Raw genomic sequence first — 144,179 nt, forward strand, 5'->3', positions numbered from 1 at the left:
ATCAAATGTTTTATTCAGCAAATGCATGTTAAACACACTCCTTTAGACTTGAAGTACCTAATAATGGTAGGAGGGTAAAAGAAGTATTTTTTTTCCTACTTGGAAGGGAAATTGAAAGGTAAGTAATTCTATGATCAATCCAAAGTCTGCAATTGATGCACCGTCTATGCCACAAGTGTCAATTGATCAAAATTTTTTTAACGTTTTATTTTTTTTTATTCTAAATACATGGAAAAAAGAGAGTGACATAATTTAGTGAAATAACATAAATTGAAAGTTAGATTTGGGCCTGGATATTATTTCCACGTTGCAAGAATTTAATTAGCAGATTTTCATTTCCTTCCTCTATAAAATGGGAATACGTCCAACATTTTTAAGTAGTTTTGAGGATAAGAAAGGGTGTAAGTGATAATAACATACTACTGTTGTTAAAGTAAATTAAAACGGAGACCAGGTTTGAAGAATTCCTGAGCAGACAAAAACAGTTAGGTTTCATAAGTGACCTAAACATTGCTTGACTTGCAAACATAAGCAAAACTTAACTTGAGTTTTTTCTTGTAAATGCCTATATTAAAGAAAAACAGAACATAAACTCAACCAATCAGAAGTAGCCAACAACCATATAATCAGGACATTTCAATGGGGCAGACCAAATAAGGCAATTTTATAACTGTAACCAATCAAATATTCTCTTTGCTTTACTTCTGTGTCCATCCTATAAATGCCTGCTGCTTGCATTCCCTTGGTGGTACTCCTGAACCACTTCTGGTTTGGAGCTGCCCCAACTCATGAATTGCTTCTTACTCAAATAAACTCCTTACCATTTTATTGTGTCTTAGTTTACTTTTTAACACTGTTTATTATCCATCTGGCACACAGTGATGAATATCATCTGGAATAAAAGTAAATATATAAAAAGTAGAATTTCAGTAAAAGGAAGATGTAATTGTATTTTCAAAAATCCACTTAAATAGTGCTTTAGCCCTAAACAACAGTGTATCATATGACTTACTTATAACTGATGCTGGACTGTCTAGAACTGTATGCTAACTTGATTCAAGTTATCATTTATGTTTCCTGATATCCCAGGAAATAAGTTTTATTTATTTTACTAATGCAATATTTTGAAATACATATTTTTTCTTTATCTCCATTTCCTGGCATATAGTTCCTAAAAACGCTTAGACCCTCTGGAGTGATGAGAGTCTTTTGTATGCTAATGAGATGACTAGGAACTGGGAGCCCCTAGATGACCTCATAATGGGGGCTGTCTACCAGGGGAACCAACCATGTGATTAGAAGGTTGGAACTTTCAATCCATTCCCCAACTTTGTGGGAGGGGAGAGGGGCTGAAGTTTGAACAAGTAAACCAATGAGCAATGATTTAATCCACTGTGTCTACTTAATGGAGTGTCCATGAAACCCCAAAAGACTGAGCTCACAGAGCTTATGAATGGCAGAACATGTGGAGGTTTCTGGAAGGTGGTGCTTCTGGAGAGGACACAAAACACTCTGAGCCCTTTCTCCCATACCTCTCCCTATACATCTCTTCCATCTGGCTCTTCATCTGTAATATCCTTTACAATAAACCAATAAAGGTAAGTGTTTCCTTGAGTTCCATGAGCCACTGTAGCAAATTAATCAATTCTGGCTGGTTAGAAGCATATGTCATAACCCATGCTTACAACTGGCATCTGAAGTGGGGGCATTGGTTTGAGACTGAGCTCTTCACGCTGTGGGATGTGATGCTATAATTCAATTAGAGAACATCTCGCTGGTGAAAGGAATCATTGCAGGAAAATTGCTTGTGTTGTGTGGGGTAAAAATACACACATCTGGGAAGAAACCTACACACCTGGTATCAGAAGTATTGTGCTATGACTGATGGATTAACAAAAAGTAATTATTTTTCTATATCTATCTCTAGAACTACTAAGTTAGTCACATCTCCTGGCAGTGCACAGTCCATTTAGGGACTCTTCTAGTTATAACTTCACTAAAGGAACAGCTCTAGTTACTGTATGCCAAAGCAGAATCTCCTCGTAATAAAAGGCTCTGAAGTTAACCTAAGACTCACACTTTTTATCAATTTAAATGTACATTTTTTTTTTTTTTTTTTTGAGACGGAGTTTCGCTCTTGTTACCCAGGCTGGAGTGCAATGGTGCGATCTTGACTCACGGCAACCTCGGCCTCCTGGGTTCAGGCAATTCCCCTTCCTCAGCCTCCTGAGTAGCTGGGATTACAGGCACGCACCACCATGCCCAGCTAATTTTTTGTATCTTTAGTAGAGATGGGGTTTCACCATTTTGACCAGGATGGTCTCGATCTCTTAACCTCATGATCCACCCGCCTCGGCCTCCCAAAGTGCTGGGATTACAGGCTTGAGCCACCGCGCCCGACCTAAATGTACATTTTTTATTTGACTTCAATGTGTTCTGGCATCTGGAATCTCAAGAAAGTCTTCTGCCCTTACTTTGATAGCACGTCTACTAAAATTGGAACAATACTGGGAAGAGGAGTATGGTCCCTATAAATAAAGAAAAATAATCTTTTTGGTTAGGTTTAAGAAAATTTCTCAAGCAAGTGAAGAGGATTTTTTTCTCTTCTTTACTAAAGCAGTCCCAAAGAAGTTCCATGTATTTTATAGGATCAGTATTGACGTTAAAATTTTTGTTATGGGAAATTTAGTTATAGACCCAAATATCTTCTTCAGAAAAACTAAGTGCTGGCTTCTGACCTAGTTCACACTAAAGCAGCCAATGCTATGAAAAAACTTTAAATGGTAAAGGATTTTGACCTAAAAATACAGACAGTTGGAACATCTAGTGGTAGAAACTGAAGTTAACAAGAAAGGAGGGGTGAGTAGCTACACAGTCATGGGATGGCCTGATAAGCCAGTTATGAGGACTTAGAAACCACTGGGAAATAAGATGAGTCTATGGGATCATGGGGTATGGGTGCAGCAGGCCATTGAGTTCAGTCAGACTTCTGCTGGCCACATTTTTAGCCATGATAAGCACAGAGGTGGACAGGTCACTTCTTTTCAAAACTGACCCCACTACTAGGTGATAAATTATATAGTTCGTTTACTTAAAATTGCATCATTTTTCTAATTCTTATTAAGATTATCCTGATAAGAAAAAAAATGTGTACAACAAGAGAAAAATAAAGTGACTGAAAAATAAAACAATATGCACAGTATGCAGGGGCAGGGAACAGAAGTAATCAGAAGGTCCAAATCACATTCTTGATGAACCCTGAAGTGAAGATCTTCAGTTTCTTTTGACAGTGCTCCTGGAATTACATTGGTTTGTTTCTGTGATGGTTAATTTTATGTGTCAACTTGGCTTGATGACAGTGCCGAGATATTTAGTCAAACATTATTCTGGATGTTTCTGTGAAGGTGCTTCTAGATGAGGTTTTCATTTAAATCCCTGGATTCTGAGTCAAGAAGATTACCCTTCGTAATGTGGGTCAGCCTCAACTAATCAGATGAAGGCTTGCATAGAACAATAGGCTACCTCCCCAGGCCAAAGGAAATTCTACCTCAGCTGGCCTGTGGACTCTAACTCCAGCTTGCCAGTCTACACCATCAGGTTTTGGAATTGCCAAACCTCCAAAATCACGTGAGCCGATTTATTAAAATAAATTATATACTTATACACACATACACATGCATATACCCTATTTGTTCTGTTCTCTGTAAAATCCTGACTAACACAAGTTTTGGTACTGAGGATGAAGGGCAGAATCACATTCTTGATGAACCTTGAAGTGAAGATCCTTAATTTATTTTGGCAATGTTCCTAGAATTACATGAGTTCATTTCCTTTTCCAAAACTCTGATCAGTCCTCAATGATGATTGGCGATAACAGATTTCTGGTTTCTAATTACAGTAGTTTGCTTTATTTGCTCACATATACATTCAAAAACTTCTCTTTACTAGCCTCCGTCATTTTACTCAAGTTATATATAAGTTTTTTCCCCTACTATAACAATAACCTAACTAGAATACCAACATTCACTGATTTCTACAACAGTCTTTATTCCAACTGTGTGTGTGTGTGTGTGTGTGTGTGTGTGTGTGTGTGTGTCTAAAGGGGAAGATCCATTCTTTCTTATCTGTGGAGTTATTATGAGTTTCAGACAATTTGCCTTCCATAATTTATTTTGTTTTTCTGTCACATAAAATTTCTTGTATGCATATTTCACCATGCCAGCTGGCTCATCAACCAGCTTAGGCAAAAACAAACCTTAGCGTAAAGGAGCTATAACACTGACAATTGGGTTACCTTTTGAGACTTAATCGAATTCAGAGAATAATATGTGGTCAAGAGGAATTATAAATTTATTTGTTAAACTATTTTGCTGCACCAGTATATAACTTGGAAATCAATCAGAATAAACATACTCTGGAGGCAAAAGATGTCGGGTGAATTTGAGACTCAGAAAAATAAATTATATAATCAGCTTCCACACCCGTAAAGGGCTGGAGTTGCACCAGATAGCCTCTAAGAAGTTCCTTCTAATCTAAAACAACATAATATTCTCTTCATTTTATAGAACAAGGTGAAAATCAGTCAAGGCAAATACTGACAATTAATTTGTCTGCATTATTTAGTTAGATTCCTAGAGAACTAGTTACAATACTTATTATAATCCTAAAATAAAATATGCCAAGAATAAAGTGTTGCAGTTCTCTGAAGCTTGTTGCAAACAGATTTTGTTCTACAGGGATTAAGATGATGCTTGAGACTGATATTTGTAGAAGACCTGACCTAATGAGATATATGCAGGGTGTCCTGCTTATAATATTTTTCTAATAAATATGCCCATTGTCCTCAAGGGAAAGCATATATCGGAAATTTTACGATACAAAATAATGGGACCTAATATGAGGTGAGTAGAGTAGGACAATTTCAGAGCAGACTAGGCAGTAGAAACAAATAAGAATAAAATAAACCAATAATTGAATATTCATTGGGACCCACAATGTGCTCAGCATTTGTGTCCATAAAACTCCAGGGCAAGTATAAAAATTCACCTCTGCATTTGATAAGATTATATTCTATTAGAGAGACAATGATGATGATTATACTGATAGTGATGATAATGATAGATATCAAATTTGTGTTAACTGCTTACTCTGACAAACACCTTTCATACAGCAAGTTATTAATCCTAATGAGCCTACCAGTTAAGTACATTCACAAAAATAATAAAAATTAATGCATAAAAATTAATTTGCCTTAGGGTTTTGCTAGGTTAATGATTGATAAAAACAATATTTTATAGTAGATGTAACTAGAGGCTATACACTTAACTGTGGTTGTACTATACTAACAAAATGAAATAGTAAAAAACCCTTTTTTCCATTATGCATTATATTTGGTAATATATTTATTGCTAAAAAAGGTTACAAAAGGTGAATGCTATTACAAGCCAAGATTTCATGGGGAACATGGGCTATGAGCCAGCCTTTTAGTGATAACTATGATTTAGACCATCTAATGGAAGAAGCCAGAGTATTCTAGAGTAAGGGATGGTGGGAAGACTAGGAACAAGGTTATAGATAAATTGATATGATATGTATGGGGTACAAAACCAGATGGCATGTTTCAAACAAGGATGCGGACAGTTTTTTTTTTTTTTTGAGACGGAGTTTCGCTCTTGTTACCCAGGCAATGGCGCGATCTCAGGTCACCGCAACCTCTGCCTCCTGGGTTCAGGCAATTCTCCTGCCTCAGCCTCCTGAGAAGCTGGGATTACAGGCCCGCACCACCATGCCCAGCTAATTTTTTGTATTTTTAGTAGAGACGGGGTTTCACCATGTTGACCAGAATGGTCTTGATTTCTTGACCTCGTGATCCACCCTCCTCGGCCTCCCAAAGTGCTGGGATTACAGGCGTGAGCCACCGCGCCCGGCCCAGGATGGGGACAGTTAATGTGAATTAAGCTAGATGAATATGTTGCAGCTACACAGTGGAGAACTTTGAGGGCCAGAGAGAAGCCTACATGGCAGGTACATCTTAGATCGATTTAAGGAAGGGTACACATGTGTTCTTAGAAGAGTAGTATCATGTTACAAGTCATGCTAAGGTACACAAAAGAGTTGGCAGCAGAAGGACCCAAAGTTAGAGAAAGCAGTTATCAGTTTATTACAACAACTGAGGCATAAGGTGATGAATGAAGGTCTTGAATAAGAATATGATCAGGTAGATAATAAAGAAAATTTTAAATGAGTTTTTTAAATTTAATGGTGTGGAATATTTTTACCAAAAAAAAATTCTAAACGGATTTAATATTTACTTTATCCCCATGGAATTCTGTTAAGGAAATTAAGCTTTAATGTTGGCAGCTATAGCATTCAAGCAAGAAAGAAAGCTTTCAATAATTGGAACACATTCAACTTTTTTCAGGACATCATAGTTTTCACTGAAATTGAATATTCTCTACTATACCAAATTTTCTTAAAAACTCAAGGCCCCTTGAGTGCATTAGACATTTCTGGAAAAAAGCTGGGATACTAATACCTTCAAAGAATACAAAGCTCATTTTATTGAAAAGAAATTACACTTATTGAATTGCCATTGTATTAACCTGAAATAGTCCTAATGACTTTTATCAGCACATAATAGTTTGAAAGAGGACGAAATCAGTTATTATAGATTTAGCTTTAACTAGTATTTTATCTTATGATTTGTGCAATATTTTAGTTTGATAATTGTTATGTGCTTTATCCGTCTTCATCTGCCTTAGTTGAAAGATTCTACATTAAAAAGCCAAAAAAAAAAAAAAGTATTGTAGCATGAGAACTTGTGTTGAATTGTGAGAAAACAAACCACCCAAAACAAAATGGGGATAGTAGCAATGTTTACATGTAAATTAGATATGAGGCAGATGTGTTAGCAGATGTGTTTTGTCTTTTTGAGTAGCCTAAAACATTTAAATTCAACTTGGTCTTTAAATGAAAAGCCAACAAAAGGTTGCTATTTTTCTGTTATAATGGATGTCTTTATCTTAAATGTAATTTGTCTTTTCAAAAGGGCTTTATTTTATAACAAATTTATTACTGTTGTTTAAAGATTCATGAAAACAGACTTTTCTTTAGTTAATAGAAAAATATTTTCGTCACATTTTCTACAAATCTGAAAGAAGGAAAATAAAATTTTTAAGAGTTTAAAAAAACAATTTCTCATTGTACAATGGACATGGGTGCAATGTGGACTGTTGCTGCCACTGGAAATCCTGCTGCATTTGCCTAGTAAAGCCTGCAAACTTTAATATGAGCATGGATAATATGGGACTGCACATTTTGCATTTCTGACACATTTCCAGGTGCTATTGATGAGGCCGATATTTGGGCCCCACTTCCATTAATGAGGCTTTAAAATACGGTTTCTCAATCTTAGCACTATTGACATTTTGGATTATATAATTCTTTGTTGTTGGGATTGTCCTGCGCACTGTAGGATGTTTGGTAACATCCCTGGCTTTCAAAAGCAAAGTGTCTGTAGAAATTGCCAAGCATATCCTTGTTGGGAAGTGTGGTGGGGGGGCACATAAAACCCTTGTGAACTGAGGAAAAGGGCCCTAAAATATTCATTCGCCCTGTCTTCTAAACCAATATGCACCCCAAATAGTACCCAAAACTTTGCCATGACATTGATAGATCTAAACAGAAAAAATATGGATACATATCTTCTATGTATACTCTTCCTTAAAATGATCTAAGGACATGGCTATCATGTAAATAGTAGGTAGGTTTTCCTTTGCTATTCTATCTCACATGTATTCTCTATCACTTGATAAAAGGTTCCTCTCACAACCGCTCTAAATATCTCCATAGATAAAACTGCAGACACCAAACTAAGTGATGATTTTAGAATTTAAAACCTTGGTCACAAGAAGCCTCCTATGACCAAGGTACCTTGTTGGGATACATGTGTTGTTCTTTTTGACATTATTCTAAGGACAATATATAGTGTTAAAAACAGTGAACTTTGGCTAACAGTGACATATTCTAAAATCAGACAGTAATGTGTTATAAATATTGTGGTAAAAGCACTGGCAATGCTTATTTCACTACCTCACCTCTTTCCCTCCTTGCTGTTGTCAAAGACAATTGCTCCTGAGGGACAGTTTCTTGAGAATGAATTAGACAGTTTTTTAAGAAATTGAAGGTGGCAGTGCCTTGTTCCTCCAGAGAATAAATTTATGGCCAGCACCTATGCTTTGTATTGATTTTTCATAGAACTAGAACTCACAGTGAAATAATGGGTGTCACAAGAATATGCATTAAAAGTACTGTTTGAGAACCGGGCGTGATGTCTCATGCCCGTAATTCTAGCACTTTGAGAGGCCAAGGCAGGCGGATCACAAGGCCAAGAGTTTGAGACCAGTCTGGCCAACATGGTGAAACTCCATCTCTACTAAGAATATAAAAATTAGCTGAGCGTGGTGGCTCATGCCTGTAATCCCAGCTACTCAGGAGGCTGAGGCAGGAGAATTGCTTGAACCCAGGAGTCAGAGGTTGCAGCGAGTCAAGATTGTACCACTGCACTCCAGCCTGGGTGACAGAGCAAGACTCCATCTCAGAAAAAAAAAAAAAAGTATTGTTTGAATTGAAAAATGGAGTCAAATTTTCCTGAAAAAGATATGTCAGCGTTAAATACTTGGTTAGAAAATGAAAACTTTTATTTCCAATTAGATTCCATGATTATGTTTCATAAACTAAATGAGCTAAAGCTATAGCTGTAAAGTTTTGATGAAAATATATTTAAAATGCACATTTAAAAAAAAACATTGTATTGAAAGTTTACTGTAAGCCAGGTGTGGTGGCCTGCACCTGTAGTCCCAGCTACTTGGGAGGTCATGGCAGACACAGAAGGATGGCTTGATCCCAGGAGTTCCAGACTTCAGTGGGCAGTGATCACGCTACTGTACTCTAGTGCCTGAGTGACAGACACTTAGACTCTTAAAAACAAAAACACAAAAATGCAAAGAAAAGAGTTATTAAGTTAGTAAATGGGTCACTACAGTAGAAGTATTTTGAATTTTTCAACTTTTTTCTGATGATTTAGATTCAATAGGGCAAGTCCAGATGAAAAGAAAAAGCAGACTTAATTAATTGTTATTTGATAAATCTTGGTGAAACATTTTTAGATTATTTCCTGGACACTGAGAAAGCAAATGACGCTAATGATTTGGGAAAAAGAAATTGCAACATGGATTTTTTTCCAATCATTTTAATTACAACAAAATTAAAGGAAAGCCTATTGGAGTTGTCAACAGATGGATTTTTAGATATAATTCTCAGTTATTTGAAATTATTTGATGTTTGATATATATTTGAAAGGAGGTACAAATACACTTATTTATGTGAACATGGTTTCTTAAAGTTTACAAGCATAAGAATGTGATGGATATTGAAATCTAAATCATTGCAATAATAAAGTAATATTTATCCACAGATAGTACGTTGACTTTGAAACAAAAAGCCTGTCCATTTTATTGAAAACATATTTTCGGTAATATTTTAGCTTGTATGTCTGCAGTAGTGATGGAAAAGTGCTGCCTGCCTCTCCCTTCGTGGAGGAATTTGCTGTCGAGCTGCACAACTTGCAGCTGTTGGTCAGCCAGTGCCTTCAGGAGCTGATGCTTTATGGTCAGCAAAGACCATGCTTATCCTGGGCAGCCCTCAGCCTATTACTGAGAAAGAGTTGGTTACTGGGGCTTGGCCTTCGCTGCTCAGTGCAGGCTTTCTCTTATGGGAAAGTTTTACTCTATTCCCATTGGGTTGGCAACACTTTGTCAGATATACACTGTGGTCTGAGGCTCTCCTACCCAATGTTCCTTCTTCTCCCTTTTAGTTTTCACAGGTGTTAGCTATTAGCCCCATCCCCACTTTACCCCCAATAAACCTCTTGTGATTTTTACCTCTTGTGATATACTGTTTGATAGCTAGGTAATAAAGTATGACTATATACCATAATTATATAATTTATTGTTCCATTTAACAATTGAATAGGAATACTTTTAAAGTTCTTTCATTCTAGGGGAATGTTTATACTCTTGAGTTACAGCACAGTAAGATTTTTGAAAACATTTCTATTTGTTTACTTAGTTTTGTTATAGAAAAGTGTAAGAGCATGAGAAACAAAATATCTTCAAGACTTAGAGTATCTCCTTAGGTTAAACTTTCAGAGTTTCATTTCAAGGAGAAAAGAAAATGATGTTAACATTTCTGATAGAGAAAAGATTATTTACATATAGTATTTATAATATTTTCTCTATCAGAAATGTTAATATTTATTATAAACATAAAATATATACTATTATTAAGTGGTGAGTGAAGAGTTTGGAATAGCTATATTATTCAGATTCCATTGAATATATTTTTAAAGTGATGAAAAACTATACATGTTCATATAATGTCAAAAATTTTCTTTTGCCACATTTAAACTTCTAAAGCTAAATTTTCAAAGTATGTTAAACTTCAAAACATTTAAGAGGAATCAATAGTGTTTCTTGAAATTCATTTGTAGGGGAAATCCAAGCAACATCATAAAGATTTTGCCTTGAATAATTTTTTTTTCAAATTTCTAGCTCCTGCTCTTGTTTTCATTAGCTGATAAATGTAATTCCATCTTCACTGAGAAAAAATAAGCAAACAGAACATTGTTCTCAGCTCCTTCCATTGGATTTGAGGCCCATGCATTGACTTTCCCTCTTGTGATCATACATGCTCTGTACTTGCTCTTATCTAACCCCAACCCAGCCATTTATGCACAAGATGTTATGTTTTAATATTTTCAGAAATTTCTTTTAGCCATTCTACTCTTTTTCTCACTATTAAAAACAAATCCCAAAACCTCTTGATTCAACAAGCCACTACAGCTACCATCCAATTTTTCTGCTCCGTTTAATATTCTAATGAACTTTCAACACCAGACTTCACCAAGCCTGCAATTGTCAGTTTCTCTAATGAGCTGCTAATTTTAAAGGTTGGTTCTCAATCCTCAGTACTTGATTTTTCAGTGGATTTAACACAGTTGATCATTCCCCTCTTTTGAAACACCTTCTTCACTTCCCTTCAGCTCAATAAACTCTACTGAGCTGATTGTTCCTTCTCTGTTGCATTTGTTTTTGTGTTCTGGATTTCCTGACGTTTTAAAAGTTTGAGCCACCCAGGGATCACTCTTGATCCTTCCCTCTTTGCTACCTACAAGCACTAGCTCGGAGCTCTATTTAATCTCATGGATTAAAATTAATGGATGACTCCCAATTTAAATCTCCAGCCTAGAATTCTTCTCTGACTACAGATTTATATATTTAAATTCCTACCTACCATCTCCACTTGACGGTCTGAGAAGCATTGCATAGATAAAAGTCAGAAAAACATTAGATTAGCTCTGTGGCTAATATCCCACTTTAAATGTATCTGCTACTTAAGTTTTCTCTATTTTCAATATATATATCCAGAATTTCACAAGTTTTATAAACTATAATGTAGGTTCAAAAAAAACGTTAATCTCTTGTTAGGTTTTTACTGCAGTGGTTTCTGTCTTGGTTCTCTAACCGACTATTACTAACACAGCATTTAAAGCTAGTTTATAAGAACAGAAGTCAAGTCATGGTTCTACTCTCCTCAAAATCCTTCCATGTCTCACCATCTGGTTCAGATTAAAGAACAAAGGCTCTCTGAGCATAAACTCTGCCCTCTACCTATAAACTATTCATCTCTGGGACATCACCACCTAATCCCATCTTTCTTGCTCAGTCAACTCCAGCCACATTGGTCCTCTTGCTGTTCTGTAACCATATCAGGCTTCCATTCAAGAGCTTTGCAATTCCCATTTCCTGTCTGGAATAGTCTCTCTTTAGATGTCTGGAAGACTCCCATCCTCTCTTTGTTCACATCCTAAATGCCACTTTCACAAGGAGGAGTTTTTTGGTTACTATATTTAAAATTGCAGCTGCCCACCACCACTCTAATGATACCCTTACCTTCTACCTTGCTCTATTTTTCTTCATGGCAGTAATCTCGACAGATATGTTATAGATTTTATTTATATAATTGTTTATACCTCCCCTTAGAGTGGAATATCCATGAGATCACATATATTTGTCTCCTTTTTCACAATATTGGGAGAGTATCTGCCTTGTAGAATGTGCCATTTAAATATCAGTTCAATGAATAAATAAATGGAAATCACATGAACAGAGCCAGAAATGACAACTCTTTCTTTACTTGTTTGTGAAAACTTCACTTACAGAAATTCCTTTGAATAAATCAGATTATGTCTTGGGTGATTAGAAATTAACTATAGGGGAGTTCTGTTGATTTAATGTGATGTCCTTATTTCATCAAGTACCTGCATAAAATAATTATGCATATATATTTATATATATGTAGTTGGCTGGCATTTTAGAGATAAAAAATTTAAAAATTTCAATTAGATTTGTAAACAATAGAATATTGAACTCATACCTGGTTTTCAGGATTTTTTCTTTTTCAATCTTTAATTCTTACAAGTATATCTTAGTTGTATGTATTTATGGGGTATATGAGATACTTTGATGCAGGCATACAATGCATAATAATCATATCAAGGTAAGCTGAATTTCCATCACTTTAAACATTTATCATTTTTTGGGTGTTATAAACATCCCAAATACAGTCCCCTAGTTATTTAAAAATGTACAATAACTATTGTTGACTATAGACTAAGTTGTTTATGCAACTAAATCCGTTCTAAGATTGTGTAGACAGGAGTTTCCTTATAGAATTGTTAGTGTTTACTATATAAATGTTAATTTTCATTGTGTGTCTGGTGCTAGTTTAAGTAGTTTTTAGACAATGAGAGATGATATCAGGGAGATAAAGTGTCATTGAAGTTCAGCTCACTCAAAATGCAATCTAATTTCCTTTTCAACAGTCTCTGGTAGAAGAATGGACTGCAGCAATGTCTGTAAATTTCCAGTGTAATGAATTGTATGTAATCATGAAAAGACAGCCTTTTCCTTTGAAATAATTTAGATGCCTCTCATGTAAAAATGTGGGATATTAAAACACTGGACACCAAAAAGTTACTTAATAGGTTTCAAGAAATACTACAAGGACTCTTTACTATAACTGGTGATAGGCTTGAATTTCTCCCATTCTACCAACTAATCCATTCTTCATTAAAGTTTAAAGAACCTGTTTGGCAATTGAAGTGCTATTGATTTTGAAACCATGGCACATGCAGAAATTGTTTCACTCGTGTTGTTTCCTGTATTTGCTTTAAAAAGTTGGGACACAGAAAGTAAAGCACTTTAATTTAAGGAGTGGATATAGCTGAGTCAACATTTATCCAGGGTACTTTGCTCTAAGCCCGGGATGACAGAAAGAAAACACAAAATTCTAATCATTAAGCTCTGGAGTACATTCCAATGAACAGTGACTAACTTCTAACACCACAGGGTAAAATTTCAGGACTTTTAAAGCATAAGAAAAGAATCGGCTTCTTGAGTAAGGAATGCAGTGTTTTGAAAGTGAATCCTGGATCAGTTTTCCCACCACCGTATGAAAGTTGTATATGTGGATAGGATAGAAAGGAATGAACACATTCCCTACTGGAATGTGAAGAATGCTCTTTGATTTCTCTCTATTCTAGCTCTATCCTGGGTTAGTCTCTCTGGTTCTCTGAGTACAACTTTTCCAGAAACAGAAACAAAAATATAAAGCATATGATTTAGAATCATTCTGTATCTCAGGAGAAGTGAATCATGCTCAGCCAATAGATTGTGCTTATAACGTGAGTGGAGGGGGAGCGATTCCTCTAACAGCTGGGGAAAGGGGATCATCTCTACAGCTGAAGAGGGAGAGCTGCTCCATAAACCTCACCATTCCACATTCCAAACTAATGGGCAAAGAATTAGCTAAGCTTTATTTTTTCATTTTAAACAGCACCTGGAATTCGTACTCCCTTCAATAAACTTCAGAACGTATTAGAATTTGTAATTTTCCGTAGACAGTTAAGTTCTTCACTTTGAATCTAAAAATAGAAAGGAAACCACTGATATTTCTTATGGACAAAATGTATTCATGAATCTATGTTATAGGAGAGTTTATAACCTGACACTAAAGTTTAATTCTGCTTGCTTTCTATTCCAAAGTTAAAGATTAAATATCACTTGAATAAAACCAGTTATGTTAATGACACTTACTGGTAATCAAAATCTAAATTCATGCTGTAAAGCTGCAATCTTCAGTGTGGTAGCTACTAGCCACCTGTGGCTATTTACATTGAATTTAGTTAAAATAAATAAGAATAAAACTTTTATTTTTTACCTGAACTAACCACATTTCAAGTGCTCCATAGCCACATGTCGCTAAGTGGCTACCACCTTGGATAACGCATATAAAAAATGTTTCTGTTGTCATCAAAACTTCTTTTGAAAAGCACTGCTCAAATACACACACACACACACACACACACACACACACACACACACGTGTCTATAAAATTGCCAAATAATACAAAATATTGCCAAATAATATTGCCAGATAATACAATTGGGAATACTAGAAAGAGAATGAGAAAGACAATTTGTTTCATATAAAAAAGGCAATTTAAAGTATTCATATATGTCTTTAAGACCTCCAGGTAAGGCAACTAAAAGTTTTCAAGTATTATCTAGATGTTTACTATGTAATTCATCAGGTTTGCAACAGTTTTGTAAAGTGTTTATAAAGGAAAAAAACCAGTTATTTCTACTAGAAGATAAAGATAAGTTATACTTAAGAAATACTATTAAAGTATGTCTCAGCTTTTATCTGTTTCAGACTAAACAGACTTAATATTATGAACTAAATTCAGAAAACCACATTCTTATTACTTTTGTCATAAAATTCATAAGTAGATATGATATTCCAATCAATATTTTAATTAGGAAGGAGTACCTGACCTATCACTGGCAACTTTTCAAAAGCAGCATGCTAAGTCTTAAATTATTCACCCTAATTTAATATTTGCACAGCAATCACGTATTTTCATATTTAGGTGGCTTGTCATTGAATATATAGGTCTATGTGGAGGCCACTTATAAAGTGCAAAAGTAGCTGTAGTTAGAATTAAAATATGGATTAAAATTGACTAATATTCTTTCCTGTTACTTTCTTTTTTTTTGAGATGGAGTCTCCCTCTGTGGCCCAGGATGGAGTGCAGTTGCATGATCTCTACCCAGTACAGCCTCCGCAATTCTCCTGCCTCAGCCTTTTGAGTAGCTGGGATTGCAGGCATGTGCCACCATGCCTGGCTACTTTTTTTTTGTATTTTTAGTACAGACAGGGTTTTACCATATTGGCCAGGCTGGTCTTGAACTCCTGACCTTGTGATTCACCCACCATGGCCTCCCAAAGGGTTGAGATTACAGGGGTGAGCCACAGCACTCAGCCCCTATTAGTTTTTTGTAGAGATTACTCTGGGATAATGGACTGAGTTTTAATAGGAGTCATATGTCTTTTCTTCCTTCTCTTTGTCAGTCTGGGTCTTAAGAAGTAATTGAAAGAAACACAAGCAGTAGAATTGAGTGTCAGGATGAAGAGACACAACACTGAAGCCTAAATAAATAGGACCACAACATGAAGTTGGTGCTATTGTTTTTAAGTGTGTTGGTATATTTGTTTATCTATTTCATTTTTTGCTCTTGCCTCATTTATTCAAGAAAAAGACACTTTAAAAAGTAAAATGAATTAAATTTGGGGAAACTGTTAAAAGGGAGTAGCCAGACCAGATCTTGATAGAAAAGAAGAAATATGTAGGAAATCAAGAAGACAAAAATAAATCAGTTCGTAAATGAGAGACTTTCAATTGAAGAATGGCCTTTCTCTTCATAAAATGTTTTGTTCTGTAAGACAGCTCATTGTCATAATTTTTGTAACCCATATTTCCCCAGGGCTTACCAACCTGTAGGTATAAACAGGCCATGTGCATACGAAGGTCTGACAGGATAAGTCTTAGCCCTGATGGGGCTCATTTCCAACCTGCAAATCTCCCTCATTTATTTCTGCAAGTCACTGAGTATGTTATGCCTTAAGAGCCCTAGTTAGACAACTATTCATTGCCTGCACTAACACTGTCATTTATAAAAATAATGTTAATGGCAGACAGAATGTTGGGGTGTCATTACCAAGTAAGTTTCTTTCTGGTCCATAGTAGGGATGGGTGTTTAAAAAGAAATATTTCCTCCTAAACTATCTCAAATACCATGGCATCTACAATGCTGTAAATTTATTCAGGAATTTTTTGTATTCCTGAATACAAACTAAACAATTCTCTCTCCACAGGACATAAAACTAGCCTTTCAGGCCAATGGAAAAGTGGTCTCATGCCATTCTCTTGTATCACCTCCTCTACCCTTCAAAGGCAAGAGTCATCCTTCTTATCAGATAAATAAATAAATAAAACAGAAAGATGATTGATTGATTGATTGATTGATAGATAGACAGATAGATGATAGATTGATAGGTAGATAGATAGACAAACAAATCCCTTATGCATATCATATAATACTATCCAGACAGACACCTGGGAGGGAGAGGATTAAAAGCTTATTAGCTTATCCAAAATATGGACACTACAGCCTGATCTTATCTAAGCTAATCATCTGCTACACTATCATTGACCTTTTTCCCTTTAGAGCAGGCAGGCAATGATGCACTTACCAGTCTAGATCCAAAAATTCTGCATATAGAAATCTGTCTCTCTGCATGTTGACACAGCTTTGAAGCTGGTCTCTGACTTACTTTTTTGTTGTTGTTATATATTTGGTGAGAAGTGATATTACTTCGTTTCTAGTTGCAGCATCCAAGCTTTGACTTTGAGGTGGATCATCCAGGAGTTATTCTAATAATGACTGCAACAATAAAACCTATTTTCCAATTAAAGATTTAGAAGATCTGATATGGTTTGGCTATGTGCCTGCTCAAATCTCATCTTGAATTCCCACATGATGTTCGAGGGACCTGGTGGGAGGTAATTGAATCATGGAGGCAGGTCTTTTCCATGCTATTCTTGTGATAGTGAGTAAATCTCACACGATCTGATGGTTATTATAAGGGGGAGTTGTCCTGCTCAAGCTCTCTTTGCCTGCCACCATACACTTAAGATATGAGTTGTTCCTCCTTGCCTTCTGCCATGATTGTGAGGCTACCCAAGCCACATGGAACTGTGAGTTCTTCATTAAACCTTTTGTGTTTGTAAATTGCCCAGTCTTGGGTATGTCTTCATTGGCAGCATGAAAATGAACTAATACAGTAAATTGGTACCAGTAGAATGGGACACTGCTGAAAAGATACCCAAAAATGTGGAAGTGATTTTGAAACTACATAACAGGCAGGGGTTTGAACAGTTTGGAAGACTCTGAAGAAGTCAAGAAAATGTGAGAAAGTTTGAAACTTTGTAGAGACTTGCTGAATGGCTTTGACAAAAATCCTGAAAGCAATATGGACAATAAGGTCCAGGCCGAAGTGGTCTCAGATGGAGATGAGGAACTTGTTGGGAACTGGAGCAAAGGTGACTCTTGTTTTGTTATCGCAAAAAAACTGGTGACATTTTGCCCCTATCCTAGAGATCTGTGGAACTTTGGATTTAAGAGAAGTGATTTAGGGTATCTGGTGGAAGAAATTTCTAAGCAGCAAAGCATTCAATAAGTGACTTGGGTGCTGTCAGAAGCATTCAGTTTTATAAGGAAACAGATCGTAAATGTTTAGAAAATCTGTGGCCTGACAATGTGACAGAAAAGAAAAACCCATTTTCTGAGGAGAAATTGAAGCCAGCTGCAGAATTTTGCATACATAATGAGGAGCCAAATGTTAATCCCCAAGACAATGGGGAAAATATTTCCAGGGCATGTCAGAAGTCTTCACAGCAGCCCCTCCCATCAAAGGCCCAGAAGCCTAGTAAAATAACGGTTTCATGGGCCAGGCCTAGGGTCCTCGTGCTGTATGAAGTCTAAGGACTTGGTGCCCTGTGTCCCAGCCACTTCAACCATAACTAAAAGGGGCCAAGGTATAGCTTGGGCTGTTGATTGAGAGGGTGAAAGCCCCAAGCATTGGCGGCTTCCATGTGATCTTGTGCCTGTGTATGCATAGAAGTCAAGATTGAGGTTTGGGAACCCCTGCCTAGATTTCAGAAGATGTATGGAAACATCTGGATGCCCAGGCAAAAGTTTGCTGCAGGGGCAGGGCTTTCATGGAGAACCTCTGCTAGGTGAGTGAAGAAGGGAAATGTAGAGTTGAAGACCCCACACAGAGTCCCTACCTAGTGGATCTGTGAGAAGAGAGCAGCCATCCTCCAGACCCCAGAATGGTAGATCCACTGACAGCTGGCACTGTGCACCTGAGAAAGCTGCAGACACTCAACGCCAGCCCATGAAAGCAGCTGGGAGGGAGACTATACCCTGCAAAGCCACAGAGGCACCGCTGCCCAAGACCATGGGAACTCACCTCTTTCATCTGCATGTCCTGGATGTGAGGCATGGAGTCAAAGGAGATTTAAGATTTGACTACCTCACTGGATTTCAGACTTGCATGGGGCCTGTAGCCCCTTTGTTTTGGCCAATGTCTCCCATTTGCAATGAGTGTATATACCCAATACCTGTATTCCCATTGTATCTAGGAAGTAACTAACTTGCTTTTGATTTTACAGTTCATAGATGGAAGGAACTTGTCTTGTCTCAGATGAGACTTTGGACTATAAACTTTTGAGTCAATGCTGAAATGAGTTAAGACTTTGGGGGACTGTTGGGAAAGCACTGGATGTGAGGCACTAGATGATTGGGTTTGAAATGTGAGGACATGAGATTTGGGAGGTCCTAGGGATGGAATGATATTGTTGGGCTGTATCCCCACGCAAATTTTTTCCTGAATTCCCATGTGTTGCGAGAGGCACCTGGTGGGAGATAATTGAATCATGGGGCGGGGGGTAAGTATTTCCTGTGCTGGTCTTGTGATGGTAAGTCTCACGAGATCTGTTGGTGATTATAAGGGGGAGTTTTCCTGCACAAAATCTCTTTGCCTGCTGCCATCCACGTGAGATGTAACTTGCTCCTTCTTGCCTTCTGCCATGATTGTAAGGCTTCCCCAGCCATGTGGAGCTGTGAGTTCTCAAACTATTTCCTTTGTAAATTGCCCAGTCTCGGGTATGTCTTTATCAGCAGCATGAAAACGAACTAATACAAGTTCCATATCCGTCCAGAGAAAAGGCAGTAGGCTTATACTTAGAATTAATTTATGCTAACATTTTTCTGGAGAAGACCTGGGAAGATGAATGTCATATGACAGAGCAAGAGTTTGAAAAGATTTATTTACTAAAATATAGTTTTCACCTAGTTCCTGAGTAGAAAAACAAAACAATGATAAATAATTTAAAGAAAACTGACAGCTAAAAAATGTTGACCCTATGAAGCAAATGTCTGGAAATAAAGCATTAACTCATTCCTTTCTTTATCATCTCACTTAAATTTGACATAACTTCAAGCTAAGTAATGACTCAGACTAACCTCTCTCTTTTTTAGGTATCACTATCTCAAACATCAGATAATCTCTTAGACAATTTTGTTAAAATAGTGTTTCTACAACTTCTTTCATTTCTCTTATTTGGGCTTACACTGCCACATATGCTTTCTAAACCTATTTCACATGCTATCAATTTTATCAAAAACATAGGCAAAAGCAATAACTAATTCTGTTTTATATAATTCATGTATGTTAAAACCCAAATAACTCCATGTGGAAATGTGATATATAAATAGGTAAAAAGGGAAAGAAGTAACTGATCCTATTATAATAGGTCATAAAGTAACACCAAACCAAGCACTATAGTCTCTATAAGTTAGTTGCTTGGCAGAGAGAAAGCATGAGATATTCTTAGAAGCAATTTAAGACCATGAACTTAGGACATTGTTGGGGGCTAAGAAGGAAGATTGCCTATGAATAAGAACTATGAAGTGATCTGTATGCTCCAAATTTATTATGCTTTCTTATAAGTTAGCAATCAGTTGCTATTCAAGACTGGAATCCTCCTGAGTATTGGGGGAAGAATTGAGATTGCTGCTTTGTGTGCATGCAGGTTTTTTCATTTTTGACAATGAGTTAAGAGTGTTGCATTGATTTTCAATCTGAAGTAGAGTTCAAATTACCAAATGCTGAATTGAGAGATAAGAGTAACAATTTTTTTTTCTTTCCTGCATTGATCACTAAATAGCAGTACAGTATTTTATGTGGTAACCAGGGAAATTTATACATATATAATTTTAGTTATATTTTATAAATTTTTAAACTTATTATATCCTCTATATAAGTTTTCTGACTTGGTCTTCGAGATCTTGCTACACAATACAAATTCACAAGTACAGTGTTCATTCATAACACCTAGAGAAGGCTTTGATCCTGGTCACTGAAAACACTTTCCTCTGAATATGTTACTGTACTGCCCTGCTTCAAGGAGAGATTGTCAATGCTTATTTTAGAAACAATAACAGTTTGGTGGTTTGGGGACTGATATGTGTATAGCACGTTGTGATTATACATCAGAATTTTACAGGACATATATTTGTTCAGGATCTGAAAGAACAGCTAATATTTTTTTTTCCTATTGTAGTATTCAAAAGGAAGAACTGAAGTCATTTTCCTGGAGTAGAGGTATTACGTAAATGTTAGAGCATGTTAATAACTTTTTAGGGCACATGACTGACACATGTTTGTGCATATAGACTTTTAAAAAACTAGACAACTGATAATCCTGATAGGTATCAGCCTAAAAATATTTATTGAAGTGAATTCTATTATATATGAACACTCAATTCCCTGATAAGTTGGTCTTATATTGACAAAGGTAATAATTGCATTAATAAATTACATAAATAAAAATGTGTAGATATTGGGAAAATCTAAAAAAGGAGGAAAAAATATACACTTTGACCTACTTCTCCAAGGCCACCATTGACACCTGCATGATCTATTTGCTGGAGATTTGACTTAAGTATTCTCTCACTGAGACTGGCCTGGTTCAAACAACTATTGCCTTAAGCTGAGACACCAATACAGCTATTCTTTGTTCTCCCTTCCTTTGGGATTTTGCCACTCTAAACCAGCCTACATATACAACACAGAGGAGTGTTCTTAAAAGGCTATTAGTAACTACTCAGTCAGCATTGGTCTTAATAGTTAAGAATGACAGGTTTAGGCAGTGAAGCTACAAAAAGAAAGGGTGGAGGTGTCTTTGATGGTATTTTGTTTTTCACAAAGATCACAGGAGGATGTTTATAGTACAGCAACCTCTGAAATGAACAGATGGTTTCCTGAGATTTGGTACAAAATAAATTTGGTTATGGGCCAAGGCATGGAACTAAATAGACCAAGGTGTGAGTTATGTCTAGACCAGTTGGCTTCATTTAGCAATAGCAAATGCCTACATGTCATGCTCATAAAGTTTACCTTGACTTCTAGAGAAACACCTTTCAAACATCTGCTGTGATTCCAAAGGAGGCTGTGGGTGGGGGGGGAGGATATTGATCAAAGATGCAAATCTCACTTCACTGTTGGAAAGTCACTTTGAGGATATATGCCACCATCCGTCGGCAGGCAACATGATGTCTGGATCTACATCTTCACACATTGTCTCTGAAAGGGAATGGAAACAAGCAAGTCTTATTAATTACTATGGATAGTAAATGATTAAAAATTCCTATATAAAAAGATGGAGTTAGCAACAAAAGATTGTGGCTCCTGCATCCTCACTGCCAAAATTATCCCACCTCTCTACGTTAAATTCCCAGTGCCTCATCTTTTTCTATAAGGTAAATATCTAGGATAATATATACTGCCCTTTAAAGCCTATTGAGCTATCTCTCAAGCTTCATCTTCTACCATTCACATTTAATTCTAAACCTACTGTAGTTCTTTGCATACATGGCACTATAACCTGTCTTTATGTCTTTGCTCATGTTTTCTCTTATTTAGTTCTTCTTCAAGAATCAGTTCAGTTGTCACTGCCTCCCAGAAGTCACCCGATTCTCCTCATACAGTGGATTCTGATGGTGTCTTACCCAGATCCCCTTCACTGCCAGTGTACCATTACCCATCATCCGGTGGGAATGTTGGCCAATAACCACTCAGTTACACTGTTGTTTAGAGATGTTCTTCAGCCAAATCGAAGCCAGTTTTTCCTACAGCAGATTACCGCAAACCACAACTAGCTTGTAGCTCAAATCCAGTCCGCTACTAGTTTTTATGAATGAAGTTTCATGGAAACAGCCATGCTCACTTGTTTACAGGTTCTGTTTTACACAGCAATGGCAGAGCAATTGCAACAGATGCAAAATAGAATGAAAAGAAGCCAAAAACATTTACTAATTAGACCTTTAATGAAAGGTTGTGCTGATCCCTAGAGGGAACAAAATGTGAGACTGATTTTGTGATGTTATTTGTACTCCCGCATCGATAATTTTCTCATACTATCATACTAAAGCTGACCTCCTGCCAAGACCACATTATTACTGTTTCACTTTTTCCTATGTCCTATTCTGCTTCCCTCATTCCCCTTTCTTGAGGGCACTGCTCTAATGAATCATTTAAATAAGATTCACTGATCCAGCCTCTACTCCTAGAAAAACTGGAATCATTTAAATGAGATTCACCGATTCAGACTCTACTCCTAACATATTTGATAGGATGGTCCTAGGTAGCAGACATTATGGATGGGATTATGGATTTCAGTTCTCTCTTGATGGATGGGAATTATGAGCACATCCCTGATGATGGTTGGAGTTTTGGTAGTCTAATGGTCCCTAATATGCTATAACTGTGTAATTGATAGGATTTTTGCATGTGGTGCGCTGGTATAGGGACAGGTGAAAGGAAAAGCACTAGCTAGTACAGTATTTTGGTATAATGGGAGGTGCTTTCACCTCTATTACTATTTCTATTTAGAAATAGAAAAGCATAATGATTATGGGATTGTGTAGCTAGAGCTAAACACTATGGATTACATGAAAAAAAATTAATAGGCTTGGATATAACAATAAGGAAAAGCACAGTGTGAAAGATAGACTCCTTAGAAGCAGTTATAAAGGATCTCTCTCCAAGAGGTGATGAAAAGACACAGCTGAAGATCAGACAGCTAAAGGATGGGTTCAGCTAAATATCAGAAGTCTTCAATTATGAGCTTAGGGAAGCCTCATATGGCAAAGTTACGATGCTGATAGAGAAGGTAAGAAGCCTCAGAATAGAGATGGAGATACTGGAGAAGGAAAATTGTCTGTATTTAAGAACCTTGCATCTCCAGTTTCCCCCAAATCTGGGTTGCAGAAGTGGCTCACTCACGCTTATTGGAATAGAGTCCTCCCTTTTGCTTGATGATTATGCAAAGGCCTCAAAGGGACCAACACATAACAGGACAATGCTCACACTACTGAGAATCTGTCACTATCTCACATCCTGGGGAGTGTTCCCATAATCAGAATGATACCGCAACAAACTCAACTGGAGAGTAGCTATTATATGAAGGTAATTATTTGCCAGTGGAGCTATAGGACTGGCCAGCATGTATGCAAAGAAACCCAGAGGATAATCTTACAAGTGGATCCTACAGATGCTGGTTCGAAAGAAGTAGAGAGAGCAGGTCATGAAACAAGAACAGGTAGCTCATTGATTTATTGATTTATTGGTGTCTCATGTGTTGTTGAGATAGCTCAAATGGCTTAGCTGGTTGGTCAGTGACCTGGCTAAAAGAGCAAGACTGGAGATCTGGGAGAGAGGCATGTAGAAAAATCTATGGGAGTGGGCACAAAGAATGAGCTTTATTGTACTAAGTACTAATGCCCACCAGAGAACACCCAACCCAGAAGTGGTACTAAATTAAGTGGACAGAATGACTCAGTGAGAAAATGTGAGCCAGTTCCTGTCCTTACCTAACTAATGGTTTTACAATGAACTTTTGAAAGGTAGTCATAGCAGCAGAAATTCAGACTTAATCATGAGTTCAACAAAATAGGGAACATTTCACCAAGTCTCACATTCTAGAAAGTCAAAAAATTCAGAATGTCATTTCTTCTTCTCGTTTATACTCAGATCTCCATCTTCTACACAAATTCCAAATTTAATAAAGATGTTTTAATTGTGTTTGTTTAAAGATACAAGGAATGCACAGTCTAACCCTCTCTAAATATATCTCCGGCACAGTCCTTGACATATCTGTGAAAAATGATTCTCAGCTTAATCTTCAACATTTTACTAATTCCTGCAACCTTACCCTGAGGTTGCACCATAAAATTAAATCTCAGGTTACTTGTTCTTTAAGCTTTATTTCTTTGATAATGTAGCATTTCATAAGGATAATAAGAATTTCCCTGTAATGAATTACATTTATGTTGAAAGCATCTGCAATATTTCTGTCAATAGACAATAAATTTAAGAAGATTATTGGTGCTAGTCTTGAATATTTACACAGAATAAAACATAAGAAGGGAGTGGAGCAATTCTGTTTTTATTAATCATCATTGTTCAGTACAAATGTCAGCTCTCCTTCCATCTCTATCCCATGTGGACTTTATCACAGTACTCTGCCTTTCATCAAATGGTCCTACACATTCATTCTTGTGCCCTAAAATGAGTCAGCCAAGGTCAAGTCCAAATTGTAATGGGGCACAGAGACAGAAGGAAGCCTGCTCTGTATCTACTTCCCTTTAGTGAAAGGTTGAAAGAATATTTTCTTCAAAGTAATAATTGGGAACACTCCAAAAATCTGGGTATATTTTCCTCATTATTTAATTATAAAACAAACAGAAGAAATATAAAGTCTTCTGATATAATTTAAGGCAATGCTGCTTTGTGAGATACAGAAGAAAAATAAGGAGCTCACATACCTGCCTTTAAAATATAAATAAAACATTTTAAGGATCATATATTCTAAAGCAAGATACAATGGGAAATATCAGAAGAAAACTGGTGTGCTAAAATCCGAGTTCTGAATCATCATGTGAGGTACATTTTATTTTTTTAACTTTTTTTTCTCTTTTTTGAGAATCATTGATTTCAGACTTTGCAAAATGTGTAAACATAATAAAATATTTTAAGGATATTTTTTTTTCAATCCAACTCTGTTTATTCAGTAGAATTCACCCATTTACAAATATGAATGAAGCAAGGATTTTGAAATTAGAATTTTAAATTCAAATTTAACAAATTAATACTTTCTAACTAAACTCCCCCTCACCCTCCGTTTCCTCATCTATAAAATGGGGGTACTCTATCTCAAAAAGTAGTGACTATGAAATTGATGACATATATGGAAGTACCTGATATGAAAATAGTAGGACATCAGTTGATCTTTATTTTTACTTTTCTTATTCTTTTCTTCCTTACCTTAAGAGAAAAGCCAAAAATGATTCTCAGATTATCAGTGAATTAATATGTGTAAGTTTTGCAACATTTTTTATAGTTTTCTGAAAATCCAATTTGTTTCTACATAGTTACTCTGACATAGATCTATGAAATATATTTTATGTAATACTGAAGTTCAGTTTCTGAAATGAACTCTCTCCTTCTGTCTCTCTCTCTCTACATGTATATGTATGTGTAAATATGTGTGTGTGTGTGTGTAGATAGACACACATATATAGCAATAGTTTTAGGGATTTTGCTTTTTGAGGTAGTCATAACAGAATAATAGAAATTATCTTGGTCTTCTATCAAGGTCTGGGTTTGATTAATAATCACATAAATCACTTAGCTTCAAATTCCTTACCTGGGAAATGCATACAATACGGTTAGCATTGAGTTAAAATAAGTTAATTATAAGAAGTGTTAAGAAAAAGTAAAGTACTAGGCATCATTGGAATAAAATCTAGCTACCTAAGTATAAATTAATTTCCCCAGATATTTTAATCCAAAGGAGTTATTAAACTGTATACTTTTGAAGGCTGTTAATATTTTGCCATTTTTTCTGTTTTAGTTACCCAGGTATTACGCCTAGTACCCATTCATTATTTTTCTGGATACTCTCCCTCTTCCAATCTTCCACTCTTAGGTAGGCCCCAGTGTGTGGTGTTCCCCTCTATCAGTCCATGTTTTGTCATCAATTAGCTGCCACTTATAAGTGAGAACATGTGGTATTCAGTTTTCTGTTCCTGTGTTAGTTTGCTAAGTATAATGGCCTCCAGCTCCACCCATGTTCCTGCAAGAAATATTATCTCATTCTTTTTATGGCTGCATATTATTCCATGGTGTATATGTACCACACTTCCCTTATGCAGTCTATCTCTGATGGGCAATTAGGTTGATTCCATGTCTTTCCTATTGTGAGTAGTGTTGCAATGAACATCCATGTGCATGTGTCTTTATAAAAGAACAATTTATATTCTTCTGGGTATATATCCAGTGATAGAATTGCTGGGTCACATGATATTTCTGTCTTTTGTCTTTGAAGAAACTTCAGACTGTCTTCCACAATGATTGAACTAGCTTATACTCTCACCAATAGTGTATAAGTATTCCTTTTTCTCCACAACCTCTCCAGCATCTGTTATACTTTGACTTTTTAATAATAGCCATTCTTACTGGCATGAGATGTTCTCTCATTGTGTTTTTGATTTGTATTTCTCTAATAATCAGCAATGTTGGGCATTTTTTATTTGATTGTTGGCTGCATGTATGTCTTCATTTGGAAAGTGTCTGTTCATGTCCTTTGCCTACTTTTTAATAAGGTTGTTCTTTTTATAAATTTGATTAAGTTTCTTATAGATGCTGGGTATTAGACCTTTGTCAGATACATTGCTTGCAAAAATTTTCTCCCTTTCTCTGTGTTGTCTGTTCATTCTGTGGATACTTTCCTTTGCTGTGCAGAAGCTCATTAGTCTAAATACCATTAGTCATTTTTTTGCTTTTGTTGCAATTGCTTTTGATGTCTTTGTCATAAAATCTTTGCCCTTCCTTATGTTCCTATGAATGATATTGCCTAGGTTGTCTTCCATGGTTTTTATAGTTTTGGGTTTTATGTATAAGCCTTTAGTTTTTCTTGAGTTAATTTTTGTATTAATATACGGCTTGAGGAAGGGGTCCAATTTTAATCTTCTATATAAGGCTATCCAGTTATCCCAGCAACATGTATTGAATAGAAATTTCTTTCCCCATTGCTTGTTTTTGTCAGATTTGTCAAAGATCAGACAGTTTTTTGGTGTACAGACTTATTTCTGGGTTCTCTATTCTGTTACTTTGGCCTGTGTGTAAGGTTTTGTACCAGTACCATGCTTTTTGGTTACTGTAGCTCTGTAGTATAGTTTGAAGTCAGGTAGCATAGTACCTCCAGCTTTGTTCTTTTTGCTTAGAATTGTCTTGGCTAATTCAGGCCCTTTTTTTGTTCTAGATGAATTTTAAAATAGTTTATTTTCTAGTATGTGAAGAATCTCAACGGTAGTTTAATAGGAAAAGCACTGAATCTATAAATTGTTTTGGGCAGTAGGGCAATTTTCATGATATTGATTCTTCCTGTCTATGAGCATAGAGTATTTTTCATTTGTGTGTGTGTCATTTCTAATATCTTTGAGTAGTGTTTTGTAGTTCTCCTTGTAGACATACTTTACCTCCTTGACTAGTTGTATTCCTCCTATGTGTTTTACTATTTTTGTGGCTATTGTGAATAGGATTGTGTTCCAGATTTGGCTCTTGAATTTACTGTTGTTGGCCGCATAGGAATGTTAGCGATCTTGCATATTGATTTTATATTCTGAGACTTTCATTATTTAATGGGTATAGAGTTTCAGTTGTGCAAGATAACATTTATTTTAGCTCTTTGCAATGCCTTCTTATTACTTCATTTTCACTCACTGATTCAGGGAATTTGATCAATAAGAACTTTGAGTTTTGTATTTCATTTTCTAGTGCCATTAACAATTCCTTTTGTTTCTTTTTGTTTTTGTCATCCTACTTTGATACCTAATGTTTTTGGAACTCTCCCTAATAGATTTGGTACACCTCTTACTTAGCCTCTCTCCTCTGAACCATGGTTTTATTCTGGACTGCATACTAGAATCATGATTAGAGCTTCAAAACACCTCTGTCCTTCACTCAATCATTTGAATCAGAAATGTTAGGAATAGGGCGAGGCCATTTTCATGTTTAAAGTCTTATCACATGACTTACATGCAGAGTGTGGATTGAGAACAACTGTTCTGTCTTTTCTTATGTTTCTTTCTATTTAATTGTAACTTCCTTCATTCCATTCCCTCGAGATCTCATTAAGAAAAAGGGAAATTAGCATTTTATTAGACCATTCTCAAGAGTTAATAATTGATATTATTAAAATAAAAGTATAAAACATAACCCATTAACATAAATAATTGATATTATTAAAATAAAAGTATAAAACATAACCCATTAACATAAAAGCATTTTATCTTTTTGAGAAACAAAAACCTAGACAGAAACATCTGTCTTAAGTAAAATATAATGGCAAGTAAAATATAAAGGCAATTTATGGTAATTGCTTGTATCAGAAAAATGCTACATTTATTTGGCTTCTAATAAAGTGAAGGACATGGTTTTTTTTTTTTTTTTTTTTTTTGCTTCTCCACACAAATATGGTAGAGAGAGTTACTTATCCCATCTATAATTAAGCCCACCATAAGGTGTATGTTTCCAGTGTGTCAGATTTGTATTACTATCTTTAAAAAAAGAAAAGAGTTACTGTGCATATGCAACAGCCTTTTCTAAACCACAAAATCAGATTCCTTGGTCAAATAAATATAGGAAAGCCTAGCTCCTATAATATCTTCCTGGAAATTACCATTGCTTATCTTGTAAAAAGACCCACAATCTCAACCAAACGCAAACGTCTTGGTATATCATTTAGCGTTCTCCCAACTTGTTTCACCAGTGTAACCTGTCACTAAAGTACATCTGGATACAAGTGCTCAACAGACTACAATTTGGAAAACGTTAGCATACAGTGTTGTTTCCTGAATACTTTCTCCTCTAAATTCATATGCTGAGGTCCTAACCCTCCATTACCTTAGAATGTAAATGCATCTGGAGATAGGATCTTTAAAGAGGTAATTAATGTTAAATGAGATCATTAGGATGGGACCTTATCCAGTCCCTGTAGGTGGTATCCTTAAAGGAAGTCTGACAAGACCATGCGAAGAAAAAGGGAGATGACAGTCATCTACAAGCCAAGGAGAGAGTCCTCAAGATTAAGTCTGTCCTGCCAACACCTTGATTCCAGCTTCTAGGACTGTGAGAAAATACTTTCTGTTGTTTAAGCCATTGAACCTAGTGTGTATTTTGGCAGTGTTAGCAAAATAACATATACAGTAAAGTCCTATATTACACATTTTTAGGCATTTGCTACTTTTAACAGAAATACAAATATTCATAATTAGATTGCAGTTAGTGATACTTTCATGTCAACAATTAAGGCATTAATACCACTGCATATGCCCAGTGTACTGCAGCCTATAAAACATAACATTCTTTATTAACCTCAATAACAAGGTAGCTAGCATTGTTGTTCATTTCATAAATGAGAGAAAAGTCTCTTAGAAGTCACAAAATTTATACAAAGCTATATGTCCATAGAGTACTGTTGATAGGGCCAGAATGGGGTCCTCTTATTCTATTCCAATGCTAAAACACAGAGTAATGCCATTATTTTAGAAATGTCTCATTATAAACCTTCAATAAAACCTTCCCAAATGGCAAATTAACATCCCACTTGATGTTCACTAAAGAAGCAGAACAGTAAGAATAATTAACAAGCCTCCATCTGTGGGAATGTTTTTCTGGAAGCAATGAATCTCTAAAAAAGTTTTAATCTCAAATTTATAGCGTACATAAGAAATACTGTGACTTCAGATTGCTTGCTCAATATACAACAGAATTCTTTATAATGGATTGATAAGTATTTTATGTGAAACTGGAAAGTACAATGCCCAGTGTATAAAGCATAAACTGAGGAATATGACAAAACTGAGTCTATATAACATGATTCCCTATAAGAGAATACAAAATATATCAATTAGGTATATAAAGAATAACAGAGATTGTGTGTGTCTGAAAAAATATATTGTCTAATAATATTAAATATGAACTATTACTTTATTTTGCCTAAAATGTTGGGGACTTGAAGTTATTTAGTTCAGCACATAGTACTTGAAAATATTTAACAAATCAGGATAAATTTTAGTTAAATAAAGCAAAATCCAGTAGTTTCATTCTAATAAAAAGAAGGCATATGTTCAATGTGGTTTTTATTATAACATCAATTTGCCATCATGATCCTGTTACTCTGATCTGTGCTATGAAAACAGCCCCAAAGATGACTGGTAATGCTGATACCTACATCTGTACTGCATGAATCAATAAAGGCACCATATAATTTATTAATATTTTGGTATTGAAATATTTAAATGACTGATACAGTTTTAAGTCATGGTAAATTATACGAGCCAACTAATCAATATATCATGTGTAAATAGAAAAAATGATATCCCCTTCTTTCCCATTCCTGTTAGTTTTAAGAGAATGACTTCATAGGATTGTCTCCATTTAAGTTCCCATATTTATAAGGATCAAAATTTCTTTGGTTTTGAAAAAATGCAGAAAGAAACAATAAAACAGATATGAAGATTATAAATGGTCTTAAATATAACACCTGTCTTCACAGTAAAGATTTTCCTTTAGATGAATTTAAGTCATACATTTAATTTTACCATCATAAATCACCGTCATTACTTACTCACTCATCTGCATTCAAATCATGACAGGATGAGGTGTCAGTGACAACATAAATATGAATATTGTGCACATAATCAAAACTGCACCATAATGACTAACATCATGCCTAAAGGGAAAAGCAAGACTTCCAGAAAAAGATCCATGAAGGGATTTGTTTCCAGTCACATTTTAACTAAAAAGCAGAGGTTATTTCTGAAGAGATCAGCCTTAATCATGCTGAAGTATTTCTAATCAGCATTAGATGATTTTTCTGGGCCTACAATTGAATATTGAAAAACGTTGGCCTCAAAGCACACTTGCTGTTTCATCATTACAGAACCCAGTAGCTTTTATTTTAATTCAGTGAAATATTGCCTAGTATTGATAGTTTTCCATCAACTAGTCTAAAAACTGGACTTACAAAAATAGTGTTTGCTTTGCTCCTGATTGTGTCAATTTAAATAGCAAATACAAAAAAGTAATAAATAATTTTTAAAATATCTTGCATATTAAAGCATTGTGTTTTAACTGTTAAAATTTTATAATCCACATGATTATTACAATTGTATTTACAACAAATGTGGAATAATCTAACTGTTGACAGAAGGGTAATAAATAAACATAGAGTGTTCATATTCCATATGATAATATTATCCTCATAATGTGTATGGGCTAACTCATTTTAGTAAGCTGGAAATATGCTCACAATAAAATGTGAAAAGAAAATAGGAAACTTTATGAAAATATGGGTTCAATTGTATGAGGAAAAATGCACTTGGACTTACACCCAAAATATTTTCAATAGTGTCTCTTTATAAAGGTTAAAGATGATTTTGTTTTCTTTTGAAATATTTTTTCATTTTTAAATTTTGCTCAAGGGTCAGGAATTACTTACATAATCATAAAATGTGTATTTCTATTGACAGCTCCCCTATGTAATCTCTGGCATGGTCTATTTAAATTCACTGAAGCACCACCAAAATCGAGTAACTATACATTCTTCCATGCTCAGACAAAATTCCAATTCCTTAGAAAACACCTTGAGCTTCATCCCACTTTTAGACTCTGCATTATTTTCATTCCATATGCAATGAGCAAAGATGGGATGTACAAGACTTGTCAGAGCCTGATCAGCATCAATGTCTTTATTCTATTCTCTTTTAGTGTCTGTTTTTTTTTGGTCTGTACTAACAGCATGACTTTTCTTGATGAGCATCTAACAAGAGGAAGATGATGGCTGTGCAGCAGGAGTAGAAGCCAGTTATAGTAAAAGCCTGATATACTGCAAGATGAGGCCAAAAGCCTGTGAGGTGGAGCTAAGAAATGGAAGCTTAAGCCTTATCCTGGTACTTATCCAGCCATGTGCTGGAGAGCACATCATTAACCTCTCTCAGCCTGATTTTTTCAGCAATATGAGGAAAAGATCATCTATATGAAATGCACTGTTTTGGACCTATCAGGACATTTCTGACACTGGGCAATTTATTTCCCATGCAGGTACAAGCAGCTCCCACAATCACAAGTCTGTCATTTTGAAACAGGCAAATATGAGGCTGATTTCTTGCTTTTAACCTGCAACTTATCATGCTGAGAATAGCTATTTAATATTAATGAAATCTGACTTTCCACTGCTTAATTTCATCTTTAAAAATAAACAAAATTATTCAAATCTTTTAACAAATTTCATCAACCTTCATGTTTGATGACTAACTCTGTCCCAAATATCTGACTGTATGTAAATGATTCCAAAACTTTAATATGATGAAGCCAAACAGCATTTGATCCAGATATAAAGAAACAAAGATAAAATGCAGGAGAATTCCAAATGAGATTGGAAAAAATATCTACAAAGTAATGTAACTTCTCTAGTAACAAGGAAATGAACTGATGAAACAGTAATCTACTAAATATGTTACCTAAGAGAAACAGCACATTAGTTGTCTGGCATCTCATAGACTTAACAGTTTGATTGGCAGAGATATTAATGTCAAATAAATGCTCCAGGTGTCCTGACCCTGCCTCTCAACTCCCTACATATTTTATATAAGACAATTTTTTTTTTTTTGAGACGGAGTTTTGCTCTTATTACCCAGGCTGGAGTGCAATGGCGCGATCTCGGCTCACCGTAACCTCCACCTCCTGGGTTCAGGCAATTCTCCTGCCTCAGCCTCCTGAGTAGCTGGGATTACAGGCATGCGCCACCATGCCCAGCTGATTTTTTGTATTTTTAGTAGAGACGGGGTTTCACCATGTTGACCAGGATGCTTGACCTCGTGATCCACCCGCCTTGGCCTCCCAAAGTGCTGCGATTACAGGCTTGAGCCACCGTGCCCGGCCCTATATAAGACAATTTTTAAACTATGTGTTAGATTAATTAATTTAATCATACTTCATAAGAAATAGAGAGTGAGAAAGATAGAATCATAGAGATTTAATGGCTGTTGGGTCTAGATTACAAGGAAGTATTTAATAAAAGACTTGGCAATGAGTGGAGATAGTGCTACTGCACTGCAGCCTGGACAACAGAGCCAGACTTTGTCTCAAAAAAAATGACTTGAAATTTGAAGTTATTTGTTTGAATAGCACATTGAACTACCCATTAGAAGACTGCAAGTGACTACAGCAGAAGGTTGCCGTACTGGTAATATATTCCCCATTACAATAATTTTTTTTAAGACAGAGTTTCATTCTGTTTCCCAGGCTGGACTGCATAGTATGATCTCAGTTCAATGCAGCTTCTGCTTCCTGGGTTCAAGCAATTCTCCTGCCTCAGCCTCCCAAGTAGCTGGGATTACAGGCACCTACCACCACACCTATTTTTTTTTTGGTGAATCTCATCTAATTAGTTAAAGATCTTAAGTGGAAAACCAGAGGTTTTCTAGAGCAAGAATTTAGCAGTTAGTTTATGAAGCTACCATGTGTATTATCTAATTTTAACAAGTATTTCTAGGATATAAGCTGTGTTTGTCCATAAGCAAAGTGTAAAATGAATTAGCAGTATCATCTGGTGTGTCTTGTCATTTGACCCCACAACCTAAGTTTTAGTGTCTATTTAAGAAATGCCCAAAATGTCTACATTTGTGAACTTCAGTAATGACGAATGTCTTATAAGACAAGTAATTGTACTGTATTTTAAATACTTTAAAATGTAAGTCTCAAAATAGTAATAGAGTGTACTAGTTTGTTCCTGCATTGCTATAAAGAAATACCCAAGATTGGTTAATTTACATAAAAAGAAGATTTAATAGCCTCACAGTTTTGCAGCCTGTACAGGAAGCCTGATACTAGCATCTGATCGGCTTCTTGGGAGACCACAGGAAACTTTTAATCATGGTGGAAGGCAAAGGGGAAGCAGGTGCATCTTACGTGGCCTGAGCAGGAGATGGGGAGGTGCCACATGCTTTTAAACAACCAGATATTGTGAGAACTTTATCATATAAACAGCACCAAAAGAATGGTGCTTTACCATTCACAAAGGATCCACCCCCATGATCCAATCACCTCCCTCCAGAACCCACCCCTAACACCAGGGATTACCATTGAACATAAGACTTGGATGGCGACATGGATCCAAACCAAATCATCAGCATAAAAAACAGGTTTGTTGTAGTGTTGAGTGGAATGTTATTACATTTGATAGGAAGTCATATAAAAATATACTTGTTATTAGAGTCAATGTAAATAATTAGAAAGAACAAGAATTCTTGCTTTTTATTAGACTTTCAGTTTAACTGCACGGATTCTGGCTTGCTTCATTTGTAATATTATGGGTTAGGGAGGTTGTAAAGTTTCATGACATAATTTACATGACAGCTCTTATCATAATTTATAATAGATGTAGAATTGGAAAATTATGTTTAATTCTTAATCCATTCTTAATTTTAAAAGCTAAAACCAAAGATGCAAGTTTTAAACTGACACAAAACTATGAGAAAGGAGTACACTTATTGAAATATAAATACATGTATGTATAAGTGCAAAATCTGAAACATATTTACTAGTTGATACCTTGATGTCGCCAAGAATGTAATTAGCCTTGATGTCATGAAGATTACTTCATGCCAGCTTTATACTTATTTAGTCCTAATATTATAAAGTTTATAAGAAGCTTTTGTGTGACGTTCTACCTTCACTACAAAATTTACTGTTATACATCACTTAAACCTAAGACAATAGTTCCTATTTATTTTTGTAGGGAATTATACTTACCCATTTTTGTTTGCTGTAGAAAATTTAATTTTATTATTTTTAGCTCATTATAACTTCACTGATTTTGTTATGACAAATTCGACAGCCAAAAGATATATTGGTAATCACCTGTTTTCTTTCACATATCAATCATACCACAAGAAAAAAATATGCTGATTGTGGCAAAGACATTTTCATAGCTCAAAACCAAGTTTTGACTTTTTCCTTGATAGTACCTACAATGCTATGAGTGAGCAGAAAATGCAAATTAACTGTATATTATCTCCAAATCTGAGTTCGCCATCTCAAAGAAACAGAAATAAAATTTGTATAAATGTCACCAATTGAGGTATTGTATTAATTTTTGTCGGTAAATTATAAAATTGTGCATACTGGTGTCAATTGTCATGATAATTTTGCTCACATCAGCATTTAATTTACCATTGTATTTAAGTGTGTTTTTAAATACCCAACTATTCCACTGTGAAAATTGGTAGCCTGTCTGAAAATCTGAACTTGTTTAAAATTCTACTAATGATTGTACTTGAAGCCAGGAATTTATCGAATGCTTACATTTTTCTCGTAGTGTTTGGCAATATTTGGAAAATATTTTACCATCACCACCATTCAAAAGAAAACCTTGTCTTTGCCTTTAATGACCAAAGCATTTACTTTTTCTTGGAAATGTTTTCAGCTGCAGAAAAAGGTTTTCATTTAGAAATGTAAACATTTCGGCTGTTAGGGTGGTACCAAATAAAAGATTCCCTGATTGCCTTAAATGAGCCATTTAGAAAACCCTTGCCAATGTAGACATAGTCAGTCGGTATTCTACAACGTGTCAAAGTATTTCACCTTCTTTGGTGCTTTGTAAATCACACCAGGGATTTGAGTAAATTAAGTCAGCTTTTTCACTAGAAACCAGATGTTGCACCTCCACTGAGTTTTACTTGGGAAAACAATTCATTATTAAAGTGACTATGAGCCAAGCAATCAGGAAGAAATATCGCATCTGGCTGTCAAAATGTATGCCAAGTTTCAACCTGCTGCAATAGAAAGTCTTCAAGGTAACACTCAAACCCCCAGAAATTAAATCTGGAATGACATAAGCTGATTACTAAATTTTTGAGATTCCAGGGGTGTGTGATAGACCATAGAGTATGGTGAAAAGAACCCCTAGTAGGGTTAGAAAATAGGCTGAGGTGTCTAACATGAAGCAGGTTGTGTATGTGTATGTATGTGTGGCAAGAAGCCCACATCACTAAATCCAACCTGAATTAGAGTCCTAACTCTTAGCCAGTGCATCCAGATGCTAGAGATAAGTAATCCAACAATGTAGATTATAAAAGAATGGGAGAACAAAAAAGAAGGCAGGTTAGATACAAGGAAGAATAAAGGAAAACAAAAGAAGGAAAGAAGGGAGGAAGGGAGGGAGGAAAGAAACACTTTGAAGTTGGAGGCTTATTTATAAACTTTAATGCATATCCAAGACCTCCAGGACTGTGGCTATAAATAATTGCACTTTCTCACCCGCAGGATTCCTAGCTACTAAGAGATTAATCATTTAAGAATACATCAGTTTTTCTGGATATTCTCAAAGGAGGGTCTTACATGAGCAACTTGTTGACTGCAGTCACCACTCAGGGGCCTCCCTGTTTCCCTCCTCTTGCCCTTGTATCTTTTATTCCCCTGCAGTGTCTGTGACTCCTAATGTTGGAGCCTTCCTGCCACTGTTCATTACATGACCTCTAAATTTCTTTTTTCCTAAGGATCGTAATTTATTTTCTACAAAGTATTGATGATTTGTAGGAAAGATGGGAGAATTATTTTTTTCTCTCATTCAATTTCATATTTTATGGGACTCTGGGCACAAGATGATTGTCAGCCTAGGTGACATAATCTTTGTTGAATGGTTAAGTCAGCTTCTGGCCCTTTCTTCTCTACCATAGGAAATCAAATCTAACCTTGGGGGCTGACTATGGGATACACAATTTCTTATATTTTACTTAGTCTTTCACTATTAGCATCATCCTCTGTTATAGTTGATTCTATGTGTCTACTTGACTGGATCAAGGAATATCTGGTTAAATGTTTTCTCTGGGTTTGTTTGTGAGAGTGTTTCTGGATGAGATCAGTATTTGAATAGCTGTACTCAGCAAAGTAGATTGTCTTTCTCCAGGTGGGCAGACATTGTTAAATCCATTTAGGACCTGAACAAAACAAAATATGTAGGAGGATGGACTTTTCACCCTTTTCCCCATGTCATACTTGACAGGAATAACTCTTTGTATCTACCCCTGGGATTGGACTGGGATTTAAACCACTGGCTTCCCTGGTTCTTAGGCCTTTGGAATTGAACTTTTGATTTGGACTGACACTGGGTTTTTTAGATCTACAACTTATACATGGCCAATTATGGGACTTCTCAGCCAATTTCTCACAATCTCTCATTCCCTCTCTCTTTGTCTCTCTGTCTCTTGCCCTCCTCCTTCTTTCTCAAACCCTAACACATCCCCCAATTACAAACTATTTCCTCTTTCAAGCTTTCAAAGAAAAAGTACCTCATATGCTAGTGCATGTATAAATATACAGGGGAAAAGATGCTTATGTGCCTGTAAGTTTGTAGTAAGAGCATCCCAGATCAGGTAACTCCACTGCATACATACTTATATATAATTATACACATATCCCTAACTCTAACTTTTTAATTCCATTCTTTTCATAATTTTAGTTTATGCATACATTTTTATACATGAAGTACTTTTCCTAATTGCCCAATTTTACTTTTATAATTTTTCCTAAAATAACCTTACCAGTTTTTATGAAAGGCAGAAAACATTTCAGCTGAACTACCCATTTTGAAGGGAGCAAAGATATTGAAAATCAACATTTAAAAAAAAAGATTATTTAATGTCTTTATTGAATTAATTGATTGTTTCAGTGGATGTACTAGTTATCTCTTGCTAACGGATTACCCCAACACATAACAGTTAAAAAAAATAAACGTTTCTTATTGCACTCTTTTTGTGAGTCAAGAGTTCAGGAGCCACTTAGTTGAGTGATTATGACTCAGGTTCTTTCCTGAAATTGTACTCAATATCCTGTTCAAGGCTTCAGTCATCTAAAGGCTTGGGTGGGGCTAGAAGATAAGCTTTCAATACGGTTCATTAACATGGCTGTTGTCAGGAAACTTTCTTTTCTTCTTGCCATGTGGACCCTTCCGTAGGACTGCTCCAACATCATCATAATATGGAATTCAGCTTCTCCAAAAGTGCTTTAGCCAAGACAGAGCAAGAAGGAAGGCAAAATGCCTTTTAGGACTTTGTCTCAGATGCAACACATCATCACGTCTACTGGTGTCTCTTCACTAGAAGTTAGTTACTAAATTCAGTCCACATTTAGAATAAAGTTGTATCTCTTGAAAAAAGAAGTATCAAAGACTTTTTGGATGCATTTAAAGACCACCACAGTAGGAATATTTAAAGTGTTTGGTAAAGGTTCAGAATATATGGCCAAGACTGAATGAGTCCTTCCCAACATCAGCATTTCAGTCTAAAATATTATTTTCTGAGAGAGGGAATATATCTTAGTCTAAAACAGTTTTATTTGGCTGATATGTACATTTGGATACATGCGGAAGGTTTTATTTTTTATCTTATTTTCTTTATTTTTTAGTGACAAGATCTCGGTATTTACAGTCATGATCATAGTGCACTACATCCTTAACTTTTGGTCTCAAACTATTCTCTTGTCTCAGCTGAGATACAGGAATATGCCACCACACATGGCTCTTTGTCTATTTGAAAGTCCATACCTGACTCAGAAGGGACAGACAGATTCTATTCCCAATCTCTTCATCTAATGAGAACCAGCTCAGCTGGGAGACTCCCACCCAGGAGGGCTGAAGGTATTGAGAGACAGTGAGAGGCAGACACCCAGACAGCCAACAGAGTGGATCTACTCTGGGGACCAACAGCCTGAGAGCCTGTGGGGCTTGCAGCATTCCAGGACTGAAGGCCTTGAGCAGAGATTCATCCATGTATTTATTTGCTCTCTGACAGGTGATTCTTATTAATCCACAGGTGTTCTACATAACTTCAGAATATACCAAGTAGGCAGCTATTACCTGCCTACCACTAATCACAAACTAAAAGTAATTTCCACAAGGGAGCCATGGTGGCAGGGTAAACTTAATGTTTCTCAACATTCATCCTTTTTGTGTCATGGTGATTTTGCCCACCATTTGTTTCCTACTAACAGATCAGAAACATCTTCATTTGAATGATAGTGCCTATATGGCAGATGGTACTTTGGAATGGCCTGGACAGGATGCTTTTATGAGACATAGGAATAGCATACATGATTTTCTGATTGGGAAAACATAATACTACAGATTGAACATATTGCCATTGGCAAAACAGTTCAAAGTACCCTAATGAGCTAGAGGAATGTTAGAACTGAATACATACCAATATAAAAATATTTTATGATGATAAAAGTCTGCCTCACCATTACATCTTAGGGATTCTTCAATGTAACAATAACAACAAGAGAAATAGGCTATTCAATTTTTTTATCCCTTAGATTAGCAGTTTAATGTGTATGTGGCAAGATGGATAATAGACATCTGCTTTAGCAGAAGTGAGCATCGACAGTAGCAGTATGGGCAGCAAATTTTTATATTAGCAATTCAAATTCACGTATCAGATTAGTGTGGTATTGGAATCATTCATTAAAATATACTTGGAGGCCAAAACTTTTCTCAGCAAAACTTTCAATGATTTTTAAGCAGAATAATATGGTGTTTGTTAATGTATGTATTAAAACATGCTATCCAATGACATTAAGATGATTTGATCTTCATCCATAAATTTAGTATCATAATATCAAAATATATTTGAACTGTGGGTAAAGCAGAACATTCTAAAATTGCAATCTCACTGCTGTTCTTTCAAACTTAATACAATCATGGCAAATCCTCTGATGCCAGCATTTAAGAGAAAGTTAGGCTTTCATCTATTTTAATTCAACCTCTAACTAATCAACATGGAACTTATTTTCTCTTAGTCACTGAAATATACCTTTGAGGTATATAAAAATGATTTATCATCATATTCAATTATATATGGTAAATTCTAGTTTTTCTTTCCTGTCAAACAAGTGAGACATTTTATTAATGAGGTCTTTAAAAGCAGCCATTGCAAAATGACTTTTTTGTATTTGAGTGCAATATTGACACTTTAAAAAGCTACCTAAATTTATGAAAACACAGTTATAGCAGGACCTGTTTTATTGTTTTCTGTAGTGCCTCAATGTTGGTTTACTTTTGCCATATAATAAATTGCACCAATACTTAGGGACCAAAAATAGAAACTGTCATGTATTTGATTCATAATTTTTTGAGTTGGTTAGATGATATCTCAACTGAGCCAGCTCAGCTGCTAGGTTTTGATCTCAATCATATATCTGTAGTTATTTGGTGGGTTGACTGAAGGCTGGATGATCTAGGATTGTGTCATTCCTATACAGATGGTAGTTGGTAGCCAGTTACCTCAGTTAATGTGGGGACAGGGCCACGTGTTTCTTACCATTGAGTAGAGTGTCTGAGCTTTTCACATGGTGGCCTCAGTGGTCTCCAGAGCAGCAAGAAAAGAAAAGTTTTTTTGCTGGTATGTTTGCCAATGACTCATTGGTCAAAGTAGGCAGCATGGCTGACAGAGATGAAAAGGCAGGAGAGATAGTCTCCACTTATTGGTGGGAGGATGTGTCATGTCATAATGCAAAGCCAGGAAGATAAAGAATTTACTGCCATATATACAGTGTACAGCCAACTCTCTTGCCTTTGTAGGGGCCAGTAGGGTTTATTGCATGAGCATGAGTACTGTGTAATAGTAAAATGCCTGTATGTTTTGGAAGTCAGGAGAATAAAGTAACCCTTCATTCAACTATTAATTCATTGCTTTATTCCTTCAAACACTATACATTTATTGAACATGTAGATTATACTAGATAATTCATCTAATAACCATTGATTCATCAAATACTTATTGAGTGGTCTCATATTCTAGTTGCCATCCTGGGCACCAAAAGTTTACAAAGGACAAGACAGTAATACAGAGGACAAAACTGTGCTCTAGTGAAATTTGCATTTCACATGGACACACACAAACACATACAGACATACACAAAAACAAATATTAATAAAAGAATCCCTTTGTCACAGTTGATCTGAGAAATGCTCTTTTAGGAATCGATGTTTCAGTGGAGACCTGGCCATAGGGAATTACACAGTCTTCAAAACAGAGATTCCAGCACTGGAGGCAAACAAAACATCTGGGTGCTACATTCTGAGGCAAAGATGAGCTGGACATGTTCAGAGAATAAAATGAAACAAGTACCTGACCACTTGTCTTGGTAGAGGGTACTAGGAAAGGAGTCAGGGGCTAGATAATGCCCAGACCTTAAATTCTAGATTCGGGCATTTATGCTCATTTTCAGTCAGTAGAGGCATAGTGTAGGAAGCAAAAGGGTGTGGCATGGGTCCCATATGCCCAGGGGGCATATCCCCAGAGCCCCATAAACTTTCTGCTTCATAAGAAAGGGCAGACATGGAGCAGGGCCCGAGTAGGGTCTTCTCCAGCACAAAGGCCTAGAAAGGAAACCCTATAATCAGTCTACGGATATATTCCCGCCTATAAGGAGTTCATATTTTAGTTGAGGAAATAGTTTTGAATACAGGGTGAAAAATTAGGAATATGCACATATTTCTTGAGTCATAAACAAATTTCATGGACAATAAAAAATTTTAAGAGTATACACTTTACAGGATTATTAAAAAAATTATCCAAAGCAAGAGCTGATATATATTATATTCCTTCCTTAAAAATAATAAATAAAAATACCTGTGAATTACTGTCAAGCCCAATGGGGCCTACAAAAGAAGATTTTATAAAATCTAGTCATTGCCTTAATTCCCAAACCTGCTCTTAACACTGTACTTTGACTTCCAGCCTTGTCGTTCCCTAATTCTTTGTGTCTTTGGTATCCACACTATTGGAAACACAGATGTCAGCTTAATGTTTTATGTTACACATATGTCCAGTATTTCAGATCACACTTGCCAACATTAGTGCGAAATATCTATATATGATTACATCCGTAAGACAGGGATTCAATCCCCCTTTGAATAACTATTATAGCAGTAGTGTGACTGAAACACTACATGCCAAGAAAAGTGATCTAATTTATGATGCATGTTAAAAGGATAAAGAAAAATTATATATTAATCTATAAAGAAGACCACAACTCTACAAAATAACCAAAGGTCAAAATGTTAATTTAATTTTGGTAATCATTCTCTTTTTATTGAAATTTAAAAAGCATAGTGCTCATTTTAATTTAGTTTTTTCTATTTTTTTAAGTTAAAAGAACAATTTCTGTTTGTATTTCTCATCCTTTAAGATATATGGCTGAATTGATGAAACTTTCTATACTGTATACAAGATATCAAATATCTTTTGAGCCCAAATTATTGGTAAAAAAATATTTAGAACCTATCTACCTTCTTTTAAGAATCTCATATTTCCCTTTCTCTCTATTGTGTTTGTCACTGCATTGCTTATTCCTCTTTTCACCAAAAAAATCCAAAAACACATGACACAGAAACTATTTATAAATATACAAACAAATCATTTCTCTTTACTGTTGTGTAGACTAAAATAATAACTCATCAAGGACAGCTTAGGCAAGCACTTATTTACAGGGCTCAAAGCATCATGTGTACTAAATGATGGTTTTATTATATCATGAGCAAATACATTTTCAATATTGCACTGTTGGTACATAAATTAATATTTATTAGTTTTAGGAAAAAGCAGAACAATTAAATAAATGTATCCATCAAATATTCATAATTTTATATGTATTATATCCATGATTATTGATATTTACTCATTCAACAAACACAAATTAATCTTCTACTATGTTTCACATACTGTACTGAACACTTGGAATAAAAGGTTATATACAATATAACGGGAGCGACAACCTAGTAAAGGATCGTGAAGGCCAAAAAGATGAATCATCTTACTGATGCTTGCACTAGAGAGTATCAGTGAAGCTTCCTCAGCGATGGTGACATGTGAATACAGACTTGGGAACAAACTAAAAGTTTATCAGTTTATAAAAAGAGAAATAAACAGTAGACAAGGACAGCCACTGGGCCTAAGCACAGAGGTGGGAAATAGTCCCCTGCATCCTAGGTCTGATGAGTGGTTTTGTTATCCTGGATCTTAGGGGTTTCAATAACAATGAGGCTGAAAAACACTAGTAAGGACCAATTGATCCAAAAGTTTTTATATTCCATACTAAAGAGTTTAAAATTCATCTTGACCATATGGAAAACAACTGGAGAGTTCTGAGCATGGAGGGGTTTCAGAAAAATTAATTTGTGAGCAGTGTAATGGGCTGAGCAGCAAAGAGATAAGTTAGAAAGCTCCGCTGCCTGGACATAGGAGGATAGGAAGTTAAGGTTGGCTCTGCTGACATGGAAGGTAGAAGGAGACATGCTCCTATATTGGAGTCCTAAAAGTAACACTAGGGAAACCCAAAGGTACAGGGCAGCCACAGTGGGAGTTTTCTGTCAACTTTTCCATAACGCCATTAGCATCATTGCCTAGGGCAATGTTATTCAATTTTTAAGTTTCTACTCACAATTAGAAATACATTTTACTTTCCAAAACTGTACACAAGTCTCCATGACTTGCCATTATCCAACCTTTTCCTCCTCCACACGAACCTATAATTCAAACATTTTCAGAAAACTACAGTAGTCCCTCTTATAATCTGGGGGTACACTCCAAGACCCCCAATGAATGCCTGAAACCACAAATAGTACTGCACCCTGCTATGCACAGATTCTCTTCCTTCTTCACAATTTCATGAACAGAAGATTCATTTTCACCATAATCTTAACAATCTCAGCATAGGATTTTTCTTTTCTTTCCTTAGTAAGTAAAAAACTCTCACATTGTCATGTAAAGACAGCACTTCATGACTTCTCTTTGACATATCCCAATTGGCAACATACCTACTCTTGCTCTTTAAGGTCATTAAGTGAAATAAGAATTATTTAAACACAAGCACTGTGGTGCTGTGACAGTGGACATGTTATCCAAAACACCTGCTAAATGACTAATAGGCTGGTAGCACATACAGGTAGAGATGCTGGACAACACAGGTCCAGAGAGCAAGGCAGTGTCAAATTTCATCATGTTACTCAAATGGCATGCAATTTAAAACTTATGAATTGTTTACTTATGGAATTTTTCATTTAATATTTTCAGAGCATGGCTGATCTTGGATAACTGAAATTGTGAAAAGCAGACCTCAGATAAAGGGAGACTATTGTACTGTATATTTACCCTTAGTTCACGAGACACATTTGGGCATTGCCTGTTCTTTTTATATCTATTTCATTTAAAAAAAAAAAAAGTGTCTATAGACAAGGCCTGGCACGGTGGCTCATGCCTGTAATTCTAGAATCTTGGGAGGCCGATTTGGGCAGATCACTTGAGATCAGGAGTTTGAGACCAACCTTCTCAACAGGTTGAAACCTGTCTCTACTAAAAATGCAAAAATTAGCCAGGCTTGGTGGTGGGCATCTATAATCCCAGCTACTCTGGAGGTTGAGACACAAGAATCTCTTGAACCTGTGAGACAGAGGTTGTAGTGAGCACAGGTTGTACTGCCTGGGCAACAGAGCAAGACTCAGTCAAGAGAGAGAGGGGGGAGGGTGGGGGGGGGAGAGAGAGAGAGAGAGAGAGAGAGAGAGAGAGAGAGAGAATTCTCCCAAAACTGCTTGTGTAAACTTCTATAGCACTGTGATCCAACAGTCTGAAAAACTCTGTTTTAGAAATGAAAAGGATCTGGACATTTGAGCTTATGGTTGCTTGTGTCCAGTTCCAGCCACGTGTCTGCTGGCTTAAAAAGCTAGCCGCAGATGATACACAGACAAAGCCAACTGTTTGTGAATTAATTCTACTCCCTCTATCTCTGGCTACTTTATCACTAAGTATTTAAAGTACCAGTGGCTACAACAATGTATTTTCTGTTTCTAATAAATCTTCACTGGGCATATCAGAGCATTGTATTCCAAAATGGTTTAGCAGTAACTATAGAGCTACTAGGTGTCACACGAATTGGATTGAGTTCTAATTGCCTTTCCTCACACACTACTTTATATTTAAATCTCTTAGAAGATACTCCCAAAATATGTGATCTTATTTCTATGATTCTATCAAGAAAAATCATATGCTTTGGCTGTACTGGGGCATATGTCAGATTTGTCATGGATTTTTTTCTGTGGTTTCAAGAAAAGAATGTTTCTTTCATACATCTGTCATAGCCACTTGATGGGGAATATGGTATATATTTCCACGATAATTCCATTGTAATTATTATCTTACATTCCCAGAAAAATCGTTGGAAGAGCTCACAGAATTTTAACCTATATTCCACTTCAACCCTTCTTACCCCATATTCTTTTCTGAGCATACTTTGTGACTCATTTGATGTATCTTACCACAAACAGAACTTTAATAATAGCCTAAAATTTTCCACATCAAAGGATTTGCAGGTTGTTTGAGAAGCATCGGTATTGACAGGGGCTCGAGGGGAACCTTCCTGGGAGGCCCAGTGGGTCTTCCTCAGATCAACTTGAAAGGTAAAACCTGCACCAGATTTTATGAGTGGATATTGAAAAAAATCATCCAATCGTTTTCAAACCCATTTATATTTCCTCATCTCATGCAAAATGTATGTTACCATGTGAACTAGTATTTCTTATTTATTTATACTTAATGTCACACACTCCCATTTTAAATGAAGGCTTAAATTTGTTTTCAGACTTTGATTTTTAAAGTGTGTGAACTCAGAGGATTGACTCTGTGTTGAAGAACAGACACTCACCCTGACCTTGGCTAGTTTGGCAGTCTCTCTGAGGCTCAATTCCTTTCTCTTAGAAGTAGAAACACCGTTATGTTTTCTGTCTCACAGGCTTGTTGGGGAATGTAAATGTGAACAACCTTATTTAAAAGTCCACACAGAACAATTAGGAATATTATTATGATAATTAATCTTTTAATCTCCAACCAGAAGATTGTATTATATGTTTTTCACTGTCTCCTTTGCAGAATCTTTATAGTCTAATATAGACTATACCTTTATATAGACTTTATATCTATATAGACTTATAGTCTAATATAGACTATAATATAGTGCAGTATCCTTGCTTCCATCTCATCTATTGCATGCTTGCTTTCTATATCTTTTTATTTTCTTAAAACACAGAGACCACAATCACACACATTCTTACAGATATATATATATATATATATATATCACCTGTAATATATATATTTAATATATATACCTGTATATATATACATTAAATATATATATACACACACAGGTTATACACACACGCGTGCACACACACACACACACACACACAAACATAACCTGTCCCTTGAGGCAGGATAATGTTTGATTTCCTTTTCAGTGTCCTTCCTTTCAATGTTTCATGTTCCCACTGACAAAATTATGGATTGCGCCAAAGTGACTTGGGAACAATTTTGCTCAATTTAAAAACATTTCTTGATTCACTCAAGACATTGGGCTAGGTCAAATTATGCAATGATAGATAAGGACAATATAGGGAAAAGAAAGACTCTTGGCAGCAGGATAATCACCCTGCAAGACAAATGCTACAAGCATGAAGTATGAGCCAAGAATGGGAAACAATATCTCATCAGCCTTTCTTTCTGCATACAGTTTAACTGTTTTATTCTTTACTACTTTACATTGCACTAGCTAACACTAAAACTCTTCAGGCACTTTTCTGCTTCCTCACCTAGATACTTTGGATATTTTTATAAACTATTCTTACAAAATCAATTCTGTAGTTCTGAAAAGAGCTTAAGGCCAAGGTTAAACTCAAACATTCCACCGATTCTCCAGCCAAAATTTACAGTAACTTAAAAAATATTTATTAACACTTATCTCAGTGTTGACAATTCCCAATGCAAACAAATACAATATTATTACTATTCTTTATCTAAATCAATGGTGTCACAACAAAAGTAAAACAACCAAATCAACACACAAAATCGATCCCTATTCCAGGAATATGAAATTTTAAAGATTTATTTTTAAGGAAGCACATTAAAGCATAGTTTTGCAAGTAGATGCAGATTTCTCCTATTTCACATTTATCTGTACATGAATATCCTACCTATCCCAAGCCTTGCAAAATATGAAAATATTAGATAATTAGAGCCGCACCTTGAATAAATAATGTGACTTTTTGTATAAAAGGTTAATGAATCATAATTATAATAAGGTTCATGGAATTTGTTAAATTGTTATAAATGAAAGAAAGATTTGGCCTTGAATCAGTATGCTATTGAATCTTGGCTAGCAGTTTATTAGATAACAGTTTCATAAAGTCAGAAACAGTTCTGATTATTTGCATTTTCACAGCATCCAAACACTTTCTTCTTTTATTCACTCCCTTCCTTCTCTTTTCCTCCTATTCTTTTTCCTTTTCTTTAACCTAGTCTAACTTTTTCTACTCTCTTTTCCTATCAATCCATCTATAATCATTCGCTGAGTGTTCTCTAAAGTTTGCTTCCCCAGAGACCTACATACATTTTTCTTCGTTATGCAACTGGTTTGAAATGTTGAACTCATTTGCTCTTCCGTGAATGCTTTTCCAGTTTCTTAAGAAGTTTGTACTTTGCTCCTGCCTACTTTGCAGTATCATTTGAAATGAAACCTGCTTTGGAGATTGCTCAAACATGCCTTCCCAAGCAAGCAGTTGTCACCAATGATCTTCTGCTTACAGCAGAGCTACTCTGTCCACCAACCCAATTGTTTGGAGTATTCAGACCTGAGCTTGTTTCACTTACTATGGTCTTTCCCACATCTGTTTCTCAAGTAATTGAACAAAATGTACTACATACAACAAGATTCAAGAAGTGCACTATGTCCACCATGCCTCAAGTTAATATAGACATCCATATTGTTTTTGATGACTATTTCTCTTGAGATTGTCACTTTTTTCTTCGCTAGTTTCATTGCCTCCAAGTTGATAAAGGTACAACATTTTAAAGAAACTTAGCAAAGAGTCTAGGTGAACCTTGAACTTTATAGCACAGGGCTGTTTTCCAGTTATTTTTATACTCTATCCTTAAAATGGCTCATTTTGGAAAACAAATTCTCTGTCACTAGACCAAATCACACTTGACCACATCTCCTCAAATTCAATCACATTTAGGTAAGTTATGATTTTTGAGTGTGTGCATCACAGCACAGCAGTTTAAACTTGGAGTACATCTAATCTCATTATTTAACTTTTAACTGCCTCCCATGATCACTCCCCAACTGAATACATTAGTGCAGGTTTTCCCTGCACAACTCAAGGGGGTGTAGTTGTCTGTACAACTGTAGCCTGCAGGCTGGTCATGAGGATGGTGGGAGGCAACCAAATGTCTAGGCAGATGGGGGTGGGTCCCCAGTGAAACTCCACCTCCAAGTCAGAGATAGTTTAAAGCTTGAAAGTTGAACTACAAGTTAAATTCTCAAACCAGGTTGAAAACTTGTCTTCCCATTTTTGCATGTTTTCCTCTGATGGATCCCCACCCTTCACTTATTTTACATATGTCTACCATTTACTGATTGGTTTTCTGTACCGTCTTGCTCACCTTTGAATGGTGTCTTTGCTTTAACCTTTTTTGCATACTCACAAACCATTCACCGTGCACTCCCCATTCTGAGTCCATAAGAGGCTGTGTACCCAGCCTCAAAAGGGAACTTTTCTACCTTCAGGCAGGGGAACCACCCACCACTTTCCCTCTTTGCTGAAATCTTTCCTTTTGCTTAATAAATTCTACTCCACTCACTCTCTGGTGTCTGCGCACCTGATTTTTCTTGGTTGTGAGACAAGAGCTCAGACCTAGCTGAGATAAGGAGCAGAAAGACTGCAACAGTCACCTCCAGTGAAGCCCTTTCCTTCATGATTTTCCCAACTTACCTCTCCAGCATCACCTTCTGCTATCTGTCCCCTTCCTACACAATAAATTTGTACCATTTTTAACTATTTTTTTCTAAACTTGACACAGTCTGTGATTTTGCAGACGTGACTGGTACTGTGTGGAATATTGCTATCATCTTATCTGCCACTCTCACCCAATCTTTAAGTTTCAGTCACCTGCTGTGTATAAAATTTCCCTATAGAGATTAAGAGTTTACCTCTCCTCTCTGATCATCTTATGTCTGTATCAAACTTGCAGTTTGTCTCAGAGTTTGTCTTTCTTCCATCTGGTCCTGTAGGTTGTTTGGAAATGAGTTGTGTTGTGTTCGCCTTTGACCCACAATATTTGTCATGGGTTAGACATGAAGGAATTCTAAAAGAGCTAATATGGCAAATTAAAAAATCAGGCTCCCTTGGTTCTATGTTAGCCCTAGCTTTTGCCACTTACATGCTGTGTTACATTAGAAAGATTATGTATCCTCTCTGTACTACACATTATTTAATAGCAAAATGGAATTTGAAGCAATATCTACTTCATGGTGCAATTGTACCTTGTAAAGAAGTTAGTAGTACATGTAACATGATCACAATGATGGTAAATAAAGAGCACTTTTGAAATGTTAGCTACCAGTGCTAATACTGTTATCATTATTATAGTTATTGAATTATTTCCTCTTTCAAAATATTGCCAAAGAATAGTTACCAAAATCTGGAGGACGTAAGAATGATTAGAGAACCCTTTTTTTTTGAGACAGAGTCTTGCTCTGTTGCTCAGGATGGAGTATAATGGTGTGAGGCTCACTGCAACCTCCGCCTCTCAGGTTCAAGTGATTCTCCTGCCTCAGCCTCCTAAGTAGCTGGGATTACAGGTGCACACCACCACACCCAGCTAATTTTTGTATTTTTAGTAGAGATGAGGTTTCACCATGTTGGCCAGGCTGGTCTCAAACTCCTGACCTCAGGTGATCTACCCTCCTTGGCTTCCCAAAGTGTTGGGATTACAGGCATGAGCCCCCACGCCTGGCTGAGAAATGCTTTTAATACCCAGAATTCTAGGCTCTGAGGTTCTGGAAGCTGCATTCTTTTTTTGTTTATATTTTTTTTATTTTTTGGCATCCCTGGGTGGGCATGAAGGAACCTGCATTCTTATGAATAATTCCAAATTTTTAGACACATTTCAACACTGTGAGGATGTGGGGGGTCCCAGAATGCCTTGAGTGATTCTGAGATTCTAAGTCATCATGTAATGATTATACTATATTCCCTATGGTTATTAATACACATCCATACACACCCACACTCACACATATACACTCCATCAGATTAGAAACATTTTTATCTATTCAAAGTAATACAACTTTATAATATTCAGTATTCAAAGATTAATATTTACCTGTGCATTCATTCTCTTTCTTTACTACAGTTATATTTTAATCTACTTTTGGTATTGCATATTTATAATAATAATACTGCTGTCTCATATGCTTATTTGAAGTATTTTATAATTTAGATTCACTATTTCATTTGCTACTTCTTAAAATCATGTTATATGACTTTTACACATAAATCCTTTTTAAAACCATGTTTTATGACTTTTATATATAATCCAATCTCTCAATTAACCAACAACAAAGCCAGATTAATTATGGGGCGGGTTGATGAGAAAACCTATAAAGAAAACCAATAAAGCACCAGTATCTCATGGGTTTTCTTGTATTATGGGTATTATGGGTATAATAATAAATTATCCTCCCCAATATTTGCATTTTAATTGTAGTTGTGACAAATTCTATTTTCACCCTTTATTGTATTCAAAACAAGTGTTTTTTGACTTAAAAGCTGGCACATGTAATACCACCAGGTATAATGAAGAGAAAATTTGCAATGTGGACAATTTTGAACAATTATGAACAGAATTTCATATTGATTTTGATTTGGTATATAAAATCAAATACAAAACTCAAGATTTTCCCCCATATGACATAAACACTGTAACTATTGCTTTTTTGAAAGTATATTTTCCACACATTTAAGTATGTTTGCTCTTGTTTGCTTAAAGGGATGCCCAGTAAATCATTAAGGAGAAAATATGGGAACATGGAAAATAAAAGTTCAACATTGTGAATGAAGAGGTATTTCTACATAGGCTGCTTTTGAGCTTTTACAGTATTTTCAGGTCATTTTTGTTCCTTCACAGATTCTTTTAGAAGCCTTATGTTGAAATGATGATAAATTAGAGACCACCATACAAGTCAAGAGATGCCTTTCCACGAAGAGATAGTTCAGACTTTATATTAAGCCACAATTCTGCCATACCAATTTCCAATTTAAAATTCTTCATTAACTATCTAGAGATACTACAAATCTCACTGAGATATAAAATGCAAGATACAATGTAAAGATCCTTTTAAGTGGATTAGTTAAAATGAACTTTTTTTTTTTTTTTGATACAGGGTCTCACTCTGTCATCCAGGTTGGAGTGCAGTGGCATCATCAAAGCTCCCTGCAGCCTCAACCTCCTGAGCTCAAGCAATTCTCTTTCCTCAGCCTCCCAGGTAACTGGGACTACAAGCTTATGCCACCACATCTGACTAATTTTTGTATTTTTTCTAGAGAGGCGGTTTTGCTGTGTTGCCCAGGTTGGTCTCAAATCCCTGAGCTCAAGTCATCCACCTGCCTTGGCTTCCCAAAGTGCTGGGATTATAGGTGTGAGCCACTTGGCCTGGCCATAGTTAACTTTTAAAAGTTGTTCTTATTGTAGTTTGGCCATCTACATTAGACTCCTTCTTATTTGGTTGTTGCTCCTAACAGCATGTTTAAGGCATCATCAGTAAAATTCCTTCTCTTATTTAATATGTATCTTTTAAGTACTACTCTGTACCCAGCACTGTTGTAGGTGCTAGAAAAGATAGAGAAAAAGCCAAACCCCTTGTTCTCGCAGAGTGTCCATTCTAATGTTGGAGACATGTAATTAACTAATACATAAACCGGTGTCAGATTCTGATAAGTGCTATGAAGGAAACTAATTCAGGTTAAGAAGTAACGGAGTGAGGGGAAGGTGGCAGGCAACGTTTTAGAAAATGGAGTAAGATTGTCAATCAGGTGACATTTTATGGGGACAAAAATGAAGTGAAGCAAATTCGTTCTGTAAATATCTGTGGAGAGAGCTTTAAGCCATGTGACTATGTGGAAAAAAGCAAATGAAAAAAAAAAATGCAAAGGCCATGAAGGAGACTTGCTTGTGAAGTTCAAAGCTTTGGCTCTTCTATTTGTTGCCTCTGCTCACCCTACCTGCTTTGAAGCTTGAAAATACTAATCTCTTTTTGGCTTTGCATTTTCCATGTCAAAGACCTTAATTTTTTTCCCTTTTGTCTTTTTAAACTTTGCTAAAAATTGTTAAAATATCAGTACATGATTGCTGGTAAAAGCTAAAATTATGTAAGAGAAGTTCTCTCCAGCTCTGGCCTACCTCATATCAGCTAAATAATCACTTAATTTTTTTATATGCTTTATTATTTTCCTTTGTTTTTTTGCTTTTATATACATACCTGTGCATACAGCAATGTATCTGGGTGTTTCTGTGTGTGTTTTGACTTTTTTTTCTTTTACTTTTCCACTTCATTTTTTAAATCTAAGACTGTATAGATATCGTATTCTTAAAACTATGAATATTCTAGAATTAGCGGTTATTTCTGTTCATAATGAAATATGACAAATAAGTTCCACTTCCTGACCCGTATTATTTCTATCTTCTTAGTTTAAACACTAAATTCAAGTTCAAATAGACACTAATCTGAATTCTTTACTGATATCCAGTAACAAAGAAAATTTATTCTAGGCATTTCACATTTTAATTCGCCTTGTTTCAGTTTTGCATTTAGACTCTAGTTACTAACATCAATTAAAATATTTCCTTTCAGAAAATACGTTCATTTTTATGAGCATGACTCTGTGACTTCACTTCCCATGACTTTCTCTGTCTTTTCTAATGACTGGTAAATTCTGCCTTGTATTGGCATCTTTTCCACATCTCTACAACCCACTTAAAGCAGCCTGTTTCATTTTATTCTGATGCTTATAAGCTTGAGAACAACTAAAGTAATTTTACATCATTTGTTTGTTTGGCTCTTTGAACTGCCCAGGGCTTTGCAAAACAATTTTAAAATAGAGTTATGGTGGTTTGCCCAAAGTACATTTTAAAGTTTCTCATAAACAGCTTTTCAGATTGTTTTGCCTGACAAAGATGGAGAAGCAACAATAAAGAGATCAGTTTTTAACTTCCATGACATAAAAGTTTTAGATTTTTGTAGGCTGAAAGGTTCTAAAAAGTTATTTGAGCTTTTTTTTCCTAAGTTTCATGAGCAACTGGCAAATAGCTCCTACAGTATTCACAAGTACACTTACAATTTTCTTGCCACAACTGATTGAAGATACAAAGCTTACACCCACAAGCAACCACAATGACCACAGAATGATGATGAAGTGGTCTATGGTCGGCAGTGATTCATTATGTCTGAAATGTTTGCAGTTAAACTTAATGGAGGGGAAATAGGTCTCTCTTTGCAAGTGGTCACTTCCTTTCTTCCATTGATTTAACCACATTATTAAACACAAATAAGAATATATTTTCCCTAAAATTCACAATTTAATTCAAGTGTCTGTTAACACAAATTAACTCTACTATCTGGTGTCAGCAGTATTCTAAGAAACAAAAGATACTTGTTGATTTCAGTTTCTGAAGCCAAAACAATGTTAATTTGGAATAGGGTGGAGAAAGTCAGAATAATGGTACAGCTCAGTAGAAAGAAAGCTAAAATTACAACTACTACAAAAATTAAAAATAAAAAAAGTTACACAGAAATTTAAAATCAAAAAATTAGAATGCTATAATTATCAAAACACACTGACAAAATTAATTTTATCAAGCATTATCGTAGATACCTTAGAATATAATTTTCTAGCATCTGAATTCAACTGCTGTGGTCAGATAGTCCTCCCTTCTGTGCATACATTAAAGAATAGAAGATAAAAAGAAAAACAAAGCCAATAGAATAGAATATCAGTAAGTATCAAAAAAATATCAGTTAAGTGGATCCACCCCTGTAAATTGCTTTTGAAGATTTTAGGCTAATGAAGATCCACTTAAACCAGAAAATAAATGTAAACCACACCATGGTTTGTAAACCACACCATGGCTGCCTGTGTCTCCTTTTGCCTCACTTCTCTTTGGGTCACACCTGATGGTAAAGCACCATATATTATACTGAAAGACCATGGCGAAAGTGTCACTCTTTTCTAGCCCATTGTTGGGTTCTCATGTTTGCCAATTCTTCTAATGTTATTATAATAAAAATCTGTTTTCATTTTTCATATTAGAATTAACAGCATTCTGAAAGGATAGAATAATATCTAATTATACAATTATTGAGTTCTCTGAAGGAAAAAAAAGTCATAGTTTGAAAGCTTTTCCGTTCATCTTATTAAGATACAAAAGTAATTTTCCACAGTGGAAATCAGTTAAGGATTTTAATCATTTATTAAGTGCCTCATAAGCTATATAAAATATTTTGCTTAAACAATTTTAGATTTTTTAAAGTTTTAAATTATATCATTATGATATAAACATCTTAAAATGATTTCAGACATGATAGTTTATAAAGTCAAGCTTTCATATAAAACAATATAAGATTCCAGTAGGAAGACTCAGAGTGGATTCTTAGATCTTCTTAGATTATATTCTTTGTCTCCCACTTCTTATTTTTCTGTACCAAATTTTGTTATTCTACTCTAACTTGTTTGGTTTTAATTATTTACTTGTTCAATAATTATTTACCCAACACCGATATTTTGTGTTAGGCATTGCTGTAGGCACCTCGAATTCTGAAAGGAACTTAGACAAAAGTTGTTGCTACCATATTTGAATTTAAACAAAGGAAATTTGTACCAGAATATATCAGAAGGTGATAAATGGCAAGAGGAAAACTAAGGAAGGGATTGAGCAGAGAGTGCAGCAAAGGGAGTGTTGATTTTAATTATAATTTTGGTCATTTAAAGATATTCTTTGCCCCATGGGACCAGAGGATTAGTTAGCTGAACTAAGAAAAACTGAACATTTTTCTGTGATCAGAGGCCCACTCTTGAACAGATCCATTTCACCTTTACAAGTACACAGACATGGATATTTATCCCGCCCAGCTGTTAATTACATGTGGCTTTCCCATAATTAATTAAATGTGGCCTTGACCCTTCACCTTTACTTTGCTTCATGTTACAAACTTTGCATGAAGCCAGATCATTTTTTTTTTAAAGCAGATTCTTATTTTCCTTTTGGTACTTTTGGTAGTATTCAATTACATTTTTCAATTTTCTTGTTTTTCTACTTTCAGTGAAAGATACTTAGCACTCACATAAATTCACTATCTGAAAAATTATTTGTTTTCTTATCAATCTCCTTTAGATGACAGGTTGTCACATTTTGCAGTTGAACACATGATTTTACAAAATATGTCTTGTCTAGGAAGGTCACCGTAGAGCTCGAACAGAAATCAATTATTATCTGGTACAGTTGTTTTCAGTCCTAGCTTCAGACTTTTAAAATGTGGTGTCTGGACCATACATCAAGAGCTTCATTCAACTGTTTTGAGTAGGACTGAGGTTTTGGTATTTTAAAAAATCTCACCATGTGCTCCTATGGTGTAGCTAGGGAATATGAAAAGAAGATGAGCCTTTCTGCTCAATGTGGGCCAACAACACTATCTTAACCAGAAAGCTTTTTAGGAATGCAGAATCCCAGAACTACTGAGTCAGAATCTACATTATCAACACAGTCCCAGGTGATTTATGTGCGTGTTAAAGTTTCAGACGCACTACTCTAGACATACATTTTCATTTTGTAGATATTAATAGCTAATAAAGAGTTAAAAAGTTTAATCATTTCCCCCAAAGTGAGTGCCACTAGCTAGGAGAGAATGAAGTTGAAAAGCCAGTGGTTAGCTTTCTGGATCTTTAGTTGTTGCCCTTTGCTACATATGCACAAAAGATCGTCAGTTTTGTAAGGGACTGGAATCTTGATGCAAATTGAAAAAAAAAATCTGAATAGATTAATTTTAAAAAGGTGCATTAATGTTAAAATATAACACACATTGAAATATTATTTAATATAGCAAAATACAGAATAATGAATACTGATAACAATCCTATTATAAGCAAAAATAAAAATTTGTTTATCATAAAGATCTTATACAAACTTCAGAAATACTTATGCCAACTAAGTAGCACATCTTCTCAAGTAGATGACTATATCATATTTTATTTACTTAGTTTTACTTGGTTAATCCTTTTATCAGAAACTGAGCAAAAGTAAACTTTTCTTATATATTATCATAAATTCCAAGTGGAGTAGATTTCGTTTTAATGTTGTCTCATTCTCTAAGGAAGCTATTTGCTTAATGTTAAACATTTGTTAGGACATATACTAGAGTGTAATGGCCCTTCTCACAAAAAAAAAAAGAAAAGTCTGGGAGAATTTTTAGCCTAATCTGCTCTTACCTAACTTTATTTATTACCAGAAACCTAGACCTCTGACTTGGGAGCAGGTGGCCTTGTTAACAACTATTGGCTTCAATAGCTTTGTGTGTGCATTTCAGTTTCTACATCTTTAAAGAGAAATAAAGGCCACCTCTTACCCAGTACCACGGCCAAGAAAAATGTAAAAAAAAATGTATTTTCAAAGAAAAGAAACATGTATGTTTAAGTCAGGTAAATTCATTTAAAATGAGAAAGTGAAAGCTTTGTGCATTATTGATAAGAATGAAAAATATAGTGGCTGAGGAAAAAAAAAAACAGTATGAAGATTCCTTAGAAACAGAAATGTAGAATTACCATGTTATCTAGCATTTCTGCCTCTGGCTATATAACCAAAATAAGTGACAGTCGAAACTTGGAAAAATTTTTTGTACACCCATGTTCATAGCAGCATTTTTCATGAGAGTCAAATTTGAAAGCAAGCATCTATCCATCAGTAGATGAATGATTAAACAAAATGTAATATATTCACACAATGAAATATCATTCAACATTTAAAAGGAAGGAAATTTGAACATGTGCTACAACAAAGATGAACTTTGAGGTCATTATGCTAAATAAAATAAGCCAGTCACGGAAGGATGAATACTGCATGATTCCACTTATATGAGGTTCCTAGCATAGTCAAATTCATAGAGAAATAAAGCAGAATGGTTTCCAGCAGGGGCTAGAAATAAAGGTGAATGGAAAGTTAGTGTTTATTGGGTACTGAGTTTCAGGTGAAGTTTATGCAACAGTTGTTTAGATGGATAGTGGTAATGATTGCACAACACTGTGAATATATTTAATGCCACAGAAGTGTATTCTTCAGATAGTTAAAATGATACATTTTTATATGTAAAATAAAGCAGTAGTTATATTATTTAACACAATAATAATTTATCATTATTGAAAGTATAATAAAATGTCATCTGATTGCATAGTGTTTGTGGTCTATTACATATTACCATTTTCTTTTTTAACTTTGATCCATTATTAAAGCAGCAATTATTTGAATCCTTTAGTGCTATAGATTTTATTTTATTTTTCCAACAGCCTTGAGAAATAAATGTTCTCTAAGATAGTGTCATCTGGGTCTTATTTGGGGTATTATTAATCATATTCATTGATTTTTAGGTGAGCTGTCTTTTTAAGCAGTCACATCTATGCCAAATCAACTTCATATCAAATATGTCTTTCTGAAAGTATATCTTTCATACATATTCTTGACTATTGATTTACATGATTTTTTTAAATCATAATTTACTTTCCACTCACCCTCATACTGATTTTTTTTTTCTCACTCTCCCAATTCGGATATGTTTTGTTTGAATCTAAGCATCCTATTAAACAGTGTCTAAGTCACATGTTGCAAATCAGAACTGGCTGTGCTGAATTCAGAACAAGTATAAAATGTCCCTGAGGGGAGGAAAAAAAAACCTGACTCCTCAGGAGATTATGGACACAGCTGATTACTTTAGCTAATATGTTTGAAATACAAAACTGGAGATTGAGATCCAAATTTTATTCAATATTTAAAAAATAAAATGTACATAACCAGTTTTAATATGCAAACTGTCACTTTAAAAACAACCTGAAATTTTTTCACTCCTTTCTTCAATAGTGCCCTTTGGTAACTAGGAAAATAGGAAAAGTAGAGAAGGCACTAGGACTGAGAAATGGAGAGAGGAAAAAAATAGACTTTTGGGAAAAGGGGAGAGAAAAAAGAGAGGGAACGAGCAGATAACATTTCAATATATAAACATTCAATATTTAAAAGCACACATTAATGACATATAAACATCCTTGGACTACTGTGAGTGAAAGTTTTCCCCTTTACTTTAAACATCTCTGCTTACATATAATGGTCCACACAAACTACATTAAAAGAATATTAAAGCTGTTTCAGGAAATTCACAGTTCAGAGTGAAATATACCATATGTCCTCCAATACCTGCACACAGCAGGGTGCATTAAGATAGCTATTAGGCTGACTCCCTGTTGTGCCTAGTACTGGAGGACATATGGTGCCTTTCACTCTTGACTAAGGTTTTTTTCCTTTCAAGGTTTCCTGCAGCAACTTAAACATGTTCTGAACGTTGTTCTTTAGTCTACAAAAATTGGGTCTTCACTTCTCCATTACAACACACACACATAAGCATATGCTTCCTGCCTAAAGTAATTTTTCTCTATATAACACATTGTTCTTGGCAATACATACCTATGACTAATCAATCTGGAAGAAGTTAAACGTATGATGACGATAAAATTGCTATGTGTGAGCTGCAAAATGGAAGAAGGTGTTGTCTCTAAATTAAAGTCGAAAATATTTTAGATAATGAGAGAGAACAAAAACAAACAAAAAATGGTTAAGAAGCATGCAATATAGAAATCATATCTTTGTTTTCCTGTCATATAAACAAATACTAAATCTATACAGTAAGTCCTCAGTTAACATCATCAACACGTTTTTGGAAACTGTGACTTTAAGCAAAACGATGTATACCAAAACCAATTTACTATAGCTAACTGATAGAGAGTTAAGTTTCTATGGTATACTTCTGGTCACGTGCCCATTCTTTTTTTTCAATTTTTACCCCACTCATTTAATTTCAAAGTCTTAGGGAGCCAGAGCCCATCCCAGCAGCTCAGGGCACAAAGGGAGAACTGACCCTCATGGGACTCCATTGCCTTGCAGGGTGCAATCATATACACACACTCACTCAGACTAAAACCATTTACACACACCAGTGAATCCAACGTGCATATCTTTGGGTTGTGGGAGGAAAACAGAGTACCTGGAGAAAACGCACACAGACGTCAGGAGAGTTTGCAAACTCCACCCAGTGTTCTCATCTGGGAATCTTATTTTCTCACCAACATAATAACAAAACAACTTTATTGGAAAACCAACTCATGAGTTTCGGCAAGAATGACAACAGAAAAAAAATTGTAATATATAGTCAAATTCAAATGCTATAGTAGTCATTTTTGCTTGAGTACACAGTTTGCTTATCCTTCTTTCTTATTTACAGAACCTGATGTAGTTTACATACACATCTATAAGAAAGGCTGGCCCTATCCAACCTCAAGAATGAATCAGATTCAATCTATTTTGTTTAAGCATGAGGATGGAATGTAATACAGGTCAATAAGGTTTCTGTAGAGGGTGCTCCTGGGAGAGGTTGCCTCACTCTTAAAAAGTTAATCAATTGAAAGAATGGTCTCTTTTGTTGCACTACATTGCCGTGCCTGGGTATGATGCATAGAACGCTGGTAGCTATCTTAAATGCTGGACTATAGATAGATATTAAAGCAGAGAAAAGAAAAAACAAGACAGAACAGAACCCTTTGATCCTTGCTGACATTATTTAGGTCCTGATTAAACTAAATCTGGAACTTCCCACTTCTTGGCCTATTTTTAAATCAGTGAACTAAATTGTGACTTTTTTATTCTGCAAAAGGTATGCTAAGGAATATGAACATACCTTCTGACTATATTTGTTGGGAATTGAAGTTTAATGTAAATCTCATGTAAATGTAGTGATAAATGTTACCTAAGTAGCCAGGGCTTAAAATGTCTACATTTCACAAATATTCATGGTAGGATATACGTATAATTCTATCAGTTTCTAGTGTGTGAGACTAGACTAACACCTTCTTTGCTCATTTCTTTCATAATTGGGAGCTGTTTATAAAGAGATAAGGGATATGTTCTGCTCTATTTGAATTGCATTTTAAGAAAGTACATTTATCAGATGTTTAATCACTTGGCCTTTAGAAATAACACAAAGCTACCATCAATTATACTTAGTTCATTTTGTTTGGTCAGAAGAGAAGAAAAACTGAAAAGCTTCAGCTTTCTTCTCACACTTACTTACCCAATGATCTAATTCTAACTCATTTTCCTCTCACCAATTCCCTAAAGAAACTGTGCTAAATGGAGAAAGTACAGAGAAAGCGGGAAAAGATAGAAAGGGAAAAGGTAGTATAATTATTCCATTCTCACACTGCTAGAAAGAACTACCTGAGACTGAGTAATTTATAAAGAAAATCGGTTTAATTGACTCACAGTTCCATAGGCTGTACAGAAAGCATGGTTGGGGAGACCTCAGGAAACTTACAATGGTGGTGAAGAGGCCAAGGGGAAGCAGGTAGCTTCTTCACATGGCAGAAGAAGGGAGAAAGAGTGAAGGGGGAAGTGCTGCATGCTTGTAAACAACCAGATCTTGTGAGAACTCACTGATTATTATAAGAACAGCAAGGGAAAATCTCCTCCCATAAGCCAATCACCTCTCACAGGTCTGTGATAGTTAATACTGAGTGTCATCTTGATTGGACTGAAGGTCAAAGTATTGTTCCTGGGTGTCTCCATGAGGATGTTGCCAAAAGATATTAACATTTGAGTTAGTGAACTGGGCAGACCCACTGTCAATTTGGGTGGGAACCATCTAATCAGCTGCCAGCCTGGCTAGGAAAAAGCAGGCAGAGGAATGTGGAAGGACTACACTGGCTGAGTCTTCTGGCTTCCATCTTTCTCCCGTGCTGGATGCTTACTGCCCTCGAACATCAGACTCCAGCTTCCTTAGCTTTTGAACTCTTAGACTTACATGAGTGATTTGCCAGGGGCTCTTGGTTTCCATAATTTTGAGGTTTTGGAACTTGGCTTCCCTACTTTTGAGGTTTTTGGAATTGGACTGGCTTCCTGGTTCCTCAGCTTACAGACAGTCTATTGTGGGATTTCACCTTGTGATTGTGTGAGTCAATTCTCATAAAAAACTGTCCTTCATATATTGATTGACCCTATTAGTTCTGTCCCTTTAGAGAACCCTGGTTAATACAAGGTTCCTCCATAAACATTGGGGATTACAATTCAACATGAGATTTGGGTGGGGACAAACAGCCAAACCATATGAAATAGCAAGAAGCAAACCTAAAGAAAGAAAGAAAAGTAGACCAATGAGAGGTACCAGAGAAGGACTAAATATCTTCAGGTGGAAATAATTTTAGGGCAAAACATACCGTGCATAACTTGCATACTTGTGCTTGATGAGGTAGGGTGAATGTCCACATATGCCCAAAGTAGACTAAGTGTATATTATCCCCTGTGCCTCAAGGGAGAGTCTAGTGAGGAGGAAGATAAGGCAGCTTGTAGCAGAAGGAAGACATGACACATGGATAATAAAGAGCAGGTTAAAGTTCTATTAATTTTTTCTCCTTGTGTGGTCTTGGCCAATTTATCTAACCTAAGCTTCAATTACTTATGAAGAATCTTTCATAGGAAGAATAATACTTAAGGCAGAGTATTGCAGAAAAACTAAATGAGACCGCTTACATGAAAACCATATTGAAATGCATTATGCATATGTTCCATAAATCCTCCAGTCTCCTGTCTCCACAGCCCTGAGGTGAAAAGCTTTTGAGACTCACCACTTCCTGAAAGCTAGGGAAGTTTTCCAGCTGGGGTGCAAAGACTATCACCAGGATTGGCCCAGACTATTTGCTGAAATAAAATTACAGTAAAAATATACTAAGTTTATTTAACTATCTTAACTTTTCCCCCCAAATTTTCCCCTGTCATTATTCTTAAACACTATGAAGCTTCTAAACCAAATATTTTCTCCACTTTCAGAGCAGAATCCAGTCATAAGAAATCAGACATTTTATTCAAGACAATCTACTTATTGACTGAGAAAGAATTAGCACCCTATCAGCAGATTCTCAGTTTAGAAAAATATTCAGTAAGTATTTTTCATCTGGGAAGAGACAGCTACATTTAGTTATTGGTATAGAAATAGATCAACATCACCTTTGCCAAATTGTCCATCCAGTAGCTTCCAAATTCCACTGCTGTTATTCGCTGGAGATGACTAGAGAAAAATGAATGCTAGATCAGCTCTTCCTGACAGCCTTCTTACCAAATGGTGTGCGATCCTTGGGTATGCTGTGAAAGAAGCAATTCCCAAGTCTCAGAGGCTAAAATAATAAAGGCTTTGGAGGTCCATTTAGAGGACGCTGAGATTTCTGACCTTGTCCTTGTTGTCCTCACTCTGCAATCCAGAGCAGACAGCAATTAAATAAAACATTGCCCATGACCACAGCAGAAGACAAAGGGAAAGAGTCCTAGAAGATTTTGTAGCAGCAATGAAAAACCCACTCAAGAAGTGGCTCTCCCAACTTCTTAACAACAAACACGAAATGGTTAAAAATGCAACGTGCCATGGAAGCTGAAGAGCCAGAAGGATTTAGTACAAAGCATGAATGACTATCTCTGTATTTCATCATGAAATCAAGTCTGAGGACAATTTTCCAAGAAGGCAAATGTTTATTAGCAAGCAGACTCAAAATGTATCATGTGGTCATTTATTCATTTTTATTTACTAGTTTATTGTAATCTAGGCAGTCCTAGAATCAGGACAGGACATAGTTCTAAATGAAGAAAGGAGAAGATGCTGATTCCAAAGGCATTAGCCTGCTTGGGTAGATTATCTGTGTGGTATGACCCAAATCATTTTTGTAGTAGGACCAGTGACATATTTTGAACACCCCTCATTTTATGCATAAAAAGTTATTTCTGACAAATGATATGCTAACAAAACTTTTGTAGTAGATTTCAATAAGGATTTATGAAAAAATGAATAGCCACCTCTGGAACTGGATTTCTATTTAGAGCAGTCCAAATGCAGAATAATTGCTCTTGGCTGCTAAACAAGTCACCTTAAACCTCAGTGGCATTGGACAATAAACTTGTAATTCTCATGCATCTATAGAGTACAGTGCATCTTAGCCGAGTTTCTCATCTAAACGTGGGTTGGCTCTCCTGCACATGTCTTTCCTCTCTCTCCCAGGAATAACAGGCTGCCAGGAATGTCCTTTTCTGGCTATGACAGAAGCATAGTAACTCAATTACAGACATGTGAGTTCTCTTGAAGCCTAGGCTCAGAACTGGAGCACTATTCCTTCAGCTTCCTTTATTGGGCAGAAGTAAATTACATTGCCAAGTCCAGATAGAGAAGTTCTCTCTAATCATGGGTGGAGGTTATTATAATGTTACATAGCAAAGCCGTGGATATGAGAAGTACAGAATAATTATGATTATTACTGCAATCTAATACATGCCTCTAAAGAATAGATAAAAGTTAAGTCATGAACTCATACATCACATTGCTTTTGATACTCAGTAGTTTTAAGTTTCAAAATTCCCATTGCCTATAGTGAATTTTGGTATGAGCAGAAGCCCACGAACTGACTTCCAGCCAAAGTCTCTGGCAATTACTGCTTGAGTAAAAAATCAGTGTTCTCTGATGTCTCTAACATGCATTGAACAGAATAAAGGAAAGAAATTAGACCATGCTTCCAGCAACTTAAAGCAGAAAAAGGATTCAAGATAAAGAGCTTAATTCTATAGCTATTTTGAATCAAGATTAAACAAAGTCCATTCTCGAACATGGAAAATAATGATATACATTGTCCCCTTCATGTATAAAATTATACAGATGCCTCACATTTCTTTGACCATACACCTGCAGTTCTTACTTTGCAGAGACTAGGTTAATAGAAAAAAAGATTATTTCCCACTGAGATGGTAAAAGTCAGTGAGCTGGAATGTTGTTATAAAGTAAGTAGAATGCAGAAAGAATAAAAAGATTCTAAAGAGAGTTTTAGCTTTGCTTGAGATCTGGTCAAGTGGTCTCCATAAAACTGTGTTGGTAGAAAATGGGTATGGTGAATGGCAAGGTGCTAAGTTCCCCTGAGTAGAGAGTCTCAGAATAATGTAGAATAACACATATGTTTATCTTGGTAACTGGATTGTACATCATCATTTTCTCTGAACGTTATTAAGTAACTTTAAAGTTTATTGGCAGCAGATTAAAGCTGGTATCAGGACTGAGTCCATGTTGGTTTCTGCCATGCAAAGGAGATCTAACAGTGATTTTTGTACAAGAAGCATATGCCCTCTTAATTACACAAAGCATTAAGTTACTTACAGAAGAATTGTGAACCAGATGGCCCATTAGAACCAGAAGTCAGAAGGTAATAGAAACTAGGATTTCTGTGCTTTCTAACTACACAGAGACACTGTGCAATGGGGATTCTTTTTATAATCTGGGAACCAGTGCAGAATCTCATCTTTTCATTTGGTTCATTCAAAAGCATTATTCCAGGAAAGGCTGGGGGAGTGCAGCCCCCACTTTGATCATTTTTACCTAATTTATTGTATCTCTGGAACAGCACTTATTAGACAGTATTATATCACTGTTTATTCACAGAAATCTGGGCTATTCTAGGTCAAGGGCTTTATTTTACACAGCTGGGTGTATCTACTCCTCATGTTAACCACCTCTCACTTGAGGCTTAGTTGAATGTTCCAATATCTCTAAGACTAGATAAAGTTTAACCCAAAGCAAACACTATATTACCATAGGAAAATCTGACATTTCATAAAAGAAAAATCTTGATGAATACTATTTGCCTGTTGTATATACTGGATCCTAATCATAAAAAATACTTGAATGACCAAAAAGTGTGTGCTTTTTTAGAGGGTAAAAAATAAACCAGGAGCTTTGCTTTGAAATTAATATCTGTACCAAGGTTAACTTTTAAGACCTACTTTTCAAAATGATTTAAACATCATTTTAATTGCTAAATCATGAGAAATATATATTTACTCTACATTTTCAAGTGCATGGTGTTGAAACAAGTTTTGTTCTAGATTTTGCAATATATATTTAGTATAGTCCTCATGAAGATGCAGCTATAAGAAAGTGACTCTTGATTTTGGTCCTGAGCGTGGTGGTGGAGAGGCAAAAATGGCCAAAGTGGCAGCTTTCTATTTTGCTTTGGAAAGAATGTCAGGATAAGAGATAAGGGAGAATTTTAAACCATGTTCCACATCACATAAAAGACTTTTTCTTCATTCTTGTATTAAATTCAAGGAGATATTAAAAATTGCTTCCTGTGCCTTTATCTTATACAATAGGCTTCTTGGAAAAATCAAATTTTTTCTAGTTCTGAAACATCAGAATGTCATTTTTAAACAAAGGAGAAGATTTAAATTGATACCACTAATTCTTTCAGCAAATAAAGAAGAAAGTCATTTAAAATGATAATTTTGTAAAGCTGTGAGATTAAGTAGACTTTTTTGTGTGTGTGTGACAGAGTCTTGCTCTGTCGCCAGGCACTAGGCTGGAGTGCAGTGGTGCAATCTCGGCTCACTGCAATCTCTGCCTCCCGGGTTCAAGCAATTTGCCTGCCTCAGCCTCTCGAGTAGCTGGGACTACAGGCGCACGCCACCATGCCCAGTTAATTTTTGTATTCTTGGTAGAGATGGGGTTTCACCATGTTGGCCAGGATGGTCTCGATCTCTTGACCTCTGGATCTGCTGGCCTCAGCCTCCCAAAGTGCTGGGATTACAGGCATGAGCCACTGCGCCCAGCATAAGTAGATTTTTTTAACATCAACAATGTCTTGGATCATCTCATTAATGATAATAATAATAATTTTAATATGTATTAAATGTGAAAATGGATGATGAAAAAGTATATTATAAAATCAAAAGCTCTTTGAAGTGTTTAATGTATTAACCATCATATCATAAAATATGTGTTTACACATAAAAATTGTGTGTGAGTGTGTATGTGTGCTATGTACTATATATACAAGCAGATAACTTTTAGTATGTATATACTTTTGGAGAGTATTTGTCACAATTTTACTATCTGTCCCCTCTCATAGTGACGTGTGTTAAGATTCGTTGAAAGGAAAATACGTGAGAAAGTAATACAAAGGCATCATTTTGTTCAAATGTGAAATTTTGTGGATTACATTTTATTGTCCATTGCCAAATGTGATCATCTTTAGTGAGTGCATTTCACTAGGTTTTGGGTTATGAAAAGACTGTCTTCCTGAAATGAATTCCCAGATTCACTGAGACCATAGCCACTTCATGGAAGCCCAGGGATCTCCAGGTGCACCTGTTTGTGTCTCATTTATGCACATATAAATGAGAATAACAATTTAAAAGGCAGTGTGGATCCATGGTGACTTTACAGGCATGTGTGATTCCATGGTGATTTATTTATTTATTTTTTTGAAGTTCATCATCTTTAGACTTAAGGAATTAACAGGGGTCAGGGAGATTATGCCAGGCTGAGGGTTTCTTGGCTTCTGGAGACAGGCCCAGCTACAGCAAACACAGGGAAACAGGAAGGGGGCAGCTGGAAGGTTTGGTCTTGAACTTGGGGAGTGGAAAAGTGATGATCCCCATGACAGAAGCAGCAAGAAGAATATGCATCTGAGGATCTGAGGAAAGCCTGGGCCACCCAGAGGGGCAGCCCTGCCCTGGGGCTTGTCACTGGGAGAGAAGGGAAACAAGCTCCCTCCCTCAGTGGTGAGGAAAAGGCTCTTGGCTAGGTCTCCTCCTGCCCTCTCTCCATCCGTGGAGAGATGGGGTCCTTGCCTCCCTGCCCCTTTCAGCCGCCCAGAAGCTGGTCCTGGCTGAGCCTCTGGAAAAACCTTTAGCCAAACTCATAGGTGCTGATTGTGATGGCACAAGAGGGGGCAGCCTTGATGACAGAAGGAAAGAAGCCTGCAAAGCATCGCCTGGTGCCCGACTCGCCCGGATCCTCCGCAGCAGCAGCCAGGTGGAGTCCACATGCAGGGACTTCACTCTCATAGCCTCCATTGCTCCCAGTGTGACCTAGCCTTGGGTCTTCACCAAGTCAAAGGGTAGAGTCAGCACAGCAGCCACTGTCCCTGAGATGCCAGCAGCCACAAAGCTCATGCCCACAGAACTCTGGTCCTTTGGCATGAGCCCATTGAGCCAGCTCTTCATGAGCTCATAGTTGAACCAGTACAGGGCTGAGAAGGGCACATCTGAAAGGGCAGTGGGGCCCCAGCCCAGCCACAGAGAGCACAAGCCGCCTTGAGCCACCGCAGTTCAAACACAGTCACCTGGCTCCCAGTATGACACGTGCTGAGCCTGCAGCTTTGTCCTCATGAGCTCCAGGGGGCTGTCCCAGGCAGGCCAGTGTGCCAGCCACCATGGGTGCATAGAGGTCAGAGGTCAGGGCTCGACCTCACAGGAAGGCCTTGATTTGGTGGTAAGCAGTGAAGTAGATGGTGGTAACTGGCACAGTCATCACCAGGGTGACAGGGAGGCTTCTCCAGAAGGTCCTGGTGCCCTCGTGCCTCACGATCTTCACGAAGGCGTCCATGGTGCCAGTGAAGCAGGTAGGATCTTGAAACCATGTGGGACAGTGGGTACCATTTGGGCACACGTACAGGGGCTCCAGGACATCATTGTAGTACAGGAGGCACTGCCCTGTGGATTGGAGACAGGAGGGCAATTTGGTATAGGAGAGGTTCCACAGTCTGGAGGAAGGCTTAGGTCAATGAGGAAAGACGGTGAAGAGCTACAGAGGGGTGCATGTGGAAAGGGCTTTCTCAAATATAAATAAATAAACACAGTATTTAGTATTAGCATGTTTAGAATGAACAATTGTGAGAAAAATATCTTTGAAATTTAAGTAATTAGAAGAAACAAATAAAACCAAATAAGCACAGAATGTAAAGCATATGACACCGTTAGTACAGTAATATTTTGTAGGTGCTATCATATAATACAAATATTTATGGTGTATAAAGTCCTTTGTAAAGTGGGCTGAATCCCATGGTCCACTTCTGCTAGTATCTACTGTATTCTTCATTTTGGCTAGCCCAAGCTACAAGTGGATATCAAAATTAGCCTCCTTATCCCACCTTCACACTTCCTGTGCCTGGAATTCTCTTGATAAACTCCTACTCATGTTTCAATCCCAGATCAAATGGCCCCATTTCATGAAGTTCATTGCCCTTCTGCAAGCACTAGTTGCTCTCCTTTGCCACACGGCACCTTATGCTTCCTTTATTACAGCTTTAGTGAGGAGTCAAAGTAGAGATGGTTCATTCTCCTGATTTGATTGTAAGCTGCTAAATGTCAAGAATATACTTCATTTATCTTTGCACTTTCATTGCCTAACACACGGTAAACCCTTCAGAAGCCTATTGAGTAAAGTGTATGTCTTTGAGAACAAGCTAGTCAATTTGTAATAAATAGAAAGTGAATAGCAAATATATACTATTTTTAACAAATTAAAAGTGTGTAGTGTCAGGAGGGTGTGGTTAATGCTTGTGATCCCAGCACTCTGGGAAGCCGAGGCAGGAGGATCGCTTGAGGTCAGGAGTTTGAGACCAGCCTGGGCAACATGGTAAAACCCCATCTCCACTAAAAAATACAAAAATTAGCCAGGCACGGTGGTGTGCACCTGTAGTCCCCAGCTATTCGGGAAGCTGAAGCAGGAGAACCTCTTGAACCTGGGAGGTGGAGATTGCAGTTAGCTGAGATTGTGCCACTGCACTGCAGCCTGGGCAATAGAGCAAGACTCTCTTTCAAAAAAAAAAAGTGTGCAGAAATTTTTCAGCTCTTCTATTATAATATAATAGAGTCATTTTCAAAGGAAAGACATCTAGCTCTTTAAATCTGCACACAAGTAAGGAAATCAGAATATCAGATTATGCCTCTGCAATATAATTTTAATTGACACTTGTCATTCTAATGTAAATCCCTAGCCTCACCCAGTCTATAAGGCCCCTGAGAGCATCATCCATGGCACAGGACTATATCCAGCAAACCAACTCAGTAACCCACAAAAATAAACACCAAAAATACATAATCTTATTGCTTTTAATAATATACACATTGACTTTATTCTATAATTAATAAAGTGGTCTCCCCTTATCTGCAAATGGGGAAGGCAAGAACCCCAGTAGATGCCTGAAAATGAGGATAGTAGCAGACCCTATGCATAGTATGTTTTGTCCTATACATACATACCTATGATAAAATTTTAATTCATAAATTAGGCACAGTAAGATATTAACAACAATAGTGAATGATAAAATAGAACAGTTATAATAATATGCCAGCATGCCTACTCTTGCATTTTGGACACATTGTTAAGTAAAGTAGGAGTGACTTGAACACAAGCACTGTCAATCCGATGACAGAGACAGCTACTAAGTGACTGACGGGCTGGTTGCCTATGGAGCATGGAGATGTTGGACAAAGGAAAAATTCACATCCCATGAAGGGTGGAGCGAAATGCAAGTTTTCATCAAGTTACTCAGAACAGCATGCAATTTAAACATGAATTGTTTATTCCTGAAATTTTCTATTTAATATTTTTGGACCATTGTTGATTATAGTTACCTGAAAACCATGGATAAGGAAGGAATACTGTGTAAGGTAAATTACTATATGATGTTGTAGTTTTCTTACTCTGATGCCTCAGTGTTCTCTAGCTCAGTTAATTGTCACAGTGTATTTGTTTTGTCCAAATGCCTGTTCTAGCCCATTTTACTGAGTACATTTTACTCACATTTAAAGGTTTGATTTATGCTTTCCCAAGCAAATTTTCTTGGGCCATTTCTACCTTCCAACCCAAACTAAGTTAGACATTCTCAACTTTGTCTTCACTGGACTTAATAGTCAATATATGCATCACATTGGATTGTAATTGCTATCGCAAAATATGACTTCCTTCCTTCAAAAAGATCATGAGTTCTTCATTTGCATGTTCCCAGAGCCTAACACCATACTCTCTGCACATTGTAGATTCTCAATAAATGTGGGTTTCATAAATGGATGATGTTAATTACAAGCACATATGTCAATTACATCACTGTGCTGTGGTTGATTCAGTAGCATCATATAAGCATGTAATCAGAAAACTGCACAAGATCAAATGTATAAATGTGGCTCTCAAATTACTCTTTGATTACTGCATACCAGCTGAGTCTTAAACATAAGCTGACATATCTTGAACACTGCAGGAACTCAATAAATAATTAGAAAATAATTAAAAAGGTGATTTAACCAATTGACGATTCTAAACCTTGATTATTTTTGTGAAAAATACATTCACATCAAAGTAAATATTATTGATGTATTTAAAATTCAAAGATCAAAAATGTATTCAGGGTTAGGTTCTTATATCATACATTATTAAAATATAAATACCCCTGCTTGCATGGTGTGCTTATAGAAATTGGGAAGGGAGTTCACATTTATATATCAGTGTGTGAGTCACCAAAAGGAGTAGTTACAGGAAAAAAAATTTATTTATGATAAGAGGAAAAAGAAATTCTTTGAAGCCATATTGTTTGGTAGAAATGTAGAACTGGATGAATAAAATGGAATGTAGTTAGTTATCAAATACACTTATTGTTAAAAAATAATATGACTTTCTCTTTCCTAATTGAATACCTTTATTTCTTTTTCTTGCCTGATTGCTCTGGTCAGAACTTCCAATATTATATGGAATAGGAGGGGTGAGAGAGGGCATCCTTATCATGTGCTAGTTTTCAAAGGGAATGCTTCCAGTTTTTGCCCATTCAGTATAATATTGGCTGTGGGTTTGACATAAATAGCTTTCATTATATTGAGATATGTTCCATCTATGCCTAGTTTATTAAGAGTTTTAGCATAAAGGGATGTTGAATTTTGTTGAAGGCCTTCTCTGCATCTATTGAGATAATCATGTGGTTTTTGTCTTTGGTTCTGTTTATATGATGAATTACATATATAGATTTGCATTTGTGAAACCAGCCTTGCATTCAAGGGATGAAGCTGACTTGATCATGAAAGATAAGCTTTTTGATGTGCTGTTGGATTCCGTTTGCCAATATTTTATTGAAGATTTTCACATCAATGTTCATCATGGATATTGGCCTGAAATTTTCTATTGTAGTTGCATCTCTGCCAGGTTTTGATATCAAGATGATGTTGGTCTCATAAAATGAATTAGGAAGAATTTCATCTTTCTGTATGGTCTGGAATAGTTTCAGAAGGAAGAGTACCAGCTCCTCTTTGTACTTCTAGTAGAATTTGGCTGTGAACTCATCTGGTCCTGGGCTTTTTTTGTTGGTAGGCTATATTAATTGCTGCCTCAACTTCAGAACTTGTTATTGGTCTATTCAGGGATTCAACTTCTTCCTGGTTTAATCTTGGGAGGGTATAAGTGTCCAGCAATTTATCCATTTTTTCAAGATTTATTGGCTTATATCTATAGAGGTGTTCGTAGTAATCTCTGATGGGACCTCTTCAAGGGAACTACAAACCACTGCTTACGGAAATAAGAGAGGACACAAACAGAGGTAAAAACATTCTATGGTTAGGAAGAATCAACATTGTGGAAATGGCCACACTGCCCAAAGTAATTTATTGATTGAATGCTATCCCCATCAAGTTGCCACTGACCTTCTTCACAGAACTGGAAAAACACACCTTAAACTTCATATGGAACCAAAAAAGATCTCGCATGGCCAAGACAATCCTAAGGAAAAAAAAAAAAAAAAAAAAAAAAGCTGGAGACATCATGCTACCTGAATTCAGACTATAAGACAAGGCTACAGTAATCAAAACAGCATGGTACTGCTACCAAAACAGAGATATAGACTAATGGAACAGAACAGAGGCCTCAGAGGCAACACCACACATCTACAACCATATGATCTTTGACAAATCTGACAAAAACAAGCAATGAGGAATAGTATTCCCTGTTTAATAAATGGTGTTGGGAAATCTGGCTAATCATATGCAAAAAGCTGAAACTGGACCCATTCCTTACACCTTATACAAAGAAATTAATTCCAGATGGATTAAAGATCTAATATAAGACTGAACACTGTAAAGCACTAGAAGAAAACCTAGGCAATATCATTCAGGACATAGACATAGGCAAGTACTTCATCACTAAAACACCAAAAACAATGGCAACAAAAGCCAAAATAGACAAATTGGATCTAATTAAACTTAAGAGCTTCTGCACAGCAAAATAATCAATAGAGTGAACTGGCAACCAAGAGAATGGGAAAAAAATGTTGCAATCTACCCATCTAACAAAGGGCTAGTACCCAGAATCTACAAAGAACTTAAAAAAATTTACAAGAATAAAACAACCCCATCAAAAAGTGGATGAAGGATATGAACAGTTACATTTCAAAAGAAGACATTTATGTAGCCAACAAACATATGAAAGAAAGCTCATCATCACTGGTCATTAGGAAAATGCAAATCAAAACCACATTGAGATACCATCTCATACCAGTTAGAATGATGAGCATTAAAAAATCTGGAGACGACCGGGCGCGGTGGCTCACACCTGTAATCCCAGCACTTTGGGAGGCCGAGGCGAGTAGATCACGAGGTCAAGAGATCGAGACCATTCTGGTCAACATAGTGAAACCCCGTCTCTACTAAAAATACAAAAACATTAGCTGGGCATGGTGGCATGTGCCTGTAATCCCAGCTACTCGGGAGGCTGAAGCAGAATTGCCTGAACCCAGGAGGCGGAGGTTGTGGTGAGCCGAGATTGCGCCATTGGACTCCAGCCTGGGTAACAAGAGCGAAACTCCGTCTCAAAAAAAAAAGATCTGGAGACAACAGATGCTGAAGAGGATGTGGAGACATAGGAACACTTTTAGACTATTGGTGGGAATGTAAATTTGTTCAACCATTGTGGAAGAGAGTGTGGTGATTCCTCAAAGATCTAGAAATAGAAATACCATTTGACCCAGCAATCCCATTACTGGGTATATACCCAAAGGATTATAAATTATTCTATTATAAGGACACGTGCACAAGTAAGGATGATAAATCATTCTATTATAAAGACACATGTACACATGTGTTCATTGTGGCACTGTTTATAACAGCAAAGACTTGGAACCAACTCAAATGCCCACCGATGATAGACTGGATAAATAAAAGGTGGTACATATATACCATGGAATACTATGCAGCCATAAAAAAGGATGAGTTCATGTCCTTTGCAGGGACATGGATGAAGCTGGAAACCATTATTCTCAGCAAATGACACAGAACATAAAACCAAACACTGCATGTTCTCACTCATAAGTGGCTGTTGAACAATGAGAATACATGGACACAGCGGGGTGAACATCACACACTGGGACCTGTTGCAGGATGGGGAGCTAGGGGAGTGATAGCAGGGGTTGGGGGTTGGGGAGGGATAACATTAGGGTATGAAGTAAACAGAGGCTCCTGTGAGGAACAAATTAACCTGCGAATATTGACTGAGAATCACTGTCAATATCTGATTCATCCTTCATGCGTGTTGAATTGGGAAAAATGAGGTTGATGTGACTATTAAAAAAGCAAAGAGCAAGACAGAGCAAGAGTCAGTGCTTATAGAGAGGGTCGGCTGAAGGAAGGTGCCTCAGACGTCAGAGATCAAGAGTGACCATGACAAGCTGACAAAGCCAACCAAATCTAGGGAATGTGTAGCAGCTGAAGGTGATCACCTCCCAGCAGACACAGAAACCAGGCAACTGTTAAAAAGTATGACAGTAGCCATCATTCCATGCAAATGAGTGAACCTAGAAATCCAGGGCAAGTTGGCTTTAATGAAAAGCTTCTTTTACTTTTTCTGCTCTGGGTATTGTTCACGTTCTAACAAAACTATGACATATTCTTGGGACTTGGCCCTAGAAGGCCACATGACTACAGCACCATATCTAACACTGGCTAAAGACTGTCAGACTTATCTGCAGTTCTTTTCAAAATTCTTCATGATTAAAACTTTCAACTCAGTTTGCTACATTTCAAATGAGGAGGATTTTTGAGACCTAATAAAAACCTGAAATGCATAGGCTGCAGTGGTAATTTGTAATTTTAGATTTTGATTCAAAGAGAAGAGAAGAAAATGTTTCAAAAACCAACATTCAGCTGGCGCAGTGGCTCACGTCTGTAATCCCAGCACTTTGGGAGGCCGAGGCAGTTGGATCACCTGAGGTCAGGAGTTCAAGACCAGCTTGACCAACATGGTGAAATTCCGTCTCTACTAAAAATATAAAAATTGGCTGGGTGTGGTGGCATGCCCCTGTAGTTCCAGCTACTTGGGAGGCTGAGGCAGGAGAATCCCTTGAACCGAGGAGGTGGAGGTTGTGGTGAGCCTAGACTATGCCATTGTACTCCAGCCTGCGGGCAGAGCAAGATTCCATCTCAAAAAAAAAAAAAGCCAACATTCTACAAGGAATTACACATTTTGTAAGACAGTCATTTCCCACAACAAATAGAAGAAACAAAATTTGAGCAGTGAGTAACACTGCTTAATTGGACACGTATGAAGAACAGTGTCTGCAGTTTTATTTAAAATGTATATTAACCTGGATTAATGTTACAGTCCTCTTATTTCAAACAATACATCGAATACCAGCTATGTTAAAAAAAAAAAAAATTACCTTTCGTCTCCCTACCAAGCTCTAATGTTGCATAATTCACCAGGTGCACAAGGGACTTGATCTGTCACTGGGGTACTGAGAACAGGCCACAAACAAAATCTAGACATCTGAACTGAGTTCCAGCTTGGCTCAAAATAAGCCTAACTTGCACCCCAAACTGAAAGCAAATATTTATGACGGTCTAATTTTGTGCGCTCACAGCTACCTACCTTTCTCATCATCTGGTTGGTTATCACAGGAAAACAAACAACAAAATGCAGAGAAGCCACAATGCCACATGAAAGTCTATTGAACTCATGCAGCAGGCAGGATGAAGGCAGATAGTTGGTGCAATTAGATAACTGTCTCAGGTAAAGAGATTTGTTTAAGCTTTTCAATCAATTACTTGAATGCGCAAAAACAATTCTATGCCTAATAGCCCAGCCAAAGGTAAGGCATTTTTATCTATTAATTCAAACTGAAAGTTAAGAAGTCTAAGTTTGATGCTTAGATCTGATATTTGTTTGTACAGTGAGGCAGGAGTTTTGTTTTAATTTCCGTGGTGTTAAATTTAACTTTACTGAGACTGAAAGGACTAAAATTTTCTGATTCAAGTAAATAAATAACAGTCATAGAACTAAGATTTTAAAGTTTAAAAAACTGTGAGACAATATAACTTGAACTTCTATAATAGCAGACTTGTCATTTTTCACCCTCTTCTTTATGCAAAACATTTGTGGAACTAACCCAAACACATAAAGTATTAGACGATTAATAAAAATGGCTCAGGTATTGTTTCCCCTGGATAGAATGATGAAAATTATTTCTCAGACTTAAAGAATTTCTTTGATTTCTCAATTTGGGGTTTTTAGGAACCTAATTATTCTAATAATAAAAACGGTTTATCTAATAAGACTCCCATGGCGTCAACATATTTTGTATTTTGTGAAACTTTTTTTATATTAAGAATCCTCTGCAATTTCAGCTAAACAAAATAACCCTGTAGGGAGAAACAATTTTTTTTTAATTTCTGATTTTTTTTGGAGTATTTGGGAAGGTAATCAATACTGCACAGTTACATTAGTATCAAACTTTCTAGAACAACTGATACTTTTCATGATATTTTTATCATCCTGATTCTTCTGGTATTTTCTTATTTCCTTTCTCTTTTTCTTTCTCTCCTTTCTCTTTCTCTCACGCCTCCACCTACAATTAGACAACTTTGTAGTAGAAATATTGAAGCTATGAACAGACTTGGTACTGTTGAAAGTCATCTGTTTTTAAAAGTCTATACAAAAATGTAAATCTGACTCCAGATTCCCCCTAAAAGAAGAAACCCTGGCCTAGACCAAATTTTTTTTTTTTTTTAAATCAAAACTACAGTTTCTATCACTTGGAGGGGCCACGATTGAAAGGAGAAAACTTCAGAAGTTCTCGTAAAGTGACAAGTAGTAGATTATTAACTTTAAATTTACCTAACTGAACCTCAAGATAGATTTCACCACAGATGTTATCCTAGATAGCACACTTGCATTTTGTGACCTTGGATGGCAGCAATTAACATGAATAGACTGTTTCAAAATGACTTCTGAACCTTTAGTTCCTGTATAAACTTTTCAGAGACAGCCTGCTTTTAGTACAGGTGTCAGACTTCTGGCCCCTCACATGTTTTTCTTGGGTTTTCCTCTTACGGTTAGTACTTGGGAACCTACATGTTAGCTGATTGATTGATGGCAATAAAGCGTCTTGGGTATTACTATGACAAATTACATTATTTTTTCCCTCCAAATTTCCAATGCTAATTTACAACATTGTTATTAACTCATAGTTTAAAGGGCAGCCCATCTTCTGTCTTTTCATTAGCATATGCCTTGGTTTCTTGTCTCCCAAGGTTTTCAGAAAGAGCTGAGTAGTAATTTTACATACCACATTCCTCGTAATCAAAAATTTACCTGATTAGCACATTCTTTAAACTAAAGAGCTATGAACTACCTCTAAATCCAAGACATACACTATCATAAAATACAGGTTGTGTCATAAACAAAATACATAAGTCACACCTACACCCACCCCCACCATTTGGTGCTAACTCGGGAGCCAATTCTCCGCTAATGGAAATGTGAAATATTTTACAAACGACATTGCTTTGTCAGCCCCATTCTCATTTTATCTATGCCACAGAAATCCTAATCCATCAATCCTATTCCCTTCAATTTGAAAAGGAAACATGCACTCCCAGCAAAGTGCAACAGTTTCCAGACCAATCTTTCAGTGTATTTTTTTATGAGTGTGTACAAACCTCTAAATTTGACTAAAATTAAAGTTGGACATTCTGATATAAATTATTGCTGAACATGAGAAGTGTTCATAAAGGCTACAGAATATCATTAAATTATAAGAGTGATTTTGTATGAGAGATGATTCCTCTGCTTTAGATGCCTGATGTACATATATGTAAGCACAAATATGATTTTAACATTTATTTGAGGAAGCATCTATTGTTCCCGGTTCTGATTTTTTTTTTTATTATTATTCCTGATAGATTCATGTTTCTTTTTGTCTTTGCTCTGGCCTTTAGCTCTCTGGAGTCATTATTCAAATGATACTTAATAGCCCCAATAAGAAAGCAACATCTTTCAGTAATGCACATGACTGCTTAATGATGCAAGATCATCTTAATTCCTTCTCCTTGTGTTTTATTTTCCTTTAGGGGGCAACAATTCTAAAAGCTTAACTCTGTCTGAGCTGGTGAAAGTTGAATTGCCCTGCTGAGTGCCGTGGCATTCTTCCTCTCCTTAGTTGGTCAAAGGAATAAAATTCCTAGGCTCTTTTGAAAGTGAGCCATTTGAAGAGTGTTAGTGGTTTTTGTCCAAGATTTTGTTGCTTGGAGAATTGAGTTAAACACAAGGGGACAGATATGCTGCTGTTTCTAAAACCTCCTAAAAGACGTAAAATCACACCAAGTGATATGTCATTTTACAGATTTCTCTCTTTAACACCATTTTCCCAAAGGCAGACCTGCTAGTTAAATTAGGAAAAGGAAGTATAGCCAATCACTTTGAATATAAGAGGAAGAAGCCCAGAGAGCACAAGAGTGCTGAATTCCAGGTTTATTGCCAAAGAATGAGTAATGGGCACACTGCAGGCTTGAGCAACCCCTGAGTCACCTTTATATGAATCTCCAATTGCTCTAGCTCCAAGCCTTGAGTGTTTTACTATTGCCTCCCCTCCTCCCACCAGGATCTTGGCTTTCCAGGAATTCCCAAGTTCCCCAATAGTACTCTCAGTCATTGCAATCACTCCCTGGCTGCTGAAGCAGGAGTTGACATGCCCACTGAGGCCAGACTGAAAACTCAATCTGCCCCTTTCCCCACTGTGAGGTCGAGTAGCTCCAATTGCCTGAAGTCCTCCCAGAAAATAGAGTCAATGAGAAAAGGGCATTGATGCTTAAAGCTCCAGCCCTCTGTTTTTCATGGATCTCTAACCAGGCTACAGACCCTCTTCCACACAGAGAAGATTCTTGTTGATGGCTTAACTCATTGTCTGTAGTGCTGGTGCTTGTGACCTCTTGGGTGTATGCTGCTTTTGCCAGGTCAATCTGAACAAAAGGCAGCTTTTCCTAAATCGTTGCCCTTTTTTGCCCAAGTGTGAAACAGACTCAACCACTGAGACTAGGTTTACCTTTACAAATGCTATTATGGACGTACTATTGGATAGGATCTTTTCAGATCCCAAAGGCTTAGGGGTATCCTCATGGGTTGCTTTACAACACCAAGTACAGACACCTACCTCCCCAATCCTATCCCTCATTGCCAACACCCTAGAGTACACCTATGTGAAAGAGTAATTATAGGTATGTGCAGAGTGCAATTCAAATGCCTGAGAGGAGGGAAAAGAGATATTTTTAAAACATCCCCCACACTCTTCCTGCTCCTATGAAAAAGGAAACAAATGAAGTGCTGCATACCTTGGTCATACACAAGTTCTCATCACTTCACAGCTCTATTTTCTCAGTCGGAAATAGCTGCTGCAGGTTAATTATGACTCATGAGCAGGAACACTTTTCTCCTCTGCCACTCTGATTGCATGTGAAGGAATCTCTGAATAATATCCCAGGCTTCAATCTACTCCCTCAGCATTCACTCCGTGACTGTCCAAATTGGCAAGTTATGCAAATGGGAAGAAAGAAGGGGTGGCTCAGCCCGTCTTGGATATTTCATGTGCTGACCTGAAAATCTGCAAAGCCCAGGTCAAAATGAAGAACCAAAGCTCTTGTTTAAAGAAAAGGAAACTAATATATGCCAGTAAAGCTACTAAAGTATACATATATTTTTTCCATTCTTTTGTAGTGTTTCTCCCAATCTATTATTGTGTCTTTTTTGTACTACTTAATGTTGTGCACCTTCAGATTATGAGATACTCATGGCTCAGCACAGGCCCTTACCAGCTTCCAGTGGCCCAGTTCTACCTTGTGGCTCCATGAGTCCACACAGCAGCACATGGCTTGTGGGGTTTCTGTCTCTCCTGCTGCAGGTCTGATGCTCTCTGCCCTGGGGGAGGTAGAGAGGGCAGTCAGTCTCTCCTTTCCGTGACCCACCACTTGCTATTTTAACTCATGTCAAGGGGTGACCAAGAAATATCTGCAACCTCTGTTAGATTAAATAAGCAAGAGACCTTTGCCCTGAGACTATTTCTGTATTTTGAGTTCCTATGTAACAAACTGTAACCTAACTCAGGAGGGTATAGTGGACAGCCACGCTTCAGCAAATCACAGGCAGACAACTGATCAGACTTCACCCAAATACCTACTGTAACCTTAACTTTCTCAACCTTGCTTCCATTTTCAGCCTATAAAAACTCACACTATTGGGCTGAGCTCTCTGAGCCTCTTCTGGTTCTGAGTGCTGCCTAATTCACAAATTGTTCATTGCTCAAATAAACTCTTCAAATTTATTTTGTCTACTTTTTCTTTTAACAAATCTGACCTCCACATGTGACATTCCTTTCTTCTCCTAGCACATTTACCAACCAACCAACCCCTATAAGTTGTATGTTCCATATTTGTGGTATGTTTTTGTTTTCAGTATGCCTTTTTCTTTCTATTCCTTTTATATCATCTTCATTATATAAGTATATATATACTATGCAACTCCTTGTTTTTAAGAGATTGGGTAGAGAAGCCAAAGTTGTCATCAAGAGATAATAAATTGATCAATCACTTACAAAAACGATTTACTCTCAGTGTTGCTCTCTGCTTAAATCTAGTGTCTTGGTCGAGTGTGGTGGCTCATTCCTATAATCCCAGCAGGTTGAGGTGCTGAGGGGAATGAGTATCCTGAGGTCAGAAGTTAGAGACCAGCCTGGCCAACATGATAAAACCCCATCTCTACTAAAAATACAAAAATTATCCTGGTGTGATGGCACATGCCTGCAATCCCAGCTACTCGGCCTGTAATCCCAGCTACTTGGCCCATAATCCCAGCTACTCAGGAGGCTGAGGCAACAGAATCAGTTGGACCAGGGAGGTGGAGCCAAGGTCATACCATTTCACTTCAGCCTGGTCAACAGGAGTGAAAATCTGTCTCAAAAAAACAAAAAAAAAAAAACAAAACAAAAAACATAGTGTCTTAGACTGTACTTTATCCTTTTGAATAATTAGTTTTTGCATATTTAAAATAGTTGCAAATATGTAGAGATATTATACAAATACCATGTAAATTGATTCCAAAATGATGTTGCTTATATTCCAAAAGAAAAGTGATTTCATAGAGCAGATGAAAGTACTCTTGAAGAATATTTCAAATATTCAGACAGTCACAAACAGTTGGGTAGGTCATGTGTTGCAGAATTGTAGGAGTGGTATTGTCCACATGATTATCATAGAGTTATGCATTTATTATGAAAATTTTCTCTTCACAAAGGGTTGCTTTTCTTTTTTCTAATTTAATAAGAAGTCTCATGTGAATAAGAAGTGAGACTACTAATCACACACAAAGCCATTTCAGATGAGAAATACAGGGCTTGAAATACATTATCACATAATTTCATATGAAAAATGTATACAAAAAGTATTATGGTTTACAGTTTTGTTAATTATAAGAATTACTGCATAGCTAAAAAGAATGATTTAATATATAATAAAATAAATGTGTTTATATATTACTTTTTTTAAGATATCGACTATAAAATTGTTCCATTAAAAATATGTTACTTAACAATTTAAGTAAATTAACTTGAATTAGCCTTTTGTTTGAACTAGTTGTCACCAGCTGAGGAGGATTTACCCACTTAATGAGCTCCCCAGAGTGATTTATTTTTAAATAATGACACATCACTCCATCGCTAAGTTCCTTCACTAGCTCATAAATGCCTTGTGGGTAAATACCTAAGTCCCTTGGTTTAGGATATGACAAAGTTCTCATGACCTGATTTTATTCACTTTCCCGGGCCCATTTCATGCACCAATATACTGCAGTGAGCTGAATGTTTGTGTCCATATAATGTTTTTATGTTGAAACCCTAATTCCAGTGTGATAGTATTTGGAGGTCGGTGCCTTTGGAAATTAAGTCAGAAGTAGGGAGTCTTTATGAATAAGATTAGTGCCCTTTTAAAAACAGACCAGAGAGTTGGCTAGCTGTTTCTGCCATGTGCAGACAGAGCAAGAAGGCGGCAACATCTAAGCCAGGAAGAGGACCATTACCAACATCTGACTTTACTGATACCCTGTTTTTCAGACTTCTAACCTGCAAACCTTTGAGAAATAAATTATCTTTTAAGCTACTCTCTAATACCATGTTATAGTAGCCCAAACTGACAAAGACAATGTATCATCTTTTAGTCCTTAGCAATAGCCAACTACTTAAGATTTCCTGAACCAACCATACTGAATCGGGAGTTATCATTGCCTGTGCACTCAGAATATTTCCTTTTACTTGAAGTCTTCATTCATCATCCTTCAGAATCATCTGTTAGGCTTTACTAGCTCTGAGAAGACTTCCTTGATACGCTGAAGCCACAACTCCTTCCCTGCAACCATCCAACATGAAGTTGTTCATTCAGTCTTCAGAAAAATGTCCACACTATTGCTGCATTTACCACTTTATAAACCAAATATCTGTTTAGATACTGTTTTCCCTACAAATCCATGAACATTTTGAGTAAAGTAACTGTATGTTTACACATTAAATGTGCCTGATTATTTTAATGGGCCCACAGAAAAATGGAAATCTGTAGTGAAAGTCTATTGTTTCCTCTAAGTGTGTCAGAGCTGACACAGATCAGAGGAAATGCCCTGCTGTGTACCTACTGTTGTTTCTCTGGGAAACCAGCATATCCTAGATGCAAGATTGTGTAAGAGGAGAACTGAGGGATTCTGGGGAAATAAGGATCCCTGTAAACATGGAGCTAGAGAAGCATTGTGCTTGAATTAGGATGAAAGTTTTATTTCAGGCTACCCACAGACCACATCCTTAACAGATCGCAAAACATCATTGTTATTTTTTTATCCTTGCTCTCAAAATAATTGTTAACATATTTCTAAGTCCAACGTTGTACTGTCAAAACAGGATAATATAAGTGTGATATTTGCAACAATGGGTTAAAAGAACATCACAATATATTTGTATTTTTAGCCTCTTTATAGAATTCTTTATGAAGGTATATTTTTGCTTTTAGTTGAATTCAAAGACAGCTAACTTTTGCTTATTTTAGCCATCTGAGGAAATTGGTCCTTGTCTTTCATGACTTCAGCACAGACACATCTGATAATTTAAAATGTATAGCCAATTATTCTCAAAAGTAAGAGGGTTGAAACTATGTGCAAAAAGTTGATCATGCCCATCAACTTGGGGTAGGTTCCTGGGAGATAACTCATCTCTCTGGCCTTCAGGCAGAGGAAAAGTCTCAGAAAAAGATCAGAGTTAATCTTAAGTCTGAGTCCAATAAAACTTTTGGCAACATAAAGGAAGAGAAGAGAGCTCCATAATTTAATCACAGATGCATGTTGAGGCTTCTAAAAATGGAATTGAGAGTCCAAGATCCATGATTTCAACAAGTCAAGGAGGCAGACAGCCAGCTATATTGTCAGTTGGAATGTGGGTGGTCACAACACCAACCATACCTTAGTAGAAAGTTCCCAATCCCTATGTATGGAGAGCTGATGCCAGGAAAAAGATCAGCCATTGCTAGCACCGAATATGAGTGTGAAGCAATTAAATACAGTGAATAAGATCCGGGCGCCAAAGCAGAATCCCGGCTACTTGAATGATTATGTTAATAAATACAGAGTAATTTTATAGAACAAAATGAGTTAGGTTTAGCAAAATAACAAGAGTAGTTTGTTTACATGCATGGGTTAATGTGGAAAATGACAAAAGCTAGTTAAATGCCTTTCACCAAAAGTTGGAATTTGCTCTACAGCTTGATGTACAGGTGGGAACTTTCCAGTACATAAGGTATGAGCTGTGTGAAAGAAGTAAAAAAGAAATGAGAGAGAGAAATCACAATTTAGAATTTGGTTGATGTCCTCTGACATTTTCTTTAGTCAAAGACAAGGATATTTTAAAACAATGATGTTGAAATATTGACGGATATTTGAATCACCAGTATGTAAGTAACTACAATTGAACTAAAAATAGTTTATGCAGATTCAAATTAATTAGCTCAATATATTCAGACAAAGGATGAACCAGCCATCTTCAAAAGATGTTGCATCTAGTTGGTACTCAAGAATAAGGATAATCAGTAACATTACCACTTTCACGAATCTGTTCCTCCCAGCATCTTTCTCTTTGTTCTCCTCTTGCCCTCAGCTTACATCTTTCTCAATGCAAAGCTTCCACTTCACAGGGGAGAAACAGAGCCACAACATCTGCTGTTCTTTATATCCTACTCCAGCTGCTGTTATCGGCAGAGAACATACTTTGTCATGTCCTGGTTTGAAATTTTCTGAGAGAAATACTTGAATTGGCAAAATTCAAGTCAGTTGGTGATCCTTGAACTAAATTGGAGAGGCAGGCAGGGGATACCTTAGGCTAGATGACTCTACCTGAATAGGCCAACTGTGGCCAAAGAGTGGAAATTAAACAAGAAATCAGCTCCTATTGCAGCAATAAGATTGTGTTTGCACAATAGTTTAAAAAAAAAGGTGTTGCTGTTCTAAGAATAAAAGGTTTGTTGAGGGTGGTAAGTACAGAAAAGAAGATACGCTGGGCCAGTGGAAATAAATATCGACTACAAGGGTTTAGTTAGCCAAAATTCTAAGACTTATCACTGGAGGCTTGGCTGTTTACATGAATGCATCTATATGGTTAAAAATTTTACAGGCGATTCATTATTATTATGATTATAATACTTTAATTTTGAGGATATATTTGCAGAACGGGCAGGTTTGTTATGTAGGTATATATGTGCCATGGTGGTTTGCTACACCCATCAACATGTCATCTACATTAGGCATTTCTCCTAACACTCTCCCTCCCCTAACCTTCCACCCCCAACAGGCCCTGGTGTGTAATGTTTCCCTCCCTGTGTCCATGTGTTCTCATTGTTCAGCTCCCACTTTTGAGTAAGAACATACAGTGCAGTTTTCTGTTCCTGTGTTATTTTGCTGAAAATGATGGTTTCCAGCTTCATCCACATCCCTGCAAAAGACATGAACTCATGCTTTTTTTTATGGCTGCATAGTATTCCGTGGTATATATATGCCACATTTTCTTTATCCAATCTATAATTGATGGACATTTGTGTTGGTTCCAAGTCTTTGCCATTGTTAATAGTGCTGCAATAAACATATACATGCATGTGTCTTTAGAGTAGAATGATTTATATTCTTTTGGGTACATACCCAGTAACTGGATTGCTACAAACCACTGTTCAAGGAAGTAAGAGAGGACACAAGCAAATAGAAAAACAGTCCATGCTTACGGATAGAAAGAACCAATATTGTGAAAATGGCCATACTACCCAAAGTAATTTATAGATCCAATGCTATCTCCTTCAAGCTACCATTGGCTTTCTTCACAGAATTAGAAAAAACTACTCTAAATTTTATATGAAACCAAAAACGAGCCCATATAGCCAAGACATCCTAAGCAAAAAGAACAAAGCAGGAGGCACCAAACTACCAGACTTCAAACTATATTACAAGGCTACAGTAACCAAAACAGCATGGCACTGGTACCAAAACAGATACATAGACCAATGGAACAGAACAGAGACCTCAGCAATAACACCACATATCTACAACCATCTGATTTTTGACAACCATGACAAAAACAAGCAATGGGAAAAGGATTTTCTATTTAATCAATGGTGTTGGGAAAACTGGCTGGCTATATGCAGAAAACTGAAACTGGACCCCTTCCTTACAGCTTATACAAAAAGTAACTCAAGATGGATTAAAGACTTAAATGTAAGACCTAAAACCATAAAAACCCTAGAAGAAAACCTGGGCAATACCATTCTGGACATAGGCATGGGCAAAGACTTTTTGACTAAAACACCAAAAGCAATGACAACAGAAGCCAAAATTAACAAATGAGATCTAATTAAACTAAAGAACTTCTGCACAGCAAAGTAAACTATCATTAGAGTGAACAGGAACCTACAGAATAGGAGAAAATTTTTGCAGTCTATTCATCTGCCAAAGGGATGATATCCTGAATTTACAAGAATCTTAAATCAAAAAATGGGCAAAGGAAATGAACAGACACTTCTCAAAAGAAGACATTTATGCAGCCAACAAACATATTTTTTTTAAAAAAAAGCTCATCATCACTGTCATTAGAGAAATGCAAATCAAAACCATAGTGAGATAATATCTTACTCCAGTTAGAATGTCAATCGTTAAAAAGTCAGAAAACAACAGATGCTGGAGAGGATGTGGAGAAATAGGAATGCTTTTACACTGTTGGTGGGAGAGTAAATTAGTTCAATCATTGTGGAAGACAGTGTGGAGATTCCTCAAGGATCTAGAACCAGGTGATTCTTATCATAAACTAGGTTAGCAATCGATGGTTTACAGTTCAGACAGAGGGTATTTTCTATGATCTACTGACTGATAGAAATGCCTTTTTCATTGTTTTCCTACAACTGGTGTGAACACCCAACAATATAATAATTTTCAGTTAACAATGATAGGTTAATTTTCAAGTTAAGATAATAAAAATGATTGCACTTAAGAATGAAATGCGTAAGATATCTCTGTGAAGTGTTTTATGAGTTTGGTATTGAGATTGGCAGAAATACCTTGATGTTTTCTTCAAATTTGGCTCTCCCTAACTTTCATCTTGTCATAAATTTAAGTTGAATAGGCATTCAACAAAATATCCTGAAGAACAGAAAATAATCAAAGGCAATAAGGAAACAAGTCTTTTTTTAGCATCATAGAAAAGACAGCCATAGATTGTGATAAATCACCCACTAATGATTAAAATCCTAAAATTACTGCTCAAGTTTGAGTCAAAATTGCTGAGATAAATGTCTGTCCAATCTTATAGCTTAATAATAAAGAAATTGAATTTCTAGATAGCCTCACTGCAGAGAAATTTGATAATTTGATTTTAGCAAAAAAATCAAAATTTTTATTAAACTATTTTTACATATTTTTGTCAGGAATACTTTTTCTCTTTCAGGTAGAGCTTAATCATTCATTATATTTCCACCCTTTTACTCATGAATATTTTATGTTTATAATGTAAAAACATTAGGGAGTAAAGCATTGAGAACAAAGTGAACGAAAATAACTTCTTGTTCATCAGCATTAAGATATAAAGTAAATAGTTCTGCAAAATGCTAAATGGTGCATAATTTCTGCATCTGGGTAGTAAACATGAAAGTAGAGTTAGAGATCCAAGTTACCTGAGTCACAGCTTAGTGGGATCGCAGGTTTCTGTGGCCCTGTTTTAATGCATGTGGCAGATCGAAGGCAGCAGATTTTGTGCTACAGAGCACTGTGTCCAGGTGCACTCACCCAGGAACTGCTTGTATAGACAGACTGGGTAGGGTAAGTGGCTGCAGCATCTAGGCTCCATTGATGTTGCAGAATAGGTATAAAATAATACTCATTGAAAACAGGCAGCTGAGAGCAACACTAATTAGAAACTTAAGGATGAGTAACAGGGAGGAAAATGACACTATGAAGAACTGCCAAAATTCTGTATTAGTGGAGTAGGCCCTGCTGCAAATTAGGTATAAAATTTTTTCTATTATTAGTGAGTTGTTTGTCAGGGATAATTCTTGCCAATAATAGAAAATTGCATGCCCAACAATAAGAAAAAGGTGCTACTAACCATAGAAAATAAAAATGAATCCCAGGTCAGTTACATTAAATTGAAAATTTAGGGATAGCTTCATGTATCTCTTAATCTACTGTATTAGTCCAAAGTCTCATTGCTATAAAGAAGTATCTGAGACTGGGTAATTTACAAACAAAGAGGTTTAATTAACTTATGGTTCTGCAGGCTGTATGGCAAGCATAGTGTCTTCTGTTTCTGGGGAGGTTTCAGAAAGCTTCCTTCAGGTGGAAGGCAAAGGGAGAGCAGGCATGCCACATGGTAGAAAGCAGAAGCAAGAGAGAGAGGGAGGAAGGAGGTTCAACACATTTATAAACAACCAGATCTCGTGAGAACTCATTCAGTATCACGAGAATAATACCAAGGGGATGGTGCTAAATCATTTATGAAAAACTACCCCCTTGATTCAATCACCTCCCACCAGACCCTCCCACCAACATTGAGGATTAGAATTCTACATGAAATTTGAGTAGGGACGCAGATATAAACCACATTATCTACCATGTAAAATGGGTTATGCATTGATTCTAGGTAGCCATAACCTTTGGGACATGGAAGGTTTAGCAAAATTGTTATCTGCAATAGACACTCACAAGCTTAGATGGGAAGGGATAACCAGACCTGAAGCAAATCCTCTATTTGAGCATTCACCAATCTTACATGGTTCTTGGTACCATGCCAGAATTTCTTAGGGGATCAGTAAATATTGAATTCAATTAATACTTAAGTGAATCAAGGAAAGATAAATGAGTGAATATCTAGAAAAATCAGGAAGTATCACAGGGGATTATGAAACCTTGGGCAGCAAACTTGAAGTTATAAGGGCAAGGTGGTATTTTAGCTTTGTTTTGGATTAATACTGACTATTAGAATAGTGAACAGCTGGCTGAACAGATGTTTTTGAAGAATCGGATTTAGATTTCTAGTCCAAGCATAAACTGGGGATTGGAATGGTGGGCTCTTGGCAAGGCATGAAGTAAATCTCAGGAGAATGCGGTTGAGCATATTTGTACAGAAACAAACTGCTGTGCTCACCAGGCTTTGCCCTGGGTGTAGATGGGAGGCCTTTTCTGTTAGATGAGTAAAAACAGTCATAATAAATCAGGGGTATTCTTAGATATCATATCTGTGGTTCAACTATGATGAAGTAATGCAAAAGTCTATAATTTATAGAGATTTTACATATTTCAAGGTACACATGTGAAGTAATAGCCTTTTGAATTGCTGAGTGGCTCTGAGTCACTTACCTTATGAATGAGGCAAATTCCTTCGGCTCAACAGGACTTTGTTTTCCTACTTCCATGAGGCAGAAAACAGCATTCTCCTCAGTTGTAGGCCATGGAAACACAGCCTCTGAAATAAGAGCGAAACTGGCAGAAATATCCCTTCATATCCTTAAATCTGAAAGATGATTTTCATTCTTTTTCTTTAAATAATTATTCAATGTATAAAATATAATCATCATTATTGTAAGAATTAAGGATGATACAAGACAATAAGACATGATCTCTTACTGCACGGAAATTAGATTTTAATGATGTGGTATAAGAAGAGAAAAAATATATGTAATATGCATTTAAAGCTAAAATATTGTTAAAGGCAGATAATATATTACAGTCCTGGATGTGAATATTATTTTTTATAGATAGCAATAAGCAAGGCTGGATAATGAAAATAGTATTTACCGAACCTAAACAATAAAAGGTAAAATTTGATTTTGCAGAAATTATATTGAAAATCATTATTTATTGTGCTCTTACTGCATGGTAATCACTGTTCTTCTAGACTGTGAGGCAGACACTTATATTAGTTAAGTAGTTAAGTTAAGCTAAGTTGTTATACCATAGAGACTGAAAATATTTATCTTTTTAAAGACCAGAACATTTATCCTTCATATGTAACATGACTTTTAACATCACATTAGTTATTTCATTTCAAACAGAAGCTGAAATCTACATTTTTTTCTTTTACTTTCTTTTTTTTTTTTTTGAGATGGAGTCTCACTCTGTTGCCCAGGCTGAAGTGCAATGGCATGATCTTGCCCTACTGTAACCTCTGCCTCGTGGGTTCAAGCGATTCTCCTGCCTCAGCCTCCAAACTAGCTGGGATTACAGGCACCCATTACTATGCCCAGCTAATTTTTGTATTTTTCGTAGAGATGGGTTCACCATGTTGGTCAGGCTGGTCTCAAACTCTTGAGAGCAGGTGATCCACCTGTCTCGGCCTCCCAAAGTGTTGGGATTACAGGCGTGAGCCACTGCACCTGGCCTGAAATATGCATTTCTCTGTATAGGGCTCAGAGTTCCTCTGCCTTGGAAAACTTACTTATCATCTCTGTATCTCAGTTTTTAATCAATAAAATGGAAGTAATCATGTACAAGGAGATGAAATTATATCCTTGACTAGGGTGGCATTACTGAAATGAAGAAAAAAATACACACATACACATATATAAAATTTTAGGCATATGTGATACATATATTGTATATCAAAATTAAATATATATGTATTGTAGTTGTCAAATACAATGAATTCAAGGAATAAAATGTATACATACATGTATATTTTAAATCCAAACTCGAGATTAATAAAATGCAGAATATACAGAAAAGAAAGAAGAAAGCATGACAATCATTTCTGAGAAACACAGATTTATCAGTAAAACTGCAAAAATGAGTAGGTACCAAATAACTTTATAGTAAATGTTAATTTAGTAAGTGAAAAATAAATTGTAAATGAATGAACAAATATGAATGGATGATGGGGGTTACTGATGAGTGATAAAGGTAAAACAATTTTACAAGGATAAAAATGTTGAGTGTAAGATTCTCATGAATGTTCTTGGGCAGTATTCTCCTCTTAAGAAAATGTTTTAAGTAAAAAATCTATGTAAGCTTTTCAAAAGATTAAAATTTTCCATTTACAATTTGCCGTTTGAGAACTTTTTCCATTTATTTCCCTAAAGCTAGAAACCACACTCTAAATGATCCGGTTTTATATTTTTACAAATTTGAAAGAGTTCATATAGAGTAAAACCTATTTTCTTAAATAGCCAAGAACTTTTCCCCTTATGAATTGCTTGAAGTAAAAACTCTCAAAGTCTACATTTCATAGCCTTTTAATGGCTATGTAGTACTCCAAAATAAAACATAACTAAATCACACGCTGCAAAATTAGAACCCACTTGAGCCATTTCTAAACTGTAAAATAGTTCCAGAAAGAATACAAGTAGAAAAACTTCACATCCTCTCATTCTGTAGGTTTAATGTCACTAAGTTGTTTTACACTCTGTGTTACTGCCCTTTCAAGAAGCAGTCAAAAAAATGACATCAGGCTTTGGACACCTTGCAGGTATCTGAAATGTCTTAACTCTACAATTTACAGTTTTGATTGCTTTAAGACTGTCTTTTTTAGACCTATTACTTCACTGGTGGGTGAGTTACAAAGGCTCATAACATAGGAATAGCTGTTCTGCAATTTCAGAGAGCTTGAGACAGTCACTCTTAGCAGCTTCTAAACAGATACTAAAAATCAGCAATATGTTTCAGTACCGAATTTAGGATTCTGAACCATTAAATTTAGGTAAAGCTCTCGTACTTTAAGTTCAAGATGCCACTGATTAGGAATGAAAACAGAGGAAAGGAATTTGAAATCCAAAGAAAAAAGTCAATTATGTGAAAGAGTCAGGGGGTTGGAAGTCACGTGTTTTTTTGTTGACCCCATCCCCAAGGGGAAAACAAATGTGCTTCCATAGTTTCCAAACAACTGGTTGAAAAAGGAATAATCGATTTTCATAGATATACAGGGAAAATATTCTACACAAAAGTTCACTACCTAATTCATTGAGCATTGTGTAAAGACAGGCAAATGCCATATAAAACTGTGAAGGGAAAAATTAAACTGATGATAAGGACTTATAAAACATAGTGATGAATTGATGAAGTTGAGAATTAAGATAGGCAAAGAAGAGTGTCTTGGAAAGGAAGAGACAGTCAAGAAATAATAGACCAGAAATAAGCAAACTATGGCTTCTCGTAACGAGTCAAGAGGGACTGATTTCTTAGTACATTTATAGGATAATATAAAGTCACACAGTCAGGTAAAATAATAACTGCTATTGACAACTTTGAATCACTGTCTGGTAAGATACTTTATCTATCAAATAGAATTATGCAAGGAAGAACCACAGTTGAGCATGGGTGAATGAGGAAAGAAGAAGATCCCTACATAAATGCGGACAGTGGCATATATACTGCCTGCAAAATGAGGGTGTATGAAGATTAATGGTCTGCAGATATTCTGCCAGTGCTTTTCAGGAGACGGTTTTGCTTTATTTATCTTGGCTGCCACAAAGAAGCAAGACTCAGGCGCATACAGACGCATTCCACATGGCAGGAGGAAGCATCTGCTTTCAGAAAAAAATTTCCGTACTCCACATTAAAGAAGCATATTATCTACATACATATGACGGATTGCAATTGCAAGGTAATCATGTTTCTTGATGTTAATTTGTACCTTTTATATGACACTGATTGTGGTTTTGTGCTTTCCTTGATTCCGTTGGACAAACCTCTTCTCACAATTAAAAACAATCCCAGATATTTATACATTGCAGATACATAATATGCGGTGCTGTGTCTATAAAAGTCATCAAAGGGGATCATTAACAGATTCTAAAATGATTACTCTGCTGAAGTGAGCAATCAGTTAAAAATGAATAATATGAAACTGTTATCCTAAATCTATAAAATGATTATCACCCAGAGCCTGCAGAATACAGATGATGAGAAAAGCCGACAAGGCCCAAAGCTGTGTTATAAGAATCACAACTTGCAAAGAAGCTGATTCCAGGATTATTTTAGTCTAAACACTATATACTAAGAATAAACAGAATGAATTTGAAGGTATCCATAAGGCAGATTTATCAGTCACCATGTATTAATCTGTGTATTAATCATTTTAAGCTTCATTTTACAGATGATTTTGAAAGTAAGTGTTCAATCATAAAAATAAATCATGTGCATATTGCCTTACAGATTACAAAGCACTGAAATTAATGTATCTCATTTAGTCCTTAAAAAAGAAATCTGTCAAATGGGAATTATTATCTATCATATCTTTGGGGTAAGAAACTAAAACTAATCTTGACCAAAAGACTTACCTAAGATGTTTCAGGTAAGAATTGGAAGAGTTAGAATACAACTCAAGTTTATCTAAGCACATTCATTAGTTCAGCTGAGCAAATAGGAATTCCTACTACAGGCAAGGTACAATACTATGCCCAGGTAATAGCATAACTACAGAAATGATAATGTCTATTCCCCAGAAGGAACTATGTCTCAGCAAGCAATTAATTAAGCATTTATTTAAATAAAATCTTGATAAATATTACAAAAGACCAGGGAAGGAAGCCAGTTTTATAGGAAAGGAACCAGCTTAATTTGTTAAGGTTAAAAAATATACCTCCTTGAGAAAGGAAGCTAAGCTGAAATTTTTATGACAAGTTATTTAGCAGAAAGATAGGTACCTGTTGAGGCGAAGTACACAGGCTCTAAGAAGATCCTGAAGCTGTCATAAATGTACAAATGTAGAATAAAGATAGCCTGTGTCTTAGGGACAAAGAGAAGCAGCATGTGGTTGGTGCCAGCTGAGGCAGGTGACGTGAGCACAGCCAGATAGTGTTGGTGTCTATTCCTAAGAGCAGTGGACGGCCATTGAAAGGTTTTACTCATGGAGGCAATATAGCAATAAGGTCAGATTTCAGTGCAAAGCAGAAAATGCACTGAAGCAGAATAATTGGGGAGAAGCCCAATTTAAAAATGAGCAAAATATGTAAACAGGCACCAAAGATGATATACAGATGGCAAATGAGCATATGAAAAAGTTCAACATCATATGACACTACAAAATTGAAAATTAAAGTACAATGAGATGCACCTAAACAATCTATTAGAATCACCAAGATCCAGTTTTTTGCTTTTTTTTTTTTTTTTTCTGAGACAGGGTCATATTCTGCTGCTCAGGCTGGAGTACAGTGGTGGAATCATGGCTTACTGCAGCCTTGACCTCCCAGGCTGAAGTGATCCTCTCACTTCAGCCTCCAAGTAGGTGGGACCACAGGCATGCTCCATCACACTGGCGAATACTTTCATTTTATTTTTTTAAAGATGGGAAGATGGGATTTCCCTCTATTGCCCAGGCTGGTCTCAAGCTCCTGTCCTCAAGCAATCCTCTGACCTCAGCCTCCTAAAGAGCTGGGATTTTAAGTATGAGCCACTGTGCCTGGCTAAACATACTCTTACCATGTCGCCTAGCAATATTGCTCCTAGATGTTTACCCAAATGAATTGAAAACACATGTCACACAAACACTTGCACACAGATGTTTTTAGTGATTTTATCATAATTTCAAAAAAAGCAAGCAACAAAAATATCCTTCAACAAATAAATGGATATATCAACTGTGGTATATCAGACCATGGAATGTTATTAAGCACTAATAAGACATGAGTTATCAAATCATGAAAACATATGGAAGACTCTTAAATGTATATTACTAAGTAAAAGAAGCCATTCTGCCCAGCACTTTGGGAGGCCGAGGCGGGTGATCACGAGGTCAACAGATTGAGATCATCCTGGTTAACATGGTGAAACCCCGTCTCTACTAAAGATACAAAAAATTACCTGGGCATGGTGGTGCGTGCCTGTAATCCCAGCTACTCAGGAGGCTGAGACAGGAGAATTGCCTGAACCCAGGAGGCGGAGGTTGCGGTGAGCCGAGATCTCGCCATTGCACTCCAGCCTGGGTAACAAAAGAGAAACTCCATCTCAAAAAAAAAAAGAAGCCATTCTGAAAATACTACATACTGGCAGTCCCACTAAATGACATTCTGGAAAAGGCAAACCATGGAGACAATAAAAGTGGAGAGAGTGGGAACATTTAGAAGGCTGGGATGGCAGCATAGTAAGAAACAATAGAGCCCTGAACTAATTTGCCCATCTAGGGGAAGAAATTATCTAAACATATTCCTCAAAACCTCACCATAAAGCATTTGAAAAACCAGCTCTTTAAGTTGAGAAACAATTTTGATTAAGTCACTGCCTTATCACCTTTCCTCTTTTCTGCTTTTAAAAAAATCCCTAAATTTTTAACGTGAATACTTTGTGCAACCTATCTCTTGCCACTTCTCCATCTTACCTCCTCCATCTTGACCCATAGATATTCTCATTCAGCAGCATTTCTCACTGTTCCCCAAACATCCCCACACAATGGTGGTTCAGTACATTTTCATACACCATTGCTTCTGGCTAGGATGCCTCCTTTATCTGGAAATCTCCTCCAAGATAAATCAGTTCAAATACCACCTTTTCATAAAAAAACTCAAAGACTTTTTCCATCAAATGTACTTTTCTTTTCTTAGAACTTCCATGATTTTACAGGTATTATTGTACTCATCCCACTGAATTATAACAAGGTTGCTCTCATATCTTTTCTAATCTACTAATTTTCGACTCCCTAAAGTCAAAGTCATTCCTTACTCAACTTTCTATACTCAGTTTCTATTCCAATGGCTGTTATGACTTCAATAAATGTTTGTTGATTTATTGTTCAGCCAATGCATGGAACAAATTGCTTAGAAATAAACAACTGAGCTAGGTGTTATATGGATCTGGTTTTTAAAATGGGATTTTCTATACTGTATTCCATACATTCAAGATGTGACTTAAAAATACGCTTTCTAAGGAAACATGGTGATTGCCATAAAGTATAATGGTGGAAAGGGGCTCATATTGGCCCTCTTTTAAAACAATATTTTTGTAGTGCTGCAATACAATTTAGGACCTGTATAAATGATGCCATGCATTAGCATGTGTTTTTACTCTTGTGGAGCAGGAGCTGATAAACTGTAGTCCATGAGCCAAATCTGGCTCACTGCTTGTTTTTACAAATAACATTTTACTGAAGCACAGCCACACTCATTCTTTTACATACTGTCTGTAGCTGCTCCTGTGCTACAATAGCCAACTTGAGTTGCTGTGGCAGAAACAATCCAGCCTATACAGCTGAAATATTTACTATCTAAAACTTTACAGAAATAGTTTACTGCTCAAAGTTTCTAAGATGAATGGTTTCTAAGATGAATTTACCCAGGTTTCAATTCTGCTTCATTACTTAGTAGACAGGTGAGTTGGAGCAAATTATTTGACCTTTCTACTTCTCAATTACTTATTTAAAAATGAAATAATAAGAAAATTTAAGTCATGAAGTTATCTTAAAAAATAAATGATAAGCTGGGTGTGGTGGCTTACGCCTGTAATGCCAGCACTTTGGGAGGCCAAGGTGGGTAAATTTCTTGAGCCCAGGAGTGTGAGTCCAGCCTGGGCAACATAGCAAAACCCTGTCTCTACAAATAATATGAAAACAATTAGCCAGCCACAGTGGTGTGCACCTGTGATCCCAGCTACCCAGTAGGATAAGGTGGGAAGATTGATTGAGCCCAGGAGGTTGAGGCTGCAGTGAGCTGTGTTTGTGCCACTGTACTCTAGCCTGTGTGACGAGAAAGGCTTTGTCCCAAAAATAAATAAATAAATAGATAGATAAATAAATAAAACTTACAATGTAAAATTTTTAAAAATGTAGTTTTAAAAACATTTACAATAAATAAAATAAAAATTTAAAATATGTGATAAAATGTTTGAAAAAATACAATATAGAAGTGGTCAAAAAATGTTACCCACTAACATAGGTGGCATTATTTTAGTATTTTATTTTTTAGGACTTAATTAAGAAATTTACAAGGATGGTAGAATTAGGAGCCATTATAATACATATAAAATGCTTAACATAATGTCTGGTACATGGTAAATTTCAGTAAGTGTTAGTTCATTAGTCTCAAAATTTGGAAATATGCTCAAAATAGAAATAATTTTATTTAAGAATCAATTATTGATCAATATATATTTCTCCAACATTTAAAAAGTTTATATATGTAGTTAGCAAATACAGTCTGCTGGCACATTAATTTATATGTCTTTATTATTCACAGTTTAGGAATATCATGAGCTTCTACACAAACAGGGAAAAAGATGAAGAAATTAATTCAGATTACTTTGTTACATTTCCTCACAAGAATGTGACCTATTTGCAGACCTATTTGCTATCAAGATCTGATATTGTCAATTCAGTTCTGTTTGCCTATCCCAGCCTGCTAGGAGAGAAACTGTAATAGCTAGAGACAGAGTGTATTAAAAGTTTTGGGATGCTCTTGATCAGCAGTTCCCAAGAATTTTGGCACCAGGAATCGGTTTTGTGGAAGACAGTTTTTTCAAGGATTGGTGTGTGGAGGGGAGGTTTTTGTGATGACTCAAGCACATTTTACTTATCGTGCAAGTTATTTCTGTTATTATTAGACATGCAGAATGTAGAATCAGTGGGAGCCCTGAACTTGTTTTCCTGCAACTAGAAGGTCCAATCTGGGGATGATGAGAGACAGTGACAGATCATCAGGCATTAGATACGTATAAGGAGCCCACAACCTAGATCCCTCACATGCACAGTTCATAGTAGGGTTCCGGCTCCTATGAAAATCTGATGCTGCAGTTGATCTGACAGGAGGCGGAGCTCAGCTTGCTGCTGCTCACCTGCTGCTGGGTAACCCAGTTTCTAACAGGTCACAGACTAGTACCAGTCTGTGGGCCAGAGGTTTGAGACCCCTGTTCTAGATAATGTAAAACTCTTCTCACTTAGACAATCTAGTATTAATTTATACTTAAGTTAAATCCAGATTACCTCTTTTTCTAAGCAACTGAACGTAGTTGAAAGCTTGATCATGTCCCAATCCTAAAATCCCCAAACTTAATATGCAAAGAGTAGCCTAAAACCAAGGCAAGTCACTCATGGAGGCCAAATATACTTCCTCTAGTTAAATTTTATGGTGTTTTCTCACAGGGGAACAATGAACTCCTAGCCTTTGCTCACATTATTTTTTTTTTTTCTATTTGAAATGCCCGTTCTATAAATTCCTCATGGTCAAATCCTATTCATTTTTCAAGGCTGCCACATCTGGGAAGCATTTGCTCATAAGCCTCTCATTCTCCTTCTTCAGGATTTAAAACTTATAAATAATCAATTCTGAGTTGTTTTAGGACATATGGAATATAATATATAGAATGCAAAGAATATAATAAAGGCTATGTACATATACATAGGTGGAAATACATGTATGTGCACATGTGCACGGGGGTGGGTAGATGTAGTCTCCAAGAGTCATACTTAGAAGAAGGAGACCTTGACCTTCTAACACATAGAAATTGATCTTGGCCTAAATCACAACAACTTGAGCTCTGGAAGTCCATAATGCCTCCTGCAAACCTATGCTCAGTCCCAGGGGTCTAATCTCTACCAGGTTCTCTCTTCCTAGACACAGCTTTCCATGACCTGCTTCTGTGAATCATTTTACATGCCATCTAAGAAAATGAACTCAGCTTTTGGTCACATTCCAACCACAGTCAATCCCCCTGTGTGTTTGTGAGTTTTATAGCATTAAAAAAAAAAGTTAACTTAAAGGAGTCATGAAGAGAGTTTGTGATGAACTCTTCTCAGTCTTCTATAGCTACCATGTCTCCTCCACCTCTGTCTTTCTTCTGTTTCTGCCCCATCCCTACTTCATTCTCTCCTTCCCACTTAGTCATTGGGGAATACATTCTCTCACTCTTTTATTCAGAGAAATGTGTACTTCTCACGATTACTGTGAAACACAGGGCTTAATTTTCAAGGGCTTCGCAAAGCAAACACACTTCATTTAAAAGGATTCAAGGTTACCCTGTCTTAGCAAGTGGTCATGTACTTGGAAAATCATTCTTACTTGCCATACCAATCATTATGCTACAATGACATAAATGCTCACATTTAAGTTTAAGGGATCAGCATATCCTTCTTTAGCAGCACAAGGCACACTTCTGTGAAACTGAGGCTGTGAATCTCTCGGTGTTTGTTGATTGACTTTGACTAACAAATTAAATGAATGAATCAATAAACAAAGTACAAATTCCTTAGAGCCAGGGAATAGCTGTGTTTTCATTACCCCAACATAGTACTAGGCTCAAATGAGTGACTTTAGAAATGTTTGATGTGGCTGAATATGGAACTAAAATATTGGAGCTTTCCTTATTTGTATTACTAGACACATTTTTGCCTAATTTGTAACTGTTTATAGATCAAATTAACTGTTTATGTCTGTCCACACAGTGGGATTTCATTGAACTCTTTAGTTATCGTGGTTAGTTATCATTTATTTAGTTCTTTATGTTAAAAAGGATTTAAACAGAATAGCACCCTGCTGTCCTGAACATTATCAAATATGTGCCTGTTTCTTTGAATTGTTTGCAATCTATAATAATCCAATCTTAGATAAGTGTCACATAATAAAAATGATAATTGTGCTAATAGCAGTTATATTAATGTCATTGAAGTTAGAGCAGGGAGATGAATTACTTATGGAGAAAGAAGATAACACAGAAAGATCAGTAGATAAAATGACCCTAGGATTAAGACCTTAGAAGAATGACATTTCCAAGTATGAATCTGGTTTTCTACAGTATCAATATAGTTAACTGGAAATTTTATTTAAAAAGAACTTTATTTATTTGGGAATAATGAAATAATACTTTATATAAAAATTTAAATAAGATATTTTTCTATAAAATTAAGGGCAATTTTAGACAAAGTGGATTTTAAAATATGCAACATCATTTACTCTCAATTTAAGTTGTCAAAGGTAATTTATGGTTACAAAACTTTGCTGATATGTGGCAGGGCAGGGATGGGGTAAGAAGGCATAAAAGAAGGACTAAATTTGACTGACATTGGTAGAGTTACTTTCATTGAGTATGCATGTCATTTCAAATTTAAAAATACTGGGAGCTAAAGTTATCATAGAGGCTATGGGAAAATTTTCCCTTTGCCTCTGATGATTCACTCAAAACTCAACTCACAAAGGCAGATTAATTGGAGAGATGGCATATGCATACACATGTATTTAATGTATATATAGAAGCCTTCGGAAGGAAGACCCAAAGCTACCGGGAGAATTGTCCATTTTATGCTTAGAATCAACAAAGTATAGATACTCATATAGAAGTATGATTTAATGTTAACAGATTGACTGGAGAAACACAGCAAGGCCTGTTTATCTAGGTTCCTCTTCCCTCTCTGAGCATGCATTCCTTCCTGCAGGACCTTTCTGGAATGTGGTCTTATGGCCTATAGCCAAACAAGGTAGGTCAGATCATTTCTTTATAGCCAGTGGAGAGAACCCTTGAGTATTAATTTTAGGTTTTATAGCTGGCTTTGGGAAAAAAGAGTTCTGATTTCTACGACCTGCCTTGGGGAAGAGGAATTCTAGTTTCTATGGCTAACCTTGGAGGAGAATGAGGCTGAGAGATAGGAAAGCAGGAGATGGCCAGAGAAAAACTTTGCTTTTAGGTCTACATCTGAGGTTATTATTTCAGAGTCCCAACATTATGAATGCATCAATCATATAACAGTAAACTGAAAGCAGTCAATTGGTTAGGCCTGGTCTCTCCCTCTGTAAGAAAAATCGAGGCTCAGAGGGAAAAGGAACTGAGTACAGAACTGAGACCAAAGTCTATGAAAGATCTGCCATGTGAAGGCACAGCCATAAGTCAGACATCTATGAACCAGGAGGAGGGCCCTCACCAGACACCACATCTTCAGATCCCTTGATTTATGGGCTTTCCAGGCTGCAGAACTCTGAGAAGTAAATTTCTGTTGTATGAGCCAGGTAGTCTATGATATTTTGAATTGAGAAAGAAAAAAATATACATATATGTGTGTGTGCATTTGTATGTGTGTGAATATATACAAAATGCAAAATTGAAGAACAAATAATTAAAAGCTCAAATACATTTTAAAAAGCAAGAAAAAGGAAAGTACTGGCTGAAAGTAAGGAAGAGGGCATTGCAAGTGAGAAACATTAGCCAAAGCAATTTTCAGAATAAGATGTTTGAAAGGATTGTCAGAGCTACTCCTATGGGAGAGGAGAAGATGATAGTGCTGGGTATTTTATAAATCTTAGTTTAAAATATAAGTACCATATAAAGGAAAAATAAGAAATTGTAGGATCCCTTCAATGACATGCAACAGAGTTTATAATTGATATGGTAAGCAATATATACAGACAGTAGAAACTATTTATAATGATTATCTTTAATATAGTTTAAGACCTTGGAAGGAAAAGGATTCTGCAGCTTTCCTAGTAAATTCTGCTCAGATTGGCTCAGGGAATATGTAGTCACTTTAATTAAAATGAACTTAAAAATCATAAGTAAAGGGTTATGATTAATAGGTGCTGGAGCCTTCTGGGGAAATATTGAGTGGACTTCTTCAGGTTTAGTGATAATGATCTGCAACAGGGTGCAAACTGCATGTTAATAACATTTTTTGATAACATTAAATTAGGAGTGGCTGAAACACATGTCATATCAGAAAAATATCTATTACAGGAATGGCTATGAGAAATTTAGGAACACAAAGAAAACAGTAAAATTCCACCCAGAGACACTAAGTTCTATGTAGTATACTGTAAGATTGATTTTTTAAACTAACCAAAGTAGAGGACATCAACAAAAAGATAACTGGAACTGCCTTGGAATCTAGGAACAAAAAAAAAAAAGTATTCATAAGGCATGTGAGCAAGTCTGTTTCTATATGACCCAGGGTAGGAACTGGAACTATTGGGTACCCAAAGGAAGTAAAATATTTTTGAGGTGCATGAAGGCCTATTGATTATGTTGGAAGCTATTAAAAGCAAGGAAAGTCTGCTGGAAAAGGAAATATCAAATTTATCTTCTAGAATCTTTCTTACTATATAAACATATGCATACATTTATTCCAGGGAGGCAAAGTGGAGGACACTGGTTCTATGAACAATCCTTTGTGTTCAGGGAGAAGTGTAGCCTCTTAGAAGAGTAAAGCATCATGAAGTAACTGTGTTTTCATATTATAATAATCTAAAGCCTAAAAAGGAGAGAAAAATAACTGGGCTCATTAATATAGATAAAAGAAGTAGAACAGACCACTTCTACAGAAGTCCCTGAAAATAGAAAATAGCATCATGTTAAATTTCAATTGCATTTCTTTTTTAACTAAATGCTTTTTAACATTTTCTTCTCATAAATATAATAGTGACAAATGATGTGAAGTAACTCATTTTTCACATATGAAGAAATATTTTATTATTAACAATAGAATTTTCAGAAATCTTGGGTTAATATAGCATTGCAATTAAAAGTAAAGGTATTAAAGTCAAATACAAACTCAAACCCTAGCTCAAAAATTATTTGGATATATGATTATGAGCATGTAATTAAATATGTGCTGCTCAATGTTTTTATTTGTACACTAATAAGATTGTTGATCTCTAAGACTCAAAGACTTTTTGGACAACATAAAATATGCATATAAAATCCTTAGCATAATGTATGGACTAACATAGATGCTCAGTAATGTTTATTTAAATTGTGTTTACTAAACATAGAGGCATCCTATGTTAAGGTTTGGAGAAACTTTGGCAATTAATTATAAGCCCAAACTTCTCAATTTGCAGATTAAGAATCTTATAACAGAAATGAAATCCCTTCTTTACGATTATGGAGATGCTTGGAAAAAGAATGAGAACAAAATGTAGGCATCATAATTCATTATCCAGGGAGACCTTACAGCTCTACTATGAAACATGCTCCAGTGATATTTATGGGTGATTCTGGAAAGTTCATATGGATGAAATACATGAATTTTATTCTTTTCTATGGCTTTTCTCTGATTTTTATCTTCTATTTCAACACCAAGAAATTAACAGCTCAATAGAACAGCAAAATTGCTTTTGAAAGTCTCAGTTAAGACATCAGCTCAGTGACAGTATTCTGTGGAAAGAGTGCACTGTCCACAGTGCAGTGTATACACTGAGGAAATGAACAACAAATGATGCTCAGGTCCTATAATGAGAACACGCATGTCCAGGAAGCAACAGAAAGGTCTAAGATTGACCTTTTACACTGTGACTCTCAGTGGCATACAGTGGAATTTATGCTCTCTTTCTCCATCTTGGGTTCCACTGGGCTATACAAATGCATTTCCATGAAATGCTTTCACCATGAGACATAGTAAGTGTCCCATTGAACTTGAAATTAAAACTATTCCTGAACATTTGGGTTCCTCTTTCCAGTGATCCCACAAAGAAAATTTTCTTATGCTGATGGGAGAAATCAATCCTGTTTACCAGAGAAGACAGTGTTGCTGCTGCATATGGATACAAGAATGGCTATGTCTAAAAGCCAGGGATGTAATTTTTTGTGTTCCCTGTAACAATGGTGAATGGGTAGTTGCATGGTCTGTGGTCCAATAGGCACAAAGCAACTAAGCCTTCAGATCCTTCATGATGAAGATCTCAATCTTTCAAGTAAGCAACCCACATTGAATTACATAATGATCTAGGTTGAAAGAAACTTAAAATTAAAGGAAAATGGATGATGAAGAATATAATCATGACTTAAGATCAGCTCCATCATGAGAAGGATGTTTCTTCACTAACCCTTTAAAATTAAGTATTTGCAGAGATTGCAACCTTGAAGAGGCCTCTAATGCACAGTGAATTTAAGGAAGAAACAAAAATATCTAAGTTATGAAAATGGTGGCTTCTTACCACAAAGGGGTAATAATAGGACTGATGTAATAACAGGACTTTTATGGAAACCCAGACCCACTCAGTAGTCATGCATCCACATTCAGAAGCCCAGAAACCCAAATGGTAAAACCTCAATGCCAAAAGGGAATGGCAGCCCATGGGTATTTGCTTACTCTTTCCTCTCCCAGACCGTATCACCCTTAGATAAATTTCAAGCCATCTCTCAGATTAAGAAACAAGTGATCTTTACAGGTGGCCGATTAAGTTTTCTCTGCTTTTTTCTGTCTTCACTATTGTTTTCTGATCAAACTCTTCATGAATTACTTGTTTTTACAACGCTGGTGCGGCTAAGACAACATCTGACGACAAACTCCAAATATAGTTCCACCTCCCTTTTCCTCAATCTTCTCTATCTCATAAAAAAGCAACTCCACCATTCCTATTGTTTATGCCAAAAAATTTTGGAATCATCTTTGCCTTCCCTTTCTCATAGCTTGTATCCAATTAGTCATCTTATCTCATTGGCACTACCTTCATATATTCAGAATATAACCATATTTTACTCCTCCTCTATTTATGATCCTGGTCTGAGAAACAAGAATCTCTTATCTGGATTAATGGAAAAGTTTCCTAACTAATCTCTGTGTTTCTGGCCTTATTCCCAATAATCAACTTTCAACACAGCAACTAGGATGAATATTTAAAACTGTAATACATTGCTTCACTCATCTCCTGAAAATCTTCCAAGGTCTTCCTACATTGTGCTGAGTAAAGGGGAAAACCCTTTTGGTGATGCATATCTATGACTTTGATTTCATTCTTTCCTACTTTTCCTCTGTATCACTCCTCTTTAACTAGGTTGGACACCTCCCCCTTCTCTGAACAGTCCAAATGCATGTCTCTTTTATGAACTTTGCTGTTTCCTCTGCATGTATTATGTTCCCCCAAATAGCTATATGCCTCACTCCTCTATTTCTCAAGTTTTCCACACATCACTTCTTATTTACTAGGATTCCTTCCCCTTAATATGGCATCTGCTATCTTCTTTTTGCGTCATTTTCTCCATGATCTTTATTGCTATCAATGATTGAATGGTTACCAAAAAATGGCCACAGTAGTCTATCCTATCCTTGTATGCATGCTCATTATCAATGGCACGTTTCCTTTCACCAATGGGGAAGTCTATTTCTTTGTTCACTGAATATGGTCTAGCCACATAAATGGTTTTGACCAAAAGAACATTGTAGAGGTGATCTTTTGAGAACTCCTATGCTTACTCCTCAAAAGCCTTCCAAGTTTTACTTTTTCTCTCTTGGAATGCTGCCTTGAGTTTACATGATGTGAAGAAGACTACTGGAGAATGAGAAGTCTTACAAAGCACAAGCAACTTTCCAAAATAAGGCCCCCTAGACCAGAAGACAACAGCTAAATCAAAAGCAAGACATGTGAGTCAGATTACCTTATACCACACAGTTCAGTTTGAGCCATGAGATGACTACAGGTTGCATTACTGACTTCAGGGGAAATGAACAGAAGAACCACACAGCTGAGCCCACCCAAATTTCTAGTCCACAGAATCAGAAGCAAATAAGATGATTGCTTATTTAAGCCATTAAGACTGTGATGATTTGTTACACAGAAATAAAAACAGATACTGTCTGAATTACTGTATCTTTTATATTTGAAAATTATTATATCTCTCTCTTCAAAATAGAATGTATCAAAAGCAAAAACTTTTACCTGTGTGTTTATTTGCTTAGCTTCTATATCATCAGAACCTAGACTAGTATTTTTGTACATAATATTTATAATATATATTGATTAAACAAATAACTGTTTATTGGTAAGGCCACAATTTAATTGTAAGAGAAGAAATGCCTAGATGCACTAAAAAGTATTTGATAATCTATTAATATTACTTCTGTGATGAATGTTGGTCAGGAACAGAGTGGAGAGTCTCCTTGTCTTGCTAATCAGTGAAGTGGAGAAGGGTTTAGGAAACTTCTGTTGTGTTTATGGCATTTATGGCATGTTCCTCAAATCTCCAGGTGTAAAATATTCACTTAAACAATTTCTGGATTATTTTGTTTATAATTCGGATTTATCCTGGATGTGGTTTATGATAACAACCTTTTTCCACATTGTCTAAACAACTATATTATGTCAGTTTTTGAAAAAATGAATCATTCAACAAACAGTGCATCTTTTGCATCTTTTGCCTGTTATCAAGGTGAAATATTTTGTTTCAGTGCAAAAATCCATAACCATTTGAATTAAGTAGAAGGAAAATTCATTTATCAGTTACATCCCCATAGATTAAAGTCACCAACTGGGTAAATAAAGTCATCAATCTCAGGCCTCAACTAGGTATTACTCTCCATCAGTCTCTGGAGAAATACTAGAATGATGGCTGATTTTTGAGGAATTTATAAATTTGCTTCTTTCTTACATCTAGATAGATAAAGCATGTTTATCTATTATTTTAGATTTTTATCAATAGGGTTTGCTTTATGATATACAGATATTTTTATCTCACACAGTTAAAAACTTACTTTATTGAGATTTAACTGCACAAAATAGCCATACAAACATGTTTAACCAAACGTGTTTGGTTTACATAAAGGACATTGGAGCTATAGCCCATGTAATTGAAAGGATGATGATATCAGAATAGCAGATACATGTTTCTATTGGTATCATATTATTTTCACAGTTCTAATTTTAGTTATATTTAGCACTGAAATTTTACTGAAACTGTATTCCCTATAGAACATAATTCTTCCTTGTTATTTTATAGAAGCTTATAGCTGAACCTGAGCTTTCAGGCCATTTAAATAATTCTTGTATTTTTTTAGATAGATTTTTGTCAAATTCTATATTGCAATTAGTACCAAAGAGCAAGTTACCTCAAAAAGAATGTTTCCCCAAGGTCAGACATGTGTGTGTAGTAGCTGTTCTTTTGACAAACCTGACAAAAGTAATGGGGAAAGGATTCCCTGTTTAATAAATGGTGTTGAGAAAACTGGCTAACCATGTGCAGAAAGCAGAAACTGAACCCCTTCCTGACACCTTACACTAAAATTAACTCCAGGTGGATTTAAGAATTAAACATAAGACCTAACACCATAAAAACCCTAGAAGAAAATCTAGGCAAAACCATTCAGGACACAGGCGTAGGCAAGGACTTTATGACCAAAACACCAAAAGCATTGGCAACAAAAGCCAAAATAGACAAATGGGACCTAATCAAACTCCACAGCTTCTGTACAGCAAAAGAAACAGTCATTAGAGTGAGTTGGCAACCAACAGAATGGGAAAAAACTTTTGCAGTCTACCCATCTGACAAAGGGCTGATATTGAGAATTTACAAACAACTAAAACAGATTTACAAGAAAAAAACAAACAAGCCCATTCAAAAGTGGGTGAAAGATATGAACAGACATATACAAGGCCAACAAACATGAAAAAATGCTCAACATCACTGGTCATTAGAGAAATGCAAATCAAAACTACATTGAGATACCATCTCATGCCAATTAGAATGGTGATCATTAAAAAATCTGGAGACAACAGATGCTGGAGAGGATATGAAGAAATAGGAACACTTTTACACTGCTGGTGGGAGTGTAAATTAGTTCAACCATTGTGGAAGACAGTGTGGCGATTCCTCAAGGACCTAGAAATAGAAATTCCATTTGACCCAGCAATCCCATTACTGGGTATATATATGAAGGATTATTTTTCGTTCTACTATAATGACACATGCACACAAATGTTCACTGCAGCACTGTTTACAATAGCAAAGACCTGGAACTAACCCAAATGCCCATCGATGATAGGCTGCACAGGGAAAATGTGGCACATATACACCATGGAATATTATGCAGCCATCAAAAACTATGAGTTTGAGTCCTTTGTAGGGACATGGATGAACCTGGAAACCATCATTCACAGCAAAATGACACAAGAACAGAAAATCAAACACCACATGTTCTCACTCATAGGTGGGTGTTGAAAAATGAGAACACATGGACACAGGGAGGGGAGCATCACACACTGGGGTCTGTCGGGGAGAAATAGGGGAGGGACAGTGGGGGATGGGGAGTTGGGGAGAGATAGCATGGGGAGAAATGCCAGATATAGGTGATGGGGAGGAAGGCAGCAAATCACATTGCCATGTGTGTACCTATGCAACAATCCTGCATGTTCTTCACATGTACCCCAAAACCTAAAATGCAATTTAAAAAAAAGAACGAAAGGAAATGTTCAATGTGGTAAAACTGTGCTTCCAGGAAAGGGTGGAATAAAAATAGAAACAATAAGCAAATACTTTAAAAATATGTCTATAGGCTACATTTTGAGGGAAAATTAGCATAAGAAACTCAAATTATCAGTAATCACCTAGGAGGAATAGTGAAAAGCTCATCAAGCAGATCTTAAAATGCTATAGAAAGCTTGAAAAATTCCATTTGACAGGATGTACATTGTAAGAGTGCATCATTCTTTTTTCTGATAATTTTGTTCCCAATGAAAAGCAGGAAAAAAGAAATAAAGAATCAGAATTTATAGGCAAAATTAAATAATAATAATTTGTATGATTCCTTAATAAAGACATACCAACTTCAATATTCTTTTTGTTTCTCTGTTTACTTTTAACAATAAATGAGTCATAGCTCAGGAAAAAAATCCATCATTAGTTCATTAATTGTCATCACTTGCACCAACACAATATGTCATCTAAAGAAGAGATGTGGTTTTTACATTGATGGTACAAATAGCTGCAGCTTCTGACCTTTAATGCCTCTACCCTTTTTGTATGAGTTTCCATTTGTATTTTATATAAAACTTCCAGTTAAGTGATCATTAAATACAGCTTCATTATCTTGACAACGTTATCTCTCAATTCAGGACTCTACATGAGTGTGTTCCCTTGGACGGTTCAATGATGTGATACAAAAGCCAAGAATCGCTGTCAGGTTTATAACCATTCCCATCATATTTACTATTCTGTATGTATAAAAAAGACCCATTTGCTTATTTAATTTCAAATCAGAGAGAAAAGAGATCTCTCTTGTTAACTGCATATCCCCAAACACGTACTTGTATCAGGAAGATGCTTGCATATTTGTGTAAGCTTGTAGAATCATGCCTGTACAAACAGCCCCAGGTATCAGGTGGTTTCAAATGATTAACTGCTAGCGTTAACCAAAGCTTTCCATACAAAAATATCAGGAGTAAATAATTTTGTAGGCCAAGACCAAGTCTGTTTGAAAAGAAAAACCAAACCAATCCAGATAACGAATATGCCTTTCTTCATTCAGAAAGTTTCCTCCCTATTGGGCATTTAAAACTGTCAAACTGGGTCTGGTGTGGTGGCTCATGCCTGTAATCCTAGCACCTTGGGAGGCCGAGGCAGGTGGATCACGAGGTCAAGAGATCGAGACCATCCTGGCCAACATGGTGAAACCCCATCTCTACTAAAAAATACAAAAATTAGCTGGGCTTGGTGGTGTGCACCTGTAGTCCCAGCTACTCTGGAGGCTGAGGCAGGAGAATTGCTTGAACGCAGGAGGCAGAGATTGCAGTGAGCTGAGATTGCGCCACTGCACTCCAGCCTGGCGACAGAGCAAGACTCTGCCTCAAAAAAAAAAAAAAAAGTGCCAAAGTTGCTCCTCAGTTATAAAGACAAAGCTGTATATTTGGAAAACACACTATTCCTAAGTATATAAAAAGATAGTACTGAAATATCAAAAATAAATCATCATTGTAAAGAAACCCTACAAAAAGATGGTTTTAGTGAACAGAGCAATTAATCGATAAAAGTAATGATACTAATGAACAGTAAATGGTAAGCACTATAACATGCCAATGTGTTCAGAGCTATACAGATATCATTGGATTGTAGTCATAGTCTCACAGCAATCCTATAAAGCAGATACTATTGTCATTATCCCCATTGTGCAGAAAACTTTCTCAAAGCTGCACAACAGTAAGTCATAGAACTGTACTTTGAATGCTACTATTAAAGTTTACATAACCAGTACAGGAATTCTGGCCTTTTCATATATTTATTATTTTACTCATCTGACCAGTATTTATTGAGCTTATCCACTTGGGGTTGAGCACTATGGATCTAGGGTGAGAACTTGGAGCCTGGCTACAAGCCCAGACAAAGGCAGCGATATCAAATTGCTCCCATCACAAGTGCGAACTCTGATAAATTGGCAGGAGTTGCCTGTAAAAGCATCTTAAGAGGAGTACTATGGCTCAGGCCAGGTCAAAAAGGAACAGTGAGGTAGACAGATGAGCAATGTGTGTGATGCATGAGGAGGTATGGCAGTAGAAACACAAGTATCAAACGTTTGGCTTTCTCTGGCTAGAGGGTAAGCAAAAGAATAAGAGGAAAGCTCAGAAGCCAGTGGTTAAATGAAGTAGGGTAAATAAAATAAAAATGTGAGTAGTTTAGAATTGACATAAAGTAATATGGAGACTCATTAAGAGCAAAAGATAAAAACAGGACCCAGCATGCAAGGTCAAGTCAAGAGTAGCCATAATGTAAGGCAAATAATGGTTCAATCTCAGATATATAGAGGCAACCAAGAAGTACAAAGAGGATGGCTGAAGTGCAGTAGGAACATTAGCTGTCTCTAGAAACTTAAGAAGCAGTGTCAAAAATTCCAGAGAGATGTTTTTTACAAAACAAAACAAAAAAGAACTTGAATAACTAAGGCAATGTGCCCACTTCAGGCTCAAGAGGCAAAAGCAATCACTCCATGATTTGCCCAGACTAGGAGGTGATGGTAAATTGGGCAGAGTTGGAAGAAATAAGAGTTGTTGGATTTTGCCAGGACTTCCTCAGTATTTCCTAACTTACTTAACTAAAAAGTTCACTACACCCAGCAGTGGCCAACTTTGTTCTCTTCAAAACTTTTTGACCGAACAAGTTTCCATTTTTTGAAATTTTTTTTGGTGATGTCCCACTCTCTTCTCCCAGGCAGACCTCAGAGTTGACAGCTGTTAATCCCACTCCACTAGGAATGAATCCTGCCGGGGCTGACAATGAGCAGGTGCAGCCAATTCTATTCACCTGCATCAAACCAGAGTCTCCTGAGAACACAGTTTGTGCAAACAGCCCTTATCCCATTTGGCAACTGGGGATTTAGCGCAAATTGTAAAACCCAGAGCCTACAGTTTAAGACAAGTGGCCTGGAAGAGAGAGAAGCACACACTTCTGAGATGCACGTGGTAATTATCTCCCAGCAGCGTAAAACATTCAACTCTGAATGATGAATTTTAATTTTGTTTCAAAAGCCTTTTCAAGGGGAAAGTGTCAGAGCTTAACACTTGCTACTAGATTTAACATAAATGGCTACCTGCCAATTAGAATCTGTTTTCCAATTATTTGTGATCTAATATGTGAAAGTGAATTATGTGGTTCAAGAAGAAATGAAATCTATAATTCTCTGTACAGTGTTGAAATATTAAATCATGTTAAGGGTGTGAGCAGCAAAGGGGAGCACATTGTTGATTTATACATAAATAGTGTGTCACTCAACCAGATTTCAACTTGAGCTCGCAAAACATTTGGCGCATCTTGCAGTGGTGAAAACGTGGATTTCTAAAAGTTTAGAGGTAAAGTTTCAAACCTAGAAGATCAAGCCCAGCTATGTTTCTAGATAAAAGGACTAAGATGTCCAGTTCAGCACAGAGGGAAGATTGAGGGAATGAAAGAAGGAGAAACCATCAGCCTGCCCTCACTTCTTGGGAAGTGCATTGAGTTTTGTTTTGTTTTGTTTTGTTTTGTTATATAGAAGGTATCAAGCACAAAGGGATAGCTGATTTTGCACGTTGACCCAACATATTCCAAGGTAGATCTATTATTCATTAAGGCTGGAGGGGTAGGCACATTCAGCTACACCTAGTCCGTTTAACTATTCAAACTAAATTTTAAAAACTCTCAAGACTGTATGGGTTTGGGGGAATGTATTTTTCAATTCAGTTACTTTGAAAGCTTATTTTAGCCTTGGATGCTGTTATGGGTTGAATTACATACCCCTAAATGAAAAGTTCTGACTCCCAGTACCAGTAGCTGTGAACTTATTTGGTAATAGGGTCTTGGCGAAATGTAATCAAGTTGAGATGAGGTGATATTGAATTAGAGTGGGCACTTAGTCAAATATGACTGATGTTCTTATAAGAAGAGGGAAATTTAGACAAAGAGACAGACATTGGGCTGTGGGTTGGAGGGAAGAACACCACATAACAATGGAAGCAAACATCGAAGTGCTGCAGCTGCAAGACAGCGAACACCTGGGGCTACCATGAGCTGGAAAGAGCAAGGAAGGATTTTTCTTTAGAGTCTTCAGAGGGACCACGGCTCTGTAGACACCTTGATTCTAGATTTCCGGCCCGCCGAACTGTGAGGCAAGAAATTGTTGTTCTAAAGTCACCCAGTTTATGGTACTTTGTTGAGGAACCTTAAGAAACAGAATTCCCACATATTGAACAGATAAATAAAAAGTTGTTCTGATCAAAATTGGAGTGTAAAGTCACAAATCACCACCTGGAAGATTTTCAATCACTGCCCAGTGTGCCACTAGAGGTTCCTCTGAGGAACTGTGAGCTCTCACAAGGGCAGGAATTGACACCTGCTACATCTATTCTAATCTTTTTAAATGGTCACGTATCATGAATGTTCATCTAAGTAAATTGTAATAAAGTGAAGAAACCCATGTAATGAGCATTCAGATTAAGCAATGAAGCATCACTAGCACCTCCCAGCCCTTGTGATTCCTTTCACACTCCAAATTACATCTAATCTCCACTGCTACCTGTCCTGTCAGTTTTTGAAATAAAGTGAGTTTCTTAAATCATTTTGGGAAGAGGGTTGTTCTCTTGTTTAAAATTTCAACTGATTCTCTGTCAAATTTTTTAACTACTGAGTAATAAGCTTTGCGTTAATATAACACCAAAAAGTGTTTATATCAGATGGCCCTTAGCAATGTCAATGCCATCTGTTAATTAAATTAAAATATGATGATTTCATATAAAAATTTTAATAATGATGTAATAGCATTTTACCCTTTTATTTTCTTCATTTTAAATTATTTATAACAACAGTGGGTTGTGCCTGTTCTATCTCAAAGAAGTTACTATCTGGTTGTCTCATTAAAGTCAGGACATCATCCAAAAACACTTTTTAGCTTCCAATTTGTTTTATTAGAATGTTTTGCATGTAAGGAAGTTATTTGTAAATTAAAGAGAATGAACCTAATTGACTAATTTTTTAATCTTTTTTATCTGTAATTCCCTGTGTCCATGAAATTAAATGTGTATAATAAGGTAATATTATTATTGTATCCAAATTTTTTTTTTTACAAAATTGATGAGGGGACTTCTAACACTCTCCAGCACTTGAGTAGTGTTCATTTGTATCAACTATTGCTCTAAATGCTTTTAAATGTTTTAAATTACTTAACTTCATAAAACCCCAATGAGACAGGATGGTTATTATTCATATTTTACCAATGAAGAAATAGGTCACAGAGAGTTCGATTAAATTCCCCAAGGTCTCAGAGGAGTGAAGCCCAGATTCGAACCCTGGCTGGCTGACAGAGTTTATATTATCTTGTTATATAAGATTTTAACAGAATAATATTCAATAAAATGATAATATTATAGAAGCACAAATAAAAACAAGAGTGAAATAAATATTAAAATATTCAACCAGAAAAGTCAGTAAATTTCTGATGTTGAGTTCCACAATGTTTTTCTTTGTGCCTTTTCAGAGTAAACATACAAATGAATCCTACCTATCCAAATCACTTAGCTACAAGATCTTTCAGAAACATTACTTTTAAAAATAAAAAGAATAGCAGCTTTTCAAAAAGCTTTTCCAAATATTGAATTTGAGGATGAATTCTTCAGATTAGAAATACCCGTTTATGCTTTGACCCAGCAATCTTGCTTGAGGGGATTTGCCTAACAGACATACATACATAGAGAAGTGATTCATGTGTGAGGTTAATCATTAGAGCATTAGGCTTAGTAGCAAAAGGATGAAAACAACTTAATTTTCTTAGTGGGGACTAATTAAATATATAGATACAAAAAGGGCTCCAATCATATTATTAAATAAAATGAATAAATAAATGTGCACCATAGAGTGTATGGTATGATATGTTTTGAAAAATAAATTTCAAAACTAAGTATATCTATATATGCATGAAGATACATTAAAGAATGAAAGAACTTGATCAATATAGTTAGGGGAAAAAAATCAAGTAAAAGCAAAAGACTTGTTTCTATCTCACATGATGCATTTGCAAAATCCATTGGTTCTATTTTCAATACATATTCCAATTCTAACAACCTTCCACTACTACCACTCTGGCACAAACCATCATACCTGATGATTATAACAGCCTGCATCTTTGAACCTTCAAATCACTTCAATATGGCAGCCACAGTGATCTTCTTAAAAGGACCTGTCATTTCTGTACTCCATTTCCTCTCATCTCAGAATAAAAATCAACCCACATTGTGACTTACAGAGCTCTATATCATTTGGGGCCAAATTATTCATTTTATTTCATGCATCCATGTTTAAGTATAAGATACAAACAGAGAAATCATCATAATATCAAGCACAAAATAGGACTACACGAAAACCTCTTTGGAGAGGCAAAACCCTAAAAGCAACCTAGAGAATAAAATTCAATAGCTGTGTTTAGCAGAGTTATTGTCAAGAGTTAACAATCGCATGAGATTTTTCCCTCCTTTCAACTGTTTTACTAAACCTGCCAATGCTTCCAGACATGAAGCCACGTAGGATTCAGGGATGACACTGAGGTATCATTTCTCACCTTATATCTTCTTCAGTGTGGAAATGATATTGAACCAAATTTTCCCCCTTGGGAAATAACTATTTTAAATTCTGAATATCTCTTTAGTGAAATGAAATAATATATTTCTGAAAAAATGAAACCTCTTCTCTAAGTTAACATAATTGACATAAATATTTCTTCACTTGCCCGTGCTGAAAACAGGCAAACGAATAATACAACTGTAAGGATAAATAGCAGAAAATGCTTACTCCAGACACAGTTTGAACTTTCAACTAAAATTATGAGTACAGGCCATTCTAGATAATAAAATTCAGTCTGAGGAGTATTCTAGTTTAGTGTTATTTAATTGCATGGAACCCTTATAAAAGTTTACTGTAAATAAGTAATAGGGCCAGGCCTACAAGGGGCTGGGGCTGAAGTGTGGTTCTGGACCAAAGTAGCTCTGGGGATCCCCCCAATAGCAGTTGGCAAATCTTCCTTCTAGCAGTTCACTATTAGTAGGACTCAGACTTCGATTATGTTTTTTCTTCATCTCTATGCCTTCAAGTGATAATTTGTTTAAGAGTAAACATTATGCCTCAGCTCATCGTTTTTGAAGTTTAGTCTCACACATTATGGGTTTCTGTCCATTATTTATTCCTCATGATCTAGCCAGCTCCCACCAGGGAAGCAAGATAAAATGGATCATTGCCCAAACTATGACATCAGCACATGGCCTTCAAAGGGGCCATAGATTAAATAAAAATCTTAAATCTTATTTAAAACACCACAAACAAATATGTCTAATACATGTTTCCACCTACCTAGGAGAGAGCATCAAGCATATAGGTGATCAATAAACATTTGTATGATGAAAATTAAATTCATGCATGCTAAGGTGTATATGTCTATGTTCCTAAAACAGTGATTCAAAGCTGTTGGTGTACAACATAATCCAATGCCGGTAGGCACAATTAGAATGTAATTAGCTCTTTCACAATAGAGAATCACAATCATGTCCAGTTGATGAAATAGACACAATGCCACAGTTTTGTTACTAGAATCATTGTCAGTTACTGAGATTTTCTTCTAATTCAGGGGTTGGCAAATTTGAAATAGTGGGCCAAACTCTTCCCACTGATTGTTTTTGTAAATAAAGTTTTATTGGAATACAGCCATGTTCATTTATTTATGTATCCTCTATGACAACTTTCCCAAAATATATTGGCAGGACTGAGTAGTAGTGACAAGGATCTTACAACCTGAAAGCCTGAAATATTTATAAGTTGGCACTTTACAGAATATGTGTGCTGACCAATACTCTAATTCATGGATTCAATTTGTTCAGTTAATATTTAATTATTACCTACTGTAAGCTAAAGTTCAAAGTATTAACCTAGCTGCCAGAGATTTAAAAATCAACAAAACAAAATACTTCATGTGCAGCTTATAATTTCAGGTGGAAGGGTAGTCAAAAAAATAAAATGCCATTATGTATTTTAAGGAAGCTTCAAGTTTTATAGATAAAAAGTAAAACATATTAAAGAAGTTGGGCATGCATGATAAGCTTGGGTCGTGTTTGTTGGGTTGTTGGTCTTTCACCTGTGTAAGGCTAATCATGAAAGGATCTTCCAGTAAAGTGGTTGATATTTGAGAATAGGCCTTAAAAAAGTGAGATCCATGTGGATTTCCATAGGACGTGTGTTCTAGGAAAGGTACTAATGAATTCCCTTTCTAACAACAGAAATCCAGAATACTTGAAACAAGACTAGCAGAAATCAAGGGAGAGAGAGATAACTCAACAATAGTTAGAGACTAGAGATGTAAATACCCTACTGTTATATATATATACACACACATTTTATTGCATTTTATGTTTTGGGGTACATGTGAAGAATATGCAGGATCGTTGCATAGGTTACACACATTGCAATGTGGTTTGCTGCCTTCCTCCCCATCACATATATCTGGCATTTTGCCCCCTGTTATCCCTCTCCAACTTCCCACCCATCACTGTCGCTCCCCTAGATCCCCCCAAGACCTCAGTGTGTGATGCTCCCCTCCTTGTGTTCATGTGTTCTCATTCTTCAAGACCAGCCTATGAGTGAGAACATGTGGTGTTTCATTTTCTGTTCTTGTGTGAGTTTCATGTCATGGTTCATCCATGTCCCTACAAAGGACACAAACTCATAGTTTTTGATGGTTGCATAATATTCCATGGTGTATATGTGCCACATTTTCCCTATGCAGCCTATCATTGATGGGGATTTGGGTTGATTCCATGTCTTTGCTCTTGTAGTGCCGCAATGAACATTCGTGTGCATGTGTCCTTATAGTAGAATGATTTATAATCCTTTGGATATATACCCATTAATGGGATTGCTGGGTCAAATGGAATTTCTATTTCTAGGTCCTTGAGGAATCGCCACACTGTCTTCCACAATGGTTGAACTAATTTACATTCCCACCAGCAGTGTAAAAGTTGGTGGGAATTTCTCCACATCCTCTCCAGCATCTGTTGTCTCCAGATTTTTTAATGATCGCCATTCTAACTGGCATGAGATGGTATCTCAATGTAGTTTTGATTTGCATTTCTCTAATGACCAGTGATGATGAGCATTTTTTCATATGTATGTTGGCCTCATATAGATCTCCTTTTGTAAAGTGTCTGTTCATATCCTTCACCCACTTTTGAATGGGCTTGATTTTTTCTTGTAGATCTCTTTTATTTCTTTGTAGATTCTGAATATTAGCCCTTTTTAATAATGGGCAGAATGAAGTGGAAGATCATCAAGGAAATAGAAGGCATGAACATTATAAATCAACTACACTATGGAAACATATCTATAAATACTCCAGCCAATAGAGGCAGAATACATATTCTTCTCCAGCACACCTGTAACATTCTCCATAGTAGTCCATACACTAAGCCCGAAAACATATGAAATCTGAGCCCCCAAAATTTGAGACAGGTCTCAGTTAATTTAGAAAGTTTATTCTGCCAACCTTGAGCATGTGCACCTGTGATACAGCCTCAGGAAGTTCTGACAACATGTGCCTAACGTGGTCAGAACACAGCTTGGTTTTGTACACTTTAGGAAGGCATGAGACATCAATCAATATGTGTAAGAAGTACAATGTTTCAGTTCAGAAAGGTGGGGACAAGCTGAGGCAGGGAGGGGTCTTCCAGGTCACAGGTATGTGGCAGACAAATGGTTGCATTCTTTTGAGTTTCTGATAAGCCTTTCCAAAGGAGGCAATCAGAATGTGTATCCATCTCAGTGAGCAGAAGGACGACTTTGAACAGAATGGGGGGCAGGTTTGCCCAGAGTAGTTTCCAGCCTGAATTTTCATTTTAGCTTAGTGATTTTGGGGACCCGCGATACTTTGCCTTCACAAATTTTCCAAAGTATATTCTCGATAATAATGGAATTAAAATAAAAATCAATAGCACAAATTTGTGAGTTTCACAAATGTCTGGATAAATATCTGGATATTAAGTAACACATTGCTACATAACCAATGGGTCAAAGAATAAATAAAAAAACATAGGAAATACTTTGAGATAAGTGAAAATGAAGATATATTAAAACTTATGCAGTTAAGGCAGTGCTTAGATGGAAATTTATAGCAGTAAACATCTACATTAAAAAGAAATATCTCAAATTAATAATCTAAGTATTTTCTCTTCAGAAAAGGGGGGAAAACACCCTAAATCCAAAGCAAGCAGGAATAAGAAAATAAAAACTAAAGCATATTTAAATAAAATTGAGACTAAGTTCACCTAACATAGATGATTTCTTCAACATATAAGTCCACAAATTGAAGAAATCATCTATGTTAGGTGAACTTAGGACAAAAGTTAATCATAACAAGCACTTGATGTATAAACTGATCCTTACCTCAGTCAGATCACAGTTGTATTCTGGCCACAGACACTGTGTTGTCACAATCATGAGTAGATACTTTATTTTTCTTCCTCCTGACAAAGATTCTTTGCTTGGCCAAACTTTGGTCAGGATTCTGCAACTTCCCAGGGCCTATATTCACTTCTTTGTAAAATTCTGTTTTAGCAATCCTTGCTAAGTCAATTTAGCAAGAGCCACCTGTGCTCAATGTCAATTACCCCTGATACCTAATCAGATACCTTATTCTCCACCAATCCCCAGGTAAAGTTTGATCCACCCTGGCCTTTCTTCAGCAATAATCCTGTTAGGGCAGTTTAGCCAGAATCTCCCGACCTCTGATGTTTCCTCTAAGTGATTTTCTATCCACAAACACCAATTCTTCTCCTTGGCTATCAATTCTCACCTGCCCATGCTGTATTTGGCACTGAGCCTAATCTCTCTCCCTCATCACAGTGATTTTTGTACCTGTTGTGACAGTCCTGAATAAAGTCTTTTTTACCATGTTTTAACAAGAATTATTGAATAATTTTTTCTTTAACGTTCGAAGAACAGACACAAAGATAAAAGCTTACATGTCACCCCAGAAAAGGCCACAAGAAAGTTTTATGTATTGTTCTTGTAAGATTGGATGCCATTGCTTTCACAACTGCTCTTGAGATTGCTTGTATTCAAAGGATCTAGAACAATTCATTAACTTATATCCAGAAACAATGAGGATACAGTGACTAGCATCCTGACTTGAATTGGAGGACTTGTTTTCAAGCCTGGAAACTTTCTGAATTAAAAAAAAAAAGACAAAACAAACATAGACCTCAGAGTAGAACTCTCCTTAATATATTTTTTACCACTGATAATACTACAGTCCAAATGGGAGTGCCAGAAATCTCTGTATGTCTGGCTACTCTTTGAACCAAGATTATTACATCATTTTTATCTTGATGCTAAGTGATCACATCCACTTTACATGTGCCCTTTATGTTCTTCTGCTGGCCCAAGAACCTTTTGATTCCTCTCAAATCTGTTGATCCTGCCGTTAAGTCATTATCTTTCCCACCAGCATTCCTGGCTGGAAAAAAAAAATTGAAAAGAATTATCAAAGAGTCAATTCCAGTGTGGCAGGTTCTTCTTTGACAATTACTTGTGACAGTGAAGAAGAGAAAATACTGTGAGTAATGTAATTTAGAGGCCAATGGACAGGGTATATAGGGTAGAGCAGCCTAACATTCATCGCTCCTGAGGTCTTTGAATTCCTTCATTTAAAATGTGATAATGTGTTCCAGTCTTCTGATGTCAGCTATCATAGGCCAGCCTTGTATCCAAATTTATATCTATCGACTCAGCAAACTCTTCAATCCACAGCTGGCTGCCTACACTAGCACACTGAAGGCAGAATCACTGGCATGAGACACCACTAAAATTAATTTGGCTGAATCTAAAATTATGGTCTGCTTTGGCAGTATATGTCAAAATGTAAAGGGTATATTCTCTTTTACCAAGGAGTTCCACTTCAAAGGATCCTTTCTTCAGATATTATAAGATCCCAAAGATGTATGTAAAAATCTATTCATAGAAACATTATTTCTGTGATAGAAAAAACTTGAAAGCAAATGGTAAATAGGTTTAATAAATCATGATGTGTCAATGTAATAGAAATCTAAACTGTTTTTAGAAAGAATAAAACGTATACATACTGCTTTGATAGGTGCTCATAATAAACATTTTACTAGAAAAAAACTTTTTAAGTTAAAAACATTGTGAGCAATATACAATAACATATAAACAGTATAAAATTATATCAGTAATGTAATATATGTGTTGCATATCAACAATGTTAGCAATGGCTACCTACTTCTAGTGTTAGGGTTATAATTGGCAGAATTTTTTATTACCTAAGTTATCTACTTTTATACATTTGATTTTTTTTTTTTTTTTTGCCAATCAGTTTGAGCTTATGAGGTTGCTCAGGTTAGCCTTGAACTGATGACCTCGTTTTCGCAAGCGCCATGACCTCTGGCGGGAGCCACTTTGGACCCCGTATACCTTTGATTTTTACAAAAGCAGGAATTAATTCTATTATTAGTTTATTTAAATGTGAAGATAAAACAATAGAAAATGACATCAAATTGTGGCTAGTTTTTTATAATAGAAGATACATGAAATTTCTTATTTGTATACTTTACCTCTATATCTATGCTCCCCACAATTTTTCTTAATAGCTATTGCCACTCTCACATCTTTGTAAAATAGGAAATTTCTCTGAATTTAGGAATGCATTTTTGGACTCTGCATAGACTAAAGAGATTGATCTCTTACTGTTTGCCTCTTTGGTACTCTGCTTTAAACAGCCAAGCTAACTTGCCAGCTCGAGATCTAATTTCTTTGAGATCATTTTGGACAGATCACATAATCAGAAATGGCTGAAAAACTGCCCTATATTATAAATGAAAAATAATCCAAAATCCATTCAGGAATGATAAGTTTATTTGACAAAAGATTAATTCTAGTTAATTTACTAAAGATGAATAATTAGAGGCTATATCTCATAACTGAGCACATGAAATCATAAACATGTCAAATGGGGCATTTTTATAGTGAGGGTTTGTGCAGAGATACCCAGAAACTGCAGCTCAGCTACAGGCTCAGAATTAGATTCAACACTCTTGATCTGAAGAACAGCTGTGTCAAGAGTGCAGCTTGGGCACAGTGGCTCATGCCTGTAATCCCAGCATTTTGGGAGGTGGAGGTGGGTGGATCACCTGAGATCAGGAGTTTGAGTCTAGCCTGGACAATATGGTGAAGCCGTATCTCTACTGAAAATACAAAAATTAGCCAAGTGGGGTAGTGCATGCCAGTGGTCCCAGCTACATGGGAGAGTCAGGAGAATCACTTGAATCCAGGAGGCGGAGGTTGCAGTGAGCTGAAATCGTGCTACTGTGCTCCAGCCTGGCAACAGAGGAAGACTCTGTCACACATACACACACACACACACACACACACACACACACACACAGTGCAGCTCTGTAACTGGGCTCTTTTACCTACTATTCATATAATAGGAGGGATGTTCCGAGGCTGTATAATGGGAATCATCATAGTAGGTACCTTGTAAATGTGAATGTATGATGAGAACCAAATAAGTGGACATTAAAAACATTTCACATGTGTGCAGCTTAATAAGTTGGAGTTGTGTGACTTTTACTTTGTTATTATTTTAGATATAATAAAGCCAGGGTCTGTGGGTAGGTCCTCAAATTTCAGTCATGTATTCAATTAACGAAAATTATCAACATGGAAGCCCTGATGTCTCCTTATTGACACACCTGAATATTTTCAAGATACTATGAATATGCACTTGAAAACATAAGTAATATTCTTCATATGAATTTTCTAAAACTTACAGAAACTCTTTAGCAAGTAAGAAACACTTTTCCATCATATAGTAGCATTAATAAATAGTTTGGCATCCAGAAGAATATGTTCTGGCAATCACATTTGCTTTCCTGAAACAACATTTGTTGAACAACATTCACTTACGTCATTTTGGCTGTGAATTAATTGCCACACTCTAATCATGTCAGAGAAGGCTGTTAAATATTATGTGCCTTTCTGTCTATATTGGAATAGACCAGGATAGGCCTCTGTAATAATTATACCACAAAAATCTCAATGGCTTATGAAAACAAAAGTTCAGTGATTGATTGATTGACTGATTTACATTCCATATTTTAGACCGCTCTTCGCCAGCTTCAGCTGCCGTTTCTGGAACAGGTGGCTTGTGGAGTTTTCAGAGATAATTGTAGATGATCATTGAAGATGTTTCTAAAAATCAAGGCAGGCCTAAAATCAGTCTGTATCAGTTTGGCCACGTGTTATTTGTCTGAATTTAGTCAAGCAGGCTCACCGAATGGAAAGCTGCTGAATTAACCCAGCTGTGTCCTCTGAAGAACAAGCAGAATGGAGAACTCAGAACCTTCTCTCCATCTTGCAATCTATATAAACAAGTGATTTGGAATTCTGCATGATGAATAACCTCAAACTAAAAAACAAAGTTATCTTTTTGATGACTATAATGGGGTTGGCACACAGCAAGAGCTCAAAAAATTGACAGATTCACTAATATAGAACTACATATGATTTAAAATGCTAAGCAATATTTAGTATTATCTCAAGTACCAACTGATTACAAAAAGTTTCTCTCATTCAAGTGTTTGTTTTAGGTATAAATTGTTTTCCTTTTGAAAACAACCAATTTACATATAATCATTTGCATTTCGTTTTTTATTTTTAAATATAGCACATTGCGTTTACATTGAGATTATATTTATTCTTACCTCTAATTTCTGGGAAATGACACAGGTTTTACACTTCTGATAGTGTTATCTTTATTCCTTTTAAAACAAGTAAGTTAAAAATAAGGCAATCTACATATAACACATATTGCAATATATTAAATAAGTGAACATATAGGTGACACACACATGGCAAAAATTGTGAATGCATTCCTCAAATAACTGAACTTTGGAAATCACATGTCTAAAATGTGAGAATTCAATAACGACATATTAGTCATAAATTTAAGAAAGGGATAATGCTTGCATGTAACTCTTGAAAATAGAGTAGCTCACTTAAAATATAGCCAAGGCTAAAAAGAGCAAATGAATTCACAACTCATTTCACAAGTCTGTCCTTACCATTATGTAAGTTAGTTGCCTAAATTTACATGCAGTTTTCAGGATTAGTTTCTGTTTATGCTAACAGTTAAATTTAAAATAAAATGAATAAAAGCAATGGATACATTGGCTACTTTTCTCTGCTAGTCCTCTGCAAGTCAAAGTATTTAACATTCCTACTATTTATATTTGTGTGTATATTTGTGTGATGGTGTGTGTGTATATATATGCATTTATGAAATGTTAATTAAGAATGGAAAAATACTGCTCTCAAGAAACCATATTTCAAATTACATAGACTTGATACCTATTCACAATTATTACTAAGAGACATGTATTATTGAAAATGTATCAATATATAATTGATTTATTATAAGTAATATATACTATTGTAATTCAGGATAAATGTCTGTTTTCAACAAATATTTATTATTTGACTGGCATGTGCTAGATTACGAGATTACAGAAAGACAGCCCTTGCCCTTCAGTATAAGGGAAATGGCATAACTTACAAATCAATATTCTAAATGTCAGGGAAGCAGTGTTCACTAGTTAATTTGGAGCAACATGGAGGTATTAGGTAAATCTCTTTGGTGGAATAAAGGTGTGGGGAGCAATTTTATCAGAGATAAATTTATGATTTCAGTATTTTAAGAATGAATAGGACTTTTCAAGGTATTCATGTGGGTTAAAACTTTACAGGTAAAAGAACACCACAAGTGTACAGAAATGGTATATTTGAGAAACTCCAAGTATAATATTACAGTATAGTTAGAGAGTAGGCAGAGGCTAAAGAATGGTCAGAATCAGCTACATAATTTGAAAAGCTCAATGCAAAATGAAAATGCAGGGCCTTTGCTGGGAGTGTATGTATGATAGTGGGTTGAGAAGGGGTGAACCTCTCTTTCCCACTGGGCCTGCTGTCCCATCCACCCAGGGAATTAAAACTCTCTGGCTGCCTGGATAAGCTGGGTGCACTGCATTCCTGGATCCCTAGTGGGTGAAGATCCCCACAGAGAGAGTCATCTGCCAAGTCATTTGTGCTGCCAGCCAAGATGGGATAGTCACAGTCTTGCTCTGCCCTAAGTGCCATGGAAAGTCTGTTTGACCCCTACCGTTTTCTACTTTCCCTATACCCACACCCAGGATACTATACAGGGCCAAAAATAAAGGCAGTAAACTTCAAGCCTTGCTCTGATGCTGCAACCCAGTCATCATTCCACACCACAGGCAGCAGAGTTCACCGGTGGATGTGGGGAGGAGAGGCTAAGAATCTGTCCCACAGATGGCAGGGTGATGGACCATATATGAGCCTACTGTCCCAGTCTTTGGCACATGCTCCATTATCCCATGGGACTTAGCTTACAAGAATAAATTCAAAGATAAAATTAGAAAGAATTAAAAAATAATAATTACAGAGCATTAAACATTACACTATACTGGTCACAGGCCAAATAAGTGTTTTTATGCTAATATGTTTGGACTTTACATTATAGTAGTTGATATTGAAGAATTATTTCTATGTATAAAGAACAAATAACAGTATTATAATCATGTAAATAGAAGTATAGACTAAGAGGCAAGAATATTATGGCGTTCTTAGATTAAAAGCAATATTAAAGTTAGTGAATACTAAGTCTGTTTCAACCATCAATTTTTATGACTGAATAAAACTCACAATCACTATTTTAGATCACAGTTTTATTGGGTCATATTAGAGGAAGGATTTTAGGATTTCATTTCAAAATTGTCAAATGCTGGATCCTTGAGGCTGTAATATGTTGTTCCCACATGTTTAATAATATAAAACCAGGAAATGAATAATATTATGATACAAAATCTTGATGTATCATCATCTTATGAATTGATATTTGAAATGGAGATTATCTTTAAAACTTATGTTATAAAATGTGTACAAAACAACTTTGTTGGAAACCAATACCAGAGGATCCTTGGCTGTGTCGATCTTAGAAATTATCTCTTGGAAAGTGCAGATATATGTCTCTCCAGAATTTTATAAAGTCAAGGTCATGATATTATCAAACAGCTTCGATAGCAATCTTGGCACACTAACAATCTGATTGCTCCAAAATTATATGTGAAAACATATATGCTAAATTTAAAGTCATCAACGTCACTGAGCCAGTCATCTACGCTTTCTAACATTTAAATGCTTTGTTTTTTGCAAATATGGCTACAGAGACTTGTCATAATATTTACAAAACACTTCTGAGCCAGATTTCTCTCATAGAATTTCAAGCTTAATTTGACTAGTTCTACAAACAGACAAAATAGAACAATATCATTTCCAATAGGAAAACACAGAAATGAATCAAACTCATGTTTCAAGACCATGAGTTTAGTCTCAGCCAACTTTCTGTGTTCTTGGCGACCCATCCATGCAGCTTTAATTGTGAGATAATGCGGTGATACATTGAACACATCTTGTTCTCTCATCTCATTCTCTCACTTACTGCTCCGGCTGTCAGATAAAACTTTTACAAAGTAAATGGAAGCTTCACTGGATCTAGACCTTCACTGCTCAGTCTCTTGCTGTCATAATTAACTTTATATTCCAACCAGTTAGTCTGTATTTTCAAATCTACTAACGCTTATTTAAAATAAGCCCATGTTTTAAAAGATGATATTAACCAGACAAATTTCATCTTGCAGAAATAATCAACTTCTTGTCTAATTTTTCTCTAGTCAAAAGTTTTAAATACCATTGAATTAGGCCCTGGTTGATAAAAGCAGATAATTTTTCCTTGGATTCTTTAAAAGGAAGAGTTCATGGACAATGAACTGATATGCCATGGACAATCTGATATGCCATTTCTATCACTCTGAATTCTAATAACTAAATCAGTATTCTCTAAACTACGGGTAGAAAACTAATCCTTTTGAGGATGAATAATGGGAGAGTCTTAGTATAAGACAAGAGAGTGTGATAGATCAGATAACTGGAGAATACATACTCTGTCTAATTTGATTTAAACTGCATTTAAAAGTTTAGCTTTTTATTCTACTCATTCTACTGACAGTGGTAGTAGTAGACTGTTTTTAACAATGACCATGATGATATCTTACATTTTGCATGCTTCCCACAATGAAACTTTACTACTTTCATGAACAAAAGTGGTATTCTCAACCCTGTCTCCCTTTGAATTTGGTCTGTCCCTCTGGCCAGCTTCAACCCTTAGATGCAGCAGATGCGAGACTGTGTGACTTCCAAAGCTCATCTTTACACATTTTTTAGTTTCTGTTTTCATGCTTTGAAATGCATGTAGTCCTCTTAGAGTACTGTCTTGAGACTTTTCATGCTGTGAGGAAGCCCAGCTAGCTAGCTACATGGAAAGACCATAAGAAACAGAACCAATGTGCCTACTGACAATTGCAGCTTATTCTCTCTCTCTTCCCCCAGTAAAATGCCATCACATTAGTGACCCCAAGTGAGACCAGGAGAAGGACCATCCAGCCTTGTTCCTAAGAAAAACTAAACCATTGTCATCTGAAAGCACTGAATTTCGATTGTTTAACAATTGCTACATCTACCAACTTTATCTCCCTTAGTTTGTGATTCTCACTCTAAACAAATATGAAACCCAGTTAAAACACTAAACCTACACCATGGAATATTATGCAGCAATCAGAAATGATGAGTTTGTGTCGTTTGTAGGGACATGGATGAATCTGGAGAACATCATCCTCAGCAAACTGACACAAGAACAGAAAATGAAACACCGCATATTCTCACTCATAGGCGGGTGATGAAAAATGAGAACACATGGACACAGAAAGGGGAGTACTAAACACTGGGGTCTATTGGGGGGAAAAGGGGAGAGCCAGTGGGAGGGGGTGGTGGGGAGGGATAGCCTGGGGAGAAATGCCAAATGTGGGTGAAGGGGAGAAGCAAAGCAAAGCACACTGCCATGTGTGTACCTACGCAACTGTCTTGCATGCTCTGCTCATGTACCCCAAAACCTAAAATCCAATAAAAAATTAAAAAACAAACAAACAAACAAACAAACACTAAACCTAGTAGAGTAAAATTTAATTGTTTCAACTAAATGCTTAATGCTTAGGCAGCATTATTTTTCAGCCATGACATAAGTTCTCGTTATATGCCAGGTAAAAATTCACTCCATATAATTTTTTTTTTTTTTTTTTTGCTGTACAGCAATTAAAATTTCTGGGCATGGTGACACTTTTTAAAAAAATTTTGTTTTAGTGACAAATAGCAGAGTTACCATAGTAATCTGACCTTTTGTTATAAACTCACATATATTTCACATTATTTGTTTTCCCCATCCTAACTGGGGATGGGGAAAGCAATTTGAATTCAACATAGCTTTTAATAATAGTTTTAATATAAGTTTACATACTAAATCTCATTGATTTAAACCAAACCTAATTACATAAAATATTATATAGCTAATATCTTGTATTCTGCTTATCTCGTGGAGACTACATTCAGCAACACATTCTTTCTATCCCTCTTTCCTCTCAGGCATATTGTGATCTTCCTTTGCCCAGAGGCCATCTTTCTGCCACTGCCCAGCCATGATAGTCTCACTGGCAAATTCATACTTACCAGTCAAGATCCAAAGTAAATATCAGCTAAATGAAACGTACACTGATTCATCTAGGCAAAATAAGTCATTTCCTTCTCTGTGTTTCACTTTGCCCTGTACCTGTCTTTATAGTGAGAAACCGTGTTAGAGAAACTTCACGGGTCGGCTAGGGACTTTGTTTCCAGTTTTCCTGCCTTTGGCTCCTAAGGGCTTTGACCGTAGGGACTTTTCCTGCCTCTGGCCCTTGGAGGCAGAGGCTCAGGACTGTTTTAAAACAGTAACCAATCTGGTAAAGGATTCAAAGATCAATTAATTCAGAGAAGGTTTGGAAAAAAACCCTCTCATTGGACGAGAATAAGAATAGGGAGGGAATAACTCAGGGGTAAAAGCTCCAGCCGTCCAAGCCTGCAGCGGAAGCCCCTCCCGGCCGCCTTTCACCTTCACCGGGTGGAAGCTGTCCTTTCGCTCTTCCTAATAAACCATACTACAATACTACCGCACACTCTTTGGGTTCATGAGTTCTATCTGAGCTGTGGCACTCACGGCGACGCCGAGGACCCCTTCCCCATTCTTCCGAGTTGGAGAGGCCAACAACCTAAGTTCTGGAGAATCCAATTGCAGCTAATCCTGTTATAATAGCACCTATAATTTTTATGCCCATGTATTTTTAACATGTGTGCATCCTTCTACATACATTTCCTAAATTGAAAGACCACTGGTTTACTCACCTATTAATACAATCTCTGTAACATAACACAATATTTGATCCATACTTAGAAACTTAATAAATGCATTTCAAGGGGTGAATATATTAATCCTCCATTTATTTCTATGGCTATATAATCTTTATTCACTTTAGCCCTCACGTTAATCTATGTTAGTTATCCTTAGTTTTGTCTTCTTTCTAATCTGTGTAATAGTATATGTAATCCCATTTCCATTTGAAGGTTATAAATTTGATGCCATTACATCATGGCCCATATAGGATGCAGTCTCAATACTATTCTGGAAATTTCCAGGTAGGCTGATTTTTTTTTAGCTTGTTGTAAACACTGTGCAAAGTATTTTATCAATTCTCAGTTATTGAATTGCCACTAACTATCTAAATGAATGAGTAAATGATTTAGTAGGTCAAACAAAGCTCAAGTATTGTACTTGCTAAGTACTTAAAATATATACATGCAACTGTTTTGGATGATTGCATCATCATTGATCAAAAATCACAACTATAATATCCTATTGGAAATTATAACCTCTTTGACAGTTATTATATTTTGATGTAATTTACTGAATAGAATTACAACAAAAATTCATCGCTTTATAAAAGAGACTATATTACTCTATATTATTTTTTCTACTTTATATTACCTTTAATTACACAAGTAATACATGATTTTTTCTTACAAAAATTTAATGCATTCAAATTTCATTTTCCTTACCTGCTCTCTAGATACAGCTACTTTAAGTTGTATATTTCCCTTACAGACTTACAGGTTAATGGTTAAGTTAAATTAAACTCTTTGTAGGTATGTACCTGTCATTTGCCCTGAGGCATAAAAGGAAAAATTTGATATTATTATTATTAATTTTTTAGAGATGGATCTCTGTCACTCAGGCTAGAATGAAGCGGCAGGATCATAGCTCACGGCAGCTTCAAACTCCTAGGCTCACGTCATCCTCATGTTTCAGCCTCCTGAGTAGCTGGGACCACAGGAGTGTACCATCATGCCTGCCTGGCTAATCTTTAATTATTTTAGGGACAGTTATTTTTTTTAGTTGCCCAGACTAGTATCGAACTCCTGGCCTCAGGAGTTACTCCCACTGAGCCTCCCAAGTACAGAAGTAAAACTTAAATTATATTAACGGAATGAGGAGACATTGAATCTTAAATGTGTATTTTCCTTAAGCATACAGTTAAGATAAAAAAATCTGCAAGTCATAATTTAGAACAGTGTTTTTTAAAGCCAATTTCATTTCTAATTGTATCTATCAGATAAAAGAGTCCAGCTGTTTATGTTTTGTGATAGCTTGCTTGGATGTAGTCCACAGGTGAAGTTGGTGAGTTTGTAATCTTCTGACTAGTAACATACTGAAACAGCATGGTGTAGCAGGAGTAATTTTAAGTTTACTTGCTTGTTTTGCTTTTATCAGATATTAACATGCTTAGCATTGCAAGTGGGTCCTCTTAGGATTTCGAAGGTGGCTATTGTTTACATTCCAAAGCTCCTTCCTCCCACACCCCACTCTCAGATGTCCACAGAAACCCTCCTTCCAGGGCCTCCTTGGCCTTAATTGTAAGAACAATGAGGCTGTTCATAAGAAACCACTCACTCCAGGAGCCTGGCGAGCTCCTTTACTGTTTCTATGCAAGCTTGATTGATTACCCAGGGAACATATACTACACCTTGTCAGAATGCCTATTAAGGAGGCTGGGACTTAATTTTTAAAGAACTGAGAAGAATACTTTTGAGTCTTGCCTGTTCATAATACAGTTCCTCGGGGCACCCATTACAAAAGACTCAAGGTGAGGCAAGTACCAGATTGCATTTAGGCAGAGGGAGAAAGCACTACACATTGTGATGAAGTGCTTTTAACATTTCACAGTTTAACATAATTGGATTCTAATGGGAGGTTTCTGTCAAAGTCTTTTCAGTCAAGAGTCCTATCAAAGAAAGAACTTGGTTGCACTTACATCTCTATTCAAAAGACAGATTTTATGCCAAATGCTATCCCTGGGGATAGCTAAGTAACTAAAGGATACATTGACAAACCATCAGCCCAGCAAGGGCCCTATGGTAAATATATTTACATGGATTTTACAGAATGTATGTATATATAAATACACACTCTCACACACATGCACATACACACTTATTTGGAAAGTACAACATTTATTACTCAACAATGGGTGCAGAAGAGATAAACACTGTTCAGTTTTAATTTTCATTATTTCTAGAAGTAAATGAACTCAAAGTATATAAGAATGATACATGTTAGACATGTGTTAGATATGATTTATACTATATCAGCATAAGCATATATTTGCATGTATTTTTCTATGTTAAATGGAAGCAGAGGAACAGAAGGTTCAGGGTAGAGTTAGAATGTCTAGGAATTTGTGAATGTATTTTAGATTTTGACATTAGCCTGCTGTGCGGTCTTTCACATCTTCATTAACTTTCCTCCATCTCTTCATGATTCCTCAACTGTAAAATGGGATCCAAATAGCAGATAGAGGTTGGCAAGTTCTGCATGAACCACTATATATGACTTCTATAAAAGTAGAGGTTTTCACTCATAAAAAAACTTGAAGTGCCATACTTAAAAATTTTTTATTTAACTGTTCTATTTCTCTCAAGCAAATAAAAAGATGTCAGGTAAACAGTCATCTGATATCAGTCTCAACAAGCCTCCTTCTACCTGTATACAAAGTTGTGCAGCTTTTTAATGTATTTGGAAAATTACTTTACTTTGTACATTTTGTAGTTGGAAAAACTAAGATGATACTGAGGAGTTCTTATACTTTTTTAGGCCTTAGAGTAGAACAATCAGAGGAACTGATGTTTTCGGAACTCAGATGGAGATCCAGCTAGTGATACTTGATGACACAACAAGATATAGTTAAAGATTCTTTAAGAAGGGTACTGTATACTCTTCTGGGGACTTTTTACCACTTATTCACTTTTCAGAAATTGTTAATTCTAAAAACTGGGAGAAAAGTATAAAACATTATTGCAGCAAAGTCAAAAGATTACATATATTCATTATCCATATAAAATGTATTATTTTACTCTGCAATTAAACATGACAGATATTTTGAATGCAAACTATGAGAATATCACTCTAATGAATCCTGCAAAATCTTAAGAAAACATCTAGTCATTTTTTTTACCTAATCAGAAGAATGTTCAATTATGTAAAACATCCGTAATATCATAAACAAAAGAGAATAATCAAGATTCAGTGACATGATTTATTTCAGATTTATTTGAATTTTCCAGATACCATTATTTATCCACAAACTATGTATATTTTAGACAGTATTTAACATTGTCATGTAAAGAAACATGGCTCCAAGTTATATGGGATTCAAGTTGTAAGACTTTTATTTACTAGCTTTGTGACCTTATGCAAAGTGTTTAATCTCCAGATCCTAAGATTCTTCATTTTTTAAATGAAGTTAAAATTGATATTCGACTATATTAAAACTATAGGTCATTTTCTCCCAGAATTGTCTAAGAATAGAAACCCAATAGATTTAAGAAGAGAAAACAAAATAAATGAGACTGATTTATCTTTTAAAACATTCTAGAGAGAGTAGAACACTAAGTAAAAAGAGAAGATCTCAGAAACCGCAGAGAAAAAAAATAGATTAACTTACAATATATATCAATTAGTCTGATAGCAGACTGCTCATAGCAATAGCAGAAGCCAAAAGGGAGTCAGAAAATATCTTGAAAATTCTCACAGCACATAACTTTTACTGTAGAATTCAGCCTGACTAAACTGTCATTCAAAATCACAGTGAAGTAAAGGTATGTTTCACAAAGTTCAGTTGAGTGAGTATGACTAAAAAAACCTTGTTAAACTAACTTATTAAGAATGAACTTCAAAAAAAGAAAATTAAACTAGAATAAGATATTAAGAACAGTAATGAATTCTAAAAACTTATTAAAGGTACTGGTAAATTTAATAAAAACAAAAAACAAAACAGACTTCTAGTTTCAGTTTTGACATGTAGAGCCTGAAAGGACTCCTGTCTTAAAATCAATCAAAAGCTGAACAAACCAAAATTCAATCATGGATTCATCAGGGAACTGAGACTGCAAAGCGACCTACCACCCACACGTGAACAGGGAAACTAACGCTCAAGTGAAGAGCCAAGCTTTACTCATCTGGACCAGAAGCCACTATTGCCATACATGCTTAGGAATTACCATTTAAATGTTAATATTGATTAATTGCTAGAGGAAGATTGTGAATGAGCATAAGGATGAGGAAACTCCCCATGAGTTTGGTCTTAGAAGAATCTAGCTACTTTTGTGGGTTTTACCTTCGGGAATTCCATCAGTTTTACAATGAAGATCCCAGAAAGATACTTCATGCTTTGCAGAGAATGGGGCTGGGTGGTTATATTTAATGGTAAGAAACTGTTATGTTTTGCCCTAAAACTGGGATCAAGGCAATAACGTCATCTCTTACCGTTACTATTCAACATCATACTGGAAATCCTAGCCAATGCAATAAGATGACAAAGAAAATAAAAGATATTGGAAAGGGAGAATATATACATATTGGTAAAGGAGAAAAAAAATTGTTTAACAATCCTTATTCAAAGATAACATGATTTTTCTTGGAGAAAATTCCAACTAAAGAATGGACATACACACACACAAACAACCTAGGGCTAATATAAGCAACGTCACATGAGACAAAGTTAATATACACAAGTCATTTGTTTTACTGTATGTCAATAATAAATAATTGAAATTGGAAATTAAATAAACAATACCATTTACCATAGCCATCTGCACCCTTTCATTTTTACCTAAAATAAAATACTGAGGTATAAATCTAATTAAGCATGTATAAAATCTATATATGAACAATAAATTTTTAAAAAATCTAAACAAATGGAAACATTTCACATTGATGGATTACAACACTCAATATTATTAAAATGCGAATTCTTTCCAAATTGATCTATAGATTTAATACAATCTCTCAGCACAGAATTTAGTAGATATTAAGAAATATATTCTAAAATTTATGTGGAAAGACAAAAAAACCTAGAACAGCTAACATAATACCAAAAAGCAAAGTTTCTCAGACTACCCAATTTCTAGACATTGTATAAAAATACAGTTATTAGACAGCATATTGATTGAAAGAACCAACATCAATAGAACAGAATAATATCCAAAAATAGACCCACTCAATCATAGTCAACTGGCTTTTGACAAAAGAATAATGACAATTCAATAGAAAAATTACAGTCATTTTTACCATTAGTACTGGAAAAACTGGATTCCATATGCAAAGTAATGATAAAAATAATACAAAGATCTAACACTTTTTATAAAAATCAACTCTAAGTGGATCATATAGTTACAAAACTATGATATAAAACTATAAAACTTGAAGAAGAAAACATAGGGGAAAATCTATGGGAGTTTGAGTTTGATGATAAGCTCTTACAAACAGCATCAATAGCACAATCCATGAACAAATAAATGAATAAGTTGGACTTCATTAAAATAAAAAAAAAACTTCTGCTCTGCAAATACATTGTTAATGAAAAAAATGAAAAAAAAAAGCCGCTGAAAGAAATATTTGCAAACATGCAGCTGATAAAGGCCTTACATCTGAAATATACTAAGAATGCTTAGAACTCACTAATAAAACAACCCAATTTTAAAAAAAGGCAAAAGATCTATACAGATTTTTCACCCAAACAGGTCCATAGATTGCAAATAAGCATATAAATAGACGTTTGACATCATTTGTCATTGAAGAATTACTAATTAAAACAACAACTAGATAATATAAACATATGAGAATGGCTAAAATTCAAAAATCAACAACACACATTGCTGTTGAATGTAACGCAATGGAAAGTCTCACTTATTTCTGGTAGGAATGAAAACTGGTACGGCCACTGTGGAATACAGTTTAACAGTTTTTTACAAAGCAAAACATACTCTTTTCATGTCATCCAGCAATTGTGCTCCTTGGTATTTACCGAACTAATTTGAAAATGTATGTCCACACAAAAACCTGGACACAAGTGTTTTAGCATCTTTATTTATTATTGCCAAACCTGAAAGCAAATAAAATGTCCTTCAACAGATGAATGCATAAAGCAACAGGGATGCATCCACACAATGTAATATCATGAAGCAGAACAAATAAATGTGCTAACAAGTCACAAACTGACATAGATGAATCTTAAATGTTATTAGTGAGTCAAGAAGCCAGCCTCAAACGGCTACTCTTCCAATTACATGACATTCTGGAAAAAGCAAAAGTATGGGGTCAGTAAAAATATCAACGGTTGTGAGAGGTTCAGGGATAGGAAATGAGAGCTGAAGATGTGAAACAGATGGGATTTCTTTTTAGGTCTGTGAAACCTAATACTGTAATGATAGGTCCATGACTCCATTTGTTAAAACCAATAAAACGTCACAGCTCAAAGAATAAAGTCTAATGCATATGAATTTTTAAAAATGTATATTTATAAGGTTATGATATACCAGGATACACTGTAGAATATGAAAAAACAATCTAACTGTATTGCAAATGTATGAAACAATCTCATTTGGAGAAAAGTTGTTGACCTAAGTAAATTTGGAAATAAGTAGAATAAGTAGGGTGTTCAGGATTAAAAAAGCAAAAGAAACTATACATAAACATTGTATTCTAATGGATGAACGTGTTTCTCATGATGATGTGGGTTAATTCTGATACTGCTACCCATATCTACTGACATTGAAAGTCCTGTAAATAGAAGGCAGATTGTGGAGCCAGACCTCTTTTTGACAAAAATGCAAGTTTACACATAATCCAGGGACAAAGACTAGAATGATCCATATGGTAATACACTAGAGTTGGAGACATCAGGATTAATTCATGTTTAAATGAACTTATATTTGTAGAGATAGTTACTTATAGAATTATGTGTAGATATGCAGGCTATTATACCCACATATATTTATCTGCTTTGCCAGCTGACAGGACATAGAAGCCAAGAATATATTAGAAGCAATGAACACACACCACATCCAGATCTTGGTTTTTTAGAGCATACTATAGAAAAAGTAATCAGAGACTTTTAAGAAATAACTGATTCTAGGACTGAAAGGAAAGGGCAAGATGATTCCGGAGTGTCTTGGGGTGAGAAAAAGTAACCAAGTGTTAAAAAAGAAATACACACCGATATACGAATAATTAAAAATAAATACACAGCAATAAATGAATAACGCTGGGAGGCTGAGGCAGGTGGATCATCTGAGATCAAGAGTTTTAGACCAACATGGACAGTATTATTGAAACCCAGTATCTACTTAAAATATAAAAATTAGCCAGATATGGTGGTGCCTGCTGGTGGTTGCAGCTACTTGGGAGGCTGAGGCAGGAGAATTGCTTGAACCTGGAAGGCAGAGGTTGCAATGAGCTGAGATTGCGCCACTGAACTCCAGCCTGTGTGACAGAGCAAGACTCCCTAAAGAAAAAAAATTGAGTAAATATGTAATTCAGGGAAAAGAGACAAATCTGCTTGCAGAAGACTTTCAAATAATTTATATAGCTTTCTACTCTCAAAAAGGCAGAGCATAATTCCCTAATTTTTATGTGAGGGTTATACATATTGACTTACTTCCATAGAGTACAGTGAAGAAAACAGAAGGTGGAAAGGGTAACTTTCCAGAGGAGAAACATTACCTTATTTAGGTGATCAAAGTTAACATCAAGAGTGACAAATTATTTTGATAGTTTATTCCCTCTCCCTCTATATGATGAGATGAGCAGAACTTTGCTTCTGTCATTTTCCTCCCCAAAACTCATAGTCCCAGTCTAATTGTGAGGAAAAAATCATTTGGGAAACATTTTACAAAGTAACTGGCCAGCATGTCTCAAAACTGTCAAGGTCACCAAAAATGAGAAAAGCCAAAGCAATTGACATGGCCAAAAAGAGTCTAAGGAAACATGGAAACTGAATGCAATATAATATACTGAACAGAAACCAGGAATAGAAAAAAGACATTAGGTAAAACAGAATGAAATATGAATAAAGTATAAACATAAATTAATAGTAACATGCAAATATGTGTTCACTTATTATAACAAATGTCATATATTTATACTTAAATTGCAGGATGTTAATGGCAGAATAAACAGAGAGTGGCATATAAAAAAACTCTCAGCCTTATCTTCATAATTTTTCTATAACTCTAAAACTTCTCTAAAACAGAAAGCTATTTTTTTAAGTATTTACTATAGAAACAACAATGATAACAATTTAGGAAGTATAAAACAAATAGTAACAAAAGGATAAAATGAAAAAAGTCAAGTCTTTGGAGTTGCAACAGTCTCAGTTCTCTGAAAAACCTGGAAGAGAATAAATATTAACGTATTAGCTTGTCAACTAATTTTAAAGGTAACTACTATGCAATAAATAGGACATATAATCTCAAAGACAGCAGATAATAAAAAGGGGAAATAAAGATAATTTCATTGGCTCATTTAATCAATCCAATGAAAAAGTAGAAAAAAAATGTAACAATGGAAGCATAGAATGATAAAGCCTAAAACCATATTGTGTATAATAAACCAAATGAAAATAAGTGACATATGGTAACAGACAATACAATGTAGTTTAAAAATGTACAATCTTGCTACTGATTGCTCAAAATATGCTCACTTAAAATGACAAGAAGTGGTTGATGCTACTAGAATGCAAAAAGAAACTAAACACTGTAAATGCTTTCTAACAAAAAAAAATGGAAATGGCTGCATTATTATCCAAAGCATATTTTGAAATTAAAAATGTCTCTTAAATTTTAAAATTAAATTAATTTTAAAGTTAAAAATATCAATAAGATTAATGTGTAAATGTAAAATGCAATATTTAACGGGAGTAAGTAAATTCTAAATTTGAATTCATTGAATAACATAACCTAAATATATACAGCAAATATTAACAAAACAAAATTGTTTTGGTAAATTCATCCTTAAAGTTGAATTTTTAAAGTCACAAATTAGTAACAACACAGAAAAACTTGCACAACAGAAGCTTTTTTAAATGTTGTCATTCCAAAGAAACTATCAGAAAGTAAAAAGGATAAGAACAAAAATTAATGAAGTAGAAGAAGGAGGAATAATAAGGAAAATTCCTGAAACTTGTGCTTTGAAAAGACCAGTAAAGTCGATGCTTTAATACTAAGAGCATTGAAGACAAAGGATTGAAAATAGAAACAAAAGTTACAAAAATGAAAAAGTATATTACTACACATACAATGTACACTAAGAATATAAGACTATCCTGAATGACTTTATGCCCAAGCTCTGCAAATGGTTAGATAAAATGCATAATATCCCAGAAATATGTAACTTGGCAAAAGTAACTTTAAAAAAGCAATCAGTCCCAAAGAGGCTACCGTTGAAAGTTTGAGTCAGTAGTTAAATATATACCCACTAAAAGAGAGGAAGAAAAAACACCCACCTCAATCCAGATCATTTTTAAAATTAACTCTTTTTCATAATCCAATATTTATACAGTCTTTCTAAAAGAAAAGAAAAAGAGCAGTTACCTTCATTTATTTTATGACAATCTTACCATATTGACAACAAAATCAGGGTAAGATAGTATAGCAAAAAAAAAAAAAAAAATAAGGTAGCATTAGCAAACTGAATTTGAAATAATATACAAAATGTAACCCATCTTTACCATGTTGAAATAGTCACTTAAATCTAAGAATTATCTCACTTCACAAAATCAGTTAATATAGAGTAACATATTAAGAGTTTAAAGGAGGAAGTCTATGATTATCTCAGAAAATGAAAAGAAAATCATTTGTAAAACTTCAATATCCATTTCTAAAGAATGATCTAAAAAGGAATAGAAAGCAATTTTTAACTTGATGAAGGTTGTAAAAAACTATCCAAGAGGATCTGCAAAAAAATAAATAATAATAATAATAAATCAACCCCCTAAATCCCTTAACTGAAGTACTTTAGGCCCACAGGTGTTTCAGAATTCAGAAATACTGAGTTTTCGAAAGGCAACAAGGTGCATATCCGTACGTTATGTAACGTTCTTAGCAGATTGGGAGCAGTATCACATAATCAAACACATTAATTTTGTCAATGAAACTTATGAATATTCACAGTAATTAAGATAAAGACTGTAAATAGCCTCACATCTGTTCAGATGAGATTTGGCTTTGGAATAAGTTCTGGTGCCAGATTTACTTTAAAAATTCTCTGAATGTTTAGTTTTTTTAAATTTCAGAATTATGTATGAGGGATTGTGAAACTGTTGCAAGTAGAGAGTTTAACATAATTGCTATATGAAAGTTAAATATTAAAAATAATCACATTCTTATATACTACTTAAAACACATAAAATATAATTTAAAAAGTTATTTACAGGCCTGGCATGGTGGCTCATGCCTGTAATCCCAGCACTTTGGGAGGACAAGGCGGGCAGATCACCTGAGGTCAGGAGTTTGAGAACAGTCTGGCCAACATGGCAAAACCCCATCTCTAATAAAAATACAAAAATTAGCCAGGCATGATGATGTACACCTGTAGTCCCAGCTACCCAACATGCTGAGCCAGGAGAATAACTGGAATAACCGGGGGCCAGAGGCTGCAGTTAGCAGAGATTGCACCACTGCACTCCAGCCTGGGCAACCAAGCAACACTCTATCTCAATCAATCAATCAACACAAAAAGCAATAGAAATAACTAAGATAAATCCACAAAATTACCTACACATTTACAGAAAAAATATAACATTTCGATTACATAAAAAATGAAGTCCAATTATTGTGGATTATATTAAATATAACATGAAACTTACATTAAGTACAGAAAGACTTGATGGTGCAAAGATCTTTTATACCAATTACTCTATGAATTCAATAAAATGCAATTGAAAATGCAAAGAGATTTTTATAGAACTTCATAAATAGACTATAATATTTATATTAAAGTGCAAAAGGCTTTGAACAGGTAAATCTATTTTGAAGTAGAAAAATGTGGAAAACATGGCAAAGCAAATAGTGAAACTTAAAAAAATTGAGTAGTTAAAAGGTGTATAGATTGACCCATGAGTATCAAGTAGGGTTATCAGAAACCAGTGCCCACATGGATAAATGTGGCTGTTTGAAGCAGGAAGAAAATATGGATTATTCAAATGATAATGTGAACAAAATTGCTTATATATATGAAATAAGTAGGATTTAATCTCCCAACATCCACATATTAAGTAGCAAAAAGAAAAAAGATGAAATGTTAAAGGCATTTAAAATACTAAGAAAAATATATGATTATATCTTTACAATTGTGAAATAAGAAAGGATGTTTTTAGTCCGATATTAAAGTATAACACAATTGCATACAAGGATAACTATAGTTTCATTAAAATTAAATTTTTCTGAATTTAAAACACACTGTAAAAGAAATTAAGAAGCAAACTGCAAATTAAAAGTCAATATTTAGGGAGAGCAGGTAGAGCCAGATAGCTTACTAGAACCCTCCAGCAATAGTGCCACCACAGGACAGTGTGGTGAGAGAGAATCTGTGTGCTTGGGGATCGGGGAGCAAAGTGATTGTAAGACTTTGCATTGAACTCAGTGCTCCCCTGTCACAGTGGAAAGCAACACAGTGCTGGTACAGCCAGCAACCAGGAAGGGAGCATTTAGACTAGCCCTAGCCAAAGGAGAGTCATTTATCCCAGTGGTCAGAACCCCAGTTCCAGTTATACTTATCACTGAGGGCTAAAGCACTCCGGAGTCCTGTATAAACTCAAAAGGCAGACTGGACCACACTGACTGCAATTCCTGCCCAAATCCTGGTGCTATGCTGGGTATGGGGCCAGTGGATTTGGGGTACACATGACCGAGGGAGACAGCATCTGCAGCAGCTGTCTGCAGGAGTGCTTGCATTACTCCTTCCTCGATTTTAGGCAGTGAAGCTCACAGCTCTGGAAGGAGAAAGAAGTGTAAAGAGGACTTTGTCTTGCAACTTGAGTACCATCTCAGCCACAGTAAAATAAAACACCAAGAAGAGTTCTGAAACCCTCCTTCCAGGCCGTAGCACCAAAACGAAATTTTTAGTCACCCTGGGTCCCAAGGGAACCAACTGCCATAAAGGAAAAAAATGCAGTCCCTGGAAAAATTTACTGCAGCTGATTAATAAAACCTTGGCCCTTGAATATATATCAGTTGTAGCCCGGCAGCAATTGCCACAGGCCTTGGGTCAGACATAGTACCTTGCTGGCTTCAAGTGACCCAGCACATTCCCAGCTGTGGTGCACATGTGAAGACCCTCTTTCTGCTTAAAGAAAGGAGAGGGAAGAGTAAAGAGGACTTTGTCTTGTAGCTTGGGTACCAACTCAGTCACATTAAGATAAAGTACCAAACAAACTCCTCAAGTCCTTGATTCTAGGCCTTAGCTCCTGGAGGGTATTTCTAGACCTGATCTGGGCCAGAAAGGAACCTGCTGTCCTGAAGAGAGAGACCCAAGCCTGCCCAGACTCAGCCTCTGCTGACAAAAGAGCCGTTGAGCTTGAATAAAGATCAGTGGTAGCCAGGCAGTAGCCACCATAGGCCTAGGGAGGTGGTGACCATGGTGAGAAAGTCTTTCTGCTTGAGGAAAGGAGAGGCCAAAGTAGGAGAGGACTTTGTTTTGCAACCTGGGTACCAGCTCCATCCCCGTCAAATAAAGCACCAAGCAGACTTCTAAAACCCCTGATCCCAGACCCTAGCTCCAGAATGGCGTTTATAGACCCATGTCAGGCCAAAAGGGAACCTGCTGCACTGAAGGTAGTGACTCAGTTCTGGTGAGAGTCATCACCTGCTGATCAAAAAGCCTTGAGCTTTGAATAAACATTAGCAGCAGCCAGAAAATAGTCACCACTGGCCTTGAGTGAGACCTAGCACTGTGCTGACTTCAGGAGTGATTCAGCATAGTTCTGGGTTGGTGGCCACAGGAGTTTTTGTGTCACCACATCCCCAACTTCAGGCAGCTCAGGACAGACAAAGAGAGACTTTCTTTGTTTTGAGAAAAGCAGGAAAGAATACAAGAAACTCTGTTTGCTAATCCAGGAAATTCTCCCAGACCTTATCCAAGACAACCAAGACGATACTTTTGTGAGTCTATAAAAGTCACAGAACTACTAGGCTTAGGGTGACCCCAATGTACATACACCTGCAGTGACCAAAGACTTATATTGCAACAATTAATTCCCTTTGAATACATGGAAAGCCATCTCAAGAAAGACAGGTAAGAACAAGCCCAGAGTGCAAAGATTGGAATACATTCCCAATTCTCCAGTTCTCAGATATCAGTGACTATCCACAAGCACCAAGATCATCGAGGAGAACTTGAACTCATCAAACAAACTAGTATCCAATTTTGGAGAGACAGAGATTTGAAACAGTGTTCAAAATAGCTGTTTTGAGGAAGCTCAACAAAATCCAAGATAACACAGAGAACAAATTCAGAATTAAATCAGATAAATGTAACAAAAAGATTAAAATAATTTAGAAAAAAATTAGAAATACTGGAGCTGAAAAATTTAAGTGATAACCAAAAAATACATCAGAGTCTCTAAACAGCAGAATTGATTAAACAGAAGGAAGAATTAGTGAGCTCAAAGATAGGCTATTTTTGAAAATACACAGGCAGAGGATTAAAAAATAATAATAATAGGGCATGCCTACAGGATCTAGAAAGTAGCCTCAAAAGGGCAAGTCTAAAAGTTATTGGCCTTAAATAGGAAGTAGAGAGAGAATTCAGAGTAGAAAGTTTATTCAAGGGAATAGTAACAGAGAACTTTCCAAACTTAGAGAAATATGTCAATATTCAAGTACAAGAAAGTTATAGAACACTAAGTGGATTTAACACTAATGAAGACATTTAATAACCAAACTCTCAAAGGTCAAAAATAAAGAAGGGATCCGAAAGGCAGCAGGAGAATATTGAAGGAAAAAAGTAATATATAAAGGAGTTTCAATACATCTGGCAGTAAACCTCTCAGTGGAAACCTTACAGGTCAGGAGAGAGTGGTATGATGGAAAAACCCTTTTATCCCAGAATAGTATATTCAGTAAAAATATTCTTCAAACATAAAGAAGATATAAAGACTTTTCTGGACAAACCAAAGCTGAGGGATTTTTGTTAATACCAGACCAGTCCTACAAGAAATGCTGAAGAGAGCTCTTCAACCAAAAAGAAAAGCAAGTTAATGGGTAATAAGAAAGCATCTGAAGGGGCAATACTTACTGGTAACAACAAGTACACTGAAAAAATACAGACTATTATAGCACTATAATTGTTGTAGATAAATTAATGATATCTTGAGTAGGAAGACTGAAAGACAAACCTATCAAAAATAATAACTACAACTTTTTAAGCCATAGAGTATGTAATAAAACATATATAGATAAAGAAAAATGTTAAAGGTGGGGAAAATAAATTTAAAGTGTAGAGTTATTCGTTGCTTATTTTAGTTTGTTTTTGCAATCTGAGTTAAGTTGTCATCATTTTACAAAAATGTTTTATGTGATTTGTAAGCCTTACAGTAACCTAAAATCCAAAAATATACAACAGATGTATGAAAATACCTGAAGAAAGAAATAAAACATATCACAGAGAAAAATACTTTCACAAAAAACAAAGACATGAGAAATAAATAAAGAAAGAGAAGACCACAAAACAACTGGAAAACAAATAAGAAAATTGCAATAGTAGATACTTACTTATCAGTAATAACATTGAATGTAAACGGACTAAAATAAATCTCCACTCAAAGGCATAGAGTGGATAGATACATGGAAACACACAAATAAGCAAAACAAGCAAAACAAAACAAAACAAAACAAAGAAACAAGACCCAAGGATTGATTACTTATAAGAAATACACTTCACCTGTAAAGATACACATAGAATAAAAATAAAGGGATGGGAGAAAAGATTGCATGCAAATAGAAGCTAAAAAAGTGCAGGAATAATAGCTACACTCATATCAGATAAAACAGATTTCAAGATAAAAATAAGATAAAGAAGCAAAGAACATTATTATATAATAATAAAGAGATAAATTCAGCCAGAGGATGCAACAATTATAAATATATATGCATTCAACATTGGAACATACATAAATCAAATATTATTGGAAGTAAAGAGAGACATAGTCCCCAATATAAAAATAGTTGGAAACTTCAACATCCCACTTTCATCATTGGACAGATCATCCACAAAGAAAATCAAAGAAGAAATATTGGACTTAATCTGTACTATAGACTACATGGACCTAATAGATATTACATGATTAAGTAATTAATAAATTATTTGGTTACTCCATTATGGTTTATTTTCTAATTTACCATGGACTAATCAGAAAACAACATTGTAATCTATCACCTTATATTCTAAATGTTTTTAAGTAATAAAGGAAACATTTTGCTGCTTTTTTTTTTTTTTTTTGAGATGGAGTTTCACTCTTGTTGCCCAGGCTGGAGTGCAATGGCATGACCTTAGTTCACTGCAAACTCAGCCTCCTGGATTCAAGTGATTCTACTGCCTCAGCCTCCTGAGTAGCTGGGATTACAGGCATGCATCACCACGCCTGGCTAATTTTTCATGTTTCTGGTAGACAGACGGTTTCTCCACATTGATGAGGCTGGTCTCAGACTCCCAACTTCAGATGATCCGCCCACCTTGGCCTCCCAAGATGCTTGCATTACAGACATGAACCACTGTGCCTGGCCTAACATTTTACTTTGAAATATTTCTATATGTACAAAGATCATGAAATGCATATCAGTGAAATAATGTACAGCAATGAAAATCAAGATGATTTTTCATATAAAATTATATATTTTGTATTTTTATTTTTGTTTATTCCTCACAAAATATGAATTATTACCCTTTGGCTTCATCACAAACTTATGAAGGAGAACATATTATTCCCAATTTACAGGTAGGAAAGTGAAGCTCTCAGAGATTATAATTTGCCAAGCTATTGAGTGGTAAGGTTGGTATTGAATAATTACTTATTTTATTTCAAAGTTTATGTGGGGTATCATGATTTTTAAAAATATTTTTATAGTAAGCATATATCTTAATTTGGTCAGTCTACTATTACAGATACCATAGACCAGGTAGCTTAAAAACCAAGCATTTATATCTCACAGCTCTGAATATTGGAAGTACACAATGAGGATACCAGAATGGTCAGGTTCTGGGTAAGGGTCCTCCTACTAATTCACAGAGAGATGCCCTCTTATTATATTATCATGTTGTGAAGAGAGAGAACTTTGGTACCTTCATCATTTTATAAGACTGGTAGTCCTATTGTGGGGGTCCTCATGACTTCATATAAACCAAATTAACCTCCCAAAGTCCTCACCTCCAAATGCCATCACAATGGGGATTTAAGTTTCAAAATAGGAATTTTGGGAGGACATAAATGTTCAGACTATACCAATATACAAATGAATTCATTGATAGGAATTTTAGGAAAAATAGAATGTAATTTCTTTCTGGGTTAAAATACCAGTATTAAATTGTTAAATAGTTCTTGAAGAGTCAGAAG

General features: G+C 35.9%; 1 long non-coding RNA gene and 1 pseudogene across 1 annotated transcript; one reads left to right on the forward strand and one right to left on the reverse strand.

The window, feature by feature from the left end:
* The first annotated feature begins 1,319 nt into the window (after positions 1-1,319).
* On the forward strand, positions 1,320-69,038 carry LOC128928847 (uncharacterized). The gene is made up of 3 exons (XR_008474527.2): positions 1,320-1,598; positions 51,493-51,594; positions 62,235-69,038. It is a non-coding gene; the product is annotated as an uncharacterized LOC128928847 (long non-coding RNA).
* Positions 67,023-67,904, reverse strand: LOC100406860 (mitochondrial glutathione transporter SLC25A39-like; annotated as a pseudogene).
* Positions 69,039-144,179: the final 75,141 nt, after the last annotated feature.

The sequence above is a fragment of the Callithrix jacchus genome, chromosome 8, assembly GCF_049354715.1.
Source record: "Callithrix jacchus isolate 240 chromosome 8, calJac240_pri, whole genome shotgun sequence".
Lineage (NCBI taxonomy): Eukaryota > Metazoa > Chordata > Mammalia > Primates > Cebidae > Callithrix > Callithrix jacchus.